This window comes from Scyliorhinus torazame, chromosome 12 (assembly GCF_047496885.1).
Source record: "Scyliorhinus torazame isolate Kashiwa2021f chromosome 12, sScyTor2.1, whole genome shotgun sequence".
Classification (NCBI taxonomy): Eukaryota; Metazoa; Chordata; class Chondrichthyes; order Carcharhiniformes; family Scyliorhinidae; genus Scyliorhinus; species Scyliorhinus torazame.
In genome coordinates, this window is record NC_092718.1 from 93,917,906 (window position 1) to 94,062,084 (window position 144,179).

General features: G+C 50.7%; 1 protein-coding gene across 6 annotated transcripts; it reads left to right on the top strand.

Annotated features, from left to right (window-relative positions):
- Nucleotides 1-41,242: 41,242 nt before the first annotated feature.
- LOC140386565 (hepatic and glial cell adhesion molecule-like) lies at nt 41,243-118,125 on the top strand. 6 transcript variants are annotated; one of them, XM_072468987.1, is made up of 7 exons: nt 41,243-41,474; nt 48,644-49,009; nt 76,584-76,841; nt 80,542-80,659; nt 81,636-81,669; nt 103,936-103,977; nt 116,753-118,125. In XM_072468987.1, exons 1-7 carry the CDS (start codon nt 41,327-41,329, stop codon nt 116,834-116,836), a joined length of 1,050 nt encoding a protein of 349 aa, XP_072325088.1. In that variant the 5' UTR covers nt 41,243-41,326; the 3' UTR covers nt 116,837-118,125. The 6 variants fall into 6 exon arrangements, with proteins under 6 accessions (XP_072325088.1, XP_072325089.1, XP_072325090.1 ...); XM_072468988.1 differs by having other exon boundaries at nt 81,639-81,669; XM_072468989.1 differs by lacking the exon at nt 116,753-118,125 and adding an exon at nt 113,097-113,172.
- Nucleotides 118,126-144,179: the final 26,054 nt, after the last annotated feature.

The window sequence follows — 144,179 nt, forward strand, 5'->3', positions numbered from 1 at the left end:
GATTCAATATTACACCCACCACGTGGATTGCAGCAGACTGGTTAATCAGTCTGAGTAGCTATAGAAGGATTAATAGTAGTGGCGAACCCGAGTAGGAGAAGTGTAAATAGATTAATAAACGTGTTGAAGTTATCTCCACGTCTGAATTTTCCTTTGTCAAGTGCACCACAAGGAAGCCGCTTATGCTACGCCGAGAGCATAACAAGACAGGGTTAGTCAGAAATGACCTCCCCTTCACAAAACCATGCTGACTCGATTAATCGCCGCCTCTCCAAATGCAGATTAATTCTATATCCCAGAATTGCTTCCAATAATTTCCCCTCCACTGAGGTTAGACAGGCTAGCCTGTAGGTAGCTGGTTTATCCCTTCCCCCCTTCCTGAATAATGGTACCACATTGGTTATCCGCCAGTCCTCTTGCACCTCTCCTGTGTCCAGGGAGGAATTGAAAATGATTGCCAGCACCCCTGCCATTTCCTCCTTGTCTCATTCAACAGCCTGGGATACATTTCATCTGGCCCTGGGTATTTGTCTACTTTTAAGCCTGCCAGGGCACTCAGAACCTCCTCTCTGTCAATGTTAATCTCTTTAATTTTCACACAGTCCTTCTCCCTGATTTCTGTACCCACACCGTCCCTCTCACGAGGTAACATCGACACAAATATTCATTTAGAACCCTACCTACATCCTCTGGCCCCCCACACAAATTACCACTGTGGTCCTTAATGGGCCCTACTCTTTCCCTAATCCTTTTACCCTTAATGTACATGTTAAACAACTTAGTATTTTCCATTATTTTACCTGCTAGTATCCATTCATGTCCCCCTTTTGCACTCTTAATTTACTTTTTAAATTCCCTTTTGCACATTCTATATGCCGAGGACTCCTGCTGTTTTAAGCCCTCAATATCTGCCAGAGGCCTCCCTTTTTCTCCTTATCCAATGCTGTATGTCCCTCCATATCCAGTGCTCTCTGGATGTGTTGGTTCCACCCTTTTTCTTGATTGGAACATGTTGACCCTGTACTCTCCCTATTTCCTTCTTGAATGCATCCCACTGTTCTGTTACTGATTTACCTAAAAATTTCAGCTCCCTGTCCATCTGGCCAAATCATATCTGATCTTGTTAAAATCGGTCTTCCCCCAGTTTAGAACTTTGATCTCAGGCCCGTTCTTGTCCTTTTCCATAACATATTTACGCATTTAATTTTTTTAATATTCTGTTTACCTATAAACATTATCTTCAGTGTAAAATCAAATGGATCGGAAGTCTGCTGTGTGAAAACCATGACAAATCTTCGATCTATCTTAAAGAAGTGTTAAGGTCTCCATTTCTTTCCTTCTGTGTCTAAGGATGAAAGGGTTAAACAGGGAACACTCTCACAAAGCACTCATTTTGAAGGCAATGTGCTTCTGCTGATCATTTCCCAGTTTCCAATCCATTGTTTAGCTCATTGTATCGGCCTCCGGACCAGGCCGTTATGTCCTTTTTGAACCAAAACTGGAAAAGAGAGCGCTAACTTTTTGAACACCTGCTTCTGTCTCTGTCGACTTCTGAACCCTTTTGCAGCTGAAACCTTTCTCGAGGCCTTTGTAACCTCGAGACTCGAGCTTCCCAATAATCTCCTGGTTTGTTTTCCAACTTGCAACCCAAACTCTTTACGTCTGGTCCTCCACATGTCACTTCATGCCCTTGGCTCGTTAATCTTTACCAGGTTCCAGGTCTGCCTCTTGAAGGAGTCGTTTCCCTGAGTGGCCAGTTGAGGGAGATTGATGAATGTGTCTGTAACAGTGTGTGTGTGTTTGTGACTGCGTGTGTGTGATTCAGGGAGCATCCAGAAGAGGGAGATGACTGAAGGTGAGACTGCGTGTGCATGTGTGTCACTGACCTTGTGTTATGTGTGTGTGATAATGACCATGTGTGTGTGTGCATAAGTGGTCTGCAGCTGTATATGCGCATATGTGTGTAATTCAAGGAGCGTCCAGCAGAGGAGGTTGCTCAAGGTGAGACTGTGTAATGTGTGTATGTGTGTCTGTGTATGTTTATGTATGTCTGTGAACATGTGTGTGTGTTTACGTGTGTCTGTGACTGTGTGTGTGTGCATGTTTATGTGTGTCTGTGGCCATGTGTGTGTAAGTGTATCCATGACCATGTGTATGTGTGGATATGTATGTCTGTGGCCTTGTGTGTGTGTCTGTGACTGTGTGTATGTTTGTATGTGTTGGACGTCTGGTTGTGGCTATGCGGAGCTATGTCGCATGTTTGACAGCTCCCGCTAGAAAAGGACTTTTGGGCTCTTTTTAGGGCCCCCAACGACACTTTTTCAACGATTCCCAGTGTGGGAAGGGGACAGCAATATTCCCCCGGCACTGTATGGATTGGACCAGGAGTGGAGCGGTGAAAAAAGTGGAATTGGAGCAGAGAAAGGTGCGAGGGAGGAAGACCAAGATGGCGGCGGGTGGAGAGCAGGCAGCGTGGGCGCAGTGGTCACAGGAGCAGCAGGAGTTACTCCAGCGCTGCTTCACGGAGCTGAAGGCAGAGCTGCTGGAGCCGATGAAGGCGTCAATTGACAAGCTGCTTGAGACTCAGACGGCTCAAGGGGCGGCGATCCAGGAGGTCTGGCAAAAGGTCTCGGAGAATGAGGACGGGATCTTGGGCCTGGCCGTGAAGGTGGAGGCGCACGAGACGCTCCATAAGAAATGGCAGGCGAAGTTCGAGGACGTGGAGAACCCATTGAGAAGAAAGAATCTGCGGATTCTGGGTCTCCCGGAGGGGCTGGAAGGATCGGATGTCGGAACCTACGTGGTCAACATGTTGAACACGCTGACAGGCACGGGGGCCTTCCAGGGGCCCCTGGAGCTGGAGGGGGCCCATCGAGTGCTGGCGAGGAGGCCCAAGCCCAGTGAGCCGCCGCGGGCGGTGCTGGTGCGGTTCCACCGTTTCGTGGACAGAGAATGTGTCTTAAGGTGGGCCAAGAGGGAGCGGAGCAGCAGGTGGGAGAACGCAGAGGTCTGGATTTATCAGGACTGGAGCGCGGAGGTGGTTAAGAAGAGGGCCGGGTACAATTGGGCTAAGGCAGTGCTGCAACGGAGAGGGGTGAAGTTCGGCATGTTGCAGCCGGCGCAACTTTGGGTCACCTACAGGGACCGTCACCATTACTTCGAGACGCCGGGGGAGGCGTGGACCTTTATTCAGGCCGAAAAGCTGGCCACGGATTGAGGGCTGGGGACGAGGGGATGGTTGGGACTGTTGTGTCATGTTTTGGGGGGATTGTGTGGTTGGTTGGGCAATGTTTCTTCTCTGTCTGTCGGGTGGGTTCGTGGGGGGGGCAGGTAAAAGCATGTGGGCGTCGGTGGCTGGAAATGGAGATGGGGCCCCGTGGGGGGGAGGCCCAAGCCGGGGGAATTGGGACTGGGCCTCGAAAGGGAGCTGCGCCAGAGGAGGTGGGGTCGGGTGGGTGGAAAGCGCGGGCTTTTTCCCGCGCTAAGGGTGGAAAGGGGTGGAGCCGGTGCTGGATAGCATGGGCTTTTTCCCACGCTGAGAGTGGAAGGGGGAGGGGGAGGGGGGGAGGGGAGAGCCCGTTGACGGACAGGAGGGGAGAGGGGAGACTCCCACACTGGGGGGGTCGATGGAGCGGCGGGAGAGGCCGGGGTCAGCAGGAGTCAGCTGACTCACGGGAGTGCAATGGGGGGAGCAATGCTGCTAGGGGGAGACCTAGCTGCGGGGGGGAGGGGGGGGGAGTGGGGGGTAGTGGGGGGGGGCGGGTTGCTGCTGGAATGGCCAAAGGGGAGCTGGAGTCTGTGGAGGAGGTTGGGGCGGGGCTCTGCCGCTGCGGGGAACGGGAAGTGCGGGGGGCGCGGGCATGTGGCTAGCCTAGAAAGGGTTATGGCTAATCGGCAGGGGGGTGCGGGCAGCCCCCTGATCTTGCTGATAACCTGGAATGTAAGAGGCCTGAACGGGCTGGTGTTCGCGCACCTGGAGGGGCTGAAGGCAGATGTGGTCATGCTCCAGGAAACGCATCTGCGGGTGGCAGATCAGGTAAGGCTAAGAAAGGGGTGGGTAGGGCAGGTGTTCCATTCGGGGTTGGATGCAAAAAATCGGGGGGGGTGGCGATTTTGGTGGGGAAGCGGGTGTCGTTTGAGGCGTTGAGCATCGTGGCAGACAATGGAGGTAGGTAAGTGATGGTGAGTGGTAAGCTGCAGGGGGTGCGGGTGGTCTTGGTAAATGTATACGCCCCGAACTGGGACGATGCGGGGTTCATGCGGCGCATGTTGGGCCGGATCCCGGACTTGGAGACAGGGGGCTTGATTATGGGGGGGGGGACTTCAACGCGGTGCTGGATCCGGCATTGGATCGCTCTAGTTCTCGGACGGGCAGGAGGCCGGCGGCGGCCAAGGTGCTGAGGGGATTTATTGGCCAGATGGGAGGCGTGGATACGTGGGGGTTTGCGAGGCCGGGGGCCAGGGAATTCTCATTCGTCTCCCATGTTCATAAGGCCTACTCTCGGATTGACTTTTTTGTAATGAGTAGGGCGCTGATTCCGAGGGTGGAGGACACGGAGTTATCGGCAATAGCCATCTCTGACCATGCCCCACGTTGGGTGGACCGCGAGCTGGGGGACGAGAGGGACCAGCGCACGCTGTGGCGCTTGGAGGTGGGGTTGTTGGCGGACGAGGAGGTGAGCGGGCGGGTCCGGGGGTGTATAGAAAGGTACCTGGAGGCCAATGATAATGGGGAGGTGCAGGTAGGGGTGGTCCGGGAGGCGCTGAAGGCGGTGATCAGGGGTGAGTTGATCTCCATTAGGGCCCACAGAGAGGGGAAGGAGAGGAGAGAGAGGGAGAGGCTAGTGGGGGAGATGGTAAGGGTGGATAGGAGGTATTCAGAGGCACCCGAGGAGGGACTACTCAAGGAGCGACAAAGCCTCCAGGCCGAGTTCGACCTGTTGACCACCAGGAAGGCGGAGGTGCGGTGGAGGAAGGCGCAAGGGGAGGTGTACGAGTACGGAGAGAAGGCTAGCCGGATGCTGGCACACCAGCTTTGGAAGCGGAAGGCAGCGAGGGAGATAGGGGGAGTTAGGGATGGAGGGGGGAGCACGGTGTGAAGTGCACTGGGTGTTAATGGGGTCCTCAGGGACTTTTACGAGGGACTGCATCGGTCTGAGCCCCCATCGGAGGAGGGGGGTATGGGTCGCTTTCTGGACCGGCTGAGGCTCCCGAGGGTAGAGGAGGGGCAGGTGGCGGGGCTGGGGGCGCCGGTTGGGTTGGAGGAACTGGTCACGGGACTGGGGAGCATGCAGGCGGGGAAGGCACCGGGGCCAGATGGGTTCCCGGTGGAATTCTATAGGAAGTACGTGGACCTGTTGGGCCCGCTGCTGGTAAGGACGTTCAACGAGGCAAGGGATGTCTAATAGAACATATTAGATGTTCTAATTAGATGTCTAATAGAACATTACAGCGCAGTACAGGCCCTCCAGCTAGGGCGCTGATTTCTCTAATTCTGAAGCGGACAAGGACCCTGTACAGTGCGGATCGTATCGGCCGATTTCACTCCTTAATGTGGATGCGAAACTGCCAGCAAAGTTATTGGCCATGAGGATTGAGGACTGTGTTCCGGGGGTCATACACGAGGATCAGACGGGTTTTGTGAAAGGGAGGCAGTTGAATACCAACGTACGTAGACTCCTGAATGTAATTATGATGCCGGCGGTGGAGGGGGAGGCGGAGATAGTGGCAGCTATGGACGCGGAGAAGGCCTTTGATAGGGTGGAGTGGGGGTGCCTGTGGGAGGTGTTGAGGAGGTTTGGGTTCGGGGAGGGGTTCGTCAGCTGGGTGAGGTTGCTGTACGAGGCCCCGGTGGCGAGTGTGGCCATGAACAGGAGGAGGTCGGAATATTTCCGGCTATACCGAGGGACGAGGCAGGGGTGTCCTCTATCCCCCCTGCTCTTTGCGCTGGTGATTGAGCCCCTGGCAATGGCTTTGAGGGAGTCTAGAAACTGGAGGGGGTTGGTGCGGGGAGGGGAGGAACACTGGGTATCGTTGTATGCGGACGATCTACTATTTTATGTGACGGACCCGGTGGGGGGAATGCCGGAGGTGATGCGGATCCTTGGGGAGGTTGGGGATTTCTACGGGTATAAGCTCAACATGGGGAAGAGCGAGCTGTTCGTGGTGCACCCCGGAGACCAGGAAAGGGGGATTGGTGAGCCTTCGCTAACAAGAAGTTTTAGATACCTGGGGTTCAGGTGGCTAGGAGCTGGGGGGCCCTGCATAAGCTCAACTTAACGAGGCTGGTGGAGCAAATGGAGGAGGAGTTCAAAAGGTGGGATATGCTGCCGCTCTCCCTGGCGGGTAGGGTGCAGTCGGTTAAAATTACGGTGCTCCCGAGGTTTTTGTTTTTGTTTCAGTGCCTCCCCATCCTGATCCCTAAGGCCTTCTTTAAGCGGGTTAACAGGAGTACTATGGGGTTCGTCTGGGCGAAGAAGACCCCAACGGGTGTTCTTGGAGCGGAGCAGGGACGGGGGGGTTAGCGTTGCCAAACTTATGTGGGTACTATTGGGCTGCCAATGTGGTGATGATACGTAAGTGGGTAATGGAGGGGGAGGGGGTGGCGTGGAAGAGGCTGGTGATGGTGTCCTGTGTGGGCACGAGCCTGGGGGCGCTGGTGACGGCACCGCTGCTGCTTCCTCCGACGAGGTACACCACGTGCCCGGTGGTAGCGGCGACCCTCAAAATCTGGGGGCAATGGAGATGCCACAGGGTGGAGGTGGGGGCTTCGGTGTGGACCCGGATATGGGAGATCCATCGGTTTGTCCCGGGGAAAATAGATGGGGGGTTCCTGAGTTGGCACAGGGCAGGTATTAGGAGGATGGGGGACCTGTTCATAGACAGGAAGTTTGCGAGCCTTGGAGAGCTGGAGGAGAAATTAGGGCTCCCTCCTGGAAATGCTTTCAGATATATGCAGATAAGGGCGTTCGTTAGGCAACAGGTGGTGGAGTTTCCGCTGCTGCCGGCGCGCAGGGTCCAGGACAGGGTGCTTTCGGGGGGTGGGTTGGAGAGGTTAGGATCTTGGCAACTTATCAGGTGATGCAGGAGGAGGAGGAGGCCTCGGTGGAGGAGTTAAAAGGTAAGTGGGAGGAGGAGCTGGGGGAGGAGATCGACGAGGGTATGTGGGTGGAGGCCCTGGGAAGGGTAAACTCTTCCTCCTCTTGGACGAGGCTCAGCCTGATACAATTTAAAGTGCTGCACAGGGCGCACATGATCGGGGCAAGGCTAAGCCGGTTTTTGGGGAGTGAGGACTGTCATGATATTCAAACACACACATCATGATAGACACACCAACAGACAAATCAGAACACACAACACCACAACCAATGACAGAAAGATATAAAAGCACAGACACGACCCCTGGTGGTCAGTAAGAGCTGCAGAGGAGAACCAGGACACAGCTATTGCCAAAGACACTCAGGGAGACAGCACGTGCAGAGTATCCAGAACGAACTGTATTATAAGAGTTATAATAAAATAGAGTTGTACCACATACAACTGTGTTGGCTCATCTGTGCACCAGAGCACCCAACACCACATGGTACAGGAGTGGATCGATACCTGCCGGCATACCTCAGTGTACACAGACAACCAGCAGTGCCCAGGCAAAATGATGTACGAGCTCCCGGTTCCGCAGGCGCTCCAGTGCGACGGCGACCTCCACGAAAACTGGCGGCGATTCCGGCAAATGTTCAAGATGTTCCTGGCGGCAGCTGAACTCAAGGACCTGGATGATAAGGAAAAAATTGAATTTCTCCTCATCGTCGCCGGTGCAAGGGCAAGAGCAATGTTCAGAAGGTTCAGGTTCTTCAGGAGGCAGCAAAGGCACGATTACCAGGCAGTCATGGGCAAATTCGCCAAGTACTGTGAAGAATACGCAATCCAATGGGGACTTAAAGGTAAGAAAAGCTGCAGTACTCACCTCGTGGCTGGGATCCCGGAGCCCGAAATCCCGGGCCTGAGAAAAGGCTGGGTCGAGGTCGGCGGCCATCTTGCTAAAGGTATAACGCTAGCACAGTTGCGCGAGAAGTGCGCAGAACCGGAAGTTTCGTTTGCGCATGCGCGAGATGGTGCGCATGCGCAGTCAAGAAAACGGCCATCGGTAAAGGAACAGCGATCTGAGCATGCGCAGTCGCTTCCTACGTGCTACATACCGAGCGTCAGGATGTCAGAGGCCCAAGACTGGATCAATTTAAAAAGGAAATGTCCCAAATCCAATTTAAAAGGGAAACGTCCCAAATCAAAAAAACAAAAATCTGTTAAAGCTGTAAAACAACCTTCCTTCACCTGGAATGACAGCACAGTGCCGCAAATTGACCCAGGAGATGAATTTAACCTCCGAAGAACCCTCCGACAAGCAGTTACCTACGCACAAGCCGATGATTCCGACCTTGAATACTTCGATGACGATTTTTACAGTGTTTCCGGACCTCGCGAGCCCAATGATAGCTCCGTGGTCCTATATGACTATGACTCGGACGAACCTTTCGTGTTGCACATTGGCGGCCCCCACATTGAATCCGACGCAGATGCGGATTCATTTTTCGGATTTGAGGATCTTCAACCCAGCAGATATGACGTTCCAACTTATCAGTACCGGATGATGCTGCAGCCTGACATTAACAGACAGGGAGCGGTGCAAGCACACGGAGAGTGCCCTGCTGCCACACAGAGCGTGGTCCACGTCCCGCTCAACGTTCCCGACTCTATGAAAGAAGACATGCAAGACTCCAGAGTGCAGTCCTCGCATGAACCAGAAGTGACTCCAGTGTCACAAGCTTCCACAGCAAGCTCGTGGACAGCCTCCACGATAGAAGCAACGCAAGACTCCAGAGCGCAGTCCTTGCACGAACAAGAAGTGACTCCAGTGTCACAAGTCTCCACAGAGAGCTCGTGGACAGCCTCCACGATAGAAGCAACGCAAGACTCCAGAGCGCAGTCCTTGCACGAACAAGAAGTGACTCCAGTGTCACAAGCCTCCACAGAGAGCTCGTGGACGGACTCCACGATGGAAGGAACGCAAGACTCCAGAGCGCAGTCCTTGCAGGAACAAGACCATGAGGGTCTAGCAACCTCTCCTGACCAACCAGCGGCAGACGATGCAAGTCTGCCATGCTCCCGTGAACAGCAAGAAGGCTATAACAGCCTACCATGCTCCACTACACAGCAGCATGACCATGACGGTCTCTCATGCTACAATAAAGGGCACAGCGCTGAAGACTGTTCAAGCCCAACTGAAGACAAGCCAAAGGAATCGCCTCGTCCAAGCCCGAAGAAAAAAGGTTTATGCGCTGACCTTCAGGATCATTGTAGCCGAACAGAGATTAATAATGCAGCACGGCCACAGAAGGATGCTGAGGATTTGCTAACGAAATTAATTGAATGTTTAACTTGCAAGGAGCAGACTGAGAATTGCCAGTGTTTTAGTACGGATCGAAAAAATGGACAAGACATTGATCCTCAGGTAATGGAAATAACACAACCTGAATCATATCTACAGCAGGGACAAATGTCTCCCTTCAACACAATGCCGCAAAATCCCAACTTCGGAGACCAGCAGTTAGTCAGTAATGACTCTTCAAACCTGGAGGGGAACATTAATTGCATTGAACCTATACACACTCCACTGATTATTGAGCAGAACATTGGAGCAAGAATCCTGAGGACACCGACATCGAGTAGCCAGATAACGAATTTAAAACCCACAGCAGTTTCAAGTGAACCAAGTGTGCTTTCCACTAATGGTGAAGATGCAGATAAGGTCGACCCGATTATCCATTGTACCACACTAACCCCAGTGATTAAGCAGTTATGTATGGGGAGTATAATGTGGGCAATTGAGAACAGTAAAAGAGAGACTGTGACCATGCCAGTCCCAGCAAAATCAGACCCAGAGACCATGAAGGCATGTACATTAAACAAAGTTACATATGAGGTACCTGAGAAGAAAAGTGAAACGGAATGTTCTTTGGAAAATGGTACAATGTCGATAGAAACAGTGGATCCTATATTCGAGACCATACATATGGGAGAATTTGGGGGTAATAAACAAGGTTCTGCAATGTCTGGGGGAAGATTTAAAGTTCCAAAGAAGAAAAGCCCAAATGAAGGACAATGGCAAGACAATGACAGTCCACCGACATGGTGTGCACCACCAGATGAAAACTCTGACAATTTACCCAACCCTAGTGAACAGCAAGCTGCTAATGACGATCTATCCACGGGATGTGAGACGAGTGACGACAGCATCCCACTTCCCATGCAAAAGGTGCAAGGTGACAGACCTCGCCTAGTGCGTACCGAGGCACTCAACGATCACGGTGGGACCACTGACGACTGCGGTGGCGGCGCACCGCTTCCACCCTCGATGGCTCGAGCCTCTCCACTGGTTGGTGCATTCCTGCATGTTCCGACTCCAGAAGTGCAGCTTCAGGGAATCTCGGCTGCCTCCAGTGAACCTGTTGGGACTCCGGACGGGGGGCATCGACGGAAGGCAGACCGGACTCCAGATGGGGAGCAGCCAAGCGCCGACTCTGATCTGCGCACGCCAGACCTTGCTCCGGACGGGCGGTGTCGCGGCCTCGGTGATGGCACGCTCAGGGTGACGGCAGATGCCACGGCGACAGGGAATGGATCGCGTGGCAGTCCCACTGGGTCGGCAGTGGCAACCAGCACCGGCGGTCCAAGATGGACACACCAATTCGCGCCATCGCCAGACGTTGATGCGAGCAACAATTCTCTCTCCAAGGCGACATGCTTCGACGTTTCTCTGCGGAGTCGCCCTTCCGGCACAGCAGAAGGCCGGAACCAGCGTACACGGTCTTGGCCAACTTCCACATCTGGCACAGTCATCGCCTTGCATGATATTAGTGATGGTGCTACTTCGATGGCAACGACCCATCGGCTACAAGATGCCGTCCACCACAAACATAAAAAGAAAACAGACTTCACCTTGTTCCTGGCATGCAGGGCGGATGGATTGGTGCGTAGGCGCAATCAGCGGGCTTTGTGCCGCCTTCCACGCTCGCAACTGCACCGTACGCACACGCCGGATCCTCCACTGGTTCCCAAGGATGACTTCGTGGAGATGCCACGGATCATGCCCCTTCCATCGCCACCAGAACCAAACCACAGCCAGGGCACCACTAACAAAGATGTTGAATGTTATATTTGCAAGAATGAAAAAAGACCAAGCACTGCATGAAGTACAACAAATGGTAAAGTAGAGACTTCGGCAACAACATCACCTCCAACAGTCCAAGGTGAACCAGTGTGACCCCAAATCTCCACAGCTGAACCGGCTTGAGGACCAGCCCATTCTTGAGGCGGTCACCCATTAGACTGGACTTATAACGCTGTTAATACGTTCAAAAAAGTCAAACACTTCTGTATTATAACCTGTTGTTGTTTATTGTTCCAGATATCGTCTGACCGGACCAATGTTCAAGTTTTTTTTTCTCTCGCATCCAAGTTTTGTTATGGTACAACCTTGTTAGTGTGACGCACCCGACATCGCCCCATGTAAATAGTTACGTCATAAACACACGCTGTACACAACACAAACGCACACTCTTAGATGCACTCACGACACAATTATATTTATAACCACGTAGGCACTTGTCTTTGTAAAAAGGGGGGATGTCATGATATTCAAACACACACATCATGATAGACACACCAACAGACAAATCAGAACACACAACACCACAACCAATGACAGAAAGATATAAAAGCACAGACACGACCCCTGGTGGTCAGTAAGAGCTGCAGAGGAGAACCAGGACACAGCTATTGCCAAAGACACTCAGGGAGACAGCACGTGCAGAGTATCCAGAACGAACTGTATTATAAGAGTTATAATAAAATAGAGTTGTACCACATACAACTGTGTTGGCTCATCTGTGCACCAGAGCACCCAACACCACAAGGACAGATGTGCGAGGTGTTCGGGGAGCCCAGCAAACCACACCCACGTGTTCTGGGCATGTCCAGCGTTGGAGGAATTCTGGAGGGGCTTAGCGAGGACGGTGTCAAGGGTAGTGAATTCCAGGGTAAGGCCTAGCTGCGGGCTCGCAATATTTGGGGTGTCGGAGGAGCCAGGAGTGCAGGAGGCGAAAGAGGCCGGTATTCTGGCCTTTGCGTCCCTGGTAGCCCGGCGAAGGATTCTGCTTCAGTGGAAGGATGCGAGGCCCCCAAGCATGGAATCCTGGATTACGACATGGCAGGGTTTATTAAATTGGAGAAGGTGAAATTTGCCTGAAGGGGATCTGTGCAAGGGTTCTTCAGGAGGTGGCAGCCGTTCCTAGACTTCCAGGCGGAGCGTTAGGAGATGGTCAGCAGCCGGGGGGGGGGGGGGGGGGGGGGGGGGGGGGGGGGGGGGGGGGGGGGGGGGGGGGTGGGGGGGGGTGGGGGGGAAGTTCGTGTGTCTGGTAGGGGATGCACTGTTGTTTACTGTTTAACATTTATTTGTTTATTTATACACTTTTGTTCTTGTTGTTTTATTATTTGTGTAAAGGGGAGGGGCGTTTCTATTTTTCTGTTGTGATAATCTGTGAAAAATTTTGAATAAAAATTATTTTTAAAAAAATGTTTGTATGCATCTGTGATCGTGTGAATGTGTGTAAGTGTGTCTGTAACCTAGTGTGTGTATGTTTGCGTGTCTGTGACCATGTGTGTGTGTTGTGTATTTTTGTGTGCCTCTGTGTCCATGTACATGTGTGTGTATGTGTGTCTGTAGCCATGTGTGTTTGCATGTTTATGTGTGTCTGTGGCGGTGTGTATGTGATCCAGGGAGTGCCCAGCAGAAGGAGAATGCTGAAGGCGAGACTGTGTGTGTGTTTATGTTACTGTGCTATCTGAGCGTGTGTGTGTGACCATGTGCGCCTGTGACCATGCGTTGGTATGTGTGTGTGTGATTCAGGGAGTGCCCAGCAGAGGGCGATTGTTGAAGCTGACAAGTGTCAGGTTGTGGGCAACGTTGGGGTTTGTTTCCCCCCCACTTTAGAGATTTGAAAGTTGTGATCCTCCAGACAGGATTTATTTTTGATCTCCAGGCAAACGGGAGGATGACTCTAATGACCACACACGCTGCACGACTGCATCATGGATGAGACCTGCGACACATAAAGGAATGCCGGGAACGCCTCTCACCTCCTGACTTTGTTCTTCCTAGCAGTGGAGTGGGGGGGGGGGGGGGGCTGGATCACTCCCACATTCCCAACTTTTTGTTTCCCCATGGATATACAATCCTTCCAGTTTTTGATACATGCCCCAGACCCTCTGAACCATACTCCCAGCATTTTCGGGTAGTTTGACCTGACGATGAAGGTGACAAAGGATCAGTTGGCCCAGTCCCCAAAGAACATGGCCTCACCCTTGCCTTGATTTACTTTGGCAGCCAAGACCAGCTTGAACTGGGCACAGGCGCTGAGCAGTGTGCACACCCACAGCAGATCTGAGCAGAAGATGTGAACATCGTCCATGTCCAGAGAGGCATTGATCAGAGTGCCTCTGCTCTGCGATTGTCATCCATCCTTCCTGATGGATTTTGGGGAATATTTGCTGTTTGTGTATTGAAGGACCAAGATACAGCATACAAATCAGTCACTTACCAGCCTGATTGTACTGCGTTCTAAGTGCACACCTGACAATCAGTCAATACGAACATAAAAGAGCAGGACTAGGCCACTCGGCCCATCAAGCCAGCTCCGCCACTTAGTAAGATCATTCTTTTTTTAATTAAGAGTACCCAATTCTATTTTTTTCCAATTAAGGGGTAATTTAATGTGGCCAATCCACCTACCCTGCACATCTTTTGAGTTATAAGGGTGAGACCCACGCAGACAGTGAGGCAGCACGGTAGCACAAGTGGATAGCACTGTGGCTTCACAGTGCCAGGGTCCCAGTTTCGATTCCCCGCTGGGTCACTGGCTGTGCGGAGTTTGCACGTTCTCCCCGTGTCTGCGTGGGTTTCCTCCGGGTGCTCCGGTTTCCTCCCACAGTCCAAAGCTGTGCAGGTTAGGTGGTTTGGCCATGATAAATTGCCCTTAGTGTTCAAAAAAGGTTAGGATGTGTTATTGGGTTACGGGGATAAAATGGGTCGGTACAGACTCGATGGGCCGAATGGCCTCCTTCTGCACTGTATGTTCTGTGTTCCACACGGGGAGAATGTGCAAAGCTCACACGGACAGTCACCCGGGGCCGGGATCGAACCCAGGTCGACAGTGGCGTGAGGAAGTGCTAACCACTGCGCCACCATGCTGCCCTTAGTAAGATCATTCTGGTCTGATTGTAACTTCAACTCCATATTCCTGCCTTCCATTAATACCCATTCACCCCCCTTGATTTCCAACAATCTCTCTGTCTCTTCCTTAAAAAATATTCAAAGAACTTGGGCGGGATTCTCCGACCCCCCGCCGGCTCGGAGAACCGCCGGGGGCTGTCGTGAATCCCGCCCCCGCTGGCCGGCGAATTCTCCGGCACCAGATATTCGGCGGGGGCAGGAATGGCACCGCGCCGGTCGGCGGGCCACCCCCCCGGCGATTCTCCGGCCCGCGATGGGCCGAAGTCCCGCTGCTGTCATGCCAGTACCGCCGGCGTGAATCACACCACCTACCTTCCCGGCTGGACTGGCGGCGCGGGCAGGCTCCGGAGGGTTCTGTGGGGGGCACTGGGCGATCTGGCCCCGGGGGGTGCCCCCACGGTGGCCTGGCCCGCGATCGGGGCCCACCGATCCGCGATCGGGCCTGTGCCGTGGGGGCACTCTTTTCCCTCAGCCTCAGCCACAGCCAATGCAATGGCCGACACGTAAGAGACCCCCTCCCCCCTGCGCATGCGCGGGGATGTCGTCAGCGGTCGCTGACGCTCCTGCGCATGCGCGGACTTCCGCCGCCCAGCGAAGTCCTTTCGGACCCAGCTGGCATGGCGTCAAAGGCCTTCCATGCCAGCCGGTGGAGAGGAAACCGCTCAGGCGCGGGACTAGCCCCTCAAGGTGAGGGCTTGGCCCCTAAAGGTGCAGAGAAATCCACACCTTTGGGGTGGCCCGACGGCGGAGTGGTTCCTGCCATTCCATCCCGCCGGCACCCCCCGCCTCCCGGCCGGGTAGGGGAGAATCCCGGCCTTTGTTTCCATCGGCTTTTCAGGAAGAGAGTTCCAAAGTCTCCCGAAACTCTGAGAGAAAAGACATTCTTTTCATCTCTGCCTTACATGGGCGACCCACTATTTTTCAATAGTGTTCTCTAGATATTCTGACCTTTTAAAAATAAATTTAGAATACCCAATTTGTTTTTTTTCCAACTAAGGGGCAATTTAGCATGACCAATCCACCTACCCTGCACATCTTTTGGGTTGTGGGGATGAGACCGTGCAGACACGAGGAGAATGTGCAAACTCCACACGGACAGTGACCCAGAGCTGGGATCGAACCTGGGACCTCGGCGCCGTGAGGCCACAGTGCTAATCACTGCCCCACCGTGCCGCCCTCTAGATACTTTGACAAGCGGAAACATCCTCTCCACATCCACCCTGTCGATACTCCTCAGGATACCATCTGTTTCAATCAAGTCACCTCTTACTCTTCTAAACTCCAGTGGATATAAACTTTATTTTACCAACCTTTCCTCAGAAGACAACCTGCCCACTCCAGGTATTAGTCCAGTAAACCTTCTCTGAACTGCTTCGAACTCATTTACATCGTTCCTTATACAAGGAAACCAATATTGTACACAATCCTCCAGGTGTGACTCCTGTATTTCAATGTCACTGCTGTGTGGAGCTAAGATTTTTCTGCCAAAAATATATTAATTAACAAAATGTATAAATTTTATTGCAGAAAAGGTCAAAGTTGACATTGTATAAAGTGAAGAACAACAGATCAGTTTCTTTCCATACATTGTCTGGCTCTCTGGTGTGCCTCACTCCATTTACAAACACAGCTTATATTTACAACATTCATTTCAGACCAAACGTCCAGTACGAGGGGGGTTTACTGTGTGCTGTGGTGAGAGGGCCTTAGACACCGGCCTTTCTCCATGGTGCATATACAGTGGCTGCCCCATGAATCAGTGCATCCCTCAGCATGCTTGACCATAACACCATAAGGCATAGGAGCAGAAATTGGTCATTCGGCCTACCAAGTCTGCTCTACCATTCAATGAGATCATGTCCGATCTGATCTGATTTAATCCTGAACTTTATTTTCCTGTCTTGTCCCCATTCCGGGAGCACTGTTCGCTCACTGTTTAGAAATCTGTCTGTCTCAGCCTTCAATATACTTGACAACCGAGCCTCTACAGCTGAGGTGATTGTCCATTTGGGCAACACAGCAAAGTAAGGGTCACATGGCCTGTGTGATCAATCAGGACTCAAAGTATGGAATTACTCCTGTGGGTGGAGTGTTCTGAGCCAGAGACATTTTGGGAGCAAGCTACGGCCATGAGGCTTCTGTTTACTTGTGAATACCTTTTGTGTTTCTTTTTTAAAAAATTATATTTTATTCCAAACATAATCAACAACATCAATTTTACATTGAATCAAAACGATGTATACAGTTTGTACATTTTCCCCCTTTTAGTCCCCCCTCTCCCTCCTCCCCGCGATGAACAGCTCCTCAAATATTGCCCTGAACGACCTCCATTGTATCTTGAAGCTCTCTTCCGGCTACCTGACGGCAAATTTGATCTTCTCCAACCAGAGAAACCCATTTAAATTCCCACTGCCAATCCGTAACCCCCGATGTGCAGGTTAGGTGGACTGGCCATGCTAAATTGCCCCTTAGAGTGGGGTTGCAGGAATAGAGTATGGGATTGAGCCTACGTGGCTTGGTGGTGCGGCCTTTCGAAGGATCGATGCAGGCTGGATGGCTGAATGGCCTCCTTCTGCACTGGAGGGATTCTATGATCGCCACAGAAGGTCCGGCTTCAACTCAACCTCGACTACGCTCGATAAGGTCCCGTACACTGCCTCCCAATAGGTCTCCAACTCCTCACATCCCAGAATTGGTGAGCATGGGCAGCATGGTGGCGCAAGTGGTTAGCACGGTTGCCTCACGGTGCTGAGGTCCCAGGTTCGATCCCGGCTCTGGGTCACTGTCCGTGTGGAGTTTGCACATTCTCCCCGTGTTCCGTGGGTTTCGCCCCCACAACCCAAAGATGTGCAGGATAGGTGGATTGGCCATGCTAAATTGCCCCTTAATTGGAAAAAGTAAATTGGATACTCTAGATTTAAAAAATATATATTTTTTTAAGATTCGCTGGCCTCCACCCACACTTCTCGCATCCATTTGCTACCCCCAGAGAAAATCCACTCATCCGTGCCATATGGACCCTGTGCACCACTTTAAACTGAATCAAGCTCATTCTTGCACAGGAAGTCGAATTTACTCGTCGCATCACCTCACACCAAAGTCCCCATCCTATCTCCCTCCCCAGCTTCTCTTCCCACTTCTGCTTGATCCTTTTCACTAATGCCTTGCCCTGCTCTCCCAACCACCCATATATATCCACAATCCTACCTGCCCCCACCGCATTTGGGAACAGCATTTTCTCTAGTAGCATATACTCCAGTAATTGGGGAACGTCGGCAGCTCCTTTTGCGCAAACTCCCGCACCTGCCAGTTCCTGAACTCACATTTTCCCTTGGTACCTCAAACGTCTCCCGCAGTCCCTCCAACCCCGCAAACTTCCCCTCTGAGAACATATCCCTGATTCGCACCAACCCTTCCTTCCTCCACCGCCATACATCCCATCACCCCCATCACCCCCCCCCCCCCCCCACCCCACCCCACCCCACCCCTCTCCGGATTAAACCTATGATTCCCAAACAATGGAGTCAGCACAGACATGTGGACTAATTTAAAATGTCTCCTCAACTTATTCCAGATCAATAGTCGACTCCACCACCACGCTCCCTGTGTACTTTCTCCGAGCCAGCGGTAACGGGGCTGTCACCAGAGCCCTCAAACTCGAGCCCCAACAGGACTCCCCCTCCAGCCTGATCCACACTGACTCCTCCCCACCCCCCACCCCCACCCGCCCCCCCCACCCCCGCCACCATCGTGTCACCTTCTCTCCATTCGCTGCCCAGTAGTAATGTATCAGGTTCGGGAGTGCAAACTCCCCTCCCTGCCTCTGGTTTTGTAACAGAGCCCTCTTCACCCTTGGCACTTTCCCACCCACACAAATTCCAAGAATAGCCCATCTGCCTTCCGGAAAAAGGCTTTGGGGAAAAAATCGGGAAGGACTGAAACACAAACAGAAACCTTGGCAGCACGTTCATCTTCACCACCTGCACCCTGCCCGCCAATGTCAAGCACAATCTATCCCACTTGACCTCCTCCACGAACCCTGTCAGGTTCCACCTATACATTGTGGCATACCCATGCATTACCTGGATCCCCAGATGCCGAAACCGCTCCCTTGCCAACATAAATGGCAGAGCCCCCAAGTTCGTCCCCCCACCCTGCAGCATTCACCGGGAACACCTCACTTTTCCCGATGTTTAACTTGTAGCCCAAAAAGGCCCCAAACCTTTCGAACAAACCCAGGTCTTCTAAATCCTGGCCAAGTGTTGATGCCGGCGTCAAAACCAGTGCGAGCGATGCTGGCGTCAACGGGCCTCAGGCCCAGGCATTCACCCCTTCCTAGAGGGCTAGATCGGCGCCGGAGTGCTGTGCGCTGCTCCGGCACTGAAAGCCGGCGCGCCATGGCCGGAGCGGGTCCACGCATCGGCGCCACGGCCGTCTGCGCGCTTTCCCGCAGGCAACATGGTAGCGCTCTGCAGGGGCCCGGTACGGAGGAACGGTGCGGGATCGGAGAATCCCGGCCATGATTCTACCCATACTCTCCAGCGAGTCTGACATAAACAGCAACAGATCGTCCACGTACAGCAATACCCGGTGCTCCCTGGCTCCCTAACAAGCCCCCGTCACTCAGCCAAAGTCCAGAGGGCCATCGCCAAAGGCTCAATTGCCAATGTGAATAACAACACTGAGCATTACTGCCTCGTTCCCCTCTCCAACCCAAAATATCCCAAACTCACCTCATTCTTTCACACACTTGCCATGGGGGACGCAAACAGAAATCGGACCCACAACCTTCGGTCCAAACCCAAACTTACCCAAAATCTTTAACAAATACCTCCACTCTCACCAATCAAATATCTTCTCTACGCCATGGACACTATCACCTCTGGAACTCGCCCCTCCAATGGAGTCATAATTACATTCAACAATCTCCTAATATTACTAGAGAGCTGCCTTCTCTTCACAAAACCTGTTTGGTCCTCAAAGGCCACCTCTGACACACACACCTCCAGCTTATATACCAACAACTTTGCCAGGGCTTTCACATCTGTATTCAGCAATGAAATGGGCCTATCGGACCCTCACTCCAATGGGTCCTTCCCCTTTTTCGGGATCAACAAAATCAACACCTGCACTGGCAGCTCTCCCTTTTGCACCACCTCACTAAACATGCCCAACAGGTGGGGAGTCAGCTCTGTCACAAACTGCTTATAAAATTCCACCGGGAAGCCATCCAGCCCGGGCACCGCCCTGCCTGCATTCTACTGATACACTTCATCGCCTCCTTTAACACTAATGGCTCCACAGCACCTGCCTCCTCCTGCAACCCCCCCCCCCACCCCACCCCACCCTCCAACTGTGGGAAATAGTGCCCATCCAGAAACTGCCCCATATCCACCACCTCCCCCACTGCCTCGGCCATGTACAATCCCTCATGGAAAGCCTTAAACACCTAATTTATCCTCTTCGAGTCCGACACTACAACTTCCTGTCCACCTCAACTATTTCGTCCAATAACTGCCGGTGCCCTTCCCTCCTCATCCTATCCCTATGGACATTGAACAAAATAATTTCTCCCCGGACAACTGTTTCGAAGGCCTGCCAAAATGTAGCGACCGACACCTCCCTATTCTGATTAAGCTCAACATAGTTTGCAATCCCCACTTTCACCTTTCCATAGAACACCTTATCGACCAAAAGCACTGGATCCAACCTCCACTCCGGCCTCTTTGCTCTGTCCCGAGCAAAGTTTCACATCTAACCAGTGCGGAGCTTGGTCTGAAATCACTGTTCTGGCATACTCTGCCCCTACTACCCCCATCAGCACCACCCAGCTCACAACAAAGAAATCCGTCTTGGAATAAACCCTTTCCACATGCGAGAAGAAGGAATATTCCCTCTCTTACGTGTGCCCGAACCTCCAAGGATCCACCATGCTCATCCTCTCCATAAAATTTCCAGCTCTCGTGCCATCCTCGACCTCCCGATCGAATTAGGGCTCGACCTATCCAACCTCGGCTCCAATACACAATTGAAAAACCCCCATGATCAGCTGGTGAGAGTCCAAATCTGGAATCGGCCCTAATGACCTCTTCACAAACCCGATATCATCCCAACTGAGCGTGAATACATTCGCCAAAACCACTGGTGTCCCCACTAGCACCCCGCTCACTACCACAAACCTGGGACACATACCTCTCTGGCTGCCGTAAACCCCATTTTCTTGTTCAACAAAATTCCCCCCCTCCCCCGACTTCAAATCAAACCCCGAGATAAACACTTGCCCCTCCAATCCCTTCCTCAACCTCATCTGATCCTTCACCCGGAGATGTGTCTCCTGCACAAAAATCACCTCTGCTCTCAAACTCACCCTCCACAACTGCCATGTTCTTCCACCACCCCCCCCCCCCACCGCCAAGACCCACTCCCCACACTGGGTAACCACTGCAGCTCCACCACACTTCACCTCTGTTCACTAGCATTTCTTGCTAGCGAGTGACTCCCACCAGAAGGCCCCCTCCAACAACCCACCATTCCCCCTCACATCCCATGATTAAATTTCCATTCACAAATTCCAACATGCAAAAAGCACAGAGCTACAGTGAAAAATACCAGAAAGACCACACAAGTCCAGAAATAAATCCAAGATGTGCAAAAATAATAAAAGAACAAAAGACACCCCAAAAAGGTGATGGTGGGGGGAGGGGGGAAAACCACCATCCTCCTAACAACTTCTCCCAGTTGGCAAACAGTAACAAAAAACAAACTTTCACAGATGTAACATCTCCAACCAAAGCCACCCACAGCTCTACCCCAACTTATGTTCCTTGATAAAGTCATTCGCCTCCTCCGACATCCCAGAATAATATTCCCGATCCTCATAAGTTACCTACAGTCTGGCTGGGTACAGCACCTCAAACTGGATCTTGAGTTGATACATTGCTGCTTTGGTCTTGTTGAACCCCGCCCACCTCCTGACCAGTTCCGCTCCAATGTCCTGGTAGATCCTAATTCGGTTTCCTTCCCATTTACTGTCCTGTCATGCCCTGGCCCACCTCAAGATCGTTTCCTTATGCTGAAACTTATGCAAACGCACAATCACTGCCTGTGGCAGCTTCCCTGCTCTCGGCTTCTGCCTCAGGTGCCAATGGGCCCGATGCACCTCCAAGGCCTTATCCAACACCTTCTCCGCCACCAACCTGGCCAGCGTCCTCATTACGTAGTTCATTGGCCTGTTCCTCCACTCCCGCCAGACATTTTGTCGCCTGTGCCTATTTTCCTGGCTCTCCACCTACACCTGCAGCAACATACACACATCCCCCAGGATCATCATCTCTGCCTCTGACACAATACAGTCACTCTTATCCACCACCTGGATCGTCGCCCCCTGCGTCACAATTCCATTGCAGAGTCTCGCGAAGAATTACCGCTATCCCCTCAATTGCCTTTGACCAGTCGTTCTGCATTTCCTTTTGTTGCAGCCAAAATTCCTCCTCGATGAAACTCATCAACAGCTCGAGTTCTCCAGCTGATGACGACCCTTCCCCCTCTGCCATTTTTGTAATTGACGCTGCGTCACAAGCCTCCTCCAACTCTTTCACCAAGTCTTTTGCCGTCTTCTGCCAAATGTGATAACCTGTAAACATGCCCCATACCCATCCAGGGAAGAACCTCTCCCCCCACACTCTCCATACCACTTTTCCATTGAAACTACCCAAAACAAATGGGCCAAAACCAACACCTTCAAGCAGGTGCCACCCTGTGTGAAACCACTCACTCCATGGTTGCCACCAGGAGTCACCTTTTATGTTTCTAATGAAGACCATGAAAGTGCATCTTTACATCTGGCAATGAGGAAAAATTAATCTGAAGCAGCCTCTGGCCCGAGACCTGTGAGCATCCTGTTTTAATTCAAGTCTGAAAAAAAGTACTCACTACAAAGCCTCTCTTTGGATGAATAGACCTATTTGACTCCTCCACGGAGGATTTGACATAATGCATCGAGCACTTTGGGTAATATTTCAAAGCAAAGGAAATAGGGGAGAAGACAACATGCAAAGCAATTCGCCTAAATGTTTGTGGAAATCTTTGTAACGGGCGGCAGGATAGCACAGTGGTTAGCATTGTTGCTTCACAGTGCCAGGGTCCCAGGTTCGATTCCCGGCTTGGGTCACTGTCTTGCGGAGTCTGCATGTTCTCCCCGTGTCTACTTGGGTTTCCTCTGGGTGCTCTAGTTTCCTCCCACAAGTCCGAAAAGATGTGCTTGTTAGGTGAATTGGACATTCTGAATTCTCCCTCTGTGTACCCGAATAGGCGCCAGAGTGTGGTGGCTAGGGGATTTTCACAGTAACTTGATTGCAGTGTTAATGTAAGCCTACTTGTGACGATAAAGATTATTATGGATTATTATAAAAGTCCGACATATAACTTTATTTGAAGTCTCACAGCCCCAAGTCCACCAGAGTCCAAATCATTTAGGGAGCTCATGGATTTAGTGAAGGCTCAATGGCAACTTTAACCATCTCCAAAGATTCAAATTTAATTCATGGGTGAAAACCCCCAGGTGAATCGATCATGACTTGCATTGCTAAACTGCGACAATTATCGGAGCATTGTGATTTTGGAGCCACCTTAAATGACATGTTACGGGATAGGTTAGTCTGTGGCATGAACAATGATGCTATTCTATGCAGATTGTTTGCAGTGGTCAACAAACATTTTAAGTGATCAATGGAGATAGCGCTAGTCATGGAAAGCCCTGAAAAAAGTGTACAAGAGATGCAGAATGCACAAAATCATGCTGTTTGCCAATTAGCGCAGGAACTTGCAGTCAGCCATGGAGCCAAAACCACCAATCAGCCGCAGAGCGGGAAACAATTTCAGCCACCAACAAAACCAAAAGATACAGAATAGGCAAGCAGTCAGTGGTGCTCAAAATGGAATGTTAGGAGACTTCCGGGTGCGGCGATGACCAGCTGAGTCGCACGTTTCGGCAGCTCCCGGTGGAATGGACTTTTGGGCTCTTGATAGGAGCCCCAACGGCAATTTTAACGGCTAAAAACACCGTGCGGTAAACCAGAAGGGGGTTCCCCCTGGACACGGATGGAAAAAGGAGAGGAAAGTGGCCGGATTGCAGCGGATCCTTTGGAACAACGGCAAGGAAGGCAAGCAGAAACCAAGATGGCGTCGGAAGGTGGCAGTTTCATATGGGGCCCTGAACAACAAGAGTTCTTGAAACGCTGCGTGGAGGAGATAAAAAAGGAAATGAAGAAAGAGTTGTTGGCCCCGATATTACAGGCGATTGAAGGGCTGAAAGAGGAACAAAAGACCCAGGAGCAGGAGCTTCGGGTCGTGAAGGCGAAAGCAGCAGAGAATGAGAACGATATACAGGGCCTGGTGGTGAAGTCGGAGATACAGGAGGCACACCAGAAACGATCTGTGGAGAGGTTGGAGGCACTGGAAAACAACGCAAGGAGGAACAACTTGAGGATTCTTGGCCTTCCTGAAGGTGTGGAGGGGGCGGACGTCGGGGCATATGTGAGCACGATGCTGCACTCGTTAATGGGAGCGGAGGCCCCGACGGGTCCGTTGGAGGTGGAGGGAGCATACCGAGTTATGGTGCGAGGATCGAGAGCAGGAGAAACTCCCAGAGCTATAGTGGTGAGATTCCTCCGTTTTAAGGATAGAGAAATGGTCCTTAGATGGGCGAAGAAAACTCGGTGTAGTAAATGGGAGAACGCGGTGATCCGCGTTTATCAAGATTGGAGTGCGGAGGTGGCGAGAAGGAGGGCGAGCTTTAATCGGGCCAAAGCGGTACTTCACAAAAAGAAGATAACATTTGGAATGCTGCAACCGGCAAGACTGTGGGTCACATATCAAGGGAGGCACCACTACTTTGAAACGGCGGATGAAGCATGGACTTTTATTGTAGAAGAAAAATTGGAATGATTGGATTATGAAAATGAACGTTTGGACAAAGTGGTGGGGCGAATGGGGGGGGGCGAAGAGGGGTTTTATGTTTTAATCCGGCGGTATGGTAACTTTTCTTTCTCCCACAGGTGGTGATGGGGGGAGGTGGGGAGGGAGAGGAGATGGGGCGTTGGCCATGGGAGGCGGGGCCGAGGGAGAGGCGCGGGCTTGGTTCCCGCGCTATGATAATTATGGCGGGAATAGAGAAGCAGGAAGGAGGGGGCGTCGCACGGTGCGAGCCGTGATCACGGGGGGAAGCCGAGGTCAGCCAGAGTTTGCTGACTTCTGGGAGCAACATGGGGGGAGTAATTACGCTAGCGGGGGGTCTAGCAGGGGGGGGGGGGGAGGGGGGAATTACTGGGTTGCTGCTGCTGGGGAAAGGGGGGAGTGGGTACGGGAAAGGATGGGCGGGGGGGGCACCGTCTGGGAGAGATACAGCTGCGTGGGAACTGGGTGAGAAGCTGGAAAAAGATGATGGCTAACCGGCAAGGGGGGGGGGTGGGGGGGGGGGGGGTTGGAAGCCCCCCAACTCGGCTGATCACGTGGAACGTGAGGGGGCTTAACGGGCCGATAAAGAGGGCACGAGTACTCGCACACCTTAAGAAACTTAAAGCAGATGTGGTTATGCTACAGGAAACGCACCTGAAACTGATAGACCAGGTTAGGTTGCGCAAAGGATGGGTGGGGCAGGTGTTCCATTCGGGGCTGGATGCGAAAAACAGGGGGGTGGCTATATTAGTGGGGAAGCGGGTAATGTTCGAGGCGAAGACTATAGTGGCGGATAACGGGGGCAGATACGTGATGGTGAGTGGCAAATTACAGGGAGAGATGGTGGTTTTGGTAAACGTGTATGCCCCGAACTGGGACGATGCCAACTTTATGAGGCGAATGCTAGGACGCATCCCAGACCTAGAGACCGGAAAGCTGATAATGGGGGGAGACTTTAACACGGTGTTGGAACCAAGGCTGGATCGGTCGAAGTCCAGGACTGGTAGGAGGCCGGCAGCAGCCAAGGTGCTTAAGGATTTTATGGAGCAGATGGGAGGGGTGGACCCGTGGAGATTCAGTAGACCTAGGAGTAAGGAGTTCTCGTTTTTCTCCTATGTCCATAAAGTCTATTCACGTATAGACTTTTTTGTGTTGGGTAGGGCATTGATCCCGAGGGTGAGGGGAACGGAATATACGGCTATAGCCATTTCGGATCATGCCCCACACTGGGTAGACTTGGAGATAGGGGAGGAAACAAGAGGGCGCCCACCCTGGAGAATGGACATGGGACTAATGGCGGATGAGGGGGTGTGCCTAAGGGTGAGGGGATGCATTGAAAAGTACTTGGAACTCAATGACAATGGGGAGGTTCAGGTGGGAGTGGTCTGGGAGGCATTGAAGGCGGTGGTTAGGGGGGAGCTGATATCAATAAGGACACATAAAGGGAAGCAGGAGAGTAAGGAACGGGAGCGGTTGCTGCAAGAACTTTTGAGGGTGGATAGACAATATGCGGAAGCACCGGAGGAGGGACTGTACAGGGAAAGGCAAAGGCTGCATGTGGAATTTGACTTGCTGACTACAGGCACTGCAGAGGCACAATGGAGGAAGGCGCAGGGTGTACAGTATGAATATGGAGAGAAGGCGAGCAGATTGCTGGCACACCAATTGAGGAAAAGGGGAGCAGCGAGGGAAATAGGGGGGGGTGAGGGACGAGGAAGGAGAGACGGAGCGGGGAGCGGAGAGAGTGAACGAAGTGTTCAAGACATTTTATAAAAAATTGTATGAAGCTCAACCCCCGGATGGGAGGGAGAGAATGATGGATTTTTTGGATCGGCTGGAAATTCCCAAGGTGGAAGAGCAGGAAAGGGTAGGACTGGGAGCACAGATCACGGTAGAAGAAGTGGTGAAAGGAATTAGGAACATGCAGACGGGAAAGGCCCCGGGACCGGACGGATTCCCACTTGAATTTTACAGAAAATATTTGGACTTGCTCGCCCCGCTACTGACGAGGACCTTTAACGAGGCAAAGGAAAGGGGACAACTGCCCCCGACTATGTCAGAAGCAACGATATCGCTTCTCTTAAAGAAGGAAAAGGATCCGCTACAATGCGGGTCCTACAGACCAATTTCCCTCCTCAATGTGGATGCCAAGGTCCTGGCCAAGGTAATGGCAATGAGAATAGAGGAATGTGTCCCGGGGGTGGTTCATGAGGACCAAACTGGGTTTGTGAAGGGGAGACAGCTGAACACGAATATACGGAGGCTGTTAGGGGTAATGATGATGGCCCCACCAGAGGGTGAAACGGAGATAGTAGCGGCGATGGATGCCGAGAAAGCATTTGATAGAGTGGAATGGGATTATCTGTGGGAGGTGTTGAGGAGATTTGGGTTTGGAGAGGGGTATGTTAGATGGGTGCAGCTGTTGTATAGGGCCCCAGTGGCGAGTGTGGTCACGAATGGACGGGGATCGGCATATTTTCGGCTCCATAGAGGGACAAGGCAGGGATGTCCTCTGTCCCCATTACTGTTTGCACTGGCGATTGAGCACCTGGCGATAGCGCTGAGAGGTTCCAAGAGATGGAGGGGAATACTTAGGGGAGGAGAAGAACACCGGGTATCTTTATATGCGGATGATCTGCTACTATATGTGGCGGATCCAGCGGAGGGGATGCCAGAAATAATGCGGATACTTGGGGAGTTTGGGGATTTTTCAGGGTATAAATTGAACATGGGGAAGAGTGAGCTGTTTGTGGTGCATCCAGGGGAGCAGAGTAGAGAAATAGAAGACCTACCGTTGAGGAAGGTAACAAGAGACTTTTGTTACCTGGGGATCCAGATAGCTAAGAATTGGGGCACATTGCACAGGCTAAATTTGACGCGGTTGGTGGAACAGATGGAGGAAGATTTCAAGAGATGGGATATGGTAGCATTGTCAATGGCAGGGAGGGTGCAGGCGGTTAAGATGGTGGTCCTCCCGAGATTCCTCTTTGTGTTTCAGTGCCTCCCGGTGGTGATCACGAAGGCTTTCTTCAAAAGGATAGAAAAGAGTATCATGGGTTTTGTTTGGGCCGGGAAGACTCCGAGAGTGAGGAAGGGATTCTTACAGCATAGTAGGGATAGGGGGGGGCTGGCACTACCGAGCCTAAGTGAGTATTATTGGGCCGCTAATATTTCAATGGTGAGTAAGTGGATGGGAGAGGAGGAAGGAGCGGCGTGGAAGAGATTAGAGAGGGCGTCCTGTAGGGGGACCAGCCTGCAGGCTATGGTGACAGCCCCATTGCCGTTCTCACCAAGGAACTATACCACGAGTCCGGTGGTGGTAGCTACACTGAAGATTTGGGGACAGTGGAGACGACATAGGGGAAAGACCGGAGCATTGGGGGGGTCCCCGATAAGAAACAACCATAGGTTTGCCCCGGGGGGAATGGATGGGGGATATGGAATGTGGCAAAGAGCAGGTATAACGCAATTGAAAGATCTATTTGTGGATGGGAAGTTCGCGAGTCTGGGAGCGCTGACTGAGAAATATGGGTTGCCCCAAGGGAATGCATTCAGGTACATGCAATTGAGGGCTTTTGCGAGGCAACAGGTGAGGGAATTCCCGCAGCTCCCGACACAAGAGGTGCAGGACAGAGTCATCTCGAAGAAATGGGTGGGGGACGGTAAGGTGTCGGATATATATAGGGAAATGAGGGATGAAGGGGAGACTATGGTGGACGAACTAAAAGGGAAATGGGAAGAAGATCTAGGGGAGGAGATCGAGGAGGGGCTGTGGGCAGATGCCCTAAACAGGGTAAACTCGTCGTCCTCGTGCGCCAGGCTAAGCCTGATTCAGTTTAAGGTATTACACAGGGCACATATGACTGGAACACGGCTCAGTAAATTTTTTGGGGTGGAGGATAGGTGTGCGAGGTGCTCGAGAAGCCCAGCGAATCATACCCATATGTTTTGGTCATGCCCGGCACTACAGGGGTTTTGGATGGGGGTGACAAAGGTGCTTTTGAAAGTAGTAGGAGTCCGGGTCGAACCAAGCTGGGGGTTGGCTATATTTGGGGTTGCACAAGAGCCGGGAGTGCAGGAGGCGAAAGTGGCCGATGTTTTGGCCTTTGCGTCCCTAGTAGCCCGGCGCAGGATATTGCTAATGTGGAAAGAAGCCAAGCCCCCGGGGGTGGAGACCTGGATAAATGATATGGCGGGGTTCATAAAGTTAGAGTGGATTAAGTTCGTCCTAAGGGGGTCGGCTCAAGGGTTTACCAGGCGGTGGCAACCGTTCGTCGAATATCTTGCGGAAAGATAGATGGGGGAAAAAAGAAGGCAGCAGCAGCAGCCCAGGACTTGGGGGGGGGGGGGCCTGAGACAAGGCAGTTGCCAATTAGGGCTAGTTTTTATTTTTGTTATTTAATATTTATTTATTTGTTGTTGTTTTCTTTTGTTCTTGTTTAAATAAAAAAGGTAATTATTATCTGTATTGTTATAATGTTGTGTAAAGGATGCACAATGTACTGTGTTGGTTGACCAAAAATTTTCAATAAAATATTATTTAAAAAAAAAAAATGGAATGTTACCAATGTGGAGATAACGACACTCCTGAATTATGTCTATTTAAAGAGTATACAATGTGGAAGAGCCATCATAATGGTGCATGTGAGCTCTGGACAACAGTCTACCCAGCTCCCGGTGCTAGTAGTGGTAGGTGAAGGGTCAAAATCAAAGAAGTACAAACTAAGATTGATGTGGAACCAGAGGCATGTAGCTGATCCTTTAGGACAAGACTGATACGATATGCCTTACTGGAGAAAGTGGACACTGAGTTAAACAGGTTGGAAGATCGTAGCATTTTGCAGCCAGTTCAGTTCTTGGAATGAGCAGCACCTAGAGTCCGCGTGTTGAAACTAAACAAGACCATCTGTGGCAGTTTTAGGCTAACAATATATCAGGTCACCTAGCTGGATAAATATCCCAAGAATTGAAGACCTGTATGTAAAGCTGGCAGGACGTTCTCCCCGTGTCTGCGTGGGTTTCCTCCGGGTACTCCGGTTTCCTCCCACAGTCCAAAGCTGTGCAGGTTAGGTGGATTGGCCATGCTAAATTGCCCATAGCGTCCAAACAAAAAGGTTAGGTGGGGTACGGGGATAGGGTGGAGGTGTGGGTATACGATGGTTGTCTGGGCTTAGGTAGGGTGCCCTTTCCATGGGCCGGTGCAGACTTTATGGGCTGAATGGCATCCTTCTGCACTGTAAATTCTATGATTCTATTCTATGATTCTGGAGGTGAGCCTTACACAAAGCTGGATATGAGTCATGCATACCGGCAACTTGAATTAAATGACACATCCTGAAGGTATGTCACAATAAACACACGCAAAGGCCTGTTCCAGTACACGCGCCTACCTTTTGTTTGTTTTTTATAAATTTAGAATACCCAATTCATTTTTTCCAATAATAGCGCAATTTAGCGTGGCCAGTCCACCTCGCCTGCACATCATTTAGGTTGTGGGGGTGAAACCCACGCAAACACGCGGAGAATGTGCAAACTCCACATGGACAGTGGCCCAGAGCCGGGATCGAACCTGGGACCTCGGCGTCGTGAGGCAGCAGGGCTAACCCACCGTGCCACCGTGCTGCTCTTCCTGCTTTTTGGCATGTCAACAGCATGTGCAATACCTCAAAGGCCAATGGAGAGTCTGCTCCAGGAGCTACCGGGTTTAGTGTACCTTGATGATGTTGTTACAACTGGATCAACAGAGGCCCAGCACTAAGCAAACTTAGAAGTAGTATTAAAGAGATTTCAGGAGGCTGGTATTCACCTCAAGAAAGAGAAGTGCACCTTTCAAACCACTAAGGCGAACTACCTGGGGCACCGTGTCAATGCACAAGGATCAAGGTGATAAAGGAGGCCACTACCCTCATAAACACAACTGAACTCAAAACATTATGGGGGGGTAGACTGCTATGGACGTTTTCTTTATCAAATGTATTGACGGTATTTGCGCCATTGTATATTCTGCTAAAGAAACACCATCGTTGGTTGTAGAAGGCTCCCCGGGAGGAAGATTTTTATAGAGTAAAGCAATTACTGCATCCCTCAAACCTGTTAGTACACTTTGACCCATCCAAAAACTGATATTGACCTGCGATGCATCTCTCCATGTGGTGTTGGTACAGTGTTGCCCCATGAGTTGCACGGCAGCTCTGAAAGGTCGAGGGAGTCTATGTCATGAACCCTCTCAGAGACTGAAAAAGGCTCCTCGCAAATCGAGAAAGAAGGATTATCAATAGTCTTTGGCATCAAGAAATTCCACCAGTATTTACACAGTAGACATTTAATAATAATCTTTATCAGTATCACAAGTAGGCTTACATTAACACTGCAATGAAGTTACTGTGAAAAGTCCCTAGTCGCCACATTCCGGTGCCTGTTCGGGTACACAGAGGGAGAATTCAGAATGTCCAATTCTCCTAACAAGCACGTCTTTTGGGACTTGTGGAAAGCAACCGGAGCGCCCGAAGGAAACCCACACAGTCAAGGGGAGAACTTGCAGACTCCGCACAGACAGTAACCCAAGCTGGGAATTGACTGGGTCCCTGGAGCTGTGAAGCAACAGTGCTAACCATGGTGCTACCATGCCACCCTTACCATAGTTTCTGAGCAGAAACCATTTTTGGGTATCTTCAAAGAGGACAAGATTATCCACTGATCACCTCGCCAAGAATTCAACAATGATGTTGTTTCTGGTCACCTACTTTCAACCACCAACCTGGAATACACATAACGAACATGGATGCTCTTCACCATCTACCCTTGCAAAAGAGTACTCCAATATCATAATGAATTATCATGGCATTAAATCTTTTAGACACATTGTCAGTTTCGGTGAAACAGATCAGGAACTGGAACGATCGATTCCACTTCTGCTCAAGGTGAAAGACAAAATACTTATAGGATGTGTAAATGGGCCAGTTGACGAGGACATGAAGCCATTCTTTACCCGCAAGAATGAATTGAATTGTCAGGATGGTATCATACTCTGGAGAGCAAGAGTAGTCGCTCCTGTACCAGGCAGAGAACTGCTACTAACTGAATTGCACAGCACTCATCCTAAATAAGGGCTTAGGAGAGCTTAGAGAGAGCATGAGAAGTCCTTGGCGGGTCAGATCAAGGAAAGCCCCAAGGCTTTTTACTCTTAAGTGAGAAATAAAAGAATGATCAGGGTGAGGTTAGGGCCGGTCAAGGACAGTAGTGGGAACTTGTGCATGGAGTCAGAAGAGATAGGAGAGGCATTGAATGAATACCTTTCTTCAGTGTTCACCAAGGAGAGGGGCTATATTTCTGAGGAAGAGAGTGATATTGGCGGGTAGGCTGGAGGAGGCAGATTTTCTGAGGGAAGATGTATTAGCAATTTTGAAAAACCTGAGGGTCGACAAGTCCCCTGGGCCAGATGGGATATATCCTAGGATTCTTTGGGAGGCAAGGGATTAGATTGCAGAGCCTTTGGCTTTGATCTTTGGGTCTTCACTGTCCACGGGGATAGTGCCAGAGGACTGGAGAGTGGCGAATGTTGTTCCTCTGTTCAAGAAAGGGAATAGGAATGACCCTGGTAATTATAAGCTGGTTAGTCTTACTTTGGTCTGTAAGTTAATGGAAAAGGTCCTGAGGGATAGGATTAATGACCATTTGGAAAGACGCAGCTTAATCCAGGATAGTCAAAACGGATTTGTGAAGGGTAAGTCTTGCCTCACAAATTTGATTGAATTCTTTGAGGAGGTAACTAAGTGTGTAGATGAAGGTAGAGCAGTGGATGTTGTATACATGGATTTCAGTAAGGCGTTTGATAAGGTTCCCCATGGTCAGCTCATGAAGAAATTAAGGAGGTGTGGGATAGGGGGAAATTTGGCCAATTGGATAAGTAACTGGCTATCACATAGAAGACAGAGGGTGGTGGTGAATGGAAAATTTTCAGACTGGAGACCAGTTACCAGCGGTGTACCACAGGGATCAGTGCTGGGTCCTCTGCTATTTGTGATTTTTTTAAATGACTTGGAGGAGGGGGCTGAAGGGTGGGTCAGTAAATTTGCTGATGACACCAAGATTGGTGGAGTAGTGGATGAGGTGGAAGGCTGTTGTAAGCTGCAAACAGACATTGATAGGATGCAGAGCTGGGCCGAAAAATGGCAGATGGAGTTTAACCCTGATAAGTGCGAGGTGATTCATTTTGGTAGAAAAAATTTGAATGCGGATTACAGGGTCAACGGCAGGGTTCTGAGGAATGTGGAGGAACAGAGAGATCTTGGGGTTCATGTGCACAGATCTCTGAAGGATACCACTTGTGGTAGTAGAGGTATTATGGTACCTGGTAATGCTGGAACACCATTGGTAGAAATTGTATGCTTCCTATTGGTCAAGCTGTATGGTAGCTCCGCCCTACTAGGCGGTGTATAAGAGCCCGTGCCGCCCCAGTGTGAAAGTCAATATTTTCGCTTCTGTGAGAGAAAAATTCAACACACTCATTAAGACAGAATAACAAGCTTTATTTTCGAAAACAACTGCTTGCAGTAATGGTTGAAACTTGAAGTCAGACAGAAGTCAACAAAACTGCTCAGTCTGTCACAAGTTCCGCGCTTTGCGGACAATTAAGGTAATATTTATACATTAACTTTATCAAGATTATGTGACAACAGTTTGGTCAGGAGTTTGATCGGAAATACAAACGGAAGCATAGACCAGACCATGTTTGGTCATATCACTCATACCATTATTTAGTCATCGGAGGGAACATTGAAAGGTCAGAATAGACTTGTTTCTTCCTGAACTTACCTTTGTTTTAAATTCCTACGGCCCTGGGTTATGACGAGTTAGTTTTATCAGGCGTTGCCGAGGTCGTGTGTTTTGGAATGGCTCGACCTTACGCTGATCTTTTCAGACTTCAAGTTATGCAGAGTTGGCCTACAGCCATACTAGTCTGAAAATGGTTAGGGCAGCATTCTTTACCTGGGCCTGGGGAGCTGGAATGAGTAGTTTCAGCCTTTCTTATATTGTATCAAACCTTTTGACCAGTCTTCCCATTGACCAGTTTTCCCATCATGCCATTACTTAACTCGTACCATATCACACCAGCAGCCTTCATTCTGTACCTGAGCTGCTGGGGGAAACATCTAGCTTATTAAAGCCTTCAGTTGGACTACAATCTTGCTTTAGTGGTCATGGATCGTGCATCAATTTAATAAGCTAGATTTAAAAGGATGGAGCTACGAATCAAGCCGGCGTGTCTGCAACTCAGCCCCCATGCGGCGAACTCAGCAGCAATCTTCAAGCACTGGCTGGTGTGTTTTAAAGGATATCTCGGGACGGCCGAAAACACACCCAGGGGAGAACGGAAAATGCAAGTCCTGCACTCGAGTGTGAGCCCGGAGATTTACACCCTCATCGAGGAAGTGGAAAACTTTGATGCAGCAATAGAGCTGCTAAAAGGACATTATATTCGCCCGGCAAACCAGGTCTACGCCCGACATCTGCTAGCAACGAGGTGACAAAATCCCTGGGGAATCACTGGAAGAATTCTACCATGCACTCCTGGTGTTGGGGAGAAACTGCAGCTGCCCGCAAGTTTCGGCGAGCGAACACACTGAACTCGGTCCGGGACGCTTTCGTGGCAGGTATGCTGTCCTCCCAAATCCGCCAGCGATTGCTGGAAGAAGACACTTGAGGTCTCAAGGAGGCACGGGCCCTTGCAGGCTCCCTGGATGTGGCCTCCAGAAATGCCCGCGCTTACATTACCGACTGCGCGGCAGCCCCCTGGGCAGCTTGGAACCCCTCCACAGCCGACCCCGAGACATCCCCCATCCCCCTACAAGCTTGTGCTGCAAGGCAGCCTGGCAACCCCGGGGGGCCCCGCTGCTACTTTTGTGGGAAGGCCAAGCACCCCCGCCAGCACTGCCCGGCCCGCGCATCCACCTGCAAGGGATGCGGTAAAAAGGGCCATTTCGTGGTGGTATCCCAGGCCCATGCGGTTGCCGCGATGCCCATGTGGTTGCCGCGATCCCCGGCGGCGAATGCGGTCCGCCACCACAAACCTCTCCACGGTCCCCGTGCGGCCAGCGGGCGCCGCCATCTTCCTACTCCAGGGCCACGTGCGGCCCCGAGGCACCGCCATTTTGTGCACCCCCAGCCATGTGCGACCAATGGGAGCTGCCAGTTTGGATGGACCCCCAGGACCCCAGCTCGGCTGACCACACACTGCCCGAAGAGAACACTCAACTGCTGCGATTAGCCTCGGTGACTCTGGATCAGTCTCGGCCTCGAACACTCTCAACTGCTACAACGACTGTATTTATCAACGGGCGCGAGACGTCCTGCCTAATTGACTCTGGGAGCACGGAGAGCTTCATACACCCCGACACGGTAAGGCGCTGTTCTCTCCTCGTCCACCCCGTTAATCAAAAAATCTCCCTGGCCTCCGGTTCCCACTCAGTAGAGATAAAGGGGTTTTGTGTAGCAAACCTCACAGTCCAGGGAAGGGGGTTTAAAAATTACCGGCTCTACGTCCTTCCCCACCTCTGCGTGGCCACACTCCTGGGTTTAGACTTCCAGTGTAATCTCCAAAGTCCAACTTTCAAATTCGGTGGCCCTAGACCCCCCCCCCCCTCACTGTCTGCGGCCTCGCGACCCTTAAGGTCGACCCGCCTTCCCTGTTTGCGAACCTCACCCCGGATTGCAAACCTGTCACCACCAGGAGCAGACGGTACAGTGCCCAGGACCGGATCTTTTTAGGTCAGAGGTCCAAAGGCGACTGAGGGAAGGAGTCATTGAAGCTAGCAACAGTCCCTGGAGAACTCAAGTAGTGGTGGTCAAGACCGGGGAGAAACATAGGATGGTCATCGACTGCAGTCAGACCATCAACAGGTTTACGCAGCTGGACGCTTATCCTCTCCCCCACAAATCCGACCTGGTAAACAGGATCACGCATTACAAGGTCTTCTCCACGGTGGATCTTAAGTCCGCCTACCACCAGCTCCGCACTATTGACCGCAAATACACTGCCTTTGAGGCAGATGGGCGCGGCTCTATCACTTCTTCGGTGTCACCAACGGGGTCTCGGTCTTCCAGCGTGAGATGAACCGAATGGTTGACCGGTACGGTTTACGGGCAACATTCCCGTATCTCGATAATGTCACCATCTGCGGCCATGACCAGCAGGGCTACGACACCAATCTCCAAAAATTCCTCCAGACCGCAAAGATCCTTAACCTTACATACAACAAGGATAAATGCGTGTTCAACACCGACCGCCTAGCCATCCTCGGCTACGTAGTGCGAAATGGAGTTATAGGCCCCGACCCTGAGCGCATGCGCCACTTTACGGAGTTCCCCCTCCCTCACTGCTCCAAGGCCCTGAAGCGCTGCCTAGGGTTTTTCAGTTACGACGCCCAGTGGGTCCCCAACTATGTGGAGAAGGCCCGTCCCCTGATCCAATCCACAGCTTTTCCCCTGTCGATAGATGCCCACCAGGCGTTCAGCCGCAACAAATCGGACATTGCAAAGGCCACGATGCACGCCATTGATGAGTCCCTCCCCTTCCAGGTCGAGAGCGACACGTCTGATGTAGCTGACGGCCACCCTCAACCAAGCGGGCAGGCCCGTGGCCTTCTTTTCACGTACCCTCCATGCTTCCGAAATCCACCACTCCTCAGTCGAAAAGGAAGCCCGGGCCATAGTAGAAGCTGTGCGACATTGGAGGCAATACCTGGCCGGCAGGAGATTCACTCTCCTCACTGACCAACGGTCGGTTGCTTTCATGTTCGATAATGCACAGCGGGGCAAGACAAAAAACGATAAGATCTTGCGGCGGAGGATCGAACTCTCCACCTACAACTACGAGATCTTGTATCGTCCCGGGAAGCTAAATGAGCCTCCTGACGCCCTGTCCTGCAGCACATTTGCTACCACACAAGTGGACCGCCACCCGGGGGTCACTCGCTTTTTCCACTTTATCAAGACCCGCAACCTGCCCTACTCCATCGAGGAGGTGAGGACAGCCACCAGGGACTGCCAAATCTGCACGGAGTGCAAACCGCACTTCTACCGGCCAGAGAAAGCACACCTGATAAAGGCTTCCCATCCCTTTGAACGCCTCAGCATTGACTTCAAAGGCCCCCTGCCCTCCACCGACCGCAACACATACTTCCTGAACGTGATTGACGAGTGCTCCCGGTTCCTATTCGCCATCCCCTGCCCTGACATGACCGCAACCACCGTCATCAAGGCACTTCATAGCATCTTTGCACTGTTCGGGTTCCCCGCCTACATACATAGTGATAAGGGGTCCTCCTTTATGAGCGACGAACTGCGTCAATTCCTGCTCAGCAAGGGCATCGCCTCGAACAGGACGACCAGTTACAACCCCCGGGGTAACGGATGGGTAGAGAGGTAGAACGGAACAGTCTGGAAGACCGTCCTACTGGCCCTACAGTCCAGGAATCTCCCAGTCTCCCGCTGGCAGGAAGTCCTCCCGGATGCCCTCCACTCCATCCGATCACTGCTTTGTACCACAACCAACCAGGCACCTCACGAACATCTCCTTGTCTTCCCCAGGAAGTCCTCCTCTGGGACCTTGCTCCCAACCTGGCTGGCAGCTCCCGGACCCATCCTGATCCGAAAACACATGCGGGCGCACAAGTCAGACCCGTTGGTCAAGGGGGTCCATCTTCTCCACGCTAACCCCCAGTACGCCTACGTGGCGTACCACGACGGCCGACAAGATACGGTCTCCCTACGAGACCTGGCGCCCGCCGGACCCCCACGCACACCCCAGCCACCAGTCCCACCTTCCCCTCAAACAGGGCACCTTGCAGGAGGATCGGTCTTTCTGCCGGCCCCGTCTAGGCCCCCCCACCCACCGTCGCAGCCCGCAGGCGCTCCCTTCCCAGGTCAACCGTTTTCCCCACCAGCAGCGTCTGGGGGTGTCGAAGCTGCCACTGAGATCGAGGCCATGCTCCCGGAGTCACAGACGGCCGAGCCTCCACCGGAGTCACCACCGAAGCTCCGACGATCACAGAGGGCGACCAGGTCCCCCGATCGACTGATTGCTTCATTTTAAATTGTAAATTAAAATCATAAATTATAAATAGTTACTAGAATTGTAAATAGTTACAAAACGCTGTACGGAGGTATTACGGTACCTCCATAACTAATTCTACCACGTTGACATGTTTGTAGTATCAGGCCACCACCCGCGCCAGACTCTTTTTTAACAGGGGGTGAATGTGGTCGTAGAGGTATTATGGTACCTGGCAATGCTGGAGCACCATTGGTAGAAATTGTATGCTTCCTATTGGTCAAGCTGTATGTTAGCTCCGCCTTGCTAGGCGGGGTATAAGAGCCCGTGCCGCCCCAGCAGCCTTCATTATGTACCTGAGCTGCTGGGGGAAAAATCGAGCTTATTAAAGCCTTCAGTTGGACTACAACCTCGCTTTAGTGGTCATTGATCGTGCATCACCACTCAAGTGGACCGAGCCGTGAAGAAGGCCTATAGTGTGTTAGCGTTTATTAATAGGGGGCTTGAGTTTAAGAGCAGTGGGGTTATGCTGCAAATGTACAGGACCCTGGTGAGACCACATTTGGGGTACTGTATGCAGTTCTGGTCACCTCACTCTCGGAGGGATGTGGAAGCATTGGAAAGGGTGCAAAGGAGATTTACCAGGATGCTGCCTGGTTTGGAGGGTAGGTCTTATGAGGAAAGGTTGAGGGAGCTAGGGCTTTTCTCTCTGGAGCGGAGGAGGATGAGAGGTGACTTAATAGAGGTTGATAAGATGATGAGGGGGATCGATAGAGTGGACGTTCGGAGACTATTTCCTCGGGTGGATGTAGCTCTTACAAGGGGGCATAACTATAAGGTTCGGGATGGGAGATATAGGAGGGATGTCCGAGGTAGGTTCTTTACTCTGAGAGTGGTTAGGGTGTGGAATGGACTGCCTGCTGTGATAGTGGAGTCGGACACTTTAGGAACTTTCAAGCGGTCATTGGATAGGCACATGGAGCACACCAGAATGACAGAGAGTGGGATTCGGCACAACATCGAGGGCCGAAGGGCCTGTTCTGTACTGTACTGTTCTATGTTCTATAAGATTCACTGGCCCTGAGTTTCAAAACTTCACCACTTCAAGGGTATTAAACACATTGGAACTGCGCCTTACCATCCAGCATCAAACATACTGGCCGAGAGAGCCGTCCAAACTTTCAAGTCTGGACCAAAGAAACTGTCACGAGGAACCTTGGAGACCAAAATCTTTCAATTCCTCCTCAGCTATTGTACCACTCCACATGCAGCAATAGGAGTTCCACCAACAGAACTGCTAACGAAACGTCGTCTCAGAATGAGATTGAGCCTCGTATTTCCAAATTTGTCAGGAAGGTAGAAGCCAGACAGAGTAGTCAGAAAACAAGCGATGATTCACTATCATTTATGGATCATTTATGGTAAATGAAGCCATATATGTGAGAAACTTCGGTGGTGGATTAAGTTGGATCCCTGGAATTATTGTCTCGAAGACCGGAACCCTTTCATACCAAGTGGATCTGGAGAAACAAATTGTTCTAAACACGTGGATCAAAGTAGAGAGATGCTCCAACAGTCAGTGTTGCCATCAAGAAATGTTTTCAAACTCATGAGCAACAAACTGCCTGATCGACCTGTTTTTGATATAACTGATGTCTCCGTAGAAGCAAATGGTGATGAACTGTCGGTGCCAGGCAGGATACCTGTTATTGCAGCTCCTGTTAATGTCGATCCTGTTGAAGAATCTCAGACAACAGGATTAGGCCACTCTACAAAGAACAGAAAACTCCCTCGGAACTCAATTTATAATTGTCCAGTTCATGTACATAATGTTTCGTTAATATATAGGACTAAATGAATTATTATTGAAGGACTTAAAGGGTGAAGGATGTAGTGATTATCCCTTTAAGGAACACATGGCATGTGCAACCAATGGGGACTCAGAGTGTGAAATAACTCCAGGGGGTGGAGCACGCTTGGGCAAAGAGACATTTTGCAAGCAAGCTACAGCCATGAGGACGCTGTAAATTCTTATTAAGAAATACCTTTTGTGTTTAAATGATGTCTGATAGTGCATCTTTATGACAGTCCTCTGCAGTAAAGAATTCCACAGATTCACTATCCCCTGAGAGACTAAATTTCTCCTCCTCTCTGTCTTAAATGGATGGCCCCTTACTCTGAGATTATGTCGTCTGGTCCTAGACTCTCCCACAAGGGGAAACAACCACTGAGCATCTACCCTGTCAAGTCCTCTGAATATCTTACATGTCTCAATAAGGTCACCTCTCAATCTTCTAAACTACAATGAGTACGGGTCTGACCTACTTAACATCTCCTCATAAGAAAATCCTTCCACAGCTGGGATTAACCAAGTGAACCTTGCCTGACCTGCCTCCAATGACCGTCGAACCTTGGACCTTGGAATGTGCCAGCCTGTAACACTCGGTCGTCGTCAAAGCTCTTTTCACTCGAAGACTAATAAAGTTCGGGCAGATCAAAAGCGTATTTCATTGCATCAATGATCCTCCAGCTGCACTTATGCACAAGAGGGCAGAATTAAAAGAACAAAAATATCTCAGAGGAATGTGGGGTTGTGGGGATTACAGAGATAGGGAGGGGCAAGTTCAAGGAGCAATTTGAAAATTCGGTAGAGATTTTTAAATCAAGGCGTTGCTCAAGTCAGAGCCAACATAGATCAGTGAGCAAAGGGAAAATAGAAGAAAGGGGCTTGCTGCGAGGTAGGATATGCGCAGAAGAGGTTCAATTGACCTCAAGGTTACACAGGGTAGAATGTGAGAGAAACCAGCCATGATTCCATTAGAATAGTCTTGTCTCGAGGTAACAAAGGTATGGATGAGGGCTTCTGTAGCAAACAAGCTGAAACAGGGACAAAGCCGAACAATGTTACAGATGTGAAAATATGCATTCTTAGAGATGGCACATATCTAAGGTTGAACAATCATCGCAGGAAGAAATCTGACAACAAAATGGTGAACAGACCGACTTAATTCCAGAAAGGCAAAATACTGCAGAAACCTGATTCTGTTGAAGCATCACCGAACTGAAACATTAACTCTATTCCTCTCTCCACAGATGCTGCCTGACCTGCTGAGCGTTCCCAGCATTTTCTTATTTTTATATATAAATGCATAGATACCCTTGGATTCTCCATTTCTGAGACGAGGTGCTGGCACCAGCAGAGCATGTGTGGTCTTTCATGAACAAAAAATCGGCGTGAAACCCTCATCGATTCCGGTACCGGTGTGGGGCTAGACTGAAACTCTCTTCTCCCGTGCCGAAAATGCCTGGAGAATGGCCGGGTCCCGTGCCACCCATGCTCACGGCTGATGCTGTACAACATGGCGGCAGCTGTGTGCGAACCCAACCCACCATCTGCAACTCCACAGCTCACCCCATGGCAGCCACCCTCCAGCAGTCTCTCCAGCCCCAGCAAAAGCCCCTCTCCTAGCCAGTGGTACGGATCCCGGCCGAGTGTGGTGGCGCTGGACACAGTCCGCAGCCGGCACGCTGGGTTCCTGACTGCTGGGACCAAACTTGTCCCGCGCCGTCGGGAACTCGGCCCATTGGGGGGGGGAAAGCATTACGGGTTGGCAGGCCGATGCCGCGCCAACACTGTTGAAATGGCGCATAGCACACATCATGATGATGCCAGTTTGGAGGGGAAAGTGCATGGCAGACTGGCGTCAAACCGCCAACCAGCCCTGATTTTGGTGCGAAAATCCATTCTCCGCCTGATCCCGCCCATTCAGGAAGTGATTCAAACAAACAAAATGAGGTAGAGGCTGCTTGAAATTTTTTTAGAGCGGTAAATATTTCTGGAATTTGATATGTCTTTCTGTGAGTGATGTTTCCTCATAGTATTGAGGTACAGTCAGTGCTATTGACGTTGTGCTTTAAAGTACAAATCAACATGGAGATAAGCCACCCCTTAGCTCGATTATCCAGCTTTCCGAGTGATGACCTGCTATCGTTGTAGCTCTGGTAGATTCCTCCTCGCTGTCCTGATGTCTCTCCATGTGGGGCAAAGAGTTATTGGCACAGGGTGGAAAATGGTGAATGGCCACTGGCTCAACTGGTTTCTACTCTTGTCTGTGATGTACAAAGGTGAGTCTACCTGTTAATGTTGTGAGGCTTTGAACTAACTTGGTGCAGGAATCAATGGTGAATCTTTATTCATGTTGAAGGCCTCGCCACTTTGTAAATTGTGGAAACGTTGGTTACAATAAACTTTTTATAAAGAGAGATGCTCGGAAGAGTGTGATAGAGCAGGACATGACCTCCACAATTACTTTACTGGGTTAAAAACTGAAGAGTTGTTGGATATAAATCCCCCCAATTTGAAACTGGAACCCATCTTCCTGACCTGTCCCTGACTATGATTTGCCCAATGTGGACTTAAAGCTGGAAAATTGAGGGTTAATAGAATTGAGGTGTTTAAAAATGAATTAAGGATTCAATAGAGAAAATACTTCCATTAGTTTGGTGAATAAGGGGTAGAATCTCCACTCTCCCCTCCCCCTCTCTCCTCCCTCTCCCCACTCTCCCCACTTGTCACTCTCTCCCCATACGCCTGTCTCACCCCACTCTCTTTCCCCCACTCTCCTCCCTTTCCCCTACTCTCCTCTCTCACTCCAACACGTCTCTCTCTCCCCCACAAGCCTCCCTCCCCCCACAAGCCTCCCTCTCCCCCAAGCCATCTCTCTCCCACTCCCCTCTCTATCCCCTACTCGCGTCCGTGTCTCCCATTCGCCTCTCTGTCCCCCACTTGCCACTCTCTCCCCCATTCGCCACTCTCCCGCCCACTCTTCTCTCGCTCCCCTATTCTTCTCTCTCTCTCTCCACTCGTTTCTCTCTCCCCACTCTCCACTCTCTTCCCCAGTCTCCTCTCTCTCCCCACTTGCCTCTCCCTTCCCCACTTTCTTTTCTTTTGCTCACTCCTCTCTCTCTCTCCTCCTCCCCCGTCTCTGTCCCCGACTCTCCTCTCTCTCAGCCACTTCTCTTTCTCTCTCTCTCCCCTCTCCTCTCTCCACCCCATCTTTCTCCACTCTCCTCCCCCTCCTCCATCTCCTCTCTCTCTCACCACCTACCCCTTTCTCTCACCACTTGTCTTTCTCCTCCTCTTTCTCTCCACCAACATCTCTCTGTCCCCTCACTCTCTTCCTCTCTCCTTTATCTCTCCCCACTCTACTCTCTCTCCCCCACTCTCCGCCCTCTTCCCACTATCCTCTCTCCCCCACTCTTTCCTCGCTCTCTTCCCCTCTCCTTTATCTCTCCCCACTCTCCTCTCTCTCCCCTGCTCTCCTCTCTCTCGCCCCCACTCTCCTCTCTCCCCACCCCCACGATCCTCTCCCCCCCTATTCTCTCTCCCCCACTCTTTCCTCCCTTTCTCCCCACTCTCCTCTCTCCCCCACTATCCTCTCTCCCCCCAGTATCCTCTCTCCACAACTCTTTCCTCTCTCTCTTCCTCTCTCCTTTATCCTTCCCACTCTTCTCTCTCTCCCCCAGTCTCCTCTCTCTCCCCCACTTACCTCTCCCTTCCCCATTCTCATCTCTCACCCACTCCTCTCTCCACCCCATTTTATCCTCCCTCCTCTCTTTCCCCCACTCTCCTCTCTTTCCCCCACTCTCATTTATCTTTCCCACTCTACTCTCTCTCCCCCAGTCTCCTCTCTCTCTCCCACTTGCCTCTCCCTTCCCCACTCACCCCACTCTCCCCTCTCTTCCCCACTCTCCCTCACTCTCCTACTCTCCTTTCTCTCCCAAACTCTCCTTTCTCTCCCCATTCTCCTTTCTCTTGCTCTTCTCTCTCTCCTCCTCTTTGCCTCTCTCTCTCCCCCACTCTCCTCTCTTACCCACTCATCCCTCTGTCTCCCCCTCTACTCTCTCTGCCCTCTTTCTCCACTCTCCTCTCTTTTCCCCACGCTCCTCTCTCTCCTCTCTTCCCACTCTCCTCTCTCTCCCCCACTCTGCTCTTTCTCTCACCACTTACCCCTCTCTCACCACTCATCTTCCTCCCCCTAACTCCTCTCTCTCCCCATTCTCCCCCTTCTCCCCACTATCCTCTCTGCCCCACTCTTTCGTCTCTCTCTCCCTCTCCTTTCTCTCTCCCCACACTACCTCTCTCTCCCACTCTCCCCTCTCTTCCCTGCTCTCCTTTCCCTTCCCCCTGCTTCCTCACTCTCGTCCCCCTCCCCTACTCATTCCCTTCTCATTCTCCCAACCTCTCTGTCCCTCTAGCTCAATCACCTCTTTTTTTCTGCTCCCCATTCCACCCTCACCTCCTCATCTCCTCTCTTTCTCCGTCCCACACACTCTCTCTGTCCCTCTTCCTCCCCACTCCCACCTGTCCCCCATATTCTCTGCCCTTCTCCATTCTTCTTTCCCCACCTGCTCCCCACTTGCTTCTCTTTCTCCCCTCCTGTTCTCATCCCCATTCCCCCACCCTCAACTCTCTGATACCTCCTGCTCTCTTCACCCAATCACTCTCTTTCATCTTCCCCCTCTCCCCATCTATCTCCTTCCACTTTCTTCCCCCACCTCACCCTCTCCCTCCCTCCACTTTCACCCTCCTCTCTTGCCCCCCCCCCCCTCCTCGCTCTGTCTCTCCCCCCCACCCCCCGCACACACTCTCTCCCTCCACTCTCATTTTCTTCCCTCTCTCCTGTTGAGGTGATTGCCTAGTCCCGTAGTTTTGTATACATTTCATTGGACAGTGTGGGCCAGTCCCACATCACAATGGACCCTTGGGTCTCACAATGACCAACCGCACTCTGTCACTGCCACTCCCGGTTCCCTTTAACTGCCTCCCATTAGCTGTGCTGATATTTAAAATATATAAATATTTTATTCATAAAACGTATAAAAGTACATTACACAACAGCTCAAAGTTGACATACATGATATAAAGTGCAAAATAAATCAGTTGCTTTCAATACCGCCTGCTACTCAGTTATAAATACGGGTTATATTCACAGTATATATTATTTACTAATTACACAGCCACATGGTTTTAAACGGTTTGCAGACCCTCAGAGTATGACGGTGGGTGGGCCTTCGACAGTGACCTTCCCCTCGCTGAGCCTATGCGCCGGCTGCCCTGGGATTAATTGCATCCCCTCAGCACGTAGCCTTGGGCCTTGGAATGTGGCAGACTGTAACAGTCGGACGTCAACAGTTCTTTGCACTGGGATGACTGTCACCAAGGCAACCAATGTAGGACATGCCCTTGAATCAAAACTCCATCTGGAGAAGGAATGCAGGCAGAACCTGTTGTTCGTCATTTCAGACTGAAATGCAAATATGCATTTAAACTTGGGGCAAGAAGGAAGAAGGCAAACTATCCACAACGTCATTGAGCCGTGATTCAGCATTGTGTCAGAGATAAATTGCTGTGACAATAATGCATGAAATCACCGATGAGTACTGTGATTAGTCATAGATTGAATACTAAGGAAATTCCCAGCTACTCTCTCGCTCTCTCAATCTCTCTCTGTATAGTCTGTTACTCGTAGTATAATAGCCATTAACTCGATGAGCCTGGAGATGAATGGGATAGGAACACAGGAACAGGAGAAGGCCATTCAGCCCAAAGAGCCTGCTCCACTATTCAATATGATCATGGCTGATCAGACACTTCAATGACTTTTAGTCACACAACCCCCATATCCCTTTACATCACTGTTAATCAGAAATCTTTCAATCTCTGCTTTAATCACACTCAATGACTAAACTTCCACAGCCTTCTGGGGAAGAGAATTCCAAAGATTCACAACCGTCTGTGTAAATACATTCCCCCTCATCTCGGTCCTAAGTGGCATCTCCCTTATTTTGAAATATTCCCCCTGGTTCCAGACTCCTAAGCCAAGGGAAACATCTTACCTTCATCTAGACTGTTTAGAGAGGTTGAATAAACTCGATTTGTTCTCACTGGAACGACGGAGGTTGAGGGGCGACCTGATAGAGGTCTACAAAATTATGAGGGGCATAGACAGGGTGGATAGTCAGAGACTTTTTCCAAGGGTAGAGGGGTCAATTACTAGGGGGCATAGGTTTAAGGCGCGAGGGGCAAGGTTTAGAGGAGATGTACGAGGCAAGTTTTTTACACAGAGGGTAGTGGGTGCCTGGCACTCGCTGTCAGAGGAGGTGGTGGAAGCAGGGACGATAGTGATGTTTAAGGGGCATCTTGACAAATACATGAATAGGATGGGAATAGAGGGATACGGACCCCGGAAGTGTAGAAGATTTTAGTTTTGACGGGCAGCATGGTCGGTGCAGGCTTGGAGGGCCAAAGGGCCTGTTCCTGTGCTGTACTTTCTTTTTGTTCTTTGTTACAGTAGTGAACTTGCCAACATTGAGGGCATTTAAAAGTTTATTGGATAAGCATATGGATGATAATGGCATAGTGTAGGTTAGATGGCTTTTGTTTTTTTGACTTCCCATGTCGGTGCAACATCGTGGGCCGAAGGGCCTGTACTGCACTGTATCGTTCTATGTTCTATGTTCTATGTTCTTGTCTATTCCTTTGAGTACTTTGGAGGTTTCTATAAGATTACCCAGTCATTGTCTGAAACTCTAGAGAATACAGGCCCAGTTTGCCCAAGCCCTCTTCATAAGTCAGCCCTGCCATCCCAGGAACAAGTCTGATGAACCTTGGTGAACATTCCCTCTGTGGAAATAATATTCTTTCTGAGGTAAAGGGATCAAAACTGCAGACAGTACTCACACTACAGACGGTACAACACTCTCTGTGGTAAAGAATGCCACAGATTCACTACCCTCTGCAAGAAGGAATTCCTCTTCATCTCGGTCTGAAATGGGCGGCCCTTTACTCTGAGTTTATGCCCTTGGTCCTAGACTCTCTCACAAGAAGAAATACCCTCTTAGCATCTACCCTGTCAAGCCCCTTGAGAATCCTATGTGCCTCAATAATGTTGCCTCTCACTCTTCTAAACTCCAGTGAGTACAGGCCCAACCTACTCAACCTCTCCTTATAAAGAAAATCTCTCCATACCCAGGATCAACCTTGTGAATCTTCTCTGGACTGCCTCCAATTCCAGTATATCTTTCCTTAGATAAGGAGACCAAAACTGTTCACAGTATTCCAGGTGTGGTGTAACTACTGCTCTGTATCCTTTTGGCAAGACTCCCCTATTTTTATATTCTATTCCCTTTGAAATAAAGTAAGAAGTCTTACAACACCAGGTTAAAGTCCAACAGGCTTGTTTCACTTGATTCAAAACAAACTTGCTGGACTTTAACCTGGTGTTGTAAGACTTCTTACTTTGCTCACCCCAGTCCAATGCCAGCATCTCCACATCTTTGAAATAAAGACCAACATTTCATTTCCCCACTCTGTAACCTGCTGAAGTTGCCTGCTAGCTTTTTGTGATTCATGCATGAAGACCCCAAAATCCCTCTGTGCTGCAGCTTTCTGCAGTCTTTCTCCATTTATATAATATTTGGCTCCTTTATTCTTTATTCTTTCAAAGTGAAGAGGCAGTGGTGTAGTGGTATTGTCACTGGACAAATAAACCAAAGACCCAGAGTAAGGCTCTGGTGACCCAGGTTCAAATCCTGCCACTGCAGATAGTGAGATTTAAATTCTTCTTTTAAAATAAATTTAGAGTACCCAATTTTGTTCCAATTAAGGGCATGTTAGCATTGCCAATCCACCTAACCTGCCCATCTCTGGGTTGTGGGGTCGAAACCCACACAGGCATGGGGCAAATGTGCAAACTCCACACAGACGGTGACCCGGAGCCGGGATCGAGCCTGAAACTACTGCGCCGTGAGGCAGCAGTGCTAACCACTGCGCCACCGTGCTGCCTGCTGGCGAAATTTAAGTTCAATAAAAATCTGGAATTAAAGTCTCATAAGAACATAAGAACTAGGGGCAGGAGTAGGCCATCTTGCCACTCATGCCTGCTCCGCCATTCAATGCGAACTTGGCTGATCCTTTGTGGACTCAGCTCCACTTTCCCGCCCGAACACCATAACCCTTAATCTCTTTATTCTTCAAAAAACTATCTATCTTTATCTTGAAAACATTTAATGAAGGAGCCTCAACTGCTTTACTGGGCAGGGAATTCCATAGATTCACAACCCTTTGGGTGAAGAAGTTCCTCCTAAACTCAGTCCTAAATCTACTTCCCCTTATTTTGAGGCCATGCCCCCTAGTTATGCTTTCACCCGCCAGTGGAAACAACCTCCCCCCATCTATCCTATCTATCCCCTTCATAAGTTTATATGTTTCTGTAAGATCCCCCCGGATCCTTCTAAATTCCAATGAGTACAGTCCCAGTCTACTCAACCTCTCCTCGTAATCCAACCCCCTCAACTCTGGGATTAACTTAGTGAATCTCCTCTGCACACCTTCCAGGGCCAGTATGTCCTTTCTCTAGTGAGGAGACCACAACTGAACACAATATTCCAGGTGTGGCCTCACCAACACCTTATACAATTGCAGCATAACCTCCCTAGTCTTAAATTCCATCAATCTAGCTATGAAGGACAAAGCTCCATTCGCCTTCTGAATCACCTGTTGCACCTGTAAACCAACTTTTTGCGTCTCATGCACTGGGACACACAGGTCCCTCTGCTCAGCAGCATGTTTTAATATTTTATCATTTAAATAATAATCCCTTTTGCTGTTGATGAACATGAATCCATTGTCAATTGTCAATCTGGTTCACTCATGCCCTTTCGAGAAGGAAATCATAGAATCATAGAATTTATAGTGCAGAGGAGGCCACCTGGTCCATCGAGTCTATACCAGCCCCTTAAAAAGCCCCCTGCCACCTTTATCTGGTCTGGTCTACATGTGACCCAAAGCAATGTGGTTGACTTTTAACTGCCCCCTCAAGCAAAATTAGGGATGGGCAATAAATACTGGCACAGCCTGAGACGTCCACATCCGATGGCCAAATCAAAAAAAACACCTCAATCCTTGCTGATACAAATGGTTCAGGGAACCAATTAAACATGTAAACCATCCTCAGTTGCAACTTGCAGAGTTTTGAATGCTAAATATCAAGGGAGCAAAATCAGGAGAGATTGGCAGAAAATTCTGTGTTTCTCTATTCCCCATCTGGTTTCAAGAAAGCAGAAGGCAAAGTCTTGTCCCAGACTGGAAAGTGGGCAGACTCTTCAAACTCCTCCTTAACCCCTTCCAGCATTTCACCATCATATCTCTATCCCCCTGTATAAATACAGAGGATGAATGACTTCAGATCGTCAATGTTTCAAACCAGTCACATGAGCCATTCTCTCTGCAGGGGTGATGGCACCCATCAGGATTGAGGTGGGACAGAGGGAGATTCATTTTATCCCTGGCCGCAACTTCACTCTGCCTGCCCATTTTACACTGGATCCAACAGACATCAGCTCTGGTCAAAAAGACACCATCTACAGTGGCACTTGGAGCATAGAGAACGGCAAGAAAGAGATTGTAGAATGTCTCAAAGATAAGAACAATTGGAAAGATTCAATGAAAGAGCGACGAGGAAATTGTAAGCTGGAAAGTTCAAGCATTTCATTCACACTGACGAGCCTTATTCCTGAGGATGCCGGTGATTACGATCTCGAATTGGTGTCAGAAGCAGGTGAAAAGGAAACTACCCTCTTTGGCGTAAAGCTCTATGGTGAGTGATTAATCAGTTTATAAAGCTTCTGCTTTTCCACTTCTTAACCAACTTACTTTGGGAAATTTGTCACACTGCGGTGTGTCAAATCAGAAATCAGTATGTCGAGCCACATATATTCTATGTGAGGGCTCAGGGTGTGAAAGTGTATCCCCTCACAGTGACTGAGTACACCAAGCAGATAATATCACTGAAGGTGCAGGTGTATGGCAAGTTGGGATCTTGCTGTGCCTGTTTGTCTTCCCCAGTTACATGAAAAATGGGAGCAGGAGGGGACCATTCAGCCCCCTGAGCTTACTCGCCATTAAACTTACCTGCCTATCCCCCAGTACCCCTGTCGATCAAAAATCTGTCGAACTCAATCTTGACTATATTCAATGACCCACAGCGTCCCCTGCTCTCCAGGAGAAGAGAACCACAAAGACTAACTGTTATGTCTTTATATCAATTCTATTAGCTCTAGTGAAGCTCTGTCATATTAATGTACCCTAATGATGGAAACAGGGTGAGAAGAACAACCACTTAAGAGATACCACACGGTAAGTAAAGTTCCGTTGTTTTAAACCTCCGTGTTCCCAAGTACTGCACCTTCAATACACAACATAAAAACTGTCGATGAAGACTACAAATGGACGCAGGCCAGCCACCCAGGATGAAGAATTTACAGAGAAAGATTGGAAAAAAGAAGTTAGAAAGGAAAACCTTTCACTTGGCGTGGCATGTGCTATGGAGAACTAATGGGCCAGGTGGACTTGAGTCATGAACATCTGCCTGCAGAACAGAGCATACAGCTGTCTGTGACAATTAGGATGCTAAAGCTCTTGCCTTGTGAGTGAGGGAATCAAGGAAGCTGCTGAAAAGACGGTTGCGAAGTGTGCATATGGGAAAGCTCCATGAGTAAATAAAATGGTGGGGTTTTCGGCATCGTGGGATCCTTTGATGAACATGTGGAGCGATGGAGCCCCCATATTGAGCACTTTGACAATTTTACACTGGCAAATAAAATAATTGAAGATATTATGGTCCCCACTTTCCTGAGCATGATGGGTGTAACATTGTTTAATCTCCCTCGTAGTTTACTGCAACCTGAGAAGCCAGGCATTAAAATGTAGAAGCAACTCAAGTTAACTCCATTTAAAGTCTGCTGAATGAAACATTCAGAGAGGCGTTTCTCTGTGGCTGTAGTGCCGAGACCATCCTGCTATCCAACAGCACTTTTCCATTTTTTTTTTACCTCAATGTGCTTTTCCCTCCCAAGGCCGCACTTCGAAGGATTTCCTGTTGGTGGGCTTCGGAAAGGCTCCTCGGATATCGAAGCGCCATTTTGTCTGGCAGCCCCGATCTCTCTGCCCCCCCTCACCCCTGTAAGGCTCATTTAAATATCTAGATCTGGATCTCGCCGAGCGTGTCAGGTGACTCACGATCGGCCTTGCATGGAGCCCGAATTGGGGTTCATGCGCGATTCACCCATTGCATCCTGATCTACGCCAAGTGCAGCGGGATCACTGAATTGCACCCTGGATATTTTGCAAGCACATTTTTCACCAAAACCCTTGGTAATTGCTGAGCGCTTTAGATCTCGTAAAATAAACCAAGAGGGGGAGTCAATCGCAAAATTTGTGGCTGTGCTGTAAAGGCTTGCAGAATATTGTGAGTTCAGTGATCATAGAATTTACAGTGCAGGAGGAGGCCATTCAGCCCATCGAGTCTGCAATGGCTCTTGGAAAGAGCACGCTACCCAAGGTCAACACCTCCACCCTATCCCCATACCCAGTAACCCCACCCAACACTAAGGGCAATTTTGGACACTAAGGGCAATTTATCATGGCCAATCCACCTAATCTGCACATCTTTGCACTGTGGGAGGAAACCGGAGCACCCGGAGGAAACCCACACACACACGGGGAGGATGTGCAGACTCCGCACAGACAGTGACCCAAACCGGAATCAAACCTGGGACCCTGGAGCTGTGACGCATTTGTGCTATCCACGATGCTACCGTGCTGCGCCCTATCGGGGGCGGGATTCTCTGACGCTCTGCGCTGGGGTCGGCCCAGTGCGGGGGCAGAGAATAGCCATTCACACCGGAAATCCGGCGCGACAACGCTTCCGCGGACCCGCCAGTACTGCGCGCGCTGTCAATGCGGGCTGGTCGGGGGATGTTTGAACAGGCCCCCGTGATGATTCTCTGCAGTCGAGCGGCCAAACTCCTCCTGGCGTGGTTTCCATGTGGTACCACCTTGTGGGACCTAGGACCCGCGGCCACGGTGGCAGTCCTGGTCATGGGTGGGGGGTATCTGACTCCGGGGGGGGCCTCAGCAGCGGCCAGGCCCGCAATGGGGGGTCATCGATTGGCGGGCCATCGCGATCTGGGGGGGACCTACCTTCCTCTGCGCGGGCCGGCTGTGTGGCTCTGGCATGTCGGCGGCACCCACACCGAAGGAGGGCCGCCGCGCGCATGCGCGGACCTGCTTGCGGCCGCCGTGCGCATGCACAGCCGCACGGTCTGGCCTGCAGGGCCCCGCAGCAGCAAGAGCTGCTGGACACACGCCGGGGCTCTGCTAGCCCCCTGGAAAACAGAGAATCTCCTCAGACCTTCGAGGAAAAAGTCCAGGGTGATTATCGCCCGTTTTCCGGCGGGCGTGGGGACATAGTCCCCAGGAGGGAGAATCCTGCCCCAGGTAAATGACACAGATTGATTTTTGTTCTGTTATAATATCTACTCATGTATATACTGAAGTACTGACAGGCAGTGATTGACATACAGGACGACCAATAAGCACACAACACAGCACAGCCAATCACCAGACAGGACACTACCACTATAAAGCCAGAGGGCACTAGGTTTCCCGCTCTCTCGGGACCCAGCCACTGAGACAGTCAGAGTCCACGAGCTAGCAAGTGCAAACACCATGCGGTAGCTAGTAAGTCTGGTCAGGCTAATACAAGGTCTCCAGTCAGTTTAGTATAGTGTCGACCCACAGCTGAACATGTATATCAGTTCTATCGTTGAATAAAACAGTGTTGGATTTTCTCCAGTGTTAGACGTCTGCTTCTAGCTTCCCTGCATCAAGTGCAGTCCAAATCGAAACCAGTCAGCCTAACACATCATGGTGCAGGAGTGATACTGATATTGACGGACCTACCTTGAGTGAATCAGCATTGACCAGCAAGCAGCCATCCGGTGAAATGGAAGTCTCCACCGCAGCTCCGCACCTGCGGCAACCTCGGCGCCGTCCAGCCTCCTCCGCAGCTCCGCATCTCCGCATCTCCGGCAACCTTGGCACCAATTGGAAGATCTTCAAGCAAAAGTTCCTCTTGTACATCGAGGTCTCCGACCTCAAAGCAGCATCGGATGCCAGGAAGATCGCGCCATTTCTCTCCACCGCGGGCGACCACACCATCCACATCTAAAGCTCCCTTACGTTCGCTGAAGGCGAAGACAAAACAAAATTCAAAACAGTCCTGCTGAAGTTTGACAGCCACTGCGACATTGAGGTGAATGAGAGCTTTGAACGGTACGTTTTCCAACAGAGGCTTCAGGGTAAGGATGAACCTTTTCAGTCCTTCGTGACCCATCTCCGCATCCTTGCGCAGTCATGTAACTATGACTCGATGGCTGATTCCATGATCCGGGATCAGATTGTTTTCGGGGTCCACTCCGACTCCCTTCGGCAGCAACTCCTGAAAGTCAAACAGTTGACCCTCCCTGGCGCTATTGAGACGTGCGTTGTCCATGAGCATGCTAAGAATTGTTACTCCCACATCAGGGCGGCAGAAACTGCGAAGCTGGCCTCCCACGAGGTGGAACGGGTGCAGGCCATTGCACAGATGCAGGGCCTGAGCATCGAGGAGAGTGGCCATTTCACGCGCTTTTCCAGGGTCCCTGTGCCTGTGCGCCACGACCGAGTGGACGACGAGCCCGACAACCTGACTGCGCAGGTGCGTACGTCAACCAACAGCACTGCGCATGCGTGATGACGTCGGCATCATGACGTGTCCGAATTGTGGCTCCGCCCATTTAAAGTGGCAATGGCCGGCAACAGGACGCCGGTGTCTTCAGTGTGGCAAGCTTGGCCACTACGCAGCCCTTTGCAGATCTGTTCCACCACTCAGCAGCCAGCGATCCCAGCTGCGGCGCAGAAGTGTCCGCTCAATACAGCAAGGCATGCCAGATTCCGATCCCGACAGCCCAACAGACCCTGATGCTGAGTGCCTCAAGTCCCCGCACTGGGTGGGCATCATAACTACACATGCGCTGCCTTCCACCACAATGGCGCAACGCCTATCCATCCTCAGTGTGGATCCCGATGACGAGTGGTGTGCTGTCCTCACAGTTAACAAGGCCCGCATCCGGTTCAGACTGGACACCGGCGCATTGGCGAACCTCATCTCAAAATCCGACCTCGACACCATCCGCGCCAGACCAAGCATTCTTCCACCAGCCTGCCAGCTCCTTGACTACAATGGCAATGCCATAGCTGCCAGTGGCCCCTGTCAATTAGGGGTATCCAACAAGCCGATCAAGGCAACACTGCGGTTTGAAATCTTCGGGCCCGACAGAGCATCCCTGCTCGGTACTTGTGCCTGCAAGCTCCTGAATCTGGTTCAGCGAGTCCACACCATGTCATCATCACCGGCGACGGCCTCGCCTGATGGTAACTTGCAAGCCGACGTAGATGACATCATCACGCAGTATCACAGCGTATTCGATGGAATGGGCACGCTCCCATACCGATATAAAATCCTGCTCAAGCCGAACGCCACCCCTGTAATTCATGCACCTCGCCGGGTGCCGGCACCCCTCAAGGATCGTCTGAAGAAGCAATTACAGGACCTCCAAGACCAGGGCATCATATCAAAGGTTACAGAGCCCACAGACTGGGTCAGCTCCATGGTCTGCGTAAAGAAGCCGTCAGGGGAACTTCGCATTTGCATTGACCCGAAGGATCTAAACCGCAATATCATGAGGGAGCATTACCCGATACCAGAACGTGAAGAGTTGACCAGTGAAATGGCTCATGCCAAATTCTTTACTAAGCTGGATGCCTCCAAAGGTTTTTGGCAAATACAGCTGGACGCGTCCAGTCGCAAGCTGTGCACATTCAACACCCAGTTCGGTCGCTACTACTACAACCGGATGCCCTTTGGTATCATATCTGCCTCGAAGTATTTCACCGCATCATGGAGCAGATGATGGAGGGCATCGAGGGGGTGCGAGTGTACATTGATGACGTGATTATCTGGTCCACAACGCCCCAGGAACGCATCGCTCGCCTCAAGCAGGTATTCCATGAATTCATGAACATGGTCTCCAGCTCAACAGGGCCAAGTGCTCATTTGGTCAATCGGATATTAAGTTCCTGGGTGACCACATCTCGCGGCAGGGCGTGCGGCCAGATGCCGACAAGGTCTCGGCGATCAATACCATGAAGACCCCGGAGGACAAGAAGGCGGTCCTCCGCTTCCTCGGGATGGTCAACTTCCTGGGGAAATTCATTCCCAATATGGCATCCCACACCGCGGCCCTCCGCCATCTCGTCAAGAATTCGATGGAATTCCAGTGGCTGCCCACGCATGAAGAGGAATGGCGTGAGCAGAAAGCAAAGCTCACCACCGCCCCGGTCCTAGCGTTCTTCGACCCAACCAAGGAAACCAAGATATCAACTGATGCAAGCCAGGACGGCATTGGGACCGTGCTCTTTCAATGAGATGACTCCTCGTCCTGGGCCCCAGTAGCGTATGCCTCCAGGGCCATGATGCCCAATGAGCAACGGTACGCTCAGATTGAGAAGGAGTGTCTGGGCCTCCTGACAGGGATAGTCAAGTTTCACGACTACGTTTACGGCCTGCCAAAATTCACGGTAGAAACGGACCACAGGCCTCTAGTCCATATAATCCAGAAGGATTTAAATGACATGAAACCTTCGTTACAGCGAATTCTTCTTAAGCTACGCCGCTACGACTTCAAACTTGTTTACACGCCAGGCAAAGAGCTAATCGTTGCAGATGCCGTCTCCAGGTCCATTATCACACCATGTGAGCAAAGTGACTTCATCGGCCACATAGAAGTGCAAGTGCAGTTGTGTGCCACCAACCTTCCGGCCTCTGACGAACGGGTGGTCCAAATTCGGGAGGAGACGGCCAAGGATCCTCTGCTGCAGCGTGTGATGCAGCACCTCAGCAATGGCTGGCAGAAGGGACAATGTCCCCAGTTCTATAACGTAAAAGACAACCTGACGGTGGTGGAGGTAATCCTTCTGAAACTCGACAGGATCGTAATTCCTCTGAGCTTGCGGACTTTGGTGCTGGGCCAAGTCTCTGAGGGTTACTTTGGGGTCGAGAAATGCCGATGCAGAGCTCGGGAGGCGGTCTATTGGCCGGGCATCAGCCAGGACATTGCCGACACCGTCCTCAACTGCCCTACCTGTCAGAAGTTTCAACCAGCTCAACCCAAGGAAACGCTGCAACAGCACGAGACCGTGACCTCTCCGTGGTCCAAAGTAGGTGTAGACCTTTTCCATGCCAAGGGGCGTGACTATATACTCCTGGTCGGCTACTTCTCCAGTTACTCAGAAGTGGTGAAACTGTCCGACCTCACGTCGAAGGCGGTAATCAAAGCCTGCAAAGAAACGTTCGCCAGGCATGAGATTCCGCTCACGGTAATGAGCGACAACGGTCCTTGCTTTTACAGCCAGGAATGGTCTGATTTTGCACAGTCCTACAACTTCCGCCACGTTACCTACAGTCCCCACTGCCCTCAGTCAAACGGGAAGGACGAGAAAGGGGTCCATATTGTAAAGCGGTTGCTGTGCAATGCTGCAGACTCAGGCTCCGACTTCAACCTGGAGATGCTGGCACACAGGGCAACCCCACTGTCCACTGGGTTGTCTCCAGCGCAGATGCTCATGAATCGCACTCTGAGGACCACAGTTCCAGCCACCCATGTTCCAGACCTTGACCACCTCACGGTCTTACAGAAAATGCAGCAATCACGGGCCCAACAGAAGGCCACATAGGATGCTCATGCCACGGATCTACCCGAGCTGGCCCCAACTGATCATGCTCGTGTCCAGTTGCCTGAGGGCGGCTGGTCAGTCACAGCTGTTGTGATCAAACAAGTGGCCCCAAGATCGTTCCTTGTCTGCATGGCTGATGGCTCCCTGCGACGGCGCAACAGACGGGCACTGCGAAGAGTTCCACGCCCGCTACCTGACCGAAGTGCCCCGCCATCTACGATGCTTCCTCCGCAAATACCCTACCACGAGGCCACCGATCTACCAGCAATCCTGCCGGCCCCCGCAACCACCACCATGGCAGCGATCCCGCCTATCCAAGTACAGGCAGCTCCTGATCCACCTCTGCGGCAATCAACAAGAATTCGTCGCCCACCACAGAGACTAAATCTACAGACTGAACTCTTGTACATTTTGTGACTTCATCGCTTTAACCTCTGTAAATATTGTTTCATTGGCCATGTATCTGCACTATCGACACCTTCCTATGTATATACGTTCATCTAGACACCTTTTGTATATACTCAGGCACATATATATATATATATATATATATACGCTCACACACCCTAGTATTTATTTATCTAAAAAAAAAGGGGGGGGGGGAGATGTCATAATATCTACTCATGTATATACTGAAGTGCAGACAGGCAGTAATTGACATACAGGATGAGTAATAAGCACGCAACACAGTGCAGCCAATCACCAGACAGGACACTACCACTATAAAGCCAGAGGGCACTAGGTTTCCCGCGCTCTCTGGACCCAGCCACTGAGAATGTCAGAGTCCACGAGCTAGCCAGTGCAAACACCATGCGGTAGCTAGTAAGTCTGGTCAGGCTAATACAAGGTCTCCAGTCAGTTTAGTATAGTGTCGACCCACAGCTGAACATGTATATCAGCTCTATCGTTGAATATAACAGTGTTGGATTTTCTCCAGTGTGAGACGTCTGCTTCTAGCTTCCCTGCATCAAAAAATCTTGGAAAGGTTTATAAGAGATAGGATGTGTAATCTACTGGAAAGGAATAATTAGATTAGAGATAGTCAACACGGTTTTGTGAAGAGTAGGTCATGCCTCACAAACCTTATTGAGTTCTTTGAGAAGGTGACCAAATAGGTGGATGAAGGTAAAGCAGTTGATGTGGTGTATATGGATTTCAGTAAAGCGTTTGATAAGGTTCCCCACGGTAGGCTATTACAGAAAATACGGAGGCATGGGATTCAGGGTGATTTAGCAGTTTGGATCAGAAATTGGCTAGCTGGAAGAAGACAAAGGGTGGTGGTTGATGGGAAATGTTCAGACTGGAGTCCAGTTACGAGTGGTGTACCACAAGAATCTGTTTTGGGGCCACTGCTGTTTGTCATTTTTATAAATGACCTGGAGGAGGGCGTAGAAGGATGGGTGAGTAAATTTGCAGATGACACGAAAGTCGGTGGAGTTGTGGACAGTGCGGAAGGATGTTACAAGTTACAGAGGGACATAGATATTATGCAGCGCTGGGCTGAGAGGTGGCAAATGGAGTTTAATGCAGAAAAGTGTGAGTTGATTCATTTTGGAAGGAATAACAGGAAGACAGAGTACTGGGCTAATGGTAAGATTCTTGGCAGTGTGGATGAGCAGAGAGATCTCGGTGTCCATGTACATAGATTCCTGAAAGTTACCACCCAGGTTGAGAGGGTTGTTAAGAAGGCGTATGGTGTGTTAGCTTTTATTGGTAGAGGGATTGAGTTTCGGAGCCATGAGGTCATGTTGCGGCTGTACAAAACTCTGGTGCAGCCGCATTTGGAGTATTGCGTGCAATTCTGGTCACCGCATTATAGGAAGGATGTGGAAGCATTGGAAAGGGTGCAGAGTAGATTTACCAGAATGTTGCCTGGTATGGAGGGAAGATCTTATGAGGAAAGGCTGAGGGACTTGAGGCTGTTTTCGTTAGAGAGAAGGTTAAGAGGTGACTAAATTGAGGCATACAAGATGGTCAGAGGATTGGACAGTGGATAGGGTGGACAGTGAGAGCCTCTTTCCTCAGATGGTGATGTCTAGCACGAGGGGACATAGCTTTAAATTGAGGAGAGATAGATATAGGACAGATGTCAGAGGTAGGTTCTTTACTCAGAGAGTAGTAAGGGCGTGGAATGCCCTGCCTGCAACAGTCGTGGACTCGCCAACTAAGGGCATTCAAATGGTCACATTGGATAGACATATGGACAATAAGGGAATAGTGTAGATGGGCTTTAGAGTGGTTTCACAGGTCGGCGCAACATCGAGGGCCGAAGGGCCTGTACTGCGCTGTAATGTTCTATGTTCTATGTTCTATGTAAGTGCAGTCCACATCGAACCAGTCAGCCGAACACATCATGTTCTATGCAGGAAAGTGACACAGTAACCTTCGCCAACTGAGAGTTACCTTCCTCTGCAGATATGGAAATCACTGTTTTAATGGAGCTGGTTGTAGTGTTGGGTGTTCTGATGTACAGATGAACCAACACGGTTGTATTTGGTACAACGCTGTTTTATTTCAACTTGTTATTTACAGTTGTGTCTTGATACTCTGCACGTGGTGACTCCCCGTGTGTGATGTTAATCAGGTCCTGTCCTTGTCCTGGTCTCCAGATCTACTGGCCACCAGGTGTCGTGTTTCTTCTCTTATACTGTCTCTGTCCTTGTCTATGATTGGTTGTCGTGTTGTGTGTGCTGATTTGTCTGTTGGTGTGTCTATCATGATGTGTGTGTTTGAATATCATGACATCCCCCCTTTTTTACAAAATTATGTGCCTACGTGGTTATAAATACGAATGTGTCGTGAGTGCATCTAAAAGTGTGTGTGCGTGATATTTACAGCAGGTGCATGTGGCGTAACTATATACATGGGGCGATGTCGGGTGTGTCATGCTAACAAGGTTGTACCATAACAAAACAGGAAGACAAAAAACTTTGAAGTGTGGTCCGTTCAAACGATATCTGGAATGATAAAACAGTAACATGTTACAATACAATAGTGTTTCAACTTTAACGTGTGAACAGTCTCATAAGTCCAATCTAGTAGGTGTGCGGCGAATTCGGGTTGACCGTCTCAAGGGTGGGTCGAGAACCACCGGCTGAGGTGCGAGCCTGGCCACGGGTGGCGATGGAAGGGGCATGATCTGTGGCAGCTCCACAAAGTCATCCTCGGGAACCAGTGGAGGACCCGGCGTGTGTGCACTGTTCGGTTGCGAGCGTGGAAGGCGGTGAAGGGCTCGCCGATTGCGGCGACGCACTGATCCATCCGGCATGCATACCAGGAACGAGCGGGGAGCCACACGTCGGAGAACTTCGGCAGGTGCTGACCAGCCACCATTTGGCAGATGAATGCGGACTTTATCCCTGGAGGACAGGGGGGAAGATCAGTCGCCCTTGTATCGTACAGACTCTTCTGGCGATCACGCTGCAGTTGCATCTTGTGCAGTACCTTAGCATGGTCCGTTGTTGGTGTCAGGATGGAAGGCACAGTTGTCCTGAGGGTGCGACCCATCAGTAGCTGTGCTGGCGAGAGACCCGTGGCTAGCGGGGCCGATCGATAGGCCAGCAGGGCGAGGTGAAAGTCCGATCCGGCAGCAGCAGCCTTGCAGAGGAGCCGCTTGGCAATGTGAACGCCCTTTTCCGCCTTTCCATTTGACTGTGGATGTAGAGGGCTGGATGTTACGTGTGTGAAACCATATGATGCGGCAAAGGACGACCATTCACGGCTGGCGAAACAGGGCCCATTGTCCGACATGACAGTCATCGGAATGCCGTGGCGAGCAAAGGTGTCTTTGCAGGCCCTGATGACTGCAGACGACGTCAGATCGTGTAGGGGTATGACTTCTGGGTAATTGGAGAAGTAGTCTATGATGATAATATAGTCCATGCCAAGCGTGTGAAATAGGTCGACACCCACCTTCGCCCAGGGGGACGTCACCAGCTCATGGGGCAGAAGCGTCTCAGGAGGTTGCGCCGGCTGAAACCTCTGGCAGGTTGTGCAATTGAGTACCATGTTGGCAATATCGTCATCAATGCCCGGCCAATATACCGCCTCTCAGGCCCTCCGTCTGCACTTCTCGACTCCCAAGTGGCCTTCGTGTATTTGATTGAGAATCATCTGGCGCATACTGTGCGGAATGACGATCCTGTCTAGCTTCAGAAGGATCCCATCAATGGTGGTTAGGTCATCTCGCACATTATAGAACTGCGGGCACTGCCCTTTGAGCCAACCTTTTGTCATGTGGCGCATCACTCGCTGTAGAAGGGGGTCGGCCGCTGTCTCTGCGCGTATACGGGCCAGACTGGGGTCGTTAGCCGGCAGATTTGCCGCTGTCAAAGCCACGTGTGCCTCAACTTGACATACGAACCCCTCCGCATCTAGTGGTGTACTTACTGCTCGGGATAGGGTATCCGCCACGATGAGGTCCTTCCCTGGAGTGTAGATCAGTTGGAAATCATACCTCCTGAGTTTAAGTAAGATGCGCTGGAGGCGAGGGGTCTTGTCGTTCAGATCCTTGTTTATTATGTTGAGCAGGGGGCGGTGGTCAGTTTCGACCGTGAATCGTGGAAGACCATAGACATAATCGTGGAACTTGTCCAAACCAGTTAGCAAGCCCAGGCATTCTTTTTCAATTTGCGCGTAGCGCTGTTCCGTAGGGGTCATGGCCCGTGATTCATAGGCAACCGGGACCCATGACGACGTGTCATCCCTCTGCAGGAGCACTGCTCCAATGCCGGATTGGCTGGCATCAGTTGAGATTTTGGTGGGACGAGACGTGTCGAAGAACGCCAAGATTGGTGCCGTGGCCAGTTTGTGTTTGAGCTTCTCTCTGGTGTGTATGTTGCCACTGGAACACTGGATTTCTTTACGAGATGGCGCAGAGCCGTTGTGTGGGAAGCAAGGTTGGGAATGAATTTCCCGAGGAAGTTGACCATGCCAAGGAATCGTAGTACAGCTTTCTTGTCGGCCGGCCGCGGCATGGCTGTGATGGCGCTTACCTTGTCCGCATCGGGACGGACCCCTGATTGGGAGATGTGGTCCCCCAGGAACTTCAATTCGGTCTGGCCAAAGCACACTTGGCGCGGTTGAGGCGCAGGCCATTGTTTCGTATGCGGGCGAAAATGCGTTGGAGACGATGTATGTGCTCCTACGGAGTGGTGGACCAGATGACGATATCGTCCACATATACGCGTACCCCTTCGATGCCTTCCATCATCTGCTCCATTATTCTGTGGAAGACCTCGGATGCTGAGATGATGCCAAATGGCATCCGGTTGTAGCAGAATCTGCCGAAAGGGGTGTTAAAAGTACATAGCTTTCGGCTGGACGGGTCCAGTTGGATCTGCCAAAATCCTTTAGAGGCATCCAGTTTGGTGAATATTTTGGCTTGGGCCATCTCACTGGTGATTTCCTCTCGTTTAGGTATGGGATAGTGTTCCCGCATAATGTTATTATTTAGGTCTTTAGGGTCTATACAGATGCGGAGCTCGCCAGAGGGCTTCTTGACACACACCATGGAGCTGACCCATGGCGCGGGCTCCGTGACCCTGGATAGGACCCCTTGGTCCTGGAGATCCTGCAGCTGCAACTTGAGGCGGTCTTTAAGTGGCCCAGGAACCCTGCGAGGTGCGTGAACAACCAGGATGGCATCCGGTTTGAGGCGAATTTTGTATGTGTATGGCAGTGTCCCCATGCCTTCAAATACCTCCTGGTTCTGAGCAAGGAGGGATTGGAGATTTGCGTTGAAGTCAGCATCCAGGAAGTCGGATGTGTCGTCTGGAGAGAGAGACATAATTCGCTGTACAAGGTGAAGAGCCTTGCATGCCTGTGCGCCCAGCAAGGAATCTTTCGATGAGCCAACAATTTCAAAGGGGAGTGTGGCCGTGTGCGTTTTGTGTGTCACCTGGAGCTGGCAGGATCCCATGGCCAGGATGACGTTCCCGTTATAGTCAACCATCTTGCACCGGGATGGCTGGATAGGTGGTTTGACCTTCATGGCATGGAATGCTGACCATGCTATGAGGTTGGCGGATGCGCCAGTGTCCAGGCGGAAAGTGAGCTGCAATCGGTTGACCGTCAGGGTGGCACTCCATTCATCGGCCGGATTGATGGTGTTGACCCGGTTCACATCAATGACTCAAACCCATAAGGCATCTTGGTCATCTGTGTCATTTGGCTGGATGTCCTGATGTACAGGCTGGACGGTCCTGACGTGTCTGCGAGGTTGTCGGAGATGTGTAGGATCCATCAGTTGAACCGCTCGACAGTAGGCAGCGTAGTGGTCCATCTTGCCACAGCGTAGGCATTGTCGGTTTTTAGCAGGACATTGCCCTTTTAAATGTACAGTTCCACAGTTGCCGCACGTCATGACGTCACGGCGTTCGTTATGCCACTGCGCATGCGCAGTTCGGTCTTGCATCGGGCGCGCCTGCGCAGTGCATCCCTCGATGTTGCCGTTGGTTTTGGCGCGCACAAGCGCGGGAGACCGCGAAAAGAGCGGGAAACGGCCGCCCTCGTCCGTGCCGCGGGACGGGAGATAATCAATTGCCTGGATGCGTTCGGCCTCGTGGGCGGCCTGGCTTGCCGATTCGACGGCTAGGGACCCCCTCCGTGCCGACTCGGTCGCCTGAAATTGGGCAAAACGGCTGGTTGCATTTTCATGGAGGACACAGGCTTCCACCGCAGACGCTAAGGTCAGGCCTTTCATTTTAAGAAGCTGCTGGCGTAGGCCACTGGAGGCAACGCCAAAAATGATCTGGTCCCGGATCATGGACTCTGAGGTGTTGCAGTAACCGCAGGACTGCGCGAGTATGCGGAGGTGCGTCATAAAGGGTTGAAAGAGCTCATCCTTACCTTGCAGGCGTTGCTGAAAGATATACCTTTCAAAGCTTTCATTCACTTCAACGTTAAAGTGCTGGTCTAGCTTGAGGAGGACCGTGTCATACTTGGATTGGTTCTCGCCTTCCGCGAACACCAGTGAGTTGAATACATCAATGGTGTGCTGACCTGCGGTGGTGAGGAGCATCGCAATCTTTGTTTCGTCCGAGGCACTCTGTTTCTCGTTGGCTCGCATGTACAGTTCAAATCGCTGCTTGACAAGCTTCCAATTGGTGCCAAGGTTCCCAGCAACTTGCAACGGCTGCGGTTTGTTGGTGATGTCCATATCTCAGGATGGCAGGTTTGCCGGCAGGTATCGATCCACTCCTGTACTATGTAGTGTTGGGTGTTCTGATGTACAGATGAACCAACACGTTTGGTTGTATTTGGTACAACGCTGTTTTATTTCAACTTGTTATTTACAGTTGTGTCTTGATACTCTGCACGTGGTGACTCCCTGTGTGTGATGTTAATCAGGTCCTGTCCTTGTCCTGGTCTCCAGATCTACTGGCCACCAGGTGTCGTGTTTCTTCTCTTATACTGTCTCTGTCCTTGTCTATGATTGGTTGTCGTGTTGTGTGTGCTGATTTGTCTGTTGGTGTGTCTATCATGATGTGTGTGTTTGAATATCATGACACTGGTTTGCAAAGGAAGCTCAGCAATTGAGTTTTTGTACTCGAATACAGAAAATGGCTGCTGAATCAACACAAGAATCTCACAATTTGTACATGTGTCGATGTGCAAAGCCGGGGCATTATGCTGCTGAATGTTGTGTAAAGACAGTCGAAGCTGTGATAAAAATAACACATAGTGCATGCCTGCAAAAAGAAAAAAATAAGCACTCAGTAAAAAGGAGCAAGAATAAACCAAAGCAGCAAAAGGGTCAAGGAAAACACAGTGACTCAAAGTCTGAGGAGGAATTATTGCAGAATGTGCTAGCCATCGCTGGTTCTACATGTCGGTACTGGGTCACTCCTCTGCTGGGTGGACAGCCAGTAAGGGTGGAGGTTGACACTGGGGCAGCAGTCTTGTTAGTGCCAAAGACTGTCTATAAGGAGAAACTTAAACATACTCCCTTATGGCCATCAAGGATACTGCTGAAGACATACACAGGAGAAGTGGTCCCACTGAAAGGCTACATTGAAGTAGCTGTGCAACATAATGGGAAAACAGCAGATTTGTCTCCACAAGTACTAAAGGGAAACTATCCAGCATTGATGGGTCAAACATGGCTGGAGAGGAGTCCACTGAACTGGGCCGAAGTCAACACAATGTAAAGGAGAATCCAACCTCGTGAACATTTTAAAGAAGCACATTGTTGAGTTCAATGATGAATGAGGGAGCATGAAAGATATTACATTTAAACTGAAGATAAAAGAAAGAAGCCGAGCAAAATGCTTGAACGTAAGAACATAAGGACTAGGAGCAGGAGTAGGCCATCTGGCCCCTCGAGCTCCGCCATTCAATGAGATCATGGCTGATGTTTTGTGGACTCAGCTCCACTTTCCCGCCCGATCACCATAACCCTTTATTCCTCTATTCTTCAAAAAACTATCTATCTTTATCTTGAATGTGTTATTGAAGGCAAGGTCTGTACAATATGCTATTAGCCAAAGGTGGAGGCTGATTTATAATAACATAATAAAAATCTTTATTGTCACAAGTCGGCTTCCATTAACACTGCAATGAAGTTACTGTGAAAAGCCCTCAGTCGCCACATACCGGCGCCTGTTCGGGTATACAGAGGGAGAATTCAGAATGTCCAAATTATCGAACAGCACGTCTTTCTGGACTTGGGGAGGAAACTGGAGCACCCAGAGGAAACCCACACAGACATGGGGGGAATGTGCAGATTCCGCACAGACAGTGACCCAAGCAGGAATTGAACCTGAGACCCTGGAGCTGTGATGCAATAGTGTTAACCGGTGTGCTAGCTTTAGAGCGACTTGCGAAGCCCAGAATCTTGGAATCTGTCAGCGTCAGTGAATGGGCCACGCCAATCGTTCCAGTCATTAAGAAGGATGAATCCACAAGGATTTGCGGGGACTTCAAGGTCACCATATTTCCAGTGCTATATGCAGAATAGTGCCCATTTCTTCACATTTATGACTTGTTTGCAGGATTGACAGGAGGCCAAAATTCAGCAAAATTGATCTGAGTCAAGCTGACTTACAGATGAATGTGGACAAGAAGTCACAATAGCCTTCTACAACTATGACACAATAGTTGTTCCGATACTGAAGATTGTCCTTTGGTATCACATCAGCTCCTGCACTGTTTCAAAGAGCAATGGTTCAGTTCCAGAGTGGACTGAGCAGAGTCCACTGCTATCTGGATGACATCCTAGTCAGTGGAAGAGAGGAAGAGGTACAGCTACGAAACCTGGATAGCATTCTCCAGAGATTGGGAGACTATGGTTTAAGAATCTGCCAGGAAAAGTGTGAGTTCTTCCAATCCTCCATTGAGTATTTGGGACATGTGATTGGAGCAACCAGCGTTCACAAATCTCCTTCAAAGTCTAAGGCCATGACAGCGGCACCTGCACTTCAAAATATTAACCAGTTGCGTTCCATCCTGGGATTGCTGAAGTACTATGAATATTTGTCCCAAACCTGGCGATAATCTGAAATCATTATATAACCACTTGTGCCAGAAGAAGAAATGGAAGTGGTCGGATCAATGCAATAACACTTTCATGTAAGCCAAACAAGTGTGACTTAAATCTGAAGTTTCCATGCACTTTGGTCCCAAGTTACCCTTACAGTTAGCTTGTGATGCATCGCCTTATGGTGTAGGAGTGGTGGTCTCGCACATCAAGCCATCAGATTAAAAAAGACCCATTGCTCCTGCTTCTCGGCCCTTGAGCAAAGCTGAAAGTAGCTATGCTCTGATTGAAAGAGAAGCATTAGAGATCATTTTTGGAGTAAAGAAATTCCATTAGTTTCTGTACAGGAGAAAGTTTACATTGTTGACCGACCATCGTCCATTAATCACCATTTTTGGACCACACACGGGAATTCTGTCACTCACTGCAAGTACAGTGCAGAGATGGGCATTGCTTTTGTCTGCACATACTTATACCATGAAGTACTGACAGTCAAGTCTACATGGTAATGAAGATGGACTTTCCAGATTATCATTGCCAGGTGGTTCATCAGACTACTCAAATGGGAATATCTTCTACTTTGAACAAGTAGACAAAACACACTCAGAGCAATCCAATACTCTCAAGAGTGATGGATATGGTACAGAACGGTCAGGATGTCTTCTATGGGGCTCAGAGTGATTATTCCACCATCACTGAGGAAACAGGTGTTAGAGAAGCTACACGAGAGCCATTGCAGAGTCGTACACATGAAGGAAATAGCGAGAAGTTATTTCTGGTGACCTGGACTAGACGTGGAAATTGAAGAGACAGTTAGAACATGTTCTTCTTTTGTGGAGGTAAGAAACCTGCCATCCTTAACACGGCTGCACCCATGGAAATGGCCTGGAGATGCTTGACAATGCGTGCACCTGGGTTTTGCGAACAACATATGTTCTTGGTAATGGTCAATGCTCAAACCAAGTGGCCAGAAGTCACTATGGTTAAATCTACCACATTGGAGAAGATCATTGAGAAGCTAGGAGAAATGTTTCATCATTTTGGATTCCCTGAACAACTGGTAAGCAACAACGGACCTCAATTTATCTCACATGAATTCAAAAATTTCTTACAAGAGAATGGCATTCAACAGATTAATTTTGCAGTATATCACCCTGCCACTAATGGTCAAGCAGAATGTTTTGTCCAAACTATGAAAAATACCTTGAGAGCAACCAGGAAACAAGTTTCGCTGATCAAACATCTTAACTAGTTCCTCCTGGTGTTGGAATACTGCACATTCCATGACCAATTACCAATGATGAAAAGACAACTACGTTCCACATCTGATCTGTTGCAACTTCCAAAAACGAATGAGGTCATACAATAGCAACAGCAAGTACAAATGATGGGAAGACAATACATAGCATAGTGCTTTCCTCCAAGGGCAAGGCTTTCTGGCTAGGAATTACACCACAGAGGAGAAATGGGTTCCTACCACAATCCTTGCATAAACTGGACCTGTCTCTTATACTGCCCATACCAGAGATAACATTATCTGGAGGAGCATGCAGACCAGTTGTTGGCTGGAAGAACGGAATTGGGGCCTGTGGAAAACACAAGTTCCAACCTACAAAGTCACGTCTTGACCCTTCCTACAATCCCAGCACTACCAGATACTGTTGAGGAAAGTAACACCTCGCCTTCTGATCAGGCACAGGGACTACCTCTTGTTCCGACATCAAAGCCAGTTAAACTAGATACCAATGACATTCATGCAAAGATGAAAACAGAGGTTACCACTCGTGTGAAGGAGAAGACGCCAGGGTTTTGCCATCAACCGTTCCAAAAGCGATCATCTCTAGACCATCTGACTTACTGACTTGTTCTTGTTGAACTTGTTTTGAACATGTTGGGGACGTTCGATTTTGAGGCGAGGAGGAAGGGTTATTTATTTGCATTAACTCTTATCAGCTCCAGTGAAGCTCTGTTGTATTGCTGTATTCACCAGAAGTGACACCATTTGTCCTAACGCGGGAAACAGAGGAAGAACAGAGTAAGATATCACACACTGTAAATAATGATCCCTTGTTTTAAACTGCTCCCTGGTATCACACATCCAAAGCACAACACTAACGTCCCTCAGAGAGAAGAAGTTCCACCTCATCTCCATCTTAAATGGAAGACCCCATACTCCAAAACTGTACCCCACCCAGTTGTAGATTCCCCCATGAGGGGAAACATCCTTTCATCACCCACCCTGAATCAGATATGCTTCAATGAGATCACCTCTCATTCTTCTAAACTCCAATGAGTGAAGGTTCCAACCTACTTGTCATAATATACATCTATGTATATAATGGAGTGCAGACAGGCAGTGATTGACACACAGGATGACCAGTAAGCACACAGAACAAAGCAGCCAATCACCAGACAGGACACAACCACTACAAAGCCAGAGGGCACCAGTTTTCCCACTCTCTCGGGACCCAGCTCTGAGACAGTCAGAGTTCATGAGCTGACCAGTGCAAACACCATGTGGTAGCTAGTAAGTCTGGTCAGGCTAGTCAGGTCTCCAGTCAAGTCAGTATAGTGTCAACCCACAGTTGAACATGTATAATAGTTAGATGTTAAATAAAATCGTGTTGCATCTTATCAAGTGTTGGAGGTCTGTCTCTCGCTACACTGCATCAAGTGCAGTCCACATCGACCCAGCCTACCCAACACATCATGGTACCAGTGAGTGATGCTGAAAATTGACGGTCCTACCTTGAGTGAATCAACGTTGACCAGCAAACAGCCATCCGGTGACATGGAAAATGTCCGCCCTCCTCCGCAGCTCCGCATCGCCGGCAACATTGGTGCAAATTGGAAGATCTTCAAACAAAAGTTCCAACTCTATCTCGAAGCTACCGACCTCGAGGCCGCATCGGACGCCAGGAAGATCGCACTATTCCTCTCCACAGCCGGGGACCACGCCATCCACATCTACAACTTCCTTACATTCGCTGAAGGCGAAGACAAGATGAAATTTAAAACAGTCCTGCTGAAGTTTGACAGCCACTGCGACATTGAGGTGAATGAGAGCTTTGAACGGTACATTTTCCAGCAGAGGCTTCAGGGTAAGGATGAACCTTTTCAATCTTTCCTGACCCAACTCCGCATCTTCGCGCAGTCATGTAACTATGACTCGACCACTGATTCCATGATCCGGGATCAGATCGTTTTCGGGCTTCACTCCGATTCCCTTTGCCAGCAGCTCCTGAAAGTCAAGCAGCTCACCCTCACTATCGCCATCGAGACGTGCGTTCTCCACGAACATGCCAACAATCGGTACTCCCACATCAGGGCGGCAGAAACGGCAAAGCTAACCTCCCACGAGGCGGAATGGGTGCAGGCCATCGCACAAATGCAGGGCCTAAGTATCGATGAGAGTGGCCATTCCACGCTCTTTTCCCGGGCCCCTGCGCATGCGCGCCACAACCGAGGGGACGGCGACACCGACGACCAGACTGCACAGGTGCATACGTTGTTCGACCTCACTGCGCATGCGCAATGGCACATGGAACACGCTGACGTTGGCGTCATGACGTGTCCGAATTGTGGCTCCGCCCATTTAATGCGGCCATGTCCGGCAAAATCACGGCGGTGTCTACAGTGTGGCAAGCTTGGCCACTATGCAGCCCTTTGCAGATCTGCTCCACTGCCCAGCATCCAGCGATCACAACCACAGCGCAGAAGCGCCCGTTCAATACAGCAGGCCATGCCAGACTCCGACCCTGACAACCCAACAGATACTGATGCTGAGTGCCTCAAATCTCCATACCGGGTGGGCATCATGACGAAGCATGCGTTGCCTTTCTCCAAGACAGTGAAGCACCTCCTGATCCTCAGTGTGGATCCCGACGATGAGTGGTCTGCTGTCCTCACAGTCAACAAGGCTCGCATCCGGTTCAAACTGGACACCGGCGCATCGGCAAACCTCATCTCGAAATAAGATCTCGACACGATCCGCGTCAGACCAAGCATTCTTCCACCGGCCTGCCAGCTCCTTGACTACAATGGCATTGTCATAGCTGCCAGTGGCTCATGCCAACTCGGAGTTTCCAATAAGTCATTTAAAGCGACACTGCGATTTGAGATCGTGGGACCTGACAGAGCATCCCTGCTCGGTGCTCGGGCCTGCAAACTCCTGAACTTGGTTCAGCGAGTCCACACCATGTCATCCTCACAGGCGATGGCCTCACCTGATGAGAACTTCCAGGCTGAAATTGATGACATCATCACGCAGTACCACAGCGTGTTCGACGGAATGGGAACACTCCCATACCGATACAAAATCCTGCTCAAACCAAACGCCACCCCTGTGATCCATGCACCAGGTCGGGTGCCGGCGCCCCTCAAGGACCGCCTCAAGCTGCAGTTATAGGACCTCCAGGACCAGGGCATCATATCAAAGGTCATAGAACCCATGGACTGGGTCAGCTCCATGGTCTGCGAGAAGAAGCCGTCAGGGGAGCTTCGAATCTGCACTGACCCCAAGGATCTAAACCGCAACGACATGAGGGAACATTACCTGATACCAAAACGAGAAGAGTTGACCAGCGAGATGGCTCATGCCAAATTCTTTACGAAGCTGGATGCCTCCAAGGGGTTCTGGCAAATACAGCTGGATGCATCCAGTCGCAAGCTGTGCATATTCAATACCCCGTCGGCCGCTACTGCTACAACCGGATGCCTTTTGGCATCATCTCTGCCTCAGAGGTATTTCACCGCATCATGGAACAGATGATGGAGGGTATCGAGGGGGTGCGCGTGTATGTTGCTGATGTCATAATCTGGTCCACAACTCCTCAAGAACACATAGATCACCTCAAGCAGGTCCACAGAATCCATGAGCATGGCCTCCGACTCAACAGAACCAAGTGCCCGTTCGATCAATCAGAAATCAAATTCCTTGGTGACTGTGGTGAACCACTGTAATAGGAGATGTAAGGTAGGACCTGCTCTACAGGTTCGCCGGTAGCTCCTGCCGGCTGGCTCCGCCCACGGAGAACTGTATAAATATGCATGAATGGCAGTGCCCTGCCATTTCGCCAGCTGCAGCAGGAGGCCACGCATCTGACTGTAATAAAGCCACAGTTGTACCCAACTTTAGTCTTTGTGCAATTGATCGTGCATCAGTGACCACATCTCGCAGAAAGGCGTGCGACATGATGCTGACAAACTCTCGGCGATCAACGCCATGAAGACCCCAGAGAACAAGAGGGCGGTCCTCCGCTTTCTAGGGATGGTTAACTTCCTCGGGAAGTTCATTTCCAACATGGCGTCCCACACCACAGCCCTCCGCCATCTCGTCAAGAAGTCGACGGATTTCCAGTGGCTGCCCGCTCATGAGAACGAATGGCGTAAGCTCAGGGCAAAACTCACCACAGCCCCGGTTCTGGCGTTCTTCGACCCTACCAAGGAGACCAAAATATCCACTGACGCGAGCCAGGACGGTGTTGGGCCGGTGCTCCTCCTAACGGGAATCGAACAATTTCACGACTTTGTGTATGCCCTCCCAAAATGCATGGTTGAGACGGACCACAGACCATTAGTCCACATAATCCAGAAGGATTTAAATGACATGACGCCTCGGTTACAACGAATCCTTCTCAAGCCACGCCGCTACGACTTTGAACTTGTCTACATGACAGGCAAAGAACTCATTGTTGCAGATGCCCTTTCCAGGTCTATTACCACATTGTGTGAACAAACTGACTTTGTCTGCCAAATTGATGCGCAGGTGCAATTGTGCGCCTCCAACCTTCCGGCCTCTGATGAGAGGGTCATCCAAATTCGTGAGGAAACGGCCAAGGATCCCCTGCTACAGCGTGTGATGCAGCACCTCACGAATGGCTGGCAGAAGGGACAGTGTCCCTAGTTTTACAACGTCAAGGACGACCTGACGGTGGTGGACGGCATCCTCGTGAAGCTCGATAGAATTGTGATTCCGCAGAGCATGCGAGCTATGGTGCTCGGCCAACTCCATGAGGGTCACCTGGGGGTCGAGAAATGTCGACGCAGAACTCGGGAGGCAGTCTCTTGGCCGGGCATCAGCCAGGACGCCGCCAACATGGTCCTCAACTGCCCCACATGTCAGAAATTTCAGCCAGCTCAACTCAAAGAAACTCTGCAGCAACATGAGATAGTGACCTCCCCATGGTCCAAAGTCGGTGTCAACCTTTTCCATGCCAAGGGGCGTGACTATGTCCTCCTCGTCGACTACCTCTCCAATTACCCAGAAGTGGTGAAACTGTTCGACCTCATGTCGAAGGCAGTGATTAAAGCATGCAAAGAAACGTTTGCCAGGCATGGGATACCGCTCACGGTGATGAGTGACAACAACCCTGTTTTTACAGCCAGGAATGGTCTGATTTTGCCCGCCTACACAATTTCCGTCATGTGACCTTCAGCCCCCACTACCCGCAGTCAAATGGGAAGGCCGAAAAAGGGGTCCATATCGTCAAGAGATTACTATGCAAGGCTGCAGACTCAGGCTCCGACTTCAACCTGGCGCTGCTGGCATACAGAGCATCCCCGCTGTCCACTGGGTTGTCTCCCGCGCAGATGCTCATGAATCGCACTCTGCGAACCACGGTTCCAGCCATCCATGTTCCAGACCTTGACCACCACACGGTCAGACAAAAGATGCAGCAGTCTCGGCCCAACAGAAATCAGCATACGACGCTCATGCCACGGATCTCCCCGAGCTGGTCCCAACTGATCGTCGTCGTGTGCAGTTGCCTGAAGGCGGCTGGTCCGCCACAGCTGTGGTGGTCCAGCAAGTGGCCCCGAGATCGTTCCTCGTCCGCATGGCTGATGGCTCCTTCCTACGTCGCAACAGACGGGCGCTGCACAGAGTTCCACGCCCGCCACCTAACCATGATGACCCGCCTCACACAATGCTTCCTCCGGACGTGCCCTACCACGAGGCCACCGATCTACCAGAAATCCTGCCGACCTCTGCGACCACCGCATTGGCGGCGGTCCCACCTATCCAAGTGCAGACGGCCCCTGATCCACCCTTGAGGCGGTCAACCAGAATTCGTCACCCGCCACAGAGACTAAACTTATAGACTGAACTTTTGCACAACTGTGTTACCTTATCGTTCTGACCTCTGTAAATATCGTTTTCACAGTTTCATCTGCCCTATATCTGCACTAGCGACACCTTCCTATGTACATAAGTTCATTTTAGCACATTCTGTATATAGTCACATTCATATACACCTCCACACGCACATGTATGTACCTTAATATTTATTATCTAGACACAAACAATTTAAAAAAAGGGGGGGGGGGAGATGTCATAATATACATCTATGTATATAATGGAGTGCAGACAGGCTGTGATTGACACACAGGATGGAACAATAAGCACACAGAACAGAGCAGCCAATCACCAGACAGGACACGACCACTACAAAGCCAGAGGGCACCAGTTTTCCCGCTCTCTCGGGACCCAGCCTCTGAGACAGTCAGAGTTTGTGAGCTGACCAGTGCAAATACCATGTAAGCTAGTAAGTCTGGTTAGGCTAGTATCAGGTCTCCAGTCAAGTCAGCATAGTGTCAACCCACAGTTGAACATGTATAATAGTGAGATGTTAAATAAAATCGTGTTGCATATTATCAAGTGTTGGAGGTCTGTCTCTCGCTACACTGCATCAAGTGCAGTCCACGTCGACCCAGCCTACCCAACACTACTCGACCTTTCCTCATCAGGCAAACCCTTTCATCCCAGGAATCGGCCCAGTGAACCTTTACGGACTGCATTCAATACGAGTTTATTCTTCCTTAAGTAAGGCAACCAAAACTGTACCCAGTACTCCAGCTGCAGTCTCACCAATGCCCTATACCTCCCTACTTCTGTACTCTATCTTGCTCACAATAAAGGCCGACACTCCATTTGCCTTGCAAATCACGTTCTATACCTACGTGCTACATTTTGCGATTCATGCACAGGACACCCAGATTCCTTTGTACCCCATTCCCTCTGCTGTCTCCCCATGTCTTCCCCTTTCCCCTTCCATGCCTGTGCCCTGTTTTTATTTTACCTCCCCCTATCTGTAACTTTCAGCCTGTGCCTGTCAGTGCAGACATTGAACTATCTGATTGACACTGAGTGTACCCAGAATCATTCTTTTTCCAAGTGATTGCAAGGGCAGCATGGTAGCACAATGGTTAGCACAGTTGCTTCACAGCTGCAGGGTCTCAGGTTCAATTCCCATCTTGGGTCACTGTCTGTGTGGAGTCTGCACGCTCTCCCCGTGTCTGTGTGGGTTTCCTCCAGGTGCTCCGGTTTCCTCCCACAGTCCAAAGATGTGCAGGTTAGGTGGATTGGTCATTCTAAATTGCCCTGAGTGTCCAAAAAGGTTAGCTCTGGTTACGGGGATAAAGGGGATAGGGTGGAGGTGTTGGGCGTAAGTAGTGGTGCTCCTCCCAAGGACCGGTGCAGATTTGATGGGTTGAATGGCCTCCTTCAGCACTGTAAATTCTATGGATTGTGTGGAATGTCTTGTCTGCTGTTCAGGTCTGACTCAGAAACTGGTATTCTTTCGCCATCTGCTGGTTCAATTGAGAGCTGCTGGTTCAGCACCACATCATTCTCATTTCTCATAAGTATCATATATTGTGGTGATTGCCTCTTTAAGGGAAACGCAGTGGAGTCAGGGTCACCTGGTCAGGATGACCAATTGGGACTCAGTGCAGGGAATCATCATCAGGGGGAGGAGTTCTTCTAGTGCAGAGGTATTTTGGAATTAGCTGCGAACATGCTGCTCCTGTGGCTGATTTGTAAATAACTCCATTTTTGTTTTAGTAATGAAGTCTCTGAAAGTGGGTAAAGTCTTGGAGGGGATTATAAGAGACAAGATTTATAATCATCTAGATAGGAATAATATGATCAGGGATAGTCAGCATGGCTTTGTGAAGGGTAGGTCATGCCTCACAAACCTTATTGAGTTCTTTGAGAAGGTGACTGAACAGGTAGATGAGGGTAGAGCAGTTGATGTGGTGTATATGGATTTCAGCAAAGCGTTTGATAAGGTTCCCCACGGTAGGCTATTGCAGAAAATACGGAGGCTGGGGATTGTGGGTGATTTAGAGATGTGGATCAGAAATTGGCTAGCTGAAAGAAGACAGAGGGTGGTGGTTGATGGGAAATGTTCTGAATGGAGTACAGTCACAAGTGGAGTACCACAAGGATCTGTTCTGGGGCCGTTGCTGTTTGTCATTTTTATCAATGACCTAGAGGAAGGCGCAGAAGGGTGGGTGAGTAAATTTGCAGACGATACTAAAGTCGGTGGTGTTGTCGATAGTGTGGAAGGATGTAGCAGGTAACAGAGGGATATAGATAAGCTGCAGAGCTGGGCTGAGAGGTGGCAAATGGAGTTTAATGTAGAGAAGTGTGAGGTGATTCACTTTGGAAGGAATAACAGGAATGCGGAATATTTGGCTAATGGTAAAGTTCTTGAAAGTGTGGATGAGCAGAGGGATCTAGATATCCATGTACATAGATCCCTGAAAGTTGCCACCCAGGTTGATAGGGTGGTGAAGAAGGCCTATGGAGTGTTGGCCTTTATTGGTAGAGGGATTGAGTTCCGGAGTCGGGAGGTCATGTTGCAGCTGTACAGAACTCTGGTTCGGCCGCATTTGGAGTATTGCGTACAGTTCTGGTCACCGCATTATAGGAAGGACGTGGAGGCTTTGGAGCGGGTGCAGAGGAGATTTACCAGGATGTTGCCTGGTATGGAGGGAAAATCTTATGAGGAAAGGCTGATGGACTTGAGGTTGTTTTCGTTGGAGAGAAGAAGGTTAAGAGGAGACTTAATAGAGGCATACAAAATGATCAGGGGGTTAGATAGGGTGGACAGTGAGAGCCTTCTCCCGCGGATGGAAATGGCTGGCACGAGGGGACATAGCTTTAAACTGAGGGGTAATAGATATAGGACAGAGGTCAGAGGTAGGTTCTTTACGCAAAGAGTAGTGAGGCCGTGGAATGCCCTACCTGCTACAGTAGTGAACTCGCCAACATTGAGGGCATTTAAAAGTTTATTGGATAAACATATGGATGATAATGGCATAGTGTAGGTTAGATGGCTTTTGTTTTGGTGCAACATCGTGGGCCGAAGGGCCTGTACTGCGCTGTATTGTTCTATGTTCTATTTTAAATATTATATAATTTTGGGCAGCACGGTGGCGCAGTGGGCTAGCACTGCCTCCTAACGGCGCCGAGGTCCCAGGTTCGATCCCGGCTTTGGGTCACTGTCCGTGTGGCGTTTGCACATTCTCCCCGTGTTTGCGTGGGTTTCGTCCCCACAATCCAAAAGATGTTGTCATGTGAGCGTACCTTAAAGACATGAATGTTTAAGCAATGTACCTTTAAGAAAACAGTGATGTCAGAGAGTGGGTGGAGCTGAGGTCAGGTCAGCCATTTTGCAGTTTACTTTTGAAGTTGGAAAAAGCAGGTTGTGTGTGTCTGTGTGTGTCCAGAGAGCTGCATGAAGAAAGCAAGGTGCTGGAGCTGAAGTCAACCAAGCTAATATATCTCTGCCATTCAACAGAAAATATATATATCCTTTAACCTGATGTGATACTGTTTAAAGGTGTTAAGTCTCTTGGAAGTTTGAAAGAACATTTTAAGGAGTTATTTACTGTTGCAATATTTTCTGAGTTATCTTTGAAGTAAGGGGTGTTAAGTGATCCAATGTTTATTTCAGATGTTAAGTTGAGTTAATGGAATAAACAGTGTTTTGTGTTTAAAAACCTACGTGTCCATAATTGTAATTCCACACCTAGGGAAAGCCGTGTGCTAGGAAAAGCAACAAATCCATTAAAGGGAGAGTTGGTTGAAGTCCATGATACATTTTGGGGTTCTGAAAACGCCTCTCCCATAACAATGTGCACGGTAGTTGGACTGGTCATGCTAAATTGCCCCTCAATTGGAAAAAATGAATTGGATACTCTAAATTTATTTTTTTTTAAAATATTTTTCAATGCAGGGTATTTAGAACAGGCTTCTCTGCTTTCGACTAAAACCTCTTGTCATTTACAGAATCCGTTTCAAAACCCAATATTCAGAAAAATGTGGAGAAAATTGAGGAAGGCATAAATTTCACCTTAATGTGTCAGGTTGAAAAAGGAACAAATCCACAATTTACCTGGGAAAAGTTGGTCAATAATGGTACACCTTCAATATTAGTAAAGGACACAATTCTGACATTGACTCACATCAATTCGACTGACTGTGGTTCTTACAAATGTGTTGTGAAGAATGAGATGAGCCAGGAAAAGGCACTGTTTAATCTGTCTGGTAAGTATTGAGCAAATTATGAACAAACACTACAAAGGAAGAACTATTGAATGCAATGCCACTGCTTGAATATAATCTTTACTGATAAAGTTCTATAAATTGTGCGGCTGTATTTAGAATGGGAACTGCCTATTTCAACTTGTCACAATGTAATAATATCCTAAACTCCAGTCCATCTGGGCTGCTAGTCACCTGTCCCCAGTATCTCCTCATGTGACTGGGCATAAAATGTTGCTTTGTAGCAATGCTGTGATACCAGCCTGATTAGAGGCAAAGGGATAAATTGCAGTCGTCTGTTTGCAGTTAGCTAGTGTGAGTCATCTCAGTTTAGCTGGGCTCTATATAAGAGGGTGGCATAAAGTGCACAGTCAGTAAGTTTTGTATCCGTGAAGTAAAGACAGTCTGAGTGAGAGAGCCCGGGTGAGGATTACAAGTTGGTAATTTGGAGCAGTGTGGTAATTTGGTGCAGAATGTGATGAGGTGCTTTTCCCTTTTCTTTTGTTTTATTTCTTCTGGCTTTGTAACTGGTAATCTGCAGGGAGGCGACAGTTTTAGATAGAGGATCTGGATCGGCGCAGGCTTGGAGGGCTGAAGGGCCTGTTCCTGTGCTGTAATGTTTCTTTGTTCTTTGCTCTTCAGAGCATCCTGGGAAGGTAAGTAACATAAAGACCTTTTCAAATTGGCAGGGGGGGGGGGGCTACTGATGTGACATCACAGTAAAACTGTGGGTGGTAGGGAATCTGTTAATTTGAGGGGAAAAAAACCATTGAAAAAACAAATTAAAACTAATTAATTAACGAGGTAGAGGAATAACTAAACCTGAGGACAGAGATTAGTATTAAAATTTAATTTTACAGTAAAAACCTAGCTCCAAGGCCATACAGTTAATTGTAACTTAATCTAACAACAATTGAAGTATTTTTCTGAATCCATTATCTAGTGCAGAATTGGGACTGAGCGGGTGCAGTGCTCTAACTGTGAGATGTGGGAAATCCGTGACGCTACCAGCGTTCCGGTGACTACATCTGCAAGAAGTGTAACCACTGACAGCTCCTCACAGGCCATGTGGTTCGGTTGGAGCAGCAGTTGGATGCACTTAGGAGCAGGAAGGTGGAGGAAAACGTTGTGGGGGGGAGATTTTGTGTGCATGCTATTTTTACCTATAATTTTATCTGTTTACTTTACTCTGTTTATTTTGTTCCAAACGACATACTTCCTTCCAATTATTACTGACAAGTCCTAGTTCAGAATTCTCTTAAGGTTAACATGCAGGTTCAGTTGGACGTTAGGAAGGCAAATGCAATGTTAGCATTCATGTCAAGAAGGCGAGAAAAAAAGACCAGGGATGTACTGTTGAGGCTGTATAAGGCTGTTTCGCAGACCCCATTTGGAGGATTGTGAGCAGTTTTGGGCCCCGTATCTAAGGAAGGATGTGCTTGCCTTGGAGAGGGTCCAGTGGAAGATTTATTCCCGGAATAAAGGATTTGTCATGTGAAGAATGGTTGAAGACTCTGGGTCTGTACTTGATGGAGTTTAGAAAGATGAGGAGGGGATCTTATTGAAACTTATAGAATACTGAGAGGTGTGGCTAGAGTGGACGTGGAGAGGAAGTTTCCACTTGGAGGAAAAACTAGAACCAGAGGACATAGACTCAGACTGAAGGGACGATCCTTTAAAACAGAGATGAGGAGGAATTTCTTCAGCCACAAGGTGATGAATCTGTGGAATTCTTTGCTGCAGAAGGCTGTGGAGGCCAAATCACTGAGTGGCTTGAAGGCAAAAGTAGATAAGTTCTTGATTAATAAGGGGATCAGGGGTTATGAGAAGAAAGCAGGAGAATGGGGATGACAAATATATCAGCCATAATGGGATGGTGGAGCAGACAAGATGGGCCGAATGGCCTACTTCTGCTCTTGTGTCTTATGGTCTTAAGGTCTGAGTTTAATCATTGTTTGTCCAAGTTATAGCAACAGTATTTGTCCAATCAGCTCCTGTGCTCATTCCCTGGCTGCACATCCTGTTCTTCACTGCAGGTCCCCGCTGTTTATGTTGCTTATACTGATACAGAGTTTGCCTTTTTAACCATCGAGCTTTGCTGGTGTCTGCACTTTTCTGATGTCTTTACACATACCCATGGGACTAGACCTTGAAACCTGCTCTGGCAATTAATAAGGTGGTTGATCTGAACTGGGTCTCAACTCCACTTTTGTGTCTGACCTCAGAACCCTTGCCTCCCTTGCCTATCAAAAATCTGTTGCTGAACAAGGCATTGGTGCGACTGCACCTAGAATCCAGTGTATAGTTTTGGTCCCTTAATTTGAGGAGGGATTTAGTTGCATGGGAGGCAGTTCAGAGGTTGTTTACGAGATTGAAGAGAGATTGAGCAGTTTGGGCCGATGCTCTCTGGAGATTAGAAGAAGGAGAGGAGACCTAATTGAGTTATATATGATGATAAAAGGTATTAACAAAGTAGACGTGGAGCAAATGCTTCCTCGTGTGGGGCATTCCATAATGAGAGATCATAGTTTTCGGATAAGGGGTAGCAGATTTAAAAGAAGGATGTGGAGAAATTACGGCCGTGATTCTCCGGTCTCCCAGCTGAGTGTTTCTCGACAGCGTGCCATTCGCTGGCGGTGCGATTCACTGCTCCCGCTGCTTGTAGGTGGGATTTCCCATTAAAGCCGGGAACTCACGATGCCGGGAACGACGGTGTGCTGCTAGCAGGACAAGAGAATCCCAACGGCCAGAAGAACAGTTAAGTGTAGTGGCAGTTACGTGCACAGCAAGATCACATAAACAACAAAGAGATAATGATCAAACTGTCGGTTCTCAATGATCATAGAATTTACAGTGCAAAAGGAAACCATTCGGCCCAACGAGTCTGCACCACCAAACTTAAACCCACGCCTCCAACCTATCCCCGGAACCCAGTAACCCCAACTAACCTTTTTTTTGGACACTAAGGGCAATTCATTATGGCCAATCCACCTAACCTGCACATCTTTGTGCTATGGGAGGAAACCGGAGCATCCGGAGAAAACCCAGGCACACAAGGGGAGAACGTGCAGACTCCGCACAGACAGTGACCCAAGCCGGGAATCGAACCTGGGACCCTGGAGCTGTGAAGCAATTGTGCTAACCACTGTGCTACCATGCTACCCATGTGCTACCATGCTGCCCATTGTGCTACCGTGCTGCCCATGTGCTACCGTGCTGTGGTGTGGATTGAGGGACGAATGTTGGCCCTGGGTGGTGAGGAGAGCTCTCCTGTTCTTGTTCAAAAGAAAGACATGGGGTCCTTTCCATCCGCTGAGAAGTCAGAAGGACCTTGGTTAATTGACAATGAGTGTCACCCTACTCAGATTGATAACTGATACCTCTCCAGACCTGCTTTGCAAAGACCCAAAAAAAGAGAAGGACAATGGTGTCTTCCCTATTGCAGCCATCTCGAGGGCAGCACGCGGGGGGAAGTGAGAATCTAGGCAAGCTGGAATAATCTGACGGGGGGGGTGAGGGGGGAGCATCCCACCACCAGTCAGAGCCAGATCTCGGTGCTTGTTTGAAAGTTCTGGCGATGAGGCATTCTGCCACAAGTCTTTGCCAATAAACAATTATTGAAAGCATGATGTGATTTTTTTTGTTTGTGTTCAACTACTCTGATAATTTAAATGTAATCAGCAAGCTTCCATCTCCTTCATAGCTGACGATTACCCATGGTGTCAGAAACAGAACAAGGACCTGCCTATTTTTGTGACTATTGGTCTGATTGTTGGTCTTTTGGCATTGATATGCATCATAGCTGGAATCTGGAAATTCTGGTAAGCATCCATAACATGTCATGCAAAGTAGTATTGAACTGAATACACGAGGAGAAGAATAAAATATTTGAATCTTAAGAAAAAACAACAGATAACAGCCTCAAACTGCGATATTGGCTTCTAGGAGTTTAGCGTATTACAATAGTGATAGCGTTGTGAAGCTAGGAACTAAAAGACTGAATTCATGATCTGTCAACATGAGCTCAAACCACATCATCTCAGCTGCGTAATTTAAATTTAATTAAATAATAAATCTGGACTTATAAAGTGAGACACAGAAATAATGTTGGTCATGAAACTTACAGGATTGTTGTAAAAACCTATCTGATCTCCCCATGTCTGCATAGGTCTCACCCCCACAACCCAAAGATGTGCAGGTTAGGTGGATTGGCCGCGCTGAATTGCCCTTAATTGGAAAAAAATCATTGCGTGCTCTGAATTTATTTTTTAAAAAGAAAACAAAACTATCTCGTGCCCTTTAAGAAAGAGGAAATTTGCCGACCTTACCCAGCCTGGTCTACATGTGACTCCAGACGCTCAGTGATGCGGTTCACTCTCCATTGCCATGCTGATATAGCCAGAAAACCATTCAGCTCATGTTGACATCGCAAGAATGAATGTGAAACAGTAATATACTCCAGTCCCCCAGCCACATGTGCTTCTCAGTGGCACTGGCAGAGGGATTCTCTGACCCCGCCGCTCATCAATGGAATTCTTATTGTAGCCACCCCACGTTGCCGGGAAACCCGTGGGCAGGGGTACGCTCCTGGCGGGAACAGAGAATCCCGATGGCGGAGAATTTAGGCTGTTTATGTCACCTTCCTCTGCCGTGTTATTTCAATTTAAGTAATATTTCAGAGGCCATCAGCCTTTTCTCACGGCAGAGGTGTAAACGTTAGACTGATGCAAGTACTGGTTATAGTTAATCAGAGCACTGAATCAAATTCCTGTTTACTGAAACTGTTGTGTTCATCAGCAGGCGATCAAACAACGAAAGGGATTTGAACGCTGTAAGTATTTTATAGAAATTTACTGATTGCTTAAAAAATAAACAGACAATAGTTTGGATATAACCAGTTCGAAACAGTGACTCCATTGGTGGAACAGCACCTCCTGTTTGGCAAATCGACACATGGCAACATTTGAAATTTAGTCCTGAATTCACTCACTGGCATGGCTCTCTCTTGCCCCCCTCCGCACCTTCAGGGGCAGCCCGACGCCGGAGTGGTTCACGCCACTTTTCCCGCTGGAGTTGCCCACCCTGCCGATTACGGCAGAATCCCACCCTCGATGTCTCAGCTCATAAAGTCACATATACATTCGTAACCACTGTCTGCATTCTGGGATCTGCGGACATGAACACCCCCATGCTCCACCCCTCACTGCTTCCCCTCCGTTCCTCTACGTTTCTAATTTTCCGACTGTTTATTGTCTATTTCCCAACCTTGGTAGCCTTGGGCAGGATTCTCCGTTTCAGAAACTAAGTGTTGCCGCCAAAATAGAATCGGTGGACTTCTATGACAACTAAATTGGAGCCATTCATGAGCCATTAATGGCTATCACCAGCGCCACAAGTGAACCCAATGAAAAACTGTATCTGTTTTCCGGGGTTGATATTGACACTCGTGAGACTGACGAGTTGCAGCTGCATATTAGCACTCCACTCCCCACGCACTCATCCCAGCCAGCAAGATGGCAGTATGAAGAGCAGCACCCCGGTCTGCAGATGTCGAGCTGGAGACCCTGATACACACTGTGGAGGAGAGGCGGGCTGCCCTGTATCCGGGGTGGGAAGGAGGCTGCCTCTTGCGCCCAGGCCCGGTGTACGGGCCCCACCACCAGGACCGGACTGCAGTGTCATGAAAAGCTGCACGACCTCCTCAGGGCAGCCAGGGTGAGTAGGCCCCTGGCACAAACCACACACCCGTAACCCGCAACCCCACCCGGAGGGTGACCGAACCCCACCATCAGTGTGCACGCACCCCACCCTGCACCACATGCAAGCACCCATACCAGCTGCCATGACCACGAAGGCCACCAGCTGCCCACCCTCTGTGCTGCATGCACTGACTGCCTAATAATTTGTACTTTCTGCCCCCCCCCCCCGCTCCCCGCACTCCAGGAGAAGGTGATGCATAACAGCCGGGAGGAAGAAAAGACAGGAAGGGGACCGCTGGATATGCGTCACCTCACCGCAGCAGAGGGGTGGGCACAAGACCTGTCTGGTGGGCCTGTAAGGGGGGGGGAGGGGGCAGTCGCCAAAGTGGAGTATCGGGTGAGCAAGTGAGCACCCGCTGAGTTCCGGTTCCCCATTGTACATGTGGTATGACCCCCACACCACCCACACTCCATTCTCACACCACCCCCTCACCAGGCCTACATCACCCCCTCACCATGCCCTCACCACCCCCATACCACCTCCTCATCACCCCCACACCACCCCAACCCGCGGGTCAATCATATGTTGTGTCTTGCAGGATCACCTGGTGAAGAGGTGGGTCCTTCTACTGTCCCCTGCCCCCGACCCCAACCCCACGTGGATACCAATGATGATGAGGCAATGGACAATGACAGCAGCCCCAGAACCCCAGTCCGAGGTACCCTGGAGCAACTGTCCGGGGACCACACCGAGTTTCCGTCTCAGCTGTCTCCAACACCTTCCACCATTCCATAGACACTCACCTCGGGTGGGCATGTTAGTGAAGCGGCTCCTGGAGCAATTCCTGGTGTGCACCACATATGTGCAGCGGTACAGCAGGTGGAGGTAGGAATCCCCGAGAGGGCGGACCATTGGAGGGTGGCCTGACCTCAGGGACTAGCTGCCATCCAGATGCGTCTTGGGCTTCTGGAAAGGGCGGTCCCATCAATAGTGGAGATGCAGACGCAGAGCCCGGGACTGCAGCAGAAGCTGTTTGAGCTTGGCCTCTGCGAACATGTCCGACCTCCTCTCTCTCTCCATCAGCAGCCACGGCGCCTGTTTCCCAATTTTTAAAACCACAAGTGAAACTCGCCATTGGTAATTCTTCCTGAAGGATGCAGAGCATCGTGGTGGCCCCGGAGAATACCAGGTCACACCCGCTAATGATTTTCCAACGGCCTTTACTGTACATGCGGAGTAGAACATAGCTGGGTGGAGAATCCTGCTCCTTGTGTTTAATAGTTCGTATTCACACATCTAATAAATGATCTCTCAATTTAAAAATTGATGGCCTTTGGAGTCCAGCAACCTCTTGTTTTGGGGTAACCAACACTCAGTAACTTCTTCATTTTAATCCTGGACTCGCTCACCCACTGCCCCAATTTGCCACCGGCCCCCCGGCCCCCCATGACCTTGTCGTCCGTCCCGTCCCCCCCCATGACCTTGTCCCACCCCTTCTGAATGGGATACTTTAATCAGCAGGATATTGACAAGGAACAGGATGGGCGATGAAAAAAATCCCCTTGAATCTCCTCTGAGCCGTTTATGTTATATCTATACAGTAACTATCTATGCATAACTGGGAGCTGTAAGTATTGTGCTGCTTTCACATTGCGATACACAATGGCAGCAGATGACGGGGTCCCCCTGAAGTAATCCACAGATGCGGGATGAAGGGAGAAGCATTTACTGTCATGTGACGATGGGAAACGACTTTGCAATCTCTCGCAGCATGGATCATTTTGGCTTCCGCTGTCAATGAGGACATAAAGTAAGTAGTGTGAGAAAGGGGACTGTTGTGGTTTGTTGTGTATGGCTGACCTGCCTGCGGGTTATTCATCCATTCATCATTGCAACAGACATTACCACGTATCCAATTCGCAGGGATACATTCATAGAATCCTAGAATCTCCACAGTGCAGAAGGAGGCCATTCAGCCCATTGAGTCTGAACCAACCCACTGAGAGAGCACCCGACCTAGGCCCAATCCTTAGCCCCATCCCCTAACATTTGAACACAGGGGCAATTTAGTATGGTCAAACCATCTAACCTGAGCATCTTTGGACTGTGGGAGGAAGCCGGACCACCTGGAGGAAACCCAGGCAGGAAGTCACCCATGGACGGAATTGAACCCAGATCCCTGGGGCTGTGAGACAGCAATGCTTTGATAGCTTTAAGTAATGAATCCAAGAACTGTGCAGCATACCAAGAGGCCATTCAGCCTCCCCACCAGCTGACAAGTAGATATCCAGCAGATTTAAACTTTCCAGCTCTTGTTCCACCATCATGTGGATTACAGATCTTCAGCTTGATATCCAAGTACCTTTTGTGGTGATTGTCCCTTTAACGGCAACACAGCAGAGTAAGGGTCACCTGACCTGGTTGACCAGTCAGGACTGAAAGTGGGGTCCTCTTAGTCAAGAGATAGTCCAGAACGAGCAGCAGACATGCTGCTGTCATTGTTCATTCTTCAAAATAAATTATTTTTCACCGATGAAGTCCCTGGAGGTGTATCATTACATCTGGCAAAAGGGATGAACCAACCTGACACTGCCTCTAGCCTGACACCCGTGAGTACCCTGTTTTAATGGAAGTCCGAGAAACAGTTTCAGAAATACTTAACGAATAGACCATCTGAGACATTGAGATATTGCCAGACACTGCATCATGTCGAACCAGAAAACATGAACAGTTACAAGATGGGCGAGCAATGAAGAGAACACAGCAAGACCTCAGCGACGGACTCAACAAGGAGGGGGTGCAAAATACAAAAAAGTACCTGTACTAACCTTGTAGACTAGGTGACAGTCCCTGGGAGGCTCAGTGCATTAGAGAAGCTGAAAGACAGACACAGAAACAAAAGCCTGCATTGGCTAGCAGCTTCAAAAGTTCAAAAACAACCGTAAAGAGTTAAAAAAATAAGAGAAAATAAACCTCCGGAGCAAGAGCTGTGGTTTTAATTTTGTTTTTAAAAGGAACTTAAGGTTTGATTTTAGAAAATCCTGCTGTTTGGAAGAAAGAGGAGCACAGTCGCTTTAATTTAAAAAAAATGTGTCTGATGGTTGAAGGGATGAGAAGCCTCCCGCACCCCCCACCCCCCAGCACACAGCGCACGACAAAGAATTGCCGCAGTTACAAAAGTTTGAAATCTGGGGCGAAATTCTCCCCCAACGGCGGGATGCCCGCCGACTGGCGCCAAAGCTGGCGCAAATCAGACGGGCATCGCGCCGGCAAAAAGGTGCGGAAGTCTCCGCATCTTTGGCGGCCTAGCCCCAACATTGAGGGGCTAGGCCGACGCCGGAGGGATTTCCGCCCCGCCAGCTGGCGGAAATGGCGTTTGTTGCCCCGCCAGCTGGCGCGGAAATGCGGCGCATGCGCGGGAGCGTCAGCGGCCGCTGTCAGTTTCCCCGCGCATGCGCGGGAGCGTCAGCGGCCGCTGAAAGTTTCCCGCGCATGCGCAGTGGGGAGAGTCTCTTCCGCCTCCGCCATGGTGGAGGCCGTAGCGGAGGCGGAAGGGAAAGAGTGCCCCCACGGCACAGGCCCGCCCGCGGATCGGTGGGCCCCGATCGCGGGCCAGGCCACCGTGGGGGCACCCCCCGGGGTCAGATCGCCCCGCGCCCCCCCCCAGGACCCCGGAGCCCGCCCACGCTGCCTGGTCCCGCCGGTAAATACCAGCTTTGATTTACGTCGGCGGGACAGGCAATTCCTGGGCGGGACTTCGGCCCATCCGGGCCGGAGAATCCAGCGGGGGGTCCCGCCAACCGGCGCGGCTGGATTCCCGCCCCCGCCCAATCTCCGGGAGCGGAGACTTCGGCGGGGGCGGGGGCGGGATTCACGGCGGCCAACGGCCATTCTCCGACCCGGCGGGGGGTCGGAGAATGACGCCCCTTAAAACAAAAGGCACCAGAACACAGTGCTGCAACTTTAAAAATAAGGTGTAATTCTCCAATTGTTGGGATTCTGTCTTCCTGCTGGCAGTGCACCCCTGCCCATTGGTTTCCCAGTGGTGTTGGAGGGGTCTTCAATGGGAAATCCCAATGACCAGCGGCGGAAAGGGAGAATCCCGCAGCCAGCGAACGGCAGACCGCCAAGAAACACACGGCTGGGGGATAGGAGACCTGGCTCTAATATCGCCAAGTGAACTTCAGCAAGTTGTCCTGAAGCACGGGAAAAGCAGGAAGCTGAGGTTGAGTGAGAGATTCCCGACATGCAGAATCGCCTGCGGGTTGCCGTGGCAGCAAATGCTGAACTGATGAGCTTCAATCAAACAAAACTTAAAGACTCCATTTATAATTGTCCAACTCATGTATGTAGGCCATGATTCTCCGTTGCGAGTCCACCCCGTTACTGCTGCGAGCGAGAAGGGATCATTTGGCACTCAGCAAAATTTCCCCTTCACTGCAGCAGGGACAGAGAATCCCGTTGCCGTGAACGGATGGAGAATTCCACCCAAAATGTTTGATTAGAATTTAGGACTGAGAAAATATATATTGAGGAGAAAACGGGGGAGGGATATGGGGTTGGATTCTCTGCTGTCGGGATTCTCTCCATTGCACCAGCTGTGCACCCTGTTATGGGCCAGGGTTTAGAGAACCCCAAAGTGTATCATGGAGTTCACCTGGCCCACAACTTTTCATAGATTGTGGTATGGGGAGCACACGGCCCACTCTAGAGCCCATTTCTACAGCAGAAATGGAAAGTATTTTTTAAAACAAAACAATGTTTATTCTATGAATTCAAGTTAACCTCTTTAAAACAAACAGTGACTATCTTAGCAACCATTAATTCAAAGATAACCCCCAAAGAATACAACACTAAGAAATCCTTTAAGCTGTCATTTTAACATCCAAGAGACTTAACAACCTTTAAACAGAAGCACATCAGGGTTTACATTCAATACTGAAAACATTTAAATTTCTGAATTCACTAAATGATCAAGAGATAGTCTTTCATGGCAGAGAGATCAACAGTACAGCTGCTTTGGCAAACTTCAGCTGCAACACACTGCAAAACGAAACCAAAAAGACAGACACACCCAAGCTTTTCTCAAAGTGAAACTAAAAAGCAGAACCAGAGCTCAGTTCCACCCACACTCTGACATCACTGCAGTAACATGAGCAGCTCACCATTGCTTAAAACGACATTCTCATGACAACCCACACCCGGGAAATTCCTGATGGCGCGGGGCTGTCCACTATGGGAAACCCCATTGGCCGATTGGTGAGATGGAGAATCCCACTGCCGGCAGGGGTGCACCACACCAGGAAACTGGTGCAGAAGGATGGAGAATCCCGCACGCGGTGTTTGTGCCTTTAAGAGCAGCACAGCAGAGTAAGAGTCATCTGACCTGTGTATCTGATTAAGACTCAGTGTGAGTAATCACCGCAGTGGAAGTAGGAGTTCTCTTAGACAGGAGGCATTCCAAAGCTATAATCATAGAATCACTACAATGCAGAAAGAGGTCATTCGGCCCTCAAGTCTGCACCGACCCTCCGAAAGAGCACTCCAGCCAGGTGCTGGCCACGGTGCTGCTGCTCCTGTAAATAAATGCTTTATTGTTCACGAATGAAGACTCTGAAAGTGCATCATTACAACATTGTCAATTTTCTGTGAGTTTCTGCTACTTTGGCACTTTCAGGTATTGATATCCAACCCCACACCACCCCATATCCTCTCTAATTCATTTGAAACCTCTGGACCGTTACCAGGCTTCGATGCCCCAGAATTGTTCACAATGAGATAAAAACCCCTCATAATTTTGTGCACTTCAATTGGGTCTCTCCTCAGACTCCATGCTTTCAAGGAAAGCAACTCCGCCCACCCCCCACCCCGCCCAATCTTTTTACTGAACTAAAATCCTGCAGCCCAGGCAACAAACACCCTCATAAATCTCCTGTGAACCCTCTCTAATGCAACCAAATGGTTCAAAATGTACAGTTACCACTTCCCAGTTCTTATCTGTAGTCCTGTTGATTACAGCATTTAAAAAGCATCTCCAAATACTTTCAAAATGCTTCGTGGTTTTTGGACCATTTTCAGACAGTGATTTAAAATCTCCACCACTGCCTGGGCGAATATATTCTCCCAAAACCCCTCTAAACCACCAATCTCTTCTTCAAACCCTATGCCGTCTGGTATGAACCTTACAACCATGGGCAGGAGGTCCTCTCTATCCACTCTAACTTGGCCCCCTTACATGCTCCAATTAAATTCCCCTCAACCTTCTCTGTTCCATAAAAACAAACCAAGGATCTCCTCTCTTTATACATATCTAAAATTCCCCAGTCCCAAAACAAATCATTAGAAATCTCCTCTGCACCCTCTCTAGTGCAACCACATCCTTCTCATAGTGCGGCGACCAGAACAGTGAGCAGTACATCCAGCTGTGACCTAACCAGTGTTTCACACGGCTATGATTACGTGACTTAAATAATAAAAGCAGAAATAGACCATTCAGCCCCTTGAACCAGCCCGCCACTCCATAATATCATTGTTGGTCTGAAGGGAGGTTAACTCAATTTGCCTGATTGTCTGGTATAACCCTCGACTCCCTTGTCAATCAGAAATCGGAATAACCCCCACCATAACATCTTGACTCTTATATTCCATAACTCAGGTATGCCACATGTTTTCTTCACCACCTCATCTACCTAACCAGCCACATTCAGCAATCCATGGACATGGGCTCCCAGGTCCCTCTGTAGCTCTACACTTATCGGTGCACTCTCAATGTTTGTGCATTCACATGTCTTTGCACAGAAATTCCATAGAATCCCTATAGTGCAGAAGGAGGCCATTCAGCCCACTGAGTCTGCACCGACTCTCTGAAAGAATCATAAAACCCTACAGTGCAAAACGAGGGCATTCAGCCCATTGAGTCTGCAATGACCTTCCGAAAGAGAACCCTACCAAGGCCTTCTCCCCAACCCCATTCGAGCAACCCCATCTAACCTTTGGCACTAAGGGGTAATTTAGCATGACCAATTCACCTAGGCTGCACATCTTTGGATGTGGGAGGAAACCGGAACACCCGGAGGAAACCCACGCAGACACAGAGAGAACATGCAAACTCAACACAGTCCTCCAAGCTCGGAATCGAACCTGGGTCCCTGGCGTGTGAGGCAGCAGTGCTAACCACTGTGCCACAGTTCCGTCACGTACTCTGATCAATTCCCTGCCCTATCCCTGTAACCCCACCTAATCTACACATCTTTGGACAATAAAGGGCAATTTATAATGGCCAATCCACCGAACCTACACATCGATGGACTGTGGAAGGAAACCAGAGCACTCGGAAGAAACCCACGCAGACACAGGGAGAAAGTGCAAACTCCACACAGTCAACCCAGACCGGAAATTAACCTGGGTCCCTGGTGCTGTGAGGCAGCAGTCCTAAACATTGCGTCACCCTGCCTTGTAAGCCTTGTTTATAATAATTAGCATTTCTAATTCTCATAAATGATCTAACCAGTGGGAAACTGAGTCCAATGTCCTCGGTTGCAGAAATCGGCACTCAGTAATTTTTTTGATGTTATTCTCAGCTCACTTCTCCACTTTACCACTATTTACACCCTCTCCTGTCTTTCCCTTCCACAATATGATATTTTAATCAGCAAGATAACGGGAGCCAGATCATGCCCTCCATGATCACTTTGTTCCTCCAGACTAGTATCCCCACCCATGTAAGTTTATTCAACGGGAGAATGCTGCAAATGCCCAACAGGTTTGGCAGCATCTGTAGGGGGAGAGGACAGAGTTAACATTTCAACGCAGTTTGGCTCTTTACTGTGCTTTGTTTATATAATTAGAAGTTACACTTCTCATAAGTGACTTCGCCAGGTGGAAAATGTGATTTCCTTGTGCAATGTGCTCTGTTGGGGATATCAGTACATTTTTAAATGCTGGCTCTGAACTCGCTCGTCAACCCTTCTGTGATTTTCTCTCTCTTGTTCTTCCCTTTCTCAATGTGATTCTTTGATCCACAGGATAACAACGAGGAACAGGAGGAAATGAAGAATCTGAGAGCTGGAAGTATTTTGCAGCTTTCACATTGCAATAGACAACACCAGCAGATAAAGGTGTTTCCCTAACAGTAACACATGGGGCACGATTCTCCGCTCCCGCGACAAAGTGCCCACGCCGTCGTGAATGCCGTCGAGGTTCACGACGGCGCGAAACGGCCCCGATCTCAACCGATTCAGGGCCCGAAAATGGGCTAGGATCGGGGCCGCGAGAAACTCGGGGGGCGAGTCGCTAAAGCAGTGTCATCAGCGCGCGCCGGGCATTGGCGCCGCATAAAAGTGGCGCCGCGTCATCCGCCGCCTAACTGACGTCACCCGCGCATGCACGGGTTGGCCGGCGGCAGCCGGCGCCAACCCGCGCATGCTTGGTTGCCGTGCTCCCCGAGGCCATCCCGCAAGAAGATGTTGGATGGATCTTGCGGGGCGCGGAGGAAAGGAGGTCCTCCTTCAGAGAGACCGGCCCGCTGATCGATGGGCACCGATCATGGGCCAGACCCCTTTTGAGTGCAACCCCGATGAAAGAACCCCCTCGCCCCCCCACAGGCCGCCGCCACCACCCCCCCCCCCCCCCCCCCCAGCATTCCCACGCTGTTCCCGCCGACATCCAGGTGTGGATGGCGCCTGCGGGAAGCCGTTTTTTTGGGCTGGCCGCTCGGCCCATCAGGGCAGGAGAATAGCGGGTGTAGCGGAGAATCGCAATTTTGTGTGTCCCGGGCGATTCTCCGGCCTGCGCCGCGCAGAACTCGACGGGGCCGTTTCCGCCGCTTGGGTGCATCGCGGGAGGGCGTCGGACCGGCGTCGTGGAGAAAAATGGCGCGCCAGGCGATTCTCCAAACCGCCGCGGGAGCGGAGAATCGCGCCCATGGAGTTGGGAGGAAGAGAGGGACATTTACTGTTGTGATAAAATGTTAAGCAACTTCGAGATTTCCCAGAGAATGGACTAAATTCGGCTTCCAGTCTCAATGAGGGGGTTTAACAACACAGAGATTGGACGAGGCCTATTATGGTCCTGTGTCAAACTGGCTGTCTACATGATTTTGAGATTTCCCAGAGAGTGGATCCTTTTAGCTTTAAATCTCAGTGAGAGAGATCCTGATCACAGGGTGTGCATGAGGCCCCTTATGGTCACTATGTCTGACTGGCTGCCTACAATCTATTCAATTGTATTTAACCCATTGATTTGTGCGATTCAAAACATGTCATCTGAATGGAGCTTTTCCCATGCTAAATTCATAATGAATACATTGCTTTCACAATTGAACGATTGAGGTTTATAGCATAGCAGGAGGCCATTCTTCCCATCAAGTCGATGAGAGATGAAAAATAACATTTCAACCTATTTCTACTTTTCAGCCCTTGCTCTGTACCCTTGTAGGTTCCAAAAAGTCCAGTGTATATCCGAGTGCTTCCTAAATGCTGTGAGATTTTAGCCCTTACTAACCAATCAGTGAGGATCAGATCCCTTCTGGCCTCTGGTGAAATCAGTTGGCTCAAATCCCCTCGAAACCCACTTCTTCTCTGAAATCTAAGCCCCCCTGGTTCTAGAGCCATCATTTGGAATTACATCCTCCACATCCAAACTATCTTATGACCCTTCATAATTTTATACGCTTCAATTAAAATTCTCCGACCCGGACAATACCCTCTGTAAATCTTCTCTGTTCACTTGCTTCATGTAATAATAATAATCTTTATTATTGGCAGAAGTAGGCTTACATTAACACTGCAATTTAGTTACTGTGAAAGTCCCCTAGTTGCCATACTCTGGTGCCTGTTCAGGTACACAGAGGGAGAATTCAGAATGTCCAATTTACCGAACAGCATATCTTTCGGCACTTGTGTGAGGAAACCGGAGCACGTGGGGGAACCCCACACAGACACGGGGAGAATGTGCAGACGCTGCACAGACAGTGACCCAAGCCGGGAATCAAACCTGGGACCCTGGAGCTGTGAAGCAACAGCGCTAACCACTGTGCTACTGTAAAAGCCTGCACCGGACCTACGGGGTGGGAATGATTATCTTTCCCGTGGTCCGTGCAGAGTACGAGCTCCTGCGCTTGGAGTGGGGGAATCACTATTAAGCTTTGTATAAAAGGTCAGCCAGTAAGGAAGAGACCAGAACAGGAACCCGGTAGGATCTATCAGTCAGTGTACATATTGGGTTGTAAATCAAACTATGTTTCTTTATTTTACTCGGTGTGGACTCCCCGTGTCCTTATTAAACTTCATATCACACAGGAAGCAGGTGCGGGATTCTTTGATATCGGCACAATGATCGGCGCCAGAAACGGCGCGAATCAGTCCGGCATCGCGCCGCCCCAAAGGTGCGGAGGTCTTGAGCAGCCGAGCCCTCACCTTGAGGGGCTAGGCCCGCACCGGACTGATTTCCGCCCCGCCAGTTGGCGGGAAAGGCCTTTGGTGCCCCGCCAGCTGGCGCAAAACTGACTTTGCCGGACAGCGCATGCACGGGAGCGTCAGCGGCCGCTCACGGCATCCCCGCGCATGCGCAGTGGAGTGGGTCTCTTCCGCCTCCGCCATGGTGGGCCCCGATCGCAGGCCAGGCCACCGTGGAGGCACCCCCCGGGGCCAGATCGCCCCGCGCCTCCCCCAGGACCCCGGAGCCCGCCCGCGCCGCCGTGTCCCGCCGTCCCAAAGGTGGTTCAATCCACGCCGGCTGGCGTGGGTTGACAGCGGCGGGACTTCGGCCCATCGTTGGCTGGAGAATCGCCGGGGGGGGCCCGCCAACCGGCGCAGCGCGATTCCCGCCCCCGCCGAATAGCCGGTGCCGGAGGATTTGGCAACCGGCAGGGGCGGGAGTCACGCCAGCCCCCGGCGATTCTCCAACCCGGCGGGTTTCGGAGAATCCCGCCCCAGAAGTGTACACACTGCTCTAGCTACAGGTAAACCATTGCGTTATACAAGCCCAGCTTAACCTCCCAGCTCTTATATTCTATGCCTCGGTTAATAAAGACAAGTGTCCTCATGGCCGGTTTGATCTTATCTATATGTTCAGCCACCTTCAGAGACCATGGGCGAAATTCACCGGTATCGGCGGAAAGTCCGCCGATCGGCGTAAAAAACGGCGCAAATCCGACTTGCGCATGTCAGAAAAATGGGTCGATAGTCTCCGGCCCGAAATGGGCTAGCAGCGACGTAACGGGATCCGCGCTTGCGCAGTGGTTCACGCCGTGCAGCGTCATACGCGCCGCACGGCGTGACGGCTCATAAGGCCGCGCTGCTCCTCCCCACCCGACCGGAACACCCGACCGCAACACCCGACTGGATGGCTGGCCGTCGCTCAGCCCGAGGTTCGAGTCACGCGATATGGAGGCGCTCCTGGACGCGGTGGAGCAGAGGAGGGACGCCCTGTACCCCGGGCACGGCCGCAGAGTTGCCCCACGCCACAGCCGGCGTCTGTGGAGGGAAGTGGCAGAGGCCGTCACCGCTGTGGCCCTGACACCACGGACAGGCACCCAGTGCCACAAGAAGGTGAACGACCTCGTCAGAGCAGGCAGGGTGAGCCTCCCCATATCCCCCCTCCCCCATATCCCCCCCACCCCCATATCCCCCCTCCCCCATATCCCCCCTCCCCCATATCCCCCCTCCCCCATATCCCCCTACCCCATATCCCCCTCCCCCATATCCCCCCTCCCCCATATCCCCCCTCCCCCATATCCCCCATATCCCCCCTCCCCATATCCCCCCCTACCCCATATCCCCCCCTCCCCCATATCATCCCCTCCCCCATATCCCCCCTCCCCCATATCCCCCCTCCCCATATCCCCCCTCCCCCATATCCCCCCTCCCCCATATTCCCCCCTCCCCATATCCCCCCTCCCCCATATCCCCCATATCCCCCCCTCCCCCATATCCCCCCTCCCCCATATCCCCCTCCCCCATATCCCCCCTCCCCCATATCCCCCCTCCCCATATCCCCCATATCCCCCCTCCTCCATATCCCCCCTCCCCCATATCCCCCCTCCCCCATATCCCCCCTGCCCCATATCCCCCCCCATATCCCCCCTCCCCATATCCCCCCCTCCCCCATATCCCCCCTCCCCCATATCCCCCCCTCCCCCATATCCCCCCTCCCCCATATCCCCCCTCCCCCCTCCGCCATATCCCCCCCTCCCCATATCCCCCTCCCCCATATCCCCCCTCCCCCATATCCCCCCTCCCCCATATCCCCCCTCCCCATTATCCCCCATATCCCCCCCTCCCCCATATCCCCAAGTGAATCCAGCCCTAACCTTAACCTCTGCAATGCACGCGCAACCGATGGCGTGCATTCATATACCTGTCTAACAGTGTTGCCTTTTACCCCTGCCACCACCCCCCCCCCCCCCGCCCACAGGAGAAGCGCGCACACAACAATAGGGAGCATGTGAGGACTGGAGGAGGCCCCGCTGATGAGAGGCCACTGACCGTACACAGGGAAGGGCCCTGGAACTGGCTGGCGGACCTGAGGACCGGGAGGTTGCTGATGCAGAGGTCGGGGGCGTACTAGCGAGTGAGCCACCGACAGCCCGTCCCCATATCCCCCCTCCCCTATATCCCCCTCCCCCGTATCACCTGATCACTGCCTGATGTCTAACCATGCATGCTTCATTGTGTATCGCAGGACCAAACGTCCAGGCACCCATCCCCGCAGATGCAGACCGCCCGCAGGATGCCCCTCGGAGACCACAGGAGACGGAGAGACCCGCACCCTCCAGCATGCGACGCCCGCAGGATGCCCCTCGGAGACCACGGGAGACGGAGAGACCCGAACCCTCCAGCATGCGACGCCCGCAGGATGCCCCTCGGAGACCACAGGAGACGGAGAGACCCACACCCTCCAGCATGCGACGCCCGCAGGATGCCCCTCGCACACCACGTGAGACGGAGAGACCTGGAGCAACAGGGAGACGACACCCCCGTCACGTGCGGGAGCAACCACCCAGCGATGAGGGGGGCAGCCACAGGCCCCCGTCACATCCGAGCCAGGACACCACTACCCAGGACACCACTACCCAGGACACCACTACCCAGGACACCCCTACCCGGGACAGCACTACACAGGACACCCCTACCCGGGACAGCACTACCCGGGACAGCACTATCCAGGAAGACGAAATACCGGACAGTGACTCAGAGTGGATGGGTGGAGACGAACCCCCACCCCAAAGTGCCATGGACTCAGAGTGGGACGAAGAGCACGACACAACGCCACTGCTGTCACCAACACCCTCCACCATCGCAGAAACACTCACCACGGTTGGGCACTTTAGTGATGAGGCGTCTGGTACACTCACTGGTGCGCACAACACAGCCGTCCCGGTACAGCAGGTGGAGGTAGGAGCAGCAGAGGGACCGGGTGGTCGGAGGGCAGCCCAGGCCAAGCGAACATCTGCCGCCCAGATGGATCCCGGGTTCCTGCAGTTACCACACCCACACATAGATCCGATGCAACCACCGACCCGGAGACGAGCGAAGAGGGTGACGGGCGGCTTGCGGCGGCTGCGGTCGCAGGTGGAGGAGTCCACCCGCGTCCAGGAGCTGGGAGTGGTGCCGGTCATGCGTGCCACCCAGGCTGACACCGCACGGGTGGCGTCCGCGGTGGAGGCAATGGGTGCGACGGTGTCAGACATGGGGAACGGTTTGCGAGGCCTGGGGCCTTCCGTGCAGGTGGCGTCTGTGGCCCAGGAAATGGCTGCCCTCTGACAGGAGGCCATGAGCCAGTGCCAGCGCCAGATGGCAGAGGCGCTCAACGCCATAGCCCAGTCTCTGCAGGCCATGGCCCAGTCTCAGCAGGCCATGGCCCAGTCTCAGCAGGCCATGGCCCAGTCTCTGCAGGCCATCGCTGAGGGCATCGGCGCCAGTGGCCATGTGCGAGCCGGCGTCGCACTGTCACAGACAGGGTTTGCCAACACCCTGGGCTCCATGGCTGCAAACCTGCAGACCCCTATCGATACCAGCACGGGCCTCCAGGTCTGGCAACGCCAGATGTCGGGGGGGGCGTCGGATGGCCAGTCCGTTCGCATCCCCCACCCATGTAGAGGCCTGGGGGCCATCGGGCACCCCGAGGGAGGAGGAGGTGGTGTGGTCCGTCCCGGCTCCCTCTGTAGGGGAGGTCCCGGTACACCGCGACACCTCGGACTCCCCCCTTCCGTCCCAGGTGCATCGGGTGGGCAACGGGCAGGACAGGCTGGCAGCTCGCCATCCCAGTCGCCCGGGCCGCAGCCTGGCCCATCTAGGCCAGGACGCCCCAGGAAAAGGCCGCCAAAGGGATCCAGTGTCAGAGGGCAGGAAACACAGGAGCCCACCTCTAGTTCTGCTGTACCATCTGGGGAACCACGTAGACGTAGTCAAAGGGCCCGTAAGGCCAAACAATTAGACACTGAGTAAGTTGGCACGGGTGCAGGGCACAGATGAGTTTTAGGGGCTAGGGCACGTGCATGAACTCCTTTGGTTATTAAAGTCAATGTTACATCTACCGAAGCTGCCTTTGTGCTCTGTCCAAAGTGTGCGGGGGTGTCATGTACGTTGAGCGCAAGTGTGTGTGTGAGGGGTGGTCTTACCTCAGCCCCAGGTGAGTCTGCCCCCTTTCCCCTGGGCCGCCATCAACATCCCCCGGGCAGAGGACGGGACCGTGCGCTGCAGTGTCACAGCCGCATGCAGGGGTGGTCCGGGTGGATGGTGGTACTGTGGCCATGGGTCAGACATCGTCCAACGATGTAGAGCCAGGAGCTCATCGCAGGGCGGGTTGTCATCATCCTCCATGGCCTGCGATAGACACGCGTCCACCCGCAACTGGGTGAGCCCGGCCCGTTGTGCCGCAGGTGGATCGGCAATGGGGGGGGGGGCGGGGTGGTGTGCATGCGGGTGGGGTGGGTGGGGTTGGGGAGGGGGGTGAGGGTGCTGGGTGGGTGGATGGGTGGGGGGTGTGGGTGGTCGGCTGTTGCCATGGTGTGCGGTCTGTGGCCATACTACCCGATTCCCACGCCCATCTAGTCAGTGAAGCGGGCGTCTATCAGTCTGCCCCGTGCCCGCTGGGCCAGCCGGTAACGGTGGACAGCCACCCGCCTGTGTCTACCCCATCTGCCCTGACCATTGCCCCCATCCCCCTCATCTGGGGAGGACTGGGCCTCTTCCTGCTGCTCCTCCACTCCGCCCTCCTCTGCCTGCGGCACATCGCCCCTCTGCTGGGCTATGTTGTGCAGGACGCAGCACACCACAATGATGCGGCCGACCCTATCTGACCGATACTGGAGGGTGCCCCCAGAGAGGTCCAAGCACCTGAAACGCATCTTCAGCACGCCAAAGCACCTCTCTATCACTCCCCTTGTCGCTACATGGGCATCATTGTAGCGGTTCTCCGCCTCATTGCGTGGCCTCCGTATAGGCGTCATCAGCCACGATCGCAATGGGTAGCCCCTGTCGCCCAGCAACCAGCCCCTCAGCCGGGGATGGCGTCCCTCGTACATGCCGGGGATGGATGACCGCGACAACACGAATGAGTCGTGTACACTGCCTGGGTGACGGGCGCAGACGTGCAGGATCATCATGCGGTGGTCGCAGACCACCTGTACGTTCATCGAATAGGTCCCCTTCCTATTAGTGAACATGGCCCTGTTATCTGCAGGTGGCCGCACGGCGACGTGCATCCCATCGATCGCGCCCTGGACCATGGGGAACCCGGCAACGGCAGAGAAGCCCACGGCCCGGGCATCTTGGCTGGCCCGGTCCACGGGGAAGTGGATGTAGCGGTGCGCCATGGCATATAGGGCATCTGTCACTGCCCGGATGCACCGATGCACCGATGTCTGCGATATGCCGGACAGGTCCCCACTCGGTGCCTGGAATGACCCCGTTGCATAAAAGTTCAGGGCCACCGTAACCTTGACGGACACGGGGAGAGGGTGTCCCCCGCCAGTGCCACGCGGTGACAGGTGTGCCAGCAGGTGGCAGATGTGTGCCACGGTTTCCCGGCTCATCCGGAGTCTCCTCCTGCATTCCCGGTCCGTGAGGTCCTGGTATGACTGCCGGGGCCGGTACACACGGGGCGCCCTCGGGTGCCTCCGTTGCTGTGGGGCCGCGACGTCCTCCTCCCCCTCCTCGTCCTGTCGGTCAGGTGTCCCTCCAGCCTGGGCGGCTGCCGCCTGCCCCTCTGCGGCAGACTGCGCCGCCTCTCTGGCACGCTCCTCCTCCTCCTCCTCCTCCTCCTCCTCATCCAGGGCAACATAGACATGACTCGCTGGATGATCTGAAAACATGACGGCCTGGTGGGGGGGAGGGGAACGACGACATGTCATCATTGCCCATATTCCCTCCTCCCCCCAGCCAGGTGGCATGGACCGCATGGGTCCAACTGTTGGAGGCTGGCACCTGGCCAGGTGGACCAACTCACTTGCCCTCCCATCCCCCTCCTCGGCACGGACCCCCCCCAACCTCAACCCCAGCACGGACCCCCCCCCCAACCCCCAACCTCCACCCCGGCACGGACCCCCCCCCAACCTCCACCCCGGCACGGACCCCCCCCCAACCTCCACCCCAGCACGGACCCCCCCCCAACCCCCAACCTCCACCCCGGCACGGACCCCCCCCAACCTCCACCCCAACACGGACCCCCCCCAACCCCCAACCTCCACCCCGGCACGGACCCCCCCCAACCTCCACCCCAGCACGGACCCCCCCCCAACCCCCAATCTCCACCCTGGCACGGACCCCCCCCAACCTCCACCCCAACACGGACCCCCCCCAACCCCCAACCTCCACCCCGGCACGGACCCCCCCCAACCTCCACACCAGCACGGACCCCCCCCCAACCCCCAACCTCCACCCCAGCACGGACCCCCCCCAACCTCCACCCCAGCACGGACCCCCCCCGCAACCTCCAACCCGGCACGGACCCCCCCCAACCTCCACCCCAGCACGGACCCCCCCCAACCCCCAACCTCCACCCCAGCACGGACCCCCCCCCCAACCTCCACCCAGCACGGACCCCCCCCAACCTCCACCCTGGCACGGACCCCCCCCAACCTCCACCCCAGCACTGACCCCCCCCCAACCCCCAACCTCCGCCCCGGCACGGACCCCCCCCGCAACCTCCACACCGGCACGGACCCCCTCCTGGCACTCCCCCGGAGCCCAGCCTACTCTAACCACCCCCCCCCGCCACACACACACACACACAACCCGAGACACACCTCTCCTCACGCAATCAGACTGCGGCCATGCCATTTCCTGCCCAGAGCCAACCCCCCAGGCCGTCACTCACCTCCACGCAGGTCGGCGTGAGCCTGGAGCACCGGGTTACGCCGATGAAAAGGAGGTTTGATTCACGTCGACGTGAACGGTCATCACGTCGACGGGACTTCGGCCCATCCGGAAGGGAGAATATCGGCAGGCCGAAAATCGGCTGCCTTGCGCAGACCCGTGACATTCTCCGCGGCAGCGACGCCATTAACGCCCCGCCGACTTTTCTCCCTTCGGAGACTTCGGCGGGGGCGGGGGCGGGATTCACGGCAGCCAACGGCCATTCTCCGACCCTCTGGGGGGTCGGAGAATGACGCCCCATGCGCTCCAAAATCCCTCTGTTACTCTGCACTTCTCAATATTCTCCCAATGTTTAGACCATAAGACTATAAGACATAGGCGCGGAAGTAAGGCCATTCGGCCCATCGAGTCCACTCCACCATTCAATCATGGCTGATTTCAACTCCATTTACCCGCTCTCTCTCCATAGCCCTTAATTCCTCGAGAAATCAAGAATTTATCAACTTCTGCCTTAAAGATACTCAACGTCCTGGCCTCCACCGCCCTCTGTGGCAATGAATTCCACAGACCCACCACTCTCTGGCTGAAGAAATTTCTCCTCATCTCTGTTCTAAAGTGACTCCCTTTTATTCGAAGGCTGTGCCCCCGGGTCCTAGTCTCCCCTGCTAATGGAAACAACTTCCCTACATCCACCCTATCTAAGCCATTCATTATCTTGTAAGTTTCTATTAGATCTCCCCTCAACCTCCTAAACTCCAATTAATATAATCCCACGATCCTCAGACGTTCATCGTATGTTAGGCCTACCATTCCTGGGATCATCCGTGTGAATCTCCGCTGGACCCGCTCCAGTGCCAGTATGTCCTTCCTGAGGTGTGGGGCCCAAAATTGCTCACAGTATTCTAAATGGGGCCTAACTAATGCTTTATAAAGCTTCAGAAGTACATCCCTGCTTTTATATTCCAAGCCTCTTGAGATGAATGACAACATTGCATTTGCTTTCTTAATTACGGACTCAACCTGCAAGTTTACCTTTAGAGAATCCTGGACTAGGACTCCCAAGTCCCTTTGCACTTCAGCATTATGAATTTTGTCACCGTTTAGAAAATAGTCCATGCCTCTATTCTTTTTTCCAAAGTGCAAGACCTCGCACTTGCCCACGTTGAATTTCATCAGCCATTTCTTGGACCACTCTCCTAAACTGTCTAAATCTTTCTGCAGCCTCCCCACCTCCTCCATACTACCTGCCCCTCCACCTATCTTTGTATCATCGGCAAACTTAGCCAGAATGCCCCCAGTCCCGTCATCTAGATCGTTAATATATAAAGAGAACAGCTGTGGCCCCAACACTGAACCCTGCGGGACACCACTCGTTACCGGTTGCCATTCCGAAAAAGAACCTTTTATCCCAACTCTCTGCCTTCTGCCTGACAGCCAATCGTCAATCCATGTTAGTACCTTGCCTCGAATACCATGGGCCCTTATTTTACTCAGCAGTCTCCCGTGAGGCACCTTATCAAAGGCCTTTTGGAAGTCAAGATAGATAACATCCATTGGCTCTCCTTGGTCTAACCTATTTGTTATCTCTTCAAAGAACTCTAACAGGTTTGTCAGGCACGACCTCCCCTTACTAAATCCATGCTGACTTGTCCTAATCTGACCCTGCACTTCCAAGAATTTAGAAATCTCATCCTTAACAATGGATTCTAGAATCTTGCCAACAACCGAGGTTAGGCTAATTGGCCTATAATTTTCCATCTTTTTCCTTGTTCCCTTCTTGAACAGGGGGGTTACAACAGCGATTTTCCAATCCCCTGGGACTTTCCCTGACTCCAGTGACTTTTGAAAGATCATAACTAACGCCTCCACTATTTCTTCAGCTAGCTCCTTTAGAACTCTAGGATGTAGTCCATCTGGGCCCGGAGATTTATCAATTTTTAGACCTCTTAGTTTCTCTAGCACTTTCTCCTTTGTGATGGCTACCATATTCAACTCTGCCCCCTGACTCTCCGGAATTGTTGGGATATTACTCATGTCTTCTACTGTGAAGACTGACGCAAAGTACTTATTTAGTTCCTCAGCTATTTCCTTGTCTCCCATCACAAAATTACCAGCTTCATTTTGGAGCGGCCCAATGTCAACTTTTGCCTCCCGTTTGTTTTTAATGTATTTAAAGAAACTTTTACTATCATTCCTAATGTTACTGGCTAGCCTACCTTCATATTTGATCCTCTCTTTCCTTATTTCTCTCTTTGTTATCCTCTGTTTGTTTTTGTAGCCTTCCCAATCTTCTGACTTCCCACTACTCTTTGCCACATTATAGGCTTTCTCTTTTGCTTTGATGCATTCCCTAACTTCCTTTGTCAGCCATGGCTGCCTAATCCCACCTCTGATAACCTTTCTTTTCTTTGGGATGAACCTCTGTACTGTGTCCTCAATTACTCCCAGAGACTCCTGCATTGCTTTTCTACTGTCTTTCCCACTAGGCTCTGCTCCCAGTCGATTTTTGTCAGTTCCTCCCTCATGCCCCTGTAGTTACCTTTATTTAACTGTAACACCTTTACATCTGATTCTACCTTCTTTCTTTTAAATTGGAGATTGAATTCTACCATATTATGATCACTGCCTCCTAAGTGCTCCCTTACTTTAAGATCTTTAATCAAGTCTGGCTTATTACATAACACTAAGTCCAGAATGGCCTGTTCCATCGTGGGCTCCATCACAAGCTGTTCCAAAAAGCCCTCCTGTAAACATTCAATGAATTCCCTTTCCTTGGGTCCACTGGCAGCATTATTTACCCAGTCCACCTGCATATTGAAGTCCCCCATGATCACTGTGACCTTGCCTTTCTGACATGCACTTTCTATTTCGTGGTGCATTTTGTGCCCCCGGTCCTGGCCACTGTTAGGAGGCCTGTACATAACTCCCATTATGGTTTTTTTGCCTTTGTGGTTCCTCAACTCTACCCACACAGACTCCACATCATCTGACCCTATGTCATTTAGTGCTATTGATTTAATTTAATTCCTAATTAACAAGGCAACCCCGCCCCTTCTGCCCACCTCCCTGTCTTTTCGATAGGTTCTGAATCCCTGGATGTTTAAATGCCAGTCCTGAGCCCCCTGCAACCATGTCTCTGTGATGCCTACCACATCATACCTGCCAGTCACAATCTGGACCACAAGCTCATCTACCTTGTTCCGTACACTGCGTGCATTTAAATATAGCACCTTTAATTCTCTATTGACCGTCCCTTTTTGTTTTCTTAGTGTGGTGGACCTTGGTTTACTGAGCCTTTCCATACACTGTGTCATATTTTGTGGGATGGGGACTGTCGTAACCTCTCCTGAGTTTTGTCTTTTCGTGCTTTTTTGTATACCTAAGCAGCTACGCTTCCCACTGATTACTTCACCTCTTGGTTCCCTGACTTTCCCTTCCCCCCCCCCAATCTTTAGTTTAAAGTCCTATTGACTTATAAGTTTGTTTATTTTGTTTGTTAGCCTTGTTCCCATTTAGGGTTATTACTTCTCATTTGAATTTAACCAGCTGAGAATTCCTTCATCCAACATACACTGTTGGGGGAATCGGCACTCGGTCATGTTTTTTACGTTGCTCCTGCGATTTGCTCCCTTTGTAAAAATTCATTTATAATTTTTTAAAATGTTATTCATTTTTCAAAGCGACAAAGCCAGAGTGCTTTCTTCGTCCAAAAAAGCAATTACATAAAGGGGACATTGCTGGCTGTGCCAGCATTTATTGCCCCTTGCTAACTGCCCTCCATTATATAGTCAGTCACATTGCTGTGTGTCTGGAGTAACATGTAGGCCAGAGCAGGTAAGGATGGCAGATTTACTTCTCTGAAGGACATTGAAGACCCAGATGGGTTTTTACAACAATGGTTTCATGGTCATCGTTTGACCTTTTTAATCCCTGATTTCTTCAATTGAATTTAAATTTCACCATCTTCCCTGGTGGCAATTTGAACCCAGTTCCCCAGATCTTGCCCGGGACACTGTGTTACGAGTCGAGTGACATTCCCTTCTCTTGCTGTCTCTTTCAAAATGTGATTTAACCCGCAGGTTGACAGTGTGGAACAGGAGGAAATGGAGCCTCTGAGAGATGTAAGTATTTTACAGCTTTCACATTGCAATAGACAATAACAGCAGATAAAGGTGTTTCCCGAACAGTAACACGTGGAGGTGATAGGAAGAGAGAGACATTTTCTGTTATGATAAGGTGCTAAACAACTTAGACATTCACCAGGGAGTGGTTGCAATTCAGCTCCCAGTCTCAATGAGGAGGTTTGTGAACACAGTGTAGACAAAGCATATTGTGGTCACTGTGATTAATTGGCTGTCAACAACCTACACAATTCCATTTAACATGTTTACATGAGTGACTAAAAAAGATGTCATTTCAACTGAAGTTTCCCCACACACAATCCATAATAAATACACTGGTTTCACAGTACGATGATAGATGCTGACAGCATAGATATGAAGCATGTCATTTTAACTGAAGTTTTCCCACACTGAATTTAATGGGAACACATTGGTTTCACAAGACAACAATTGATGCTTACAGTGTAGAAGGAGACCATTTAGCTCACCTGTTCATATCTGTGAAACAAGCAGATACTTCCAGATGCATAGAAGATCATCATAGATTATCATAGATTATCATAGAATTTACAGTGCAGAAGGAGGCCATTCAGCCCATCGAGTCTGCACCGGCTCTTGGAAAGAGCACCCTACCCAAGGTCAACACCTCCAACCTGTCCGATAACCCAGTAACCCCACCCAACACTATGGGCAATTTTGGACACTAAGGGCAATTTATCATGGCCAATCCACCTAACCTGCACATCTTTGGACTGTGGGAGGAAACCGGAGCACCCGGAGGAAACCCACGCACACACAGGGAGGATGTGCAGACTCCGCACAGACAGTGACCAAAGCCGGAATCGAACCTGGGACCCTGGAGCTGTGAAGCAATTGTGCTATCCACAATGCTACCGTGCTGCCCTATGGGGGGCTGGACAGGGTGAGTTCTAAAAGAATGTTTCTCCTTGTGGGTGACACCAGAGTTTGGGGGCACAAGTTAACAATAACGTAAACATTTTTTAAAGTTAACTTACGGGATGTGGACGTCACTGGTTAGGCCAGCATTTATTGCCTATCCCTAGTTGCCGTTCAGAAGGTGGTGGTGAGTTGCCTTCTTACACTGCTGCAGTCCTTGAGGTTTAGGTACACCCATTATGCTGTTAAGGAGAGAGTTCCAGAATTTTTCCCCAGTGACAAATCAGGGTGGTGAGTGACTTGGAGGGGAACCTACAGGTGGTGCGGTTCCCAGGTATCGACTGCTCTTGTCCTCCTAGACAGTAGTGGTGGTGGGTTTGGAAGGTGTTGTCTAAGGAAACTTGGTGAGTTACACAAGAACATAAGAACTAGGAGCAGGAGTAGGCCATCTGGCCCCTCGAGCCTGCTCCACCATTTAATGAGATCATGGCTGATCTTTTGTGGACTCAGCTCCACTTTCCAGCCCGAACACCATAACCCTTAATCCCTTTATTCTTCAAAAAACTATCTATCTTTATCTTAAAAACAGTTAATGAAGGAGCCTCTACTGCTTCACTGGGCAAGGAATTCCATAGATTCACAACCCTTTGGGTGAAGAAGTTCCTCCTAAACTCAGTCCTAAATCTACTTCCCCTTATTTTGAGGCTATGCCCCATAGTTCTGCTTTCACCCACCAGTGGAAACAACCTGCCCGCATCTATCCTATCTATTCCCTTCATAATTTTATATGTTTCCATAAGATCCCCCCTCATCCTTCTAAATTCCAACGAGTACAGTCCCAGTCTACTCAACCTCTCCTCGTAATCCAACCCCTTCAGCTCTGGGATTAACCTAGTCAATCTCCTCTGCACACCCTCCAGTGCCAGTACGTCCTTTCTCAAGTAAGGAGGCCAAAACTGAACACAATACTCCAGGTGTGGCCTCACTAACACCTGATACAATTGCAGCATAATCTCCCTAGTCTTAAACTCCATCCCTCTAGCAATGAAGGACAAAATTCCATTTGCCTTCTTAATCACCTGTTGCATCTGTAAACCAACTTTTTGCGACTCATGCACTAGCACACCCAGGTCTCTCTGCACAGCAGCATGTTTTAATATTTTATCATTTAAATAATAATCCCTTTTGCTGTTATTCCTACCAAAATGGATAACCTCACATTTGTCAACATTGTATTCCATCTGCCAGACCCTAGCCCATTCACTTAGCGATCCAAATCCCACTGCAGACTTCCAGTATCCTCTGCACTTTTTGCTTTACCACTTATCTTAGTGTCGTCTGCAAACTTGGACACATTGCCCTTTGTCCCCAACTCCAAATCATCTATGTAATTTGCGAACAGTTGTGAGCCCAACACTGATCCCTGAGGGACACCACTAGCTACTGATTGCCAACCAGAGAAACACCCATTGATCCCCACTCTTTGCTTTCTATTAATTAACCAATCCTCTATACAGGCTACTACTTTACCCTTAATGCCATGCATCTTTATCTTATGCAGCAACCTTTTGTGTGGCACCTTGTCAAAGGCTTTCTGGAAATCCAGATATACCACATCCCTTGGCTCCCTGTTATCTACTGCACTGGTAATGTCCTCAAAAAATTCCACTAAATTAGTTAGGCACGACCTGCCCTTTATGAACCCATGCTGCGTATGCCCAATGGGGCAATTTCCATCCAGATGCCTCGCTATTTCTTCCTTGATGATAGATTCCAGCATCTTCCCTACTACCGAAGTTAAGCCTATAACTGGCCTATAATTACCCGCTTTCTGCCTACCTCCTTTTTTAAACAGTGGTGTCACGTTTGCTCATTTCCAATCCGCCGGGACCACCCCAGAGTCTTGTGAATTTTGGTAAATTATCACTAGTGCATTTGCAATTTCCCTAGCTATCTCTTTTAGCACTCTGGGATGCATTCCATCAGGGCCAGGAGACTTGTCTACCTTTAGCCCCATTAGCTTGCCCATCACTACCTCCTTGGTGATAACAATCCTCTCAAGGTCCTCACCTGTCATAGCCTCATTCCCGTCAGTCACTGGCATGTTATTTGTGTCTTCCACTGTGAAGACCGACCCAAAAAACCTGTTCAGTTCCTCAGCCATTTCCTCATCTCCCATTATTAAATCTCCCTTCTCATCCTCTAAAGGACCAATATTTACCTTAGCCACTCTTTTTTGTTTTATATATTTGTAGAAACTTTTACTATCTGTTTTTATATTCTGAGCAAGATTACTCTCATAATCTATCTTACTCTTCTTTATAGCTTTTTTTGTAGCTTTCTGTTGCCCCCTAAAGATTTCCCAGTCCTCAGGTCTCCCACTAATCTTTGCTACTTTATATGCTTTTTTCTTCAATTTGATACTCTCCCTTATTTCCTTAGATATCCACGGTCGATTTTCCCTTTTTCTACCGTCCTTCCCTTTTGTTGGTATAAACCTTTGCTGAGCACTGTGAAAAATCGCTTGGAAGGTTCTCCACTGTTCCTCAAATGTTTCACCATAAAGTCTTTGCTCCCAGTCTACCTTAGCTAGTTCTTCTCTCATCCCATTGTAATCTCCTTTGTTTAAGCACAAAATACTAGCGCTTGATTTTACCTTCTCACCCTCCATCTGTATTTTAAATTCCACCATATTGTGATCGCTCCTTCCGAGAGGATCCCTAACTATGAGATCCTGAATCAATCCTGTCTCATTACACTGGACCAGATCTGGGACTGCTCGTTCCCTCGTAGGTTCCATTACATACTGTTCTAGGAAACTATCGCGGATACATTCTATAAACTCCTCCTCAAGGCTACCTTGACCGACCTGGTTAAACCAATCGACATGTAGATTAAAATCCCCCATGATAACTGCTGTACCATTTCTACATGCATCAGTTATTTCTTTGTTTATTGCCTGCCCCACCATAATGTTACTATTTGGTGGCCGTTAGACTACTACTACCAGTGACTTTTTCGCCTTACTATTCCTGATTTCCACCCAAATGGATTCAACCTTATCCTCCAGAGCACCGATGTCATCCCTTACTGTTGCCCGGATGTCATCCTTAAATAACAGAGCTACACCACCTCCCTTACCATCCATTCTGTCCTTCCGAATAGTTTGATACCCTCGGATATTTAACTCCCAGTCGTGATCATCCTTAAACCATGTTTCAGTCATGGCCACTAAATCATAGTCATTCGCGATGATTTGCGCCATCAACTCATTTACCTTAAACCGAATACGACAAGCATTCAGGTATACTTATGTTGGCTTTTTTTACCTCTGTTCTGAATCTTAACACCTCGATCAGTAACCTCTCCTAAGTTATATTTCCTCTTAACCTTTCTTCTAATTTTCCTTGTCGTTGAACCCATATCTTTATGTAACCACCTGCCGCGTCACTTATCATTAATGTTTTCACTTCCCGTTTTATTCTTTTTAGTATTCCTGGTCCTATTCATTGAGCTCCCCTCAGTCACTGTACCTTGTACTGTCGCCCTTTTTGATTTTTGACTATGGCTTCTCTGCCTTACACTTTCCCCCTTACTGCCTTTTGTTTCTGTCCCTGTTTTACTACCTTCCAACTTCCTGCATCAGTTCCCATCCCCCTGTCACATTAGTTTAAACCCTCCCCAACAGCTCTAGCAAACACCCCCCCTAGCACACCGGTTCCAGTCCTGCCCAGGTGCAGACCGTCCGGTTTGTACTGGTCCCACCTCCCCCAGAACCAGTTCCAATGCCCCAGGAATTTGCAGTGCATCTTGTAGATGGTACACACGGCTGGCACTGCTCGTCGGTGGTGGAGAGTATAAATGTTTGTGGAATGGGGAGCAATCAAGCAGACTGCTTTGTCCCGGATAGTGTTGAGCTTCTTGAGTATTGTTGGAGCTGCACTCATCCAGGTAAGTGGAGAGTATTCCATTACACTCCTGACTTGTGCCTTGTTGATGATGGACAGGCTTTGGGGGGGGGGGGGGGGGGGTCAGGTGATGAGTTACTCGTCGTAAGATTCTCGTCTTTGACCTCCCCTGGTAGCCACAATATTAATGTGGCTAGTCCAGTTCAGTTTCTGATCAATGGTAACCCCCAGGATGTTGATTGTGGGGGATTCAGCGATGGTACTGCCATTGAATGTCAAGGGTTGATGGTTAGATCCCCTTTTGCAGGAGATGGTCATTGACGGGCACTTGTGTGGCGCAAATGTAATTTACCACTTGTCAACCAAAGCCTGGATATTGTCCAGGCCGTGCTACATTTGAACATGGACTGCTTCATTATCTGAAGAGTCACGAATGGTGCTGAACGCTGTCAGTCACACGCCAACATCCCCACTTCTGACCTTATGATGGAAGGCAGGTCATTGATGAAGATGGTTGGACCTAGGACACCCTGAGGAACTCCTTCAGTGATGTCCTGGAGCTGAGGTGATTGACCTCCAACACCACAACCACCTTCCTTTGTGCAAGGTATGACTCCAACCAGCAGAGAGTTTTCGCCCTGATTCCTATTGACTCCAGTTGAACTAGGGCTCATTGATGCGATACTTGGTCAAATGTTGCCCTGATGTCACCTCATCTCAGCTCTTTTGTCCATGTTTGAACCAAGGCCGTAATGAGGTCAGGAGCTGAGTGACACAGGCGGAACCCAAACTGAGCATCCGTGAGCAGGTCATTGCTGAGTAAGTGCCACTTGATAATGCTGTTGATGATTCCTTCCATTACTTTGCTAATGATGGAAAGTAGACTGATAGGGCGGTAATTGGCTGGGTTGGATTTGTCTTGTTTCTTGTGTACAGGACACACCTGGACAACTTTCCGCATTGCCAGGTAGATGCCAGTGTTGTAGCTGTACTAGAACAGCTTGGCTAGGGGTGCGGGCAATTCTGGAGCTCAAGACGTCAGTACTATTGCTGGGATATTGTCAGGGCCCATAGCCTTTGCCGTATCCAGTGCCTTCAGCCGTTTCTTGATATCACGCGGAATGAATAGTATTCGCTGAAGACGAACATCTGTGATGCTGGGGACCTCTGGAGGACACCGAGGTGGATCATCCACTCTGCACTGACTGAAGAATTTTGCGAATGCCTCAGCATTGTCTTTTGGACATATGTGCTGGGTTCCTCCATCATTGAGGATGGAGCCTCCTCCTCCAGTGAGTTGTTTAATTGTACACCATCATTCACGGCTGGATGTGGCAGGACTGCAGAGCTTAGACCTGATGCGATGTGGGATCGCTTAGCTCTGTCTATTACTTGCTGCTTATGCAGTTTGGCACACAAGTAGTCCTGTGTTGTAACTTCACCAGGTTGACACCTCATTTTTTGGTATGCCTGGTGTTGCTCCTGGCATGCTCTCCTGCACTCTTCATTGAATCAGGGTTGATCCCCTGGCTTGGTGGTAATGGTAGAGTGCGGGATATGCCGGTCCATGAGGTTGCAGTTTGTGGTTGAATACAATTCTGCTGCTGCTGATGGCCCCCAGCGCCTCATGGATGCCCAGTCTTGAGTTGCGGATCTGTTCTAAGTCTACCCCATTTAGCACGGTGGTAGAGCCAGCCAACATGCTGGAGGATATCCTCAATGTGACGGCGGGACTTTTTCTCCACAAGGACTGTGAGGTGGTCACTTGTACCGATACTGTCATGGAAAGATGCATCTGCAGCAGGCAGATTGGTGAGGATGACGTCAATTTTTCTTTCCTTCTTGTTGGTTCCCTCACCACCTGCTGCAATCCCAGTCCAGCCATATGTCCTTTAGGACCCGGCCAGCTTCGTCCATTGTGGTACTACCAAGCCAGACTTGTTGATGGACATTGAAGTCCTCCACCCAGAGCATATTCTGCACCCTTGTCACCCTCAGTGCTTCCTCCAAGTGGTGTTCAACATTAAGGAGTACTGATCCATTAGCTGATGGTGGCCTGTCCATATAAATCAGAAGGAGGTTTCCTTGTCCATGTTTAACCTGAAGTCATGAGACTTCATGGGGTCCAGAATCAATGTTGAGGACTCCCAGGGCAACTCCTTCTCGACTGTATAACACCGTGCCGCCACCTCTGCTGGGTCTGTCCTGTCTCACCAACAGGACAGGAATGGTGATAATGGTGTCTGTAAGGTATGATTCTGTGAGTATGACTATGTCAGGCTGTTGCTTGACTAGTCTATGAGACATCTCTCCCAACTTTGGCAAAAGCCCCCAGATATTGGTAAGGAGGACTTTGCAGGATCGGCAAGGCTGGGTTTGCCGTTGTCTTTTCCAGTGCCTGGTTCGATGCCGGGTGGTCCGTCCGGTTTCAAATCCATTTTTGTGCTTTTGAATACAACTGAGTGTCTTGCTGGGCCATTTCAGAGGGCACTTAAGAGTTAAACACATTGCTGTGGATCTGGAGTCACATGTAGGTCAGACAACGATGGCAGATTTCCTTCCCTAAAGGACATTAGTGAACCAGATGGGTTTTTGCAACAATCGACAATGTTTCATGGTCACCGTTAGACTTTTAATTCCAGATATTTTATTGAGTTTAAATTCTATCACCTGCCATGGTGGGGTTTGAACTCAGGTCCCCACATCATTAGCCTGGGTCTCTGGATTACTAGTCCAGTGACATTGCCACTATGCCACCACCTCCCCATTGAGATAAGGACAATTGTTCTCTCTAAGTGTGTCATGTGCAATTCTCTTACCCCCGGTTAGTGAAGACTAGGGACATTGAATATTTTTAAGGCAGAGGTAGCTAGATTCTTGACTAACATGTGAACAAAGGTTATTGGGGGAGACACAGTTGTGGCTTTAAGACAACTATCAGATCAGTAAATGTTTTCTTGAATGACAAGGCAGGCTCAAGGGGCCGAATGGCCTACTCCTTCCCCCAAGTTTCTGCGCTCTTTCCCTTTGAGTCCCCTAAAAAAAAACCCTCACCACTTGCTCTAATATTAGGCCTCCTCATTTTGGACCCTCGATCACGTCCTTCGAGGAGTACGTCCTTCTGAACCATTCTATTTGGATACCTCATAATTTCCAAGTAAATCTCCCTTCAGCTCCCTCTGCTCAAAGAAAGCAACCCCAATCATTCCTTATAATAAAAATTCTCCAGCCCAGGCACCACCCACATATATCTCCTCTGTGCCCTATGATACAATGACGTGGTTTGAATCATGCAGTGGCCGGCACTATGTGCAGTATACCAGCTGCAGGCAAACCATTGTTCTATTCAAGCCAATTGTAACCTCCCTGCTCTTGTATTCCACGCCTGGGTTAATAGGAGCAAACAACCTGTGTGCCTTTTGACCACATTATCTACCATTCAACCACCTTTGGGGTTTGTTGAACATGCACTCCAGGGTCCCTCTGTTCCTCTCCACTTCTCACTCTTTGACCATTTGTTGTGTATTCACTTACCTGCAGAGCTTTGTTTGTAATGATTAGAATTGACATGTGTGACAGCCGATCTAACCAGTTATAAGTTGTCACTTCCTTGTTGTCCAGCCCCACTCTGCTGGGTAAATCTATGCCGAAACCTTCGGGCCGTTCATGCCGGCGGGATCATCCGGTCCAACCGACGGTGCACCTCCACCCCAGTTGCCCAGCAACGAGAGGTGCATTCAACAGAAACCCTGTTGACAATGGCAGGTTGTTTCCACAGCGAGTTGCACTGTAAAACCCACCCACTGACTTTAAAAATGCTATCCTGAACTTGCCCCGCTCTCCCTCTATTTCCTCTCTGCAACCCTTCCATTTTAAATGTGATATTCAATCGACTGGATAACGACAGGGGAAAGGATAGGAATGTGTCCCTGGATCCAATAAGAATTTCCGGGAGCTTTCACATTGCAATGGATAATGGCGGCAGATAAAGGGGTTTCCCTTCAGTACCCCATGGAGGTGGGAGGTAGAGAGAGAGACATTTTCTGTTGCTGGATGGTGATAAACATTTCAGAGATTTCCCAGAGTGGATCCTATTGGTTTCTACTCTCAATAAGGAAGGTTAGGGAGACAGAGTGAGAATCTCGATCATTTTGGTCAATACATTGATGATTGTTCTGCCAACAGTTCATACCAGCTCACATTGAACCACCTTCTCTCTTCCTGAAATATGAAACTACTCTGTGTGTTCTAAAGATGGCACATTGATAGTTTGCACATTAATCATTGCTAACACTCATACAAATTTTCTCACAGAGCGACGGTGAAGCTGCAAGTGCAAAGATGGACTCGAATCGCAAGGGTGGGCACTTGTCTTCATCGCAAACTTAAATCCCAGTTAAGTGTCTGGCTCGGTGCAGCACAGAGGGTGATATAACAAACTGGATTTGAGTGAGCTGTGGGTCCAACTCAGTGGCAATGCCAGTATCCATTTCCTGAGATGAATGATTCAACCAATCGGGTTTGAGCCAACTTTCGGACTCATTTTCCATTGTCAGTGGCCGGATTCTTCAGCCTTTGGAGTTCTCTGTTCCTGTCTGCAGCCCACCCAGCCCGTGGGTTTCCCGGCAGTGTGGGGTGGCTCCAATGGGAAATCCCATTGACAAGCGGCAGGAAGAGAGAATCCCTCTGCCAGTGAATGGCACGCTGCCGAGAAACATGCGGCTGGGAGACCGGAGACTCCAGCTCGTGTTAAAGATGCTGCTTAAATCCATGCTGCATATTAATAACAGACAGTCCACTGCACAGAAACAAACTGTTCCGCCAAATGGCCCATCATCAGGTTATTCTCCACATGAGCCTTCAGCCACCACAATCACTCTATCTATCTATTCTATTCCGATCTCACTCATATCATACCTTGCTTCCCCTCATACTCATTTCTCCTGTCTATACTAACCAATCCATGTCAATAGCAGGTTCCACATTCTGACTACTCCCTCAGTAAAATGGTGATGACAATCTTCCATTAATGGGGCCTAGCATTGAACCCAGCCACCCCCATAACTGGAATACTCTTACCTCTGTTCCTTATCAAACCCTTCAGAATTTTAAAGAGCAGAATCAGGTCATCCCTCATCCTTCACTTTTTTGGAAACAAAAGCCACGATCGGTTCAGTCTTTCCTGATGGGTGAAACCTCCCAGTTCATGGACCATCCTTGTCATTCTGTTGTTGTTTGCAAATTCATTTTTATTAGGGTGTGAGCCCTGCCGGGAATGCCAAGCATTCTTATCCTGCCCTATTTCCCCTTGAACTGAGTAGCTGACTGGACCATTACAGAGAGGAGCAAGTAAGAGTAAACCACATTGCTGTGGGTCAGGAGTCACAAGTAGGCCAGACTGGGTAAGGACAGCAGATTTCCCTTCCCAAAGGGGCATCAGTGAAGCAGATGGGGTTTCTATGACAATTGATGTTAGTTTCATGGTATTGTTCCCAGGATCAACTTTCAATAAGTTAATGGTATTCAAATTCCACCAGCTGCCTTGATGGGATTCGAGTCCCAGACCGGCACAGCTGGGTCTCAGGATTAGTGGCTCTGTGACATTACCAATGTCTTCCCACCTTTGCCCGTGTCCCTGTGCCCTTTTTATACCCTGGGAGACCAGAACAGAAGGCACCCTGAGTGTGCTTTAACCAAGGTTCTGTGTAAGATTAACATAATTTCTCTTCTTTTGAATTTTATTTCTTGACAAATTAATCCCCAATGTTTTGTTTGTGCTGCTGTGGCATTGTCAACCCGCATTGCAACTTCTGGTATTTTCTGAACACATACCTCGTCACCCCTTTGCTACTCTGTCACGTACAATGTCTGATTTGAAAATGAGTTGGTGACTTTGAGACATTTCATAGATATTTTCTTTCACCTATTTGCCTCACGTGGATTCATTCATTTCCACATATTCTCTGTATGACAGCTGACAACTGAGGTCACAGATATGATCTGACGAGCAGCAAATTATCCAGGGAATACCTAAGTGAAACAGCACAGGTGGGATTCTGCAAATCGCCGAGGCGGGAAAAAAACGGTGCAAACCCTGGCGGGAACCACTCCGGCGTCGAGCCACCCCAAAGGTGCAGAATCCTCCGCACCTTCGGGGGCTAGAACGGCGCCGGAGTGGTTTGCGCCGCGCCGGCCGGCGGGGAAGGGCTTGGCGCAACACCAACCGGCGCCGAAGGGCCGAGTTGGCGCATGCGCGGGAGCACCAGTGTGTGCTGGCGTCATCCCAGTGCATGCGCAGAGGGGGGTTCATCTCCACGTCAGCCATCGCAGATCGGTACAATTCTGACGCAGAGGAATGGAGTGTCCTCACAGCACAGGCCCGCCGTGCCGTGGGCCCTGATCGCCGGCCAGGCCACAAAGGGGGCACCCGCTGCCAGATCTCCCCCCCCCCCCCCCCCCCCCCCCCGCCCCCCGAGGACCCGGGAGGCCGCCCACGGAGCTGGGTCCTGCCAGTAGGGACCAACCTTGATTTACGCCGGCGGGACCCTCGTTAAACGGGCGGGAGAATTCGGCCAGCCCCGGGGCCCATTGCGTCGCGCCGGTCCCCGCCATTCTCCGTGGCGGGCAGCGCGATTCACGCCAGGGCGAATTTTGGGGGGCCGGAGAATTCGGCGGATGTCGGGGGTGGGATTCATGCCGACCCCCGGCGATTCTCCAACCCAGTGGGGGGTTCGGAGAATCCCGCCCAGCTTTTTGAACTCAAACCAGTGAGTATCTTCTTCTCTAAAATTGCAATAGACAATCGCAGCAGATTAGCGGGATCTTAATGGTGACTCAATGGAGTCCAGTGGTTCAAGATGGTGGCTCACTACCACCTTTCCAATGAGCAATAAATGCTGACTTTCACAGCGATGCCTACATCCCATGAAAAGCAATTGAAAAACATCGATGGTCATCTGATGATGGAGCTGATTTGTCCTGGGGCCAGGAAGTGAATATAACAGTTCTGTTTGTCCATTCCCTGTGACAAAAAAATAATCTTTGTGTGTAATGCTTTCCCTCTTACTTTCCATTGGCTGCTCAGTTTGAAGTTACAGAAATAGCTACTGGTGCTTAACCACAGTTTTCTATCGCTCAAGGCCTCCTTATCCAATGCCTTCCACACAGAGACATACCTTGCCAACGTGATGCACTCTCCAGGCCTGTGACATTGCACAGATCAGTTCTTCAGTGGAATTCATACTTTCAAGTTCCCTCAGCTCTTTTAGCGTGCAATTAGTCCCGGTTTTCAGCTCCTCTTTTTACTCTATTTAAAAATAGCATTGAAAAATCGGAAATCCGTCAGCTTAATCCCTTTTCAAAATGGCAGATGAATCAAGCAGGTATAAACCCATTAAAGAAAGATTTCCCATCTTCAACATCATGAACATTCACGGTGAGCCGTGGTGGGGGGGGGTGGTGTGAAGCAAAACAAAAGTATAGATCTTGTTTGAAGAGTATTTTATGAACAGTATAATGAAGATGACTCAGAGGCAGAAGCACAAAGTCATCTCCTTTAGTTCTGCTGCATTGCATTCCTCATGCCAACAACATTCCTCATGGCTATGACATTCCTCATGGCTATGACATTCCTCATGACTATGACATTCCTCATGCCAACAACATTCCTCATGCCAACAACATTCCTCATAGCTATGACGTACCTCATGCCAACAACATTCCTCATGGCTACAACATTCCTCATGCCAACAACATTCCTCATAGCTATGACGTACCTCATGCCAACAACATTCCTCATGCCAACAACATTCCTCATAGCTATGACGTACCTCATGCCAACAACATTCCTCATGGCTACAACATTCCTCATGACTATGACATTCCTCATGGCTACAACATTCCTCGTGATTTCTATCTTGTTTTATGTGTCCTCTGATTCATTCCTACTTTTCCTGCTTTCTTTCCCTCAGGCAGTGAGGTCCGCAGGCCAACTGGTCTCCAACGAGGGTCCCAGTGAAGATCACAACATGACGGCTACACGAGCACTGCAATAACCATGACTGGATGCCTTGAGAATCACAAAGATGGATTCATTGATGCACTTAAAGGAAAGTCACTTCAATCAATGAAGGGGAAAGGAATCAATGATGATGGGATTAGCTGGAGAAGCGAGTGGGAGGCAAGCAGCCTCGACCTGTTGGGAATTAATTGTTTGGTTGTATGGTGACAAAGCTTTGTAATATTTTGTCATACTTTGAATAGGACTGGATGGAGCCCTTCAATATTCAACTTTGTTAATATCAATGGATCTGAAAGTAGAGTGAAAGTAGAAAGACGACCATGCAATATTGTCTGTTTTATTCCACTGTACAAGACAAAATGTTTTCCCCATCAGAACATATAGAAGCAGGAGTAAGCCATTCAGTCCGTCAAGCCTGCTCCAACATTTAACAATATCAGGGCTGTATTTTTTCCTCAACTCCACCCTCCTGCCTTATCCCCATATTTTTAAATTCCCTTTGTACAAAAAGCTTCGCCCTCAGTCTGGAATATACTCAAGCACTGAGTGTGCATAGCCCTCTGAGGTAGAGAATCCCACTGGTTTCCACACCTCTGAGTGAAGAAATTCCTCCACATGTCAGCCCAAAATGGTCGCCCCCTATCCTGAGACTGGCCATTTATTCTGGGTTGCCCAGACAGGAGGGAACATTTACTGAGCTTCGACTTCATTAACATCCTTAGGAATCTTAACAATTAATTCACTTCTCTCCTTACTCGTCTCCATGGAATACATATATTGGGTCTACTCAACCCAACCCCAGGGGACAATCCCCGCATATCAGGAGCTGGTTTAGTGAACCTCGATCCCATTCACTCTCGGTCAAGTACATCCTTACTTCGGTGAGGTTTCCAAAACTGTGCACAGTGCTCCAGGTGTGAGCTGATCAATACTCTCTGGAATTGGAGTAAGACATCTTTACTCCAGCATCCCAATGCCATCTTAAAAAACGGCTAACAAACCATTCACCCCACACATCCTTGTTTTACCTGCAGGTTTCCTTTCTGTGATTCGTGTACAAGGACAGATTTTCTGACTGTAACGCATCCCATATATTTATGCTGTTTCAAAGAGTTACAAAATCCCACTGAAATCAAAGAGGTGCAGAAGATTCAACTGCACATTGAATGACATCAGTTAATAAGTGATTCCAGAGAATGGTGCAGCTATAATCTAGATAATGATGTTTTGTTAAATCTCATGAACTACAAGTGATAATTCTGGATTCAAGATGGACTATTTTTCTGTGTTACTATAAATAATAAACAAAGCTTGATTTTAAAATGGATTTCTGCAGTATGCTGACTATTGTAGGATTCAGTAATCGGTATTTAATTCAGGATTCAGAATCATTAGGAAAACAAAGGCAGTTTTATGGGATTTATATTGCATTGGTAAACATTAGAAACAAGGGGCGAAATTCTCCCCAAACGGCGCGATGTCCGCCGACTGGCGCCCAAAACGGCGCCAATCAGACGGGCATCGCGCCGCCCCAAAGGTGCGGAATGCTCCGCATCTTTGGGGGCCGAGCCCCAACATTGAGGGGCTAGGCCGACGCCGGAGGGATTTCCGCCCCGCCAGCTGGCGGAAACAGCCTTTGTTGCCCCGCCAGCTGGCGCGGAAATGACATGTCGGGGCGGCGCATGCGTGGGAGCGTCAGCGGCCGCTGACAGTTTCCCGCGCATGCGCAGTGGAGGGAGTCTCTTCCGCCTCCGCCATGGTGGAGACCGTGGCGGAGGCGGAAGGGAAAGAGTGCCCCCACGGCACAGGCCCGCCCGCGGATCGGTGGGCCCCGATCGCGGGCCAGGCCACCGTGGGGGCACCCCCCGGGGCCAGATCGCCCCGCGCCCCCCCCCCCCCCCCAGGAGCCCGCCCACGCCGCCTTGTCCCGCCGTTCAAAAGGTGGTTTAATCCACGCCGGCGGGACAGGCAATTTATCGGCGGGACTTTGGCCCATCCGGGCCGGAGAATCCAGCGGGGGGGCCCGCCAACCGGCGCGGCCCGATTCCCGCCCCCGCCGAATATCCGGTACCGGAGACTTCGGCAACCGGCGAGGGCGGGATTCACGGCAGCCCCCGGCGATTCTCCAACCCGGCGGGGGGTCGGAGAATGACGCCCCACGGATGGGATTCTCCATCCAATCACGGAAGTGGGATTCTCCGACCCACCTTGCAGCGAATGGGAGATTTGGCTGAGCGTCACATCCTCCGCCCTCGCCAGCAGTGGTAGCAGAGCGGACTCACAACGGTGAATCCTGTCCAAGGTATAGTTTTAAGTGGGTTCAACTTAATGTTTCTCTCCAGGAAGGATAAAATCATTGGGGCATTTTCAGCGGGCTTGTCACGCCCGACGTGGTTCCGGGACTGTAGTGATCTGGATATCTGATGGTATATGAAGGGTTAACAACTGCATCATAGTGTTAGACAACTACTAGATGGCAGCACTAGATTCAGGTATATAAACCGAACTCAGAGGATATTGGGTCTCTTCGAACCAGGAGTGACTAAACAGCAGAGTGTTAGAGAGATATAGCTTAGTTGGCACGTGTAGTTAAATATAGTTAATATTTCTTCTGATTTACTTTATCATCAGTTATAGTTCTGTAAGAATGAACAAACTCATTCGTATTTAGTTCGTTATTCATTCAACCTAATTTCATTTAAATTGAAGATTGGTAGTTTCATTGAAATCCAACCATCATGCCATTCTGGAAGTAAAGCACAGAGTAACGACATATTTCGATTGCGTAATATAATAGGGACGAGGCGAGTTGAATCTCAAGAGAGGCCTCGCACATGGTACGGTAGCACAGTGGTTAGCAGTGTTTTTTCACAGCGCCAGGGTCCCAGGTTCGATTCCCAGCTTGGGTCACTGTCTGTGCAGAGTCTGCACGTTCTCCCCGTGTCTGCGTGGGTTTCCTCCGGGTGCTCCGGTTTCCTCCCGCAAGCCCCGAAAGGTGTGCTGTTAGGTGAATTGGACATTCTGAATTCTCCCTCTGTGCACCTGAACAGGTGCTGGGATGTGACGACTCAGAGCTTTTCACAGTAACGTCATTGCAGTGTTAATGTCACACTAAATATTATAATATTATTATTAGAATCGAAACGTCTCGAGAGTTTCAACGGAATCTTGCGAGACTTCGTGAATTGGACTTTGCCCTCACTGAGCGTGGTCCAGATCTGAATATTTAAAAGAGCCAATCTCCAGATTCACCCGGTGCCTCAGACTCAACGGCCACATCTGGTTGACCTCACCAGGGCGCCGTTTAGTACTGGTCCACACAAACGAGGACGACTCGGAATGGCTCTGTGGGGGTCTCCCAGGCCATTAGAGACCCCCGGGTGGTCAGGAACAGAGCAAGGTGACACCTTAACTCACCTTAACTGCGGATAGCAGGTACCTCAGCACTGCCAGGCTGGTAGGGGCACTGCTAGGGTTTCAGCTTGACAGTGCCAGGGTGCACATATGACAGGATGGCACTGCCAGGGGTCGATCCCGGGGGGGGGGCGGGGCGGGGGGTTTGCCACCTAGTAGCTGGGTGATTGGAGTTCCTGTGGGCCTACCCAAGGTTGAAAGGGTGAGGGGGAATCAGGAATGGGGCGGGGGGAGGGGGTGTCTGCAAGGAGAGGGGGGGGGGGGGAAACAACGTGGCAGCCTTCTAAAATGGCAGAAGTGTTTAATTCTGGATTCAGTATTCAGTGTTTAATTCTGGATTCAGTATTCAGTGTTTCATTCTGGATTCAGTATTCAGAGTTTCATTCTGGATTCAGCATTCAGAATTCCAATCTGGATTCAGTATTCAGTATTCCAATCTGGATTCAGTATTCAGTGTTTCATTCTGGATTCAGTATTCAGAGTTTCATTCTGGATTCAGTATTCAGAGTTTCATTCTGGATTCAGTATTCAGAGTTTCATTCTGGATTCAGTATTCAGAGTTTCATTCTGGATTCAGTATTCAGAATACCAATCTGGATTAAGTATTGAGTATTCCAATCTAGATTCAGTATTCAGTGTTCCAGTTATGGGGCATCATTCTCCGACCCCCCGCCGGGTCGGAGAATGGCCGTTGGCCGCCGTGAATCCCGCCCCCCGCCCCCGCCGAAGTCTCTGGTACCGGAGATTGGGCGGGGGCGGGAATCGGGCCACGCCGGTTGGCGGGACCCCCCGCTCAATTCTCCGGCCCGGATGGGCTGAAGTCCCGCCCAGAGATTGCCTGTCCCGCCGGCGTAAATCAAAGCTGGTATTTACCGGCGGGACCAGGCGGCGTGCGCGGGCTCCGGGGTCCTGGGGGGGGGGCGCGGGGCGATCTGACCCCGGGGGGTGCCCCCACGGTGGCCTGGCCTGCGATCGGGGCCCACCGATCCGCGGGCAGGCTTGTGCCGTGGGGGCACTCTTTCCCTTCCACCTCCGCCACTGCCTCCACCATGGCGGAGGCGGAAGAGACTCTCCCCACTGCGCATGCGCGGGAAACTGTCGGCGGCCGCTGACGCTCCCGCGCATGCGCCGCATTTCCGCGACATGCTGGCGGGGCAACAAACGCCATTTCCGATAGCTGGCGGGACGGAAATCCCTCCGGCGCCGGCCTAGCCCCTCAATGTTGGGGCTCGGCCCCCAAAGATGCGGAGCATTCCGCACCTTTCGGCCAGCACGATGCCCGTCTGATTGGCGCCGTTTTTGGCGCCAGTCGGCGGACATCGCGCCGTTGGGGGAGAATTTCGCCCATGATTCGGTGTTCAGCATTCCATTCTGGATTCAGTATTAAATTTTGTATTTAGTATTCCAGTCTGGATTTAAGTTAGTATTCCATTTTGTATTCAATATTCCATTCTGAATTCAGTATGTGGTATTCCGTTCTAGAGTTAGTGTGTGATATTCTATTTTTGATTCATTATGTAGTATGTTGTTCTGGATTTAGTGTGTGACATTCCATTCTGGATTCAGTGGGCGAGATTCTCCACTCCTGCACCGGTTGGGAGAATCGCCTGGGCCGCCAGAATTTCCCGGGACGCCGGACCGACGCCCTCCCGCGATTCCCCCATGCAGCGGGAACGGCGGCCACAGGCCGGAGAATCGCCGGAGACACCCAAAATGACGATTCTCCAGCACTCCCGCTATTCTCAGGCCCGGATGGGCCGAGCGGCCAGGCCAAAACGGCGGGTTCCCCCCGGCGCCGTCCACACCTGGTCGCTGCCGTCGGGAACAGCGCGCGAACGCTGGGGGGGGCGGCCTGCGGGGGGGGGGGGGGGGGCGAGGGGGGATCCTGCACCAGGGGGTACCTCAAATGTGGGGTCCCCGCGATCGGTGCCCACCGATCGTCGGGCCGTCCTCTCTGAAGGAGGACCTCCTTCCTTCCGCGTCCCCGCACGCTCTGTCCGCCATCTTCTTGCGGGGCGAACTTAGAGAGGACGGCAACCACGCATGCGCGGGTGACGCCAGTTATGCGGCGCCGGCCGCGTCATCTATGCGGCGCCGGCCGCGTCACCTATGCGGTGCTGCCTTTAGGCGGCAACAAGGCCTAGCGCGTGTAGATGACGCGGCCCCGATCCTAGCCCATTGTCGGGGCCTGAATCGTTCAGGATCGGGGCCGTTTCGCGCCGTCATGAACCTCGACGGCGTTCACAACGGCGTGGGCATTTCGGCGCGGGAGTGGAGAATACCGCCCAGTATGTGGCATTCTATTCTGGCTTCAGTATGCGATATGCCATTCTGGATTCAGTATTCGGTATTCTGTTCTGAATTCAGTATTCAGTATTCCATTTGGATTCAGTATTCCATTATGGATTCAGTATTCCATTCTGGATTCAGTATTCCATTTTGGATTCAGTGTTCCATTCTGGATTCAGTATTCCATTTTGGATTCAGTGTTCCATTCTGGATTCAGTATTCTATCCTGGATTGAGTATGTGGTATTCCGTTCTGGGTTCAGTATGTAATATTCTGTTCTGTATCCAGTACATGGTATTCTATTCTGCATTCAGTCTGTGGTACTACGTTCTGGACTCAGTATACGATATTCCGTTCTGGATTCAGTATGTGGTATTCCATTCTGGACTCAGTATGCAATATTCCGTTCTGGATTCAGTATGTGGTATTCTGTTCTGGGTTCAGTATGTGGTATTCCATTCTGTATTCAGTACATGGTATTCTATTCTGTATTTAGTCTGTGGTACTCCGTTCTGTATTCAGTCTGTGGTACTCCATTCTGGACTCAGTATGCGATATTCCATTCTGGATTCAGTCCGCGATATTCCATTCTGTATTCAGTCTGTGGTACTCCATTCTGGACTCAGTATGCGATATTCCATTCTGGATTCAGTCCGCGATATTCCGTTCTGGATTCAGTATGCGGTATTCCATTCTGGACTCAGTATGCAATATTCTGTTCTGGATTCAATATGCAGTATTCTGTTCTGGGTTCAGTATGCGGTATTCCGTTCTGGATTCAGTATGTGATATTCCGTTCTGGATTCAGTATGTGGTATTCTGTTCTGGATTCAATATGCAATGTTCTATCCTGGGTTCAGTATGTGGTATTCTATTCTGTATTCAGTCTGTGGCATTCCGTTCTGGATTCAGTATGCGATCTTCTGTACTAAGTTCAGAATGTAGTATTCCGTTCTGTATTCAGTATGTGGTATTCCATTCTGGACTCGGTATTCGATATTCCATTCTGGATTCAGTATGTGGTATTCCGTTCTGGACTCAGTATGCGATATTCCCTTCTGGATTCAGTATGTGGTATTCTCTTCTGGATTCAATATGCGATGTTCCTTTCTTGATTCAGTATGTAGGGCGCGATTCTCCACTCCTGCGTCGGTTGGGAGAATCGCCTGGGCCGCCAAATTTTCCCGCGACGCTGGTAAGACGCTCTCCCGCGATTCTCCCAAGCGGCGAGAACGGCCCCGTCAAGTTCCGCGCTGTGAGAATCGCCCGAGACACCCAAATTGGAGATTCTCCGGCACCCCTGCTATTCTCAGGCCCGGATGGGCCGAAGTCCCGACGACGTGACCCTAGTTCACGCCGTCGCCGTTCACACCTGCTTTTTAAAGTCGTCAGCCAGTCGTGCTGGCTGACGCTGAGCAGGGAGGAGGTGAGCGGACTGTTCCTCAGCTCCTGGAGACCGGGTCGGCTTACCCAAGAAGGCTGCGGCCAAAGGGGGGGGGTGTGGGAGAGTGTGCAGGTGGGAGGGGGGGGGGGGTGGGAGAGTGTGCAGGTGGGAGGGGGGGGGGGGGTGGGAGAGTGTGCAGGTGGGAGGGGGGGGGTGGGAGAGTGTGCAGGTGGGAGGGGGGGGGTGGGAGAGTGTGCAGGTGGGAGGGGGGGTGGGGGTGGGAGAGTGTGCAGGTGGGGGCGGGGGGGTATGGGAGAGTGTGCAGGTGGGAGGGGGGGATGAGGGAGAGTGTGCAGGTGGGGGGGGGTGCGGGAGAGTGTGCAGGTGGAAGGGGGGTGGGAGAGTGTGCAGGTGGGAGGGGGGGGTGGGAGAGTGTGCAGGTGGGAGGGGGGGATGAGGGAGAGTGTGCAGGTGGGGGCGGGGGGGTATGGGAGAGTGTGCAGGTGGGAGGGGGGGATGAGGGAGAGTGTGCAGGTGGGGGGGGGTGCGGGAGAGTGTGCAGGTGGAAGGGGGGGTGGGAGAGTGTGCAGGTGGGAGGGGGGGGTGGGAGAGTGTGCAGGTGGGAGGGGGGATGAGGGAGAGTGTGCAGGTGGGGGGGGTGCGGGAGAGTGTGCAGGTGGAAGGGGGGGTGGGAGAGTGTGCAGGTGGGAGGGGGGGTGGGAGAGCGTGCAGGTGGGAGGGGGGGTGGGAGAGTGTGCAGGTGGGAGGGGGGGGGGTGGGAGAGTGTGCAGGTGGGAGGGGGGATGAGGGAGAGTGTGCAGGTGGGGGGGGTGCGGGAGAGTGTGCAGGTGGAAGGGGGGGTGGGAGAGTGTGCAGGTGGGAGGGGGGGTGGGAGAGCGTGCAGGTGGGAGGGGGGGTGGGAGAGTGTGCAGGTGGGAGGGGGGTGGGAGAGCGTGCAGGTGGGAGGGGGGTGTGGGAGAGCGTGCAGGTGGGGGGGGAGAGTGTGCAGGTGGGAGGGGGGTGGGAGAGCGTGCATGTGGGAGGGGGGGAGAGTGTGCAGGTGGGGGGGCGGGAGAGCATGCAGGTGGGAGGGGGGGAGAGTGTGCAGGTGGGAGGGGGGGTGGGAGAGTGTGCAGGTGGGAGGGGGTGGGAGAGTGTGCAGATGGGAGGGGGGTGGGAGAGTGTGCAGGTGGGGGGGGGTGGGAGAGTGTGCAGGTGGGAGGGGGTGTGTGGGAGAAAGTGCAGGTGGGAGGGGGGGTGGGAGAGTGTGCAGGTGGGAGGGGGTGTGTGGGAGAGTGTGCAGGTGGGAGGGGGGGTGGGAGAGTGTGCAGGTGGGTGGCGGGGGTGGGAGAGTGTGCAGGTGGGAGCGGGTGTGTCTGAGAGTGTGCAGGTGGGAGGGGGGTGTGGGAGAGAGTGCAGGTGGGGGGGGAGAGTGTGCAGGTGGGAGGGGGTGTGTGGGAGAGTGTGCAGGTGGGAGGGGGTTGTGGGAAAGTGTGCAGGTGGGAGGGGGGTGGGAGAGAGTGCAGGTGGGGGTGGGGGGTGGGAGAGTGTGCAGGTGGGAGGGGGGTGGGAGAGTGTGCAGGTGGGAGGGGGGAGAGCGTGCAGGTGGGAGGGGGGTGGGAGAGTGTGCAGGTGGGGGTGGGGGGGTGGGAGAGCGTGCAGGTGGGAGGGGGGAGAGCGTGCAGGTGGGAGAGGGGTGGGAGAGCGTGCAGGTGGGGGTGGGGGGGTGGGAGAGAGTGCAGGTGGGGGTGGGGGGGTGGGAGAGCGTGCAGGTGGGAGGGGGGGAAGAGCGTGCAGGTGGGAGGGGGGGTGGGAGAGTGTGCAGGTGGGAGGGGGGGTGGGAGAGTGTGCAGGTGGGAGGGGGGTGGGAGAGTGTGCAGGTGGGAGGGGGCTGGGAGAGCGTGCAGGTGGGAGGGGGTGTGTGGGAGAGTGTGCAGGTGGGAGGGGGGTGGGAGAGAGTGCAGGTGGGGGTGGGGGGGTGGGAGAGTGTGCAGGTGGGAGGGGGGGTGGGAGAGTGTGCAGGTGGGAGGGGGGGAGAGCGTGCAGGTGGGAGGGGGGGTGGGAGAGTGTGCAGGTGGGGGTGGGGGGGTGGGAGAGCGTGCAGGTGGGAGGGGGGAGAGCATGCAGGTGGGAGGGGGGGTGGAAGAGCATGCAGGTTGGGGTGGGGGGTGGGAGAGAGTGCAGGTGGGGGTGGGGAGGTGGGAGAGTGTGCAGGTGGGAGGGGGGGAAGCGTGCTGGTGGGAGGGGGGGTGGGACAGTGTGCAGGTGGGAGGGGGGTGGGAGAGCGTGCAGGTGGGAGGGGGTGTGTGGGACAGTGTGCAGGTGGGAGGGAAGGTGGGAGAGTGTGCAGATGGGAGGGGGGTGGGAGAGTGTGCAGGTGGGAGGTGGGGTGGGAGAGCGTGCAGGTGGGAGGGGCGTGAGGGAGAGTGTGCAGGTGGGGGGGTGGGAAAGTGTGCAGTTGGGAGGGGTGTGGGAGAGTGTGCAGGTGGGAGGGGTGGGATGAGGGAGCGGCGTGCAGGTGGGAGGGGGGTGAGGGAGAGCGTGCAGGTGGGAGGGGGGTGAGGGAGAGCGTGCAGGTGGGAGGGGGAGTGGGAGAGCGTGCAGGTGGGAGGGGGGTGAGGGAGAGTGTGCAGGTGGGAGGGGGGTGCGGGAGAGTGTGCAGGTGGGAGGGGGGTGAGGGAGAGTGTGCAGGTGGGAGGGGGGGTGAGGGAGAGTGTGCAGGTGGGAGGGGGAGTGGGAGAGCGTGCAGGTGGGAGGGGGGTGAGGGAGAGTGTGCAGGTGGGAGGGGGGGTGCGGGAGAGTGTGCAGGTGGGAGGGGGGTGGGAGAGTGTGCAGGTGGGAAGGGGGGATGAGGGAGCGGCGTGCAGGTGGGAGGGGGGTGAAGGAGAGTGTGGATGGTATCGTCCATCCGCGGATGCCACAGGTCAGCCGCCCTGATATGGCAGGACGGTGACGAGGACACGGCCGCAGGGTGCGTGTGGCTGATGGGCACAGGCGACTGGCACACTGGTGAGCAGTACGGTGTGAACTGGCCTTTGGGCGCAGACAGTGACCAGGTGTTAGGCTGGCTGCGTGTCTGCAGCGCGACCAGGCCACCGGGACACACAGGGATCCCATGCAACCCGGCTGGTTGCCATCCGGCAGCGTTGAGTCGGACGGCCCACAGTGGCTGCAGATGCAGCGGTCGCCGGTGCAGCAGAGGGGATGGCCGCGGAGTGGCCCGTCATCGCCGCGCAGGCCGCAGGCGCTCAGGCCCCGAATGTACAGGGGGATGCCGAGGGGAACATTGACCGTCAGATGGCGAGGAATGCAGAGGAAGTTCTTGGGGGGGGAGCAGGAGGAGGAGGAGGAGGAGCAGGTGGAGCAGGAGGATCCACTGATGGTGGTGCCAGGACACACAGGCGTCCAGCAAGGCCGAGGGTGTACCGTGACAGAATGTCGTTCGAGGCCCTAATGGACATCACATGCAGGAGGAGACTACAGTCAGCAGGGTGACGGTCGCACATATATGCCAGCTCGTGGCGCACCTCGCACCACGTGGAATGGGAGGAAGACACGCGATACCAGTCTCCGTCAAGGTGACGATGGCCCTAAACTTTTATGCGACCGGTTCCTTCCAGGCGCCGAGCGGGGACCTATCTGGGATATCACAGGCATCGGTCCACAGGTGCATCAGGGCCGTCACCGATGCCTTGTACGCCATTGCGGACAGGTACATTCAATTCCCTGAGGACCGAGCACAGCAGGAAGCACGGGCATGTGGATTCGCCAAGGTGGCCGGGATACCGATGGTCCAGGGTGTCATCGATGGTGTGCGACCCCCACATGAAGATCATGCACGTGTGTGCAAAGTACCCCGGCAGTGTGCATGACGTCTACATTCTGGCACAGTCGTTCATCCCCGCAATGTTCTATGGATGCCCCCCCCGGCTGAGGGGCTGGTTGCTGGGCGACAAGGGCTATCCATTGAGGTCATGGCTGCTGACGCCAATACGGAGGCCTCACACCAACGCGGAGAGCCTATACAACGAGGCACATGCAGCAACCAGGGGTGTGGTGGAGCGGTGCTTCGGGCTGCTGAAGATGCGCTTCAGATGCCTGGACCGATCTGGAGGGGCCCTGCAGTACCAACCCGACAGGGTCGGTCGCATGGTTGTGGTCTGCTGGGCGCTGCATAACATTGCCATGCAGAGGGGAGATGACCTGGTGGAGGAGTCGGAGGGAGGACCCGACGGCACCGGAGCCAACGCAAACGAGGGGGATGGGGGAGAGGAGGATGTGGAGGATGAGGGTGATGGCGCGCATCAGGGTGGGGGAGGGGCGCAGGACGCAGACACTGCCCGGCAGCTCGTTACATCCAGGAGGCTGCGCGACGGCACCGCCGCGGACAGCGGGCACGCAAAGTGTTGGTGGCCACACGGTTCACGCACTGTGGGGGTGGGATTCGCTAAACACTGCCACTTGCACCATCACTCCTGTACACGGGCACCACACAGCACCCACCATCTCCCCCTCCCCGCACCCCCGCACCGCGTTCACGGCAACAATTCCACATCACCTTACCACTGCGGCACTACGGGATTGCATAACATTGATGATTGGGTAAGCGGGTGTGATCATTGCCATGTTGAATGATGACAGCCCGCTCTGCGATGAGCTGTGTGCTCAGATTCGCCAGCCAAGGTCTGACTCATGGCTATAGCTGAACTATGCACTCTGGTGGTCACAGCCTTCGTGACGGATATTTCACCACATGCCCGTGGGGTGGCTGCCGTCGGTGTACCGAGGACAACGGTGTCCGATTATGGAAGGCAGGGGGGGAAAGAGTCAGCACATCCAGAACAGACCTTGAACGGCTCGTATACCACTACGCCAATCGGGCACCCTCACGAGCCCCCTGGCACCGGACATAGCACACAGTCTTACAAGTCAGATTTAACAGTGCGTTTATTTGTGTGGTTAACATAGGTGCCCTACCCACTACAACTAGACTGTGCCCTGCACCCGTGCCAACTTCTTACGTGCCTAACGACTTTGCCTTACGGGCCCTACCACTACGTCTAGGTGTGTTCCCAGATGGTACAGCAGGAGTGGAGGTGGACTGCTGTGAATCACGCCCTTCGACATGGCTCCCCATCGGCACACGTTTCCTGGAGCGGCCCGGCTTCGATGGGCCAGGCTGCTCGGCGGGCGTGCTGGATGGCGTGGTGCCACCCTGACCTGCCCGTTCCCCACCAGATGCGCCAGGGAGGGAACGGGGCGATGATGGGTTGGGGGTGGTGAGGACATGCAGGGTTCTCTCACTTGCTCCTGCGCCTCCGACCTGGCATGGCACGACCTCCCAGATGGCGGATCCCCCAGCGAGGTCCAGGGCCCACTGCGCGTGAACGGTTAGGGGGTGCAGGACAGGAGAACCCCCTCCGGTTCTCATGCGCTCACGCATGGTTGGATAAAGCATCACCATTAGGCGGGTATCATCAGGGCATGCAGATATAGACAACATTGTTGCTGGTTCAGGAGCCAGCACACCATGGCTTCGCTCCAGGGGGGGTCCCGGGGCTCATATGGGTCGAGTAGATAGTTGGGCACCGTGACGCCCCCAAACCCCCCTGACCCCCCCAACATCGCCCCTGATGCCCCAATCCCCCCAACACTCACAACCGCCCCTGGTCCGTCCCCCCAGCACCGCCCCTGATGCCCCAATCCCCCCCAACACTCCCAACCCCCCCCAACCACACTTCCCCCCCCCCCGTGCCGGGGGGGGGGGAGGGGGGGGGGGGGCCGGGGGGCACCCTCATGGCACTTACCCTGGCAGCCCAGGTGAGGTCGTGCAGCTTCTTGCGGCACTGCTCCCCGTCTGGGGGGTCTGCCCCACAGCACTGACTGCGGTGCCCACCTCCTGCCAGCCACGCTGGATGGCTGGCGATGCCCACGTCTTGGGCAGAGGGTATCCGTTCTCTGTTCCACCTCATCCACCAGGGTGTCCAGGTCCGTGTCCCGGAACCTCGGTGCGGCTCTTCGGGACTCAGCCATCTCCGCTCTTCTCCTCCGGGTCCTCTGTACGGGTCCTCTGTCCGGATCGCGCAATTTATGACGCAGCGCAGCGTCATTCGGGCGTCGCGCGGTGACGCGGCGGCCTTCGCGGCACGTCCCCCCAAGGTTCTCGTGGCCCCGATCCTAGCCTATTTTCGGGCCCTGAATCGGTCGGGATCGGGGCCGTTTCGCGCCGTCGCGAACCTCGACGGCGTTCACGACGGCGTGGGCACTTCGGCGCGGGAGTGGAGAATCGCGCCCGTGGTATTCCATTCTGGATTCAGTGTTTAATATTCAATTCTGGATTTGGTATTCTGTATTCCATTCTGGATTTAATATTTGGTATTCCAGTCTGTATTCAGTCTTCACTATTCAATTCTGGTTTATTATTTGCTATTCCATTCGCAATTCAGTATTTGGTATTCCATTCTGGATGTGGTATTTGGTATTCCATTCTGGATTCAGCCCGATAATCTTGATTGTAAGCAGGACACAATGATGCCGTGTGGAGGAGATGGGAGGTGGGGGGAGGGGATGGGAAGTGGGTTGGGGGGTTGGGAATGTAGTGGCGGATGGAGGAGAGTGTCATAATATCCACGCATGTATATAATGAGATGCAGACAGGCAGTGATTGACACACAGGATGACCAGTAAGCACACAGCACAGTGCAGCCAATCACCAGACAGGACACTACCACAATAAAGCCACAGGGCACTAGGTTTCCCGCTCTCTCAGGAACCAGCCACTGAGACAGTCAGAGTCCACGAGCTAGCCAGTGCAAACACCATGCGGTAGCTAGTAAGTCTGGTCAGGCTAATACAAGGTCTCCAGTCAGTTCAGTATAGTGTCGACCCACAGCTGAATATGTATATCAGTTCTATCGTTGAATAAAACAGTGTTGGATCTTCTCCAGTGTTAGACGTCTGTTTCTAGCTTCCCTGCATCGAGTGCAGTCCACACTGAATCTACCTGTCTAACACATCAGAGGTGAAACTTACGCAGACACATGGAGAATGTGCAAACTCCACACGGACAGTGACTCAGGGCCGGGTTTCGAACCCAGGTCCTCAGAGCCGTAGGCAGCAGTGCTAACCACTATGCCACGTGCCGCCCACTGAAGTGTAAACATTAATGATATGAACAGGGCAAACAATGCGTGTGAATAAACAAATATTGGGAGGTTATTATGAAGTGCAGAGTAACAGAGGGACCATGGAGCGCATGGTCACAGGTCTCTGAAGATGGCTACACAGGTCGATAAGATCAAAACGGCCAACAGGATCCTTGCTTTTATTAACCGAGTCATAGACTATAAGAGCTGGGAGGTGATCCTGGGCTTCTATAATACAATGGCTTCCCTGTAGCTGGATCAGTGTGTACAGTTCTGGACCCTGTGCGATAAGAAGTAAGAGATTACACAAGAGAGGAACAGAGGAGATTTACAGAGGGGGTTGTCCGGAGAATTTACATTACTTTTTTTTAAATTTAGAGTACCCAATTATTGACAAAGGGTCATCTGGATTTGAAACGTTAGCTCATTTATCTTCCTACAGATGCTGCCAGACCTGCTGAGATTTTCCAGCATTTTCTTTTTGGTTTCAGATTCCAATATCCGCAGTAATTTGCTTTTATCTTGTACCCAATTATTCTTTTTCCAATTAAGGGGCAATTTAGCATGGCCAATCCACCTGACCTTTTGGGTTGTGAGGGTGAAACCCACGCAGACATGGGGAGAATGTGGAAACACCACTAGGAGAGTGACTCAGGGCCGGGATTCGAACCCGGGTCCTCAGCGCCGCTGTTCCAGTGCTAACCACTGCGCCACGTGCCATCCTGAATTTTCATTATTGAGGAAAGAAACAAAAGGCTGGGGTTGTTTCCACTCGAGGGAAGATTAAATTGAAGTGTATAAAATTCTGAGTGGTCAAGATAGATTGGTTGGGGAGGATCTAATCCCAATTGATGGGTCCATCACCAGGGGACATAGATTTAGGATAAGAAGTAGGTTTAGAGGGGATATGAGCTAAATTCTTTCACCCTGAGGTTGGTAGGGATCTGATCCTCACTGTCTGATTGTGTGGTAAAGGATCAAACCTCACAGCATTTCGGAAGTACTCGGATATGCACAGGACGTGTTGTACCTTCAAGGGTAGTGAGCAAGAGCTAAAAAGTAGCATTAGATTGAAAGGTTATTTTGAAGGTCCTATCGACATGATGGGCAGAATGGCCCCCTTCAGGGTGGTAATCATCAATTAGTCAATTGTGAAAGCAACGTATTCATTATGAATTTAGTATGGGGAAAACTCCATTAAGATTAAATGTTTTTGAGTCGTGCAAATCAATGGGTTAAATACAATTGATCAGATTGTAGGCGACCAGTCAGACACAGGGACCACAAGGGGCCTCATCCACACCCTGTGATTCTAACTTTCCTCATTGAGAAATGGAGCTAAAAGGATCCACACTCTGCGAAATCTCTACATCGCTTATTCGAGACAGTAAGTGTCTCTATCCTCTTTCCACCTCTGTGGTTTGCTGTGTGTCGACCTCTTTCTCTGCTCTCATTGTTGATCGTAATGTGAAAACTTCTATCTACTTACAGTTACATACATATACATAGCACATACAGTGCAGAAGGAGGCCATTCGGCCCATCGGATCTGCACCGACCCACTTAAGCCCTCTCTTCCACCCTTATCCCATAACCCAATATCCTCTCCTTAGCTTTTTTGGACACTGAGGGCAATTTAGCTTGGACAATCCATCTAACCTTCACGTCTTTGGACTGTGGGAGGAAACCGGAGCACCCAGAGGAAACCCACACAGGCACGGGCAGAAGGTGCAGACTCCGCACAGACAGTGACCCAGCGGGGAATCGAAACTGGGACCCTGGCGCTGTGAAGCCACAGTGCTAGCCACGTGTGCTACCGTGCTGCCCGGGTTCTTGGAGGCTCCTCTCCATCAGGTGCCCTGGTGTTATCCTGCTGATTTAAATGTCATATTGGAGAAGGGAAGGACAAGAGAGGAAGCAAATAGTGGGAGAGCAGACAAGCAAGTTGGGTTAAATTTGAGAAGTTGCTTAGCAGAGCTATCTCGACAGAGTTGGACATCAAAATAAATCAATTTCTAACTTGTTAGCTCAATTGGGAGAGCTGGAAATACTAAATATTATACAAAAGGATAATTGGATCAGGGAATACACAATAAAAGATCAGCAGATACTGAGAAGTGTGGAGGAACAGAGGGATCATGGAATGTATGTCCACCTATCTATTAAATTGTTTGGACAAATAGAAAACGATGAGCCGAATGGCCCACGTCTGTGCGGTCAGCATTTATATTGGCTAAGATCAAACCCAGGATCAGGTGCATCAAATGTTCATGTCAGCTTTGATCTTGGATGTCTCTCTTCAGGGGACTATGTATTGGATTCAGTTTGAATTTGTGTTGTTTTTTTTTAGAGCATGCAAGGTGATGGATTATAGGTTTGCCCCATCTGCCCTACGCCTTGGCTTTGTAACTTTAAGAATGGGATCAAAATATTGAATAAAATCTATCATTCTATTGTGAAACCAATGTATTCATTATGAATTCAGTATGGGAAAGCATCAGTTAAAATGATATCTATTTAATCGCAAATTTAATTGTAAAATAGATTTGTATAGATTGTGGACTGCCACCGGTCTGACACAGTGACCACAATAGGCCTCCTGCAAATTCTGTGATCATAAACCTCATTTAGAGTGGGAGCCACTCTCCAGGGAATGTCTATTTTACTGAGCACCTTATCACAACAGTAAATGTCTCTGCGGGCGACAGGGTGGCATTGCTGCATCGCAGCACCAGGGACCCAGGTTCAATTCCGGCCTTGGGTGACTGTCTGTGTGGAGTTTGCATTTCCTCCCCGTGTCTGCGTGGATTTCCTCCAGATGCTCTGGTCAGCAAACGGCTCAGGAGCAAAATTAAAAATTTACCGCGTGCCGATCTCCCTGACAGAGAACATTGGGCGAAAGAACTAACAATTTGCACCTGGTTAAATCACTTATGAGAAGTGTGAACTCTAATTATAGAAACAAAGCTGACAAAGCATGTGAATATACAAACATTGGGGGACTATTGAGAAGTAACAGAGTGATCATTGAGCGCATGGCCACAGGTCTCTGAAGGTGGCTGGACAAGTAGATAAGATCAAAAAGGCCAATAGGATACATGCCTTTATTAACCATGCAAAGAATACAAGAGCTGGGAGATTATGCTGGGATTGAATAACACAATGGTTTAGCTGTAGCTGCAGTAATGTGTACACTTTTGGTTCCTGTGTGATATGAAGCAACACTGGAGAGGAACAGAAGGTGTTGTCTAGGCCTAAGAATTTTCATTATGGGGAAAGAAGGGAGAGATTGGGGATATTTTCAATGGAAATGAGGAGGCCGAGGGGCGATTTAATTGAAGGGTATTAAAATTATGAGTAGTCTAGATAGATCGGAGGCTCCGCCTTCTCAACCTTAACCCTCAGGTTAGATCACCACCAGTCAGCTCTCTCTCTCTCCCACAAAGGAGAGAATAGTCTATGGTCCTCGGGGACTATGACGACTTTCAGATAGATTGAGAGGGAGGACCTAATCCCAATGGCCGATGGGTCCATAACCAGGCGGCATATATTTCAGAGCAGAAGGAGGTTTAGAGTGTTTTTCAGCAAAATCCCTTCACCCACAGGCTGGTAAGGATCTGATCCTCACTGGCTGATTGGGTGGCAAAGGCTGAAATATCACAGTTCTGGATATGCTCTGGGCTTTCAGGGGTATTTAGCACAACTACAAAGTGGCAATCGGATGATTGGCCACTTTTCAGCCCCTACAGACCCAATGGGCAGAATGGCCTCCTTCTGTAATGTCAACACTGATAATTTTACTGTGAAACCAATGTAGTCATTATGAAGTTTCTATCGGAAACGTCTCATTCAGATGCCATATTTCGAACCATGCATATCAATGGGTTAAATATAATTGATGAGATCATTGGCAGCCAGTCAGACAGAACACAATAGACCTTATCCATACCGTGTGATCCTAACCTTCCTCTTGAAATGGGAACCAAAACTGGCGGGGAGTGGACCTGGATTGGGTGCTCTTTCGGAGCATCGGCGGCAGACTCAATTAGCCGAATGGCCACCTTCTGCACTGTAGGGATTCTATGATTTTATCTGTTACTGGTGTCTATCGCAAAATGGAAGCTCCAAAATGTTGAGAGGTCTCAGAGACTCATTTTTCTCCCACTCCCTGTCATTATCTTGCTGATTAAACTATCACATTCAGAAAGGGCGGAACAAGAGTGAGCGGGGTGGGTGAGCGAGTTCAGGACCAAATTTAAAAAGTCGTCGTGTGTCTATTTCCCCAACAGGAGGTGCTGTTCAACTGATTAAGTTGCAGTTTCCAGCCGGTTAGATCCTAATGATTATACATTTTTCAAAATTCAATTAGTGAATTCAAAAATTTCTAGAAAATACTTACAGCGCTCAAAGCCCTTTCGTTGTTTGATCGCCTGCTGATGAACACATCACTTTAAGTAAACAGGAATTTGATGCAGTGTTCTGGTAAACTAAAGTCAGTACTTTCATCAGTCTAATGTTTACACATCTGGCTTTGGACCAAGGAAATGTATTACTTAAATTGAAATAAGACAGCAGAGAAATGTGAAATAAATATATTGTTCTTTCATATTAATTCTTCCATAGCATCTCCACAGTGCAGAAGAAGACCATTCAACCCATTGAGTCTGCACCTGCCCTCCAAAAGAGCCTCTACCTAGGCCCACTCCCTCTCCCTATCCCCATAACCCCATGCATCGATCATGACCAATCCATGCAACCTGCACAGCTTTGGAAACTAAGAGGCAATTTAGCATGGCCAATCCACCTAAGCTGCAGACCTTTGGACTGTGGGAGGAAACCGGAGCACCCGGAGGAAGCCCAGGCAGACATGGGGAGAAAATGCAATCTTTACCCACACAAGTAAATTCTTTAAAGAGATCTGGCACCTTCTTATCAATCACCTCTTGATCAGGTTGTACAATCTTTTGCACCTCCTTCGCTTCACTTGGGCTTTCCTTTACCACTTTAACAAACCCCATTGTCTTATCCTGTTTTACCACATCAGCCTTCCCAATGCTTTTCTTCAACCACCAACACTGTGACTTTACATGGCCTAGTTTATTACAGTGAAAACATCTGAAGCTTTTCATTTCTTTTCCACCCTCCTGGATTTCTTTTTTAATCTGAGGTACACTCTCTTTATTGTCTCCCATCAGATCACCTTTACCTTTACCACTTGAGTATTTCTCATGTCCCCAGTTTTTTTCCCTCACCGGCTGAAACTGATGTTGGAATGAACTAATTCATAATCATCTGCCATTTCCGCTGCTAATCTTGCAGTTTTAACCCTCTGTTCTTCCACATGAGTTCTCACTACATCAGGAATTGAATTTTTAAACTCCTCCAAAAGTATAATTTCTCTGAGAGCTTCATACGTTTGGTCTATTTTCACAGCCCTTATCCACCTATCAAAAGTACTCTGTTTGAGCCTTTCAAACTCCATGTCTGATTGACCAAATTCTTTCCTTAAATTTCTAAACCTTTGTCTGTAAGCTTCAGGCACTAGCTCATATGCACTTTAGATGGATTTCTTCACCTCCTCATACATTCCAGATACCTCCTCCGGTAGTGATGCAAACACTTCACTAGATCTACCTACCAGCTTTGTTTGAATCAGTAACACCCACGTGTCCTGTGGCCATTTCATTTGTTTAGCTACCTTCTCAAATGATATGAAAAAGGCTTCCACTTCCTTCTCGTCAAACCTTGGCAATGCTTGGACATATTTAAATAGATTCCCACCAAGCCTTCGACTATGATGCTCTTTCTCACTATCCTCATCACTATCATCCAACTGTACGTTTCCCTTTACATCTGCCAATTTTAACTGATTGTCATGTTTCATGGCCATTTTCTGAAGTTCAAACTCCCTCTCTTTATCTTTTCCACTGACCTGTATCTCCCTTTCTTTTTCTTTTTGTTCTGCTAGGGCTATTCTTTCTTTTCTCCTTTCTTCTCTCTCCTTTTCTTTTTCCTCTCTCTCTCTTTCTCTTTCTTTTTCCTCTCTCTCTCTCTTTCTATTTCTTGTTCCTCTCTTTCACTCTTATATTCAAGCTGCTTTAATTCTTTCTCATGTTCCATTTGTTTAATTTGCAACTGAACTTTTGCCATTTCCAATGAGTCAAACTCTATCTCAGGCAACTTTAAATGCTTAACCACTGCCATAATTACCTCACCTTTTCGCATTTTGTCAGGTAATGTTAACTGCAATGTTCTTGCCAAATCTAATAGTCTGCTTTTCGTTTTTGTCCGTAAAGTACTAGGTGTGACATTCTCCACCCCCAAAAACTTCTGAGCCTCTGAAAGAGCCATTGTTCACAACACTCTCCCCACTTAAACTAAAATACCACACTGGAAAAGCAACAATCGTTTACTGTCTTTAAGTTCACAAAAGCCAATCCAATAGGTAGACTTTTATCCCCCTCAAGCCCCCAATTGTTATGGGTGAGGCGTTTTCAGAACCCCAAAATGTATCAGGAGTTCAACCAACCTCTCCCTTTAATGGATTTGTTGCTTTTCCGAGGACATGGCTTTTTCCCTAGGTGTGGGATTACAATTATGGACACGTGGGTTTTTAAACACAAAACACTGCTTATTCCATGAACTCAACTGAACATCTTAAATAAACATTGGATCTCTTAATACCCCTTACTTCAAAGATTACTCAGAAAATATTGCAACAGTAAAAATTCCTTAAAATGTTCCTTCAAACTTCCAAGAGACTTAACACCTTTAAACAGAATCACATCGGGTTAAAGGCTTTACTATTATGAGTTTAAATCACCCAAATGATCCAGAGATAGTCTTTCATGGCAGAGATCCAGCTCACTGCAAACACAGACACTCCCAAGCTCTTTTCAAACTGCAAAACTAAACTGCAAAATGGCTGACCTGACCTCAACTCCATCCACTCTCTGACATCACTGTTTTTATCATAGAATTTACAGTGCAGAAGGAGGCCATTCAGCCCATCGAGTCTGCACCGGCTCTTGGAAAGAGCACCCTACCCAAGTTCAACACCGCCACCCTATCCCCATAACCCAGTAACCCCACCCAACACTAAGGGCAATTTTGGACACTAAGGGCAATTTATCATGGCCAATCCACCTAACCTGCACATCTGTGGACTGTGGGAGGAAACCGGAGTACCCGGAGGAAACCCACGCACACACGGGGAGGATGTACAGACTCCGCACAGACAGTGACCCAAGATGGAATCGAACCTGGGACCCTGGAGCTGTGAAGCAATTGTGCTATCCACAAGGCTACCGTGCTGCCCCTGTACTTTTCTTAAAGTACATTGCTTAAACATCCATGTCTTAAAGGTACTCTCACATGACACGCTTTATAATTCCAAATTTATTAATTAATTACATTTAAGTTCCACAGCTGATGTGATGTGGTTTAAACTCATGTTGTCAGACCTTTAGTTCAGTCTCTTAGTCACCACTAGTCTCACAATACAATCACTAATATAACATACTAAACTCCTATAAGCCAACATTACAGTTTGAGGCCGATATCTGTTAATTTTTCTTAAGATTAAAGTATTTTTTTCTTTTGTCGTGTATTCAGTTCAATTCTACTTTGCATTATATGTTATGGATACTTACCAGCATTTCTGGCTTTTTGCTCTGACACCCAGAACTGCCAAAACAACAATCAGACCAATAGTCCCACAGCCTTGTTCTGTTTCTGACACCACTGGTAATCTTCACCGATGAAGGAGATGGAATCATGCTGATTACTTTTAAATTATCAGGGTGGTTGAACAACAAACAAAAACCACCCTGCTTTGACAAAGAGTCATGCAGACTCAAAACATTATCTCCCTTCTCATCCACAGATGCTGTCAGACCTACTGAGATTGACAAGTATTTTCTGTTTTTGTTTCAAATTCCAGCATTCACAATAATTTGCTTTTATTTGAAAAACCACACCAAGCTTTCAATGACGCTGTGGTTTATTGTCAGTCATTTGACAGAATGCCTCATCGCCAGAACTTTCAAACAAGCACCGAGACCTAGTTCTGGTTGGTGGTAAGATGGGCCCTCCTTGTCAGATCCTTCCTGCTTGCCTGGTGTCTCGCTTCCCCCTGCGCGCTGCCCTCGAGGTGGCGACAATAGGGAAGACGCCATTGCCCTCCTCTTTCTGGAGATGGGTCTTTGCAAAGCAGGTCTGGAAAGAGGTGCATTTGTTTTTGTCAAGATTCACCCGAGCAACTTGGTTCACCCCAAGCAACTCCCTAATGCATTGTGCTGTGTGGGGCTGTTCCCAGCGACATACATGGAGATAAACCTTCACTGTTGCTGGAGGATCATCAACTCTGTGAAATGCTTTGTCTTTCCTGAAACCCAAAGAAAAGATTTACTTGCTACAGAGAGAGTGCAGTGAAGGTTTCACCAGACTGATTCCTGGGATGGACTCTAAAAGGTATCACTGGATGATGGAGTAGGATGTGGAAATAGAGGTTCAGTATGATCATGTTGAATGGCAGGGCAGGTTCGATGGGCCAAATGTCCTACTTTGCTCCTATTTTGCATGTTTTTAACTCTCTGGTCTTTCAGTGCAATGAGCTATTGCCAACTGAGTGTTTGGACTTGGATTTGTTTTATTGTCACGTGTACCGAGGTACAGTGAAAGGTATTGTTCTGCGTACAGTCCAGATTGATCATTCCATACATGAAAAAACATAGGACATACATAAATACACAATGTAAATACATGGACACATGCATTGGGTGAAGCATACGGGAGTGCAGTACTACTCAGTAGTGAAGCTGTTTGATAAGATCAGATCAGTCCATATGAAGGTCACTCAGGAGTCTGGTAACAGTGGGGAAGAAGCTGTTTCTGAATCTGTTTGTGCGTGTTCGCAGAGTTTTGTATCTCCTGCCTGATGGAAGAAGTTGGAAGAGTGAATACCCCAGATGGGAGGGGTCTTTGATTATGCTGTCCGCTTTCCCAAGGCAGCGGGTGGTATTGAAAGAGTCAATGGATGAGAGATGGGTTCGCCTGATGGACTGGGCTTTGTTCATTACTGTCTGTAGTTTCATACGGTATTGGGCCGAGCAGTTGCTATACCAGGCTGTGATGCAGCCAAACAGGATGCTTTCTATGGCGCATCTGTAAAAATTGGTAAGAGTCAATGTGGATGTGCCGAATTTGCAGACTGGCACATTCCAATTGTGGTGATGTGCATCAATGTAAATGCACGTAGGCTAGCTAGACACTAGAGGGAGCGCCAGAAACATCACACACACATTCAACCAATAGATCAGTTAGATAGGACATGACCAATGGACATTCACAATAAACACAGAGGTGACACCACCACAGGAGGGCATTACACCAACCCATATATAAAGGACACCACACACATGATCTACCTCTTTCCAGTGGAGACAGTCAGTGAGTAGAGACACAGGGTTGATTCAATATTACACCCACCACGTGGATTGCAGCAGCTGGTTAGTCAGTCTGGGTAGCAATAGTAGGATTAGCAGTAGTGTCGAACCCGAGTAATAGAAGTGTAAATAGTATAATAAACGTGTTGAAGTTATCTCCACGTCAGAACCTTCCTTTGTCAAGTGCACCCACAAGGAAGCCGCTTATGTTACACCGAGAACATAACAAATCATGATACCAGGAGTGAACTGTTTCAATCCACATAGCCATACCTCAGCGTGCAGTGACAACCAGCAACGATACCCGGGCAAGAAGTTCGAGATCCGGGTTCCGCAGCAGCTCCAGTGCCATGGCGATCACCGCGCAAACTGGCGGGTATTATGGCAAATGTTTGAAATCTTCCTGGTAGCAGCCGACCGACAAGACGTGGCCGATGCTGAAAGGACAGAGCTTCTGCTCACCATTGTGGTGCCAGAGCAGAAGAAATCTTTAGAAAATTCAAGTTCTCCAAAGGGCAAAACAGGAGCTGCTTCCAGGCAGCCCTGGAGAAATTTGACAAATACTGTGGAGAAAACACACTCCAACCAGCAAGAAAAGGTAAGAGAAGCGCCAGTACTCACCACAAGGCCGAGATCCCGGAGCAGAGAACAGTTTTGATCGGCAGCCATCTTTCTCAAGGGACTGCACTTGCGCAGTTGCGAGACGCCGCGCATGCGCAATCACAAAAACGGCCCCCGGTACAGGAACAGCGATTTGCGCATGTGCAAACGCGTCCTACGCGCTACGTCACATGCGTCATGACGTCAGAGGCCCCGGACCATGCCCAATTAAAGGGGAAACATCCCAAATCAAAGAAAAAATCTTTTAAAGCTGTAAAAGAACCTTCTTTCACCTGGAATGACAGCACAATGCCTCAAATTTAACCAGGAAATGAAATTAACCTCCGAAGAACCCTGCAAAAAGCAGTTACCTATGCCCAAACCGATGATTCCGACCTTGAATACTTCAAAACCGACCTTTGCATTTTCTCTGGACCTCGCGAGCCCAATGCCAGCTCCGACGCAAACTGTGATGATATGGTCCTGGAAGACAATGACTCAGACGAACCTTTCACCTTGGGAGGTTGCCCCTGTACCAAATCCAAACCGCAACTAGACGTGTTGCACATTGGTGACCCCCGTACTGACTCCGACGCAGACGCGGATTCATTCTTCGGATTTGAGGATCTTCAACCCAGCAGATATGAGTGCAGGATGATGCTGCAGCCTGAAACCAAGAGACAGAGAGCGGTAGAAGCCCACAGAGAGCGGCCTGCTGCCACACAGAGCTTGGTCCACGCCCCGCTCAGTGTTCCCGACTCTACGAAAGAAGACAGGCAAGACTCCACACCGCAGTCCTTGCATGAACAAGAAGTGACTCCAGTGTCACAAGCCTCCACAGCGAGCTTGTGGACAGTCTCCATGATAGAAGCAACGCGAGACTCCGACGCGCAGCCCTTGCAGGAACAAGACCATGAGGGTCTAGCAACCTCCTCTGACCAACTAGCGGCAGACGATGCAAGTCTGCCATGCTCAAGTAAACAGCAAGAAGACTATGACAGTCTACCATGCTCCAGTGCACAGCCCGTGAGGAGCCCGTGAAGCCTCGTTAAGTGGACCAATTAACTTTGAATTGCAATGTCAGCCTCGCCGGGCCTAGAGGCGGGAAGCTTGCGGCAATTCCTGCTCGCGCCACATTGAGAATTTGTTCTGGTGAATCGTGATCTTGGGGCCCTTGGGGCACGATTCGCCCAAACAATTTCTAAGTTAATTTGTGGTGGATTTTTCAGGGGGTTTTCCGCCAGCTCTGTCGTCGGGTTCCCCACTGCTATCCAATGACACTGTCCATTTTTGTCCCCGGGGGAGTTTCTCATCGGTTTTGCCCACATTTAGAATTTTTTGTTGCACTGGGGGGCTGAACTCAGAGATCGAGCCGCTATTTTGAAAAGGTGCCCTAATCTCTAAGTAAGCTTGTGGGTCCCCCACACACTACTTCATGGGCACTACCCCACACCCGCCAAGTGAAAACATCCCCACTATGAGGTTGTGGTAGGCTATATTAGGGGTATCGCGGTACCTAGGTGGGATGTACCTTATACTGTAGTATGAGTGGTAGAACCTGCCTGCTGGTTCCGCCCAGCAGACGGAGTATACGAGTCTGTGTTTCACCCACAGCAGTCATTCTGTACCGGAGCTGCTGGGGTAACTACTTGTTCATTAGAGCCTTCAATTGGACTCCAATCTCGCTTCAGTAGTGATTGATCGTGCATCAATTTAATGAACAAGAATTGAAGAATGGCTGCTCTCCGCATCAAGCCAGAGTGTCTACAAATCAACTCCCAAGCGGCAAATGCACCAGCAGCTTTTACACATTGGCTGGCATGTTTCAACGGGTACATCAGGACGGCCCCGACTACCCCCAGGGGGGAACAGAAAATGCAAGCCCTCCACTCAAGGGTGAGCCCAGAAATCTACACGCTTATCGAAGACGCGGACGGTTTCGAGGACGCAATGACTTTGTTAAAAGAGCACTACGTTTGCACTGTGAATCAGGTATACGCTCGCCATCTTTTAGTTACCTGACGGCAGATCCCAGGGGAATCACTGGACGATTTTTACTGCTCATTGGTAGTGTTAGGTAGAAACTGTAACTGTCCACAAGTCTCAGCCAATGACCACACCGAACTCTTAATATGGGATGCTTTCGTTGCGGTCATGCTGTCCTCAAAAATCCGCCAGCGACTGCTGGAAAATGACACGCTAGGGCTTAAAGAGGCATGGAAACTTGCGCACTCCCTAGACGTAGACTCTCGCAATGCCCAGGCCTACCGTCCCGAACGCGCGGTACCCGCATGGACAGGGTGTACCCCACCCGCGGCCGATTCCAAAGCACCCCTAAATTCCCCACAAGCTTATGCAGTGCGGCAGCTAGGAAACTCCGGGGGTGGGGGGGCCGATGCTATTTTTGCGGGCAAAACAAACACCCTCGGCAACGCTGCCCGGCCCAATCCGCAATCTACAAGGGCTGCGAGAAGAAGGGGCACCTCGTGGCAGTATGCCAGGCCCGGTCGGCCGCCGCTGTCTCCACAGGTGAACCGGGCCCGCTGCCATTCCTCTCCTCGCAGGCCATGTGCGATTCATGGGGGCAGCCATCTTGGATGACGTCTCAGGACCCCGACTCGGGTGGCCGTGTATCGCCCGAAGAGATCTCTCAGCTTCTGCCACAACTTGCCTCAGTGACACTGGACCAGTCTCGCCCCGAACACTTTCAACCGCGACGATGTCGGTACTCATCAACGGGCAGAAGACATCCTGCTTGATCGACTCTGGGAGCACGGAGATCTTCATCCATCCCAATACGGTAAGACACTGCTCCCTCGCTGTACACCCGATTAAACAAAAGAACTCCCTGGCCTCTGGGTCCCACTCTGTGGAGATCGGGGGGTACTGCGTAGCCAACCCCACAGTCCAGGGCGTGGAGTTCAATAACTTCCGACTCTACGTCCTCCCCATCTCTGCGCTGCCACATTCCTGGGACTGGACTTCCAGTGTAACCTGCAAAGTTTAATGTTCAAATTCGGCGGCCCCATAACCCCCCTCACTGTCTGCGGCCTCGCAACCCTCAAGTTCGACCCGCCTTCCCTGTTTGCAAGCCTTAACC

Coding starts and splice junctions, on each gene's coding strand:
- LOC140386565 (XM_072468987.1), top strand. CDS start 41,327: ATGACCTGCTATCGTTGTAGCTCTGGTAGATTCCTCCTCGCTGTCCTG. Junction 76,842..80,541: donor GGCACTGTTTAATCTGTCTG/GTAAGTATTGAG, acceptor TCTCCTTCATAG/CTGACGATTACCCATGGTGT. Junction 80,660..81,635: donor GCTGGAATCTGGAAATTCTG/GTAAGCATCCAT, acceptor TGTGTTCATCAG/CAGGCGATCAAACAACGAAA.